Source organism: Primulina eburnea, chromosome 3 (assembly GCF_022965805.1).
Source record: "Primulina eburnea isolate SZY01 chromosome 3, ASM2296580v1, whole genome shotgun sequence".
In the NCBI taxonomy this organism is placed as follows: Eukaryota; Viridiplantae; Streptophyta; class Magnoliopsida; order Lamiales; family Gesneriaceae; genus Primulina; species Primulina eburnea.
The window spans coordinates 4181441-4319789 of NC_133103.1; the positions used below are offsets into that span (position 1 = coordinate 4181441).

General features: G+C 34.3%; 23 protein-coding genes, 3 long non-coding RNA genes, 1 other non-coding gene and 2 pseudogenes across 49 annotated transcripts in view; 19 read left to right on the plus strand and 10 right to left on the minus strand.

Moving 5' to 3' along the window:
* The first annotated feature begins 5046 nt into the window (after window positions 1-5046).
* On the plus strand, window positions 5047-9026 carry LOC140825507 (uncharacterized). Its single transcript, XM_073187340.1, has 10 exons — window positions 5047-5208; window positions 5621-5865; window positions 5961-6165; window positions 6396-6486; window positions 6573-6718; window positions 7363-7606; window positions 7709-7813; window positions 7903-8085; window positions 8169-8370; window positions 8468-9026. The coding sequence occupies exons 2-10, from the start codon at window positions 5631-5633 to the stop codon at window positions 8950-8952; spliced, it is 1896 nt and encodes a 631-aa protein (XP_073043441.1). The 5' UTR covers window positions 5047-5208; window positions 5621-5630; the 3' UTR covers window positions 8953-9026.
* Window positions 9027-11223: 2197 nt separating this feature from the next.
* Window positions 11224-22998, plus strand: LOC140825508 (ubiquitin C-terminal hydrolase 12-like). 2 transcript variants are annotated; one of them, XM_073187342.1, is made up of 32 exons: window positions 11224-11405; window positions 11743-11830; window positions 11968-12106; window positions 12395-12552; window positions 13145-13410; window positions 13517-13735; window positions 13823-13931; window positions 14008-14123; window positions 14906-15004; window positions 15588-15697; window positions 15858-15932; window positions 16203-16281; window positions 16356-16502; window positions 16594-16674; window positions 16764-16883; window positions 17240-17362; window positions 18266-18343; window positions 18507-18595; window positions 18682-18790; window positions 18894-18962; window positions 19071-19181; window positions 19642-19697; window positions 19816-19993; window positions 20140-20241; window positions 20333-20404; window positions 20673-20738; window positions 21071-21136; window positions 21466-21552; window positions 21731-21847; window positions 21972-22046; window positions 22139-22225; window positions 22387-22998. In XM_073187342.1, the coding sequence occupies exons 1-32, from the start codon at window positions 11376-11378 to the stop codon at window positions 22426-22428; spliced, it is 3363 nt and encodes a 1120-aa protein (XP_073043443.1). In that variant the 5' UTR covers window positions 11224-11375; the 3' UTR covers window positions 22429-22998. The 2 variants fall into 2 exon arrangements, with proteins under 2 accessions (XP_073043443.1, XP_073043442.1); XM_073187341.1 differs by having other exon boundaries at window positions 11225-11405; window positions 11959-12106.
* Window positions 22999-24069: 1071 nt separating this feature from the next.
* Window positions 24070-27414, plus strand: LOC140825510 (iron-sulfur cluster co-chaperone protein HscB homolog). Of its 3 annotated transcripts, XM_073187344.1 has the most exons (7): window positions 24070-24513; window positions 24874-24970; window positions 25066-25155; window positions 25678-25743; window positions 26309-26377; window positions 26801-26943; window positions 27107-27414. In XM_073187344.1, the coding sequence occupies exons 1-6, from the start codon at window positions 24107-24109 to the stop codon at window positions 26936-26938; spliced, it is 867 nt and encodes a 288-aa protein (XP_073043445.1). In that variant the 5' UTR covers window positions 24070-24106; the 3' UTR covers window positions 26939-26943; window positions 27107-27414. The 3 variants fall into 3 exon arrangements, with proteins under 3 accessions (XP_073043445.1, XP_073043444.1, XP_073043446.1); XM_073187343.1 differs by lacking the exon at window positions 27107-27414 and having other exon boundaries at window positions 26801-27072; XM_073187345.1 differs by lacking the exons at window positions 26801-26943; window positions 27107-27414 and having other exon boundaries at window positions 26256-26377.
* Window positions 27415-30805: 3391 nt separating this feature from the next.
* On the plus strand, window positions 30806-34738 carry LOC140825511 (calcium-dependent protein kinase 26-like). Its single transcript, XM_073187347.1, has 7 exons — window positions 30806-32373; window positions 32775-32918; window positions 33021-33173; window positions 33285-33400; window positions 33529-33696; window positions 33810-34034; window positions 34444-34738. The coding sequence occupies exons 1-7, from the start codon at window positions 31413-31415 to the stop codon at window positions 34564-34566; spliced, it is 1890 nt and encodes a 629-aa protein (XP_073043448.1). The 5' UTR covers window positions 30806-31412; the 3' UTR covers window positions 34567-34738.
* Window positions 34739-35586: 848 nt separating this feature from the next.
* LOC140825513 (fasciclin-like arabinogalactan protein 17) lies at window positions 35587-38145 on the minus strand. Its single transcript, XM_073187348.1, has 2 exons — window positions 36675-38145; window positions 35587-35830 (listed from the first exon to the last, which is right to left on the minus strand). Exons 1-2 carry the CDS (start codon window positions 38128-38130, stop codon window positions 35757-35759), a joined length of 1530 nt encoding a protein of 509 aa, XP_073043449.1. The 5' UTR covers window positions 38131-38145; the 3' UTR covers window positions 35587-35756.
* A 1965-nt stretch (window positions 38146-40110) lies between these two features.
* On the minus strand, window positions 40111-43241 carry LOC140825514 (myosin-binding protein 7-like). 3 transcript variants are annotated; one of them, XM_073187350.1, is made up of 3 exons: window positions 43061-43241; window positions 41171-42765; window positions 40111-41082 (listed from the first exon to the last, which is right to left on the minus strand). In XM_073187350.1, the coding sequence occupies exons 2-3, from the start codon at window positions 42557-42559 to the stop codon at window positions 40915-40917; spliced, it is 1557 nt and encodes a 518-aa protein (XP_073043451.1). In that variant the 5' UTR covers window positions 42560-42765; window positions 43061-43241; the 3' UTR covers window positions 40111-40914. The 3 variants fall into 3 exon arrangements, with proteins under 3 accessions (XP_073043451.1, XP_073043450.1, XP_073043452.1); XM_073187349.1 differs by having other exon boundaries at window positions 42891-43241; XM_073187351.1 differs by having other exon boundaries at window positions 40111-40556; window positions 41036-41082; window positions 41171-43241.
* Window positions 43242-46837: 3596 nt separating this feature from the next.
* LOC140828041 (RING-H2 finger protein ATL70-like) lies at window positions 46838-47574 on the plus strand. Its single transcript, XM_073191011.1, has one exon. It carries the CDS (start codon window positions 46906-46908, stop codon window positions 47398-47400), a length of 495 nt encoding a protein of 164 aa, XP_073047112.1. The 5' UTR covers window positions 46838-46905; the 3' UTR covers window positions 47401-47574.
* A 1632-nt stretch (window positions 47575-49206) lies between these two features.
* LOC140825515 (protein SEEDLING LETHAL 1, chloroplastic-like) lies at window positions 49207-53813 on the minus strand. 4 transcript variants are annotated; one of them, XM_073187353.1, is made up of 3 exons: window positions 52734-53813; window positions 51122-51190; window positions 49207-49230 (listed from the first exon to the last, which is right to left on the minus strand). In XM_073187353.1, the coding sequence occupies exons 1-3, from the start codon at window positions 53661-53663 to the stop codon at window positions 49222-49224; spliced, it is 1008 nt and encodes a 335-aa protein (XP_073043454.1). In that variant the 5' UTR covers window positions 53664-53813; the 3' UTR covers window positions 49207-49221. The 4 variants fall into 4 exon arrangements, with proteins under 4 accessions (XP_073043454.1, XP_073043453.1, XP_073043455.1 ...); XM_073187354.1 differs by lacking the exons at window positions 49207-49230; window positions 51122-51190 and adding exons at window positions 51197-51633; window positions 52424-52500; XM_073187352.1 differs by lacking the exon at window positions 49207-49230 and having other exon boundaries at window positions 51035-51190.
* A 1055-nt stretch (window positions 53814-54868) lies between these two features.
* On the plus strand, window positions 54869-58424 carry LOC140825517 (2-Cys peroxiredoxin BAS1, chloroplastic). Its single transcript, XM_073187356.1, is given in 8 exon segments — window positions 54869-55071; window positions 55074-55141; window positions 55640-55714; window positions 56692-56773; window positions 56876-56955; window positions 57515-57640; window positions 57773-57886; window positions 58126-58424. Coding segments are annotated over 8 exon segments (804 nt in total). The 5' UTR covers window positions 54869-54929; the 3' UTR covers window positions 58243-58424.
* Window positions 58425-59906: 1482 nt separating this feature from the next.
* On the minus strand, window positions 59907-61539 carry LOC140828042 (uncharacterized). Its single transcript, XR_012117102.1, has 3 exons — window positions 61442-61539; window positions 60410-60441; window positions 59907-60330 (listed from the first exon to the last, which is right to left on the minus strand). It is a non-coding gene; the product is annotated as an uncharacterized lncRNA (long non-coding RNA).
* Window positions 61540-64950: 3411 nt separating this feature from the next.
* On the plus strand, window positions 64951-65782 carry LOC140828043 (NDR1/HIN1-like protein 1). Its single transcript, XM_073191013.1, has one exon. The coding sequence runs from the start codon at window positions 65021-65023 to the stop codon at window positions 65660-65662; it is 642 nt and encodes a 213-aa protein (XP_073047114.1). The 5' UTR covers window positions 64951-65020; the 3' UTR covers window positions 65663-65782.
* Window positions 65783-68067: 2285 nt separating this feature from the next.
* On the minus strand, window positions 68068-70761 carry LOC140825518 (protein LEAD-SENSITIVE 1). The gene is made up of 3 exons (XM_073187357.1): window positions 70551-70761; window positions 70388-70461; window positions 68068-68936 (listed from the first exon to the last, which is right to left on the minus strand). The coding sequence occupies exons 1-3, from the start codon at window positions 70568-70570 to the stop codon at window positions 68251-68253; spliced, it is 780 nt and encodes a 259-aa protein (XP_073043458.1). The 5' UTR covers window positions 70571-70761; the 3' UTR covers window positions 68068-68250.
* Window positions 70762-72991: 2230 nt separating this feature from the next.
* Window positions 72992-74368, plus strand: LOC140825519 (E3 ubiquitin-protein ligase PUB23-like). The gene has a single exon (XM_073187358.1). It carries the CDS (start codon window positions 73130-73132, stop codon window positions 74345-74347), a length of 1218 nt encoding a protein of 405 aa, XP_073043459.1. The 5' UTR covers window positions 72992-73129; the 3' UTR covers window positions 74348-74368.
* Window positions 74369-75793: 1425 nt separating this feature from the next.
* On the minus strand, window positions 75794-77003 carry LOC140825520 (syntaxin-121-like). The gene has a single exon (XM_073187360.1). It carries the CDS (start codon window positions 76908-76910, stop codon window positions 75927-75929), a length of 984 nt encoding a protein of 327 aa, XP_073043461.1. The 5' UTR covers window positions 76911-77003; the 3' UTR covers window positions 75794-75926.
* A 3465-nt stretch (window positions 77004-80468) lies between these two features.
* LOC140825521 (ubiquitin-conjugating enzyme E2 variant 1D) lies at window positions 80469-83079 on the minus strand. Its single transcript, XM_073187361.1, has 4 exons — window positions 82896-83079; window positions 81694-81833; window positions 81102-81227; window positions 80469-80786 (listed from the first exon to the last, which is right to left on the minus strand). Exons 1-4 carry the CDS (start codon window positions 82927-82929, stop codon window positions 80646-80648), a joined length of 441 nt encoding a protein of 146 aa, XP_073043462.1. The 5' UTR covers window positions 82930-83079; the 3' UTR covers window positions 80469-80645.
* Window positions 83080-84559: 1480 nt separating this feature from the next.
* Window positions 84560-87805, plus strand: LOC140825522 (uncharacterized; annotated as a pseudogene).
* A 10138-nt stretch (window positions 87806-97943) lies between these two features.
* LOC140825523 ((+)-borneol dehydrogenase 1-like) lies at window positions 97944-99890 on the plus strand. The gene is made up of 3 exons (XM_073187362.1): window positions 97944-98096; window positions 98357-98407; window positions 98962-99890. Exons 2-3 carry the CDS (start codon window positions 98382-98384, stop codon window positions 99743-99745), a joined length of 810 nt encoding a protein of 269 aa, XP_073043463.1. The 5' UTR covers window positions 97944-98096; window positions 98357-98381; the 3' UTR covers window positions 99746-99890.
* Window positions 99891-102299: 2409 nt separating this feature from the next.
* Window positions 102300-103565, plus strand: LOC140828044 (probable F-box protein At2g36090). Its single transcript, XM_073191014.1, has one exon. It carries the CDS (start codon window positions 102379-102381, stop codon window positions 103441-103443), a length of 1065 nt encoding a protein of 354 aa, XP_073047115.1. The 5' UTR covers window positions 102300-102378; the 3' UTR covers window positions 103444-103565.
* An 884-nt stretch (window positions 103566-104449) lies between these two features.
* Window positions 104450-106735, minus strand: LOC140825524 (small RNA-binding protein 11, chloroplastic-like). Its single transcript, XM_073187363.1, has 4 exons — window positions 106564-106735; window positions 105144-105212; window positions 104945-105051; window positions 104450-104869 (listed from the first exon to the last, which is right to left on the minus strand). The coding sequence occupies exons 1-4, from the start codon at window positions 106694-106696 to the stop codon at window positions 104762-104764; spliced, it is 417 nt and encodes a 138-aa protein (XP_073043464.1). The 5' UTR covers window positions 106697-106735; the 3' UTR covers window positions 104450-104761.
* Window positions 106736-109695: 2960 nt separating this feature from the next.
* On the plus strand, window positions 109696-112381 carry LOC140825525 (peptidyl-prolyl cis-trans isomerase CYP18-2). Its single transcript, XM_073187364.1, has 6 exons — window positions 109696-109855; window positions 109932-110027; window positions 110131-110192; window positions 110573-110706; window positions 111073-111157; window positions 111972-112381. The coding sequence occupies exons 1-6, from the start codon at window positions 109784-109786 to the stop codon at window positions 112015-112017; spliced, it is 495 nt and encodes a 164-aa protein (XP_073043465.1). The 5' UTR covers window positions 109696-109783; the 3' UTR covers window positions 112018-112381.
* Window positions 112382-112964: 583 nt separating this feature from the next.
* On the plus strand, window positions 112965-116634 carry LOC140825526 (vacuolar protein sorting-associated protein 55 homolog). 2 transcript variants are annotated; one of them, XM_073187366.1, is made up of 5 exons: window positions 112965-113163; window positions 114292-114343; window positions 115197-115236; window positions 115732-115816; window positions 116052-116634. In XM_073187366.1, the coding sequence occupies exons 2-5, from the start codon at window positions 114311-114313 to the stop codon at window positions 116233-116235; spliced, it is 342 nt and encodes a 113-aa protein (XP_073043467.1). In that variant the 5' UTR covers window positions 112965-113163; window positions 114292-114310; the 3' UTR covers window positions 116236-116634. The 2 variants fall into 2 exon arrangements, with proteins under 2 accessions (XP_073043467.1, XP_073043466.1); XM_073187365.1 differs by lacking the exon at window positions 112965-113163 and adding an exon at window positions 114056-114214.
* Window positions 113386-114133, minus strand: LOC140825528 (uncharacterized). Its single transcript, XR_012116677.1, has 2 exons — window positions 114010-114133; window positions 113386-113946 (listed from the first exon to the last, which is right to left on the minus strand). It is a non-coding gene; the product is annotated as an uncharacterized lncRNA (long non-coding RNA).
* A 1126-nt stretch (window positions 116635-117760) lies between the features above and the next one.
* On the plus strand, window positions 117761-117840 carry TRNAL-UAG (transfer RNA leucine (anticodon UAG)). Its single transcript has one exon. It is a non-coding gene; the product is annotated as a tRNA-Leu (tRNA).
* A 160-nt stretch (window positions 117841-118000) lies between these two features.
* LOC140825529 (probable small nuclear ribonucleoprotein G) lies at window positions 118001-119642 on the plus strand. The gene is made up of 4 exons (XM_073187367.1): window positions 118001-118143; window positions 118235-118257; window positions 119188-119309; window positions 119416-119642. The coding sequence occupies exons 1-4, from the start codon at window positions 118109-118111 to the stop codon at window positions 119476-119478; spliced, it is 243 nt and encodes an 80-aa protein (XP_073043468.1). The 5' UTR covers window positions 118001-118108; the 3' UTR covers window positions 119479-119642.
* Window positions 119643-120345: 703 nt separating this feature from the next.
* On the plus strand, window positions 120346-124516 carry LOC140825530 (ABC transporter B family member 29, chloroplastic). Its single transcript, XM_073187368.1, is given in 11 exon segments — window positions 120346-121009; window positions 121119-121205; window positions 121307-121414; window positions 121747-122013; window positions 122276-122359; window positions 122657-122873; window positions 122987-123072; window positions 123301-123488; window positions 123561-123657; window positions 123659-123691; window positions 123840-124516. Coding segments are annotated over 11 exon segments (1893 nt in total). The 5' UTR covers window positions 120346-120421; the 3' UTR covers window positions 123978-124516.
* Window positions 124517-125397: 881 nt separating this feature from the next.
* Window positions 125398-127058, plus strand: LOC140828045 (replication protein A 14 kDa subunit B-like). The gene is made up of 2 exons (XM_073191015.1): window positions 125398-125796; window positions 126557-127058. Exons 1-2 carry the CDS (start codon window positions 125538-125540, stop codon window positions 126619-126621), a joined length of 324 nt encoding a protein of 107 aa, XP_073047116.1. The 5' UTR covers window positions 125398-125537; the 3' UTR covers window positions 126622-127058.
* A 1294-nt stretch (window positions 127059-128352) lies between these two features.
* On the plus strand, window positions 128353-129300 carry LOC140828661 (uncharacterized). The gene has a single exon (XM_073191592.1). The coding sequence runs from the start codon at window positions 128353-128355 to the stop codon at window positions 129298-129300; it is 948 nt and encodes a 315-aa protein (XP_073047693.1).
* Window positions 129301-130353: 1053 nt separating this feature from the next.
* LOC140825533 (uncharacterized) overlaps window positions 130354-138349 on the minus strand; it is an 8247-nt gene continuing 251 nt past the window's right edge. Inside the window, exons 1-6 of one of the 14 annotated variants that reach the window (XR_012116691.1) lie at window positions 138069-138208; window positions 137857-137979; window positions 137453-137538; window positions 136211-136368; window positions 131381-132376; window positions 130356-131190 (exon numbers count right to left, since the gene is read on the minus strand). This is a non-coding gene — a long non-coding RNA (uncharacterized lncRNA). Of the gene's footprint in view, window positions 131191-131380; window positions 132377-136210; window positions 137980-138068 lie in introns of all 14 variants that reach the window. The other 13 variants (XR_012116682.1, XR_012116688.1, XR_012116689.1 and 10 more) reach the window with 13 other exon arrangements.
* LOC140825531 (myb-related protein 2-like) overlaps window positions 138211-138349 on the plus strand; it is a 3874-nt pseudogene continuing 3735 nt past the window's right edge.

Consider the following 138349-nt stretch of genomic DNA (forward strand, 5'->3'; position numbering starts at 1 on the left):
GGTTATTATTTTCTTTTGATTCAATTCCAAAAATATTCAATTATTTTGTTATATTTTAATTCAATACTTCATATAGATATTAAACATGTTGAAACTCACATCTATCACCGAGCTTTAAAGACTAAGATATTGAAAAAATATATTTTTAAATATTTGATTTATGTCTATTCTAATTACTTTTCATTATTCAAATCTGAATATGAAATCTTTTCTTTAAATTAAAACGTCATTGTTGCTGAAAATATAATGAAATACAAGATATCAACAAATAAATATAAAATCAATTTTATAATGAAAATTCATTGTGGTATTTTCGATGATATTTTTCTGATGATGATGTACGAATTCAAGTCATTTATAGATTTGAAAAACACTGATTTCATTGATGAGACATAACTTTTTGTTAAATTATTTCGTGTTCTGTTGATCGATCATATTTTCTATCTTTTGGTTTACTTGTGAGTTTTTGAATTCCTTTTTTAGATGTAATTGAAAAAATGGTGTCAAGACAAAATAGAGAATTTAGTAGACGTCCTACAAAACTTATTGATTTTGTCATACAAGATTTATAGAACACTTTCATGAGAACATTCGATCATTCAATATTCAGATTGGAATTGCTAATATCAGGGATGAAAGACAGTTTCAATGATCTTATTGCAATAATAGTTGATAGTACATATCTAGCACTTGACCATATTTGATATATAGGTGACGATTATTTGATTTTGTTCAATCCGTAAATGGAATTATCCAAAATTCTTAACTAGATTAAAATGTTCTGGAGTGCCAAATCACGAGTTAAATTTGAAGGTTGGTACTTCATTTATGTTGCTGCAAAACACACATCATTACATGAATTATGCAATTACTTTAAATTGATTATGACAATGCTCGAAAACCATGATTTGAAATGAATTATTCTTATTGAAAATAATCCAGGTCATAAAGTGATTATTTCAAAAATGTATTTGACTATTTTTGATACAATAGTTCCTTTAAATTCCAATGAAATCAATTTCATTTGATTGTATCATATTTTTAAGAACCATGTTTTTAGTCATGATCAACTGTATATTGTTGTATTCCTTTTTACAAATACTAGATATTTAAATTTTTTTTTATATGTGTGTGATAGTGATAACATATACAAAAAAGTTGTACGTAAAATCATAATTAAACCAATTATTTGAAAATTAAAAAAAATTATATTTATGTGTAACATAAAATACTAAATATATTATATTGTATACACGCATCACATATACGATGATGTTATTTGCAAATAAATAATCACATTTTATTATTATTTTTTAAAAAAATTCTTTTATATATAAAAATATTTAGATAATTGTTCCAAGTGTATGATGAATTCAATTTTTTGTATTTAAAATTTTTCCCATTTCGATCATTGTACAAATTTCTGCTGCCTATTTAGATCGGTCGAATCCAATCATTTGGGAGTATTAATCTTTGAGTAAAAGAAATTATTGTAGCAAATTGAGAATGAAAGGATGGTTTGAGGCACATAATTCAAATGTCAAGTGGATCTGATAAATAACATTTTCAATGTGTTTATATATTATTTTATATGTAAAAAACCATAATAAAATCAAATATTTGAAAATTATTTATATATCAAAATCATAACTAAACTTATTATTTGAAATATAAAAATATATTATTATTTATATGTAATATATAATACTAAATACATTATATTATTTTATACGCAATCATTGTCTTAATAGTGATATTAGTGTTGTGGTGCAATAATTGAATTTATTTGATAGTGCAATTGAAATGTGACGGTTGAGCTGTTGTACAATTTAAAATATTAGAGTTTCATTGTTACCACTAACTATAGTTTTTAGTAAATCAGATAACACGCGTTCCTACAATTAATATCAGAACCAAACTAATGAGTCCGATTCATATTGACTGCGATGAATGTAATTATTAGGATATGAATTAAAGATGCGTAATAATTGATTATGCTTGACAGAGCAATCGAAACATGGTATATGAACTGATGTATAATTTAAAAAATTAAAATTGTACCGTTAATAAAAAAAATTGGTAAAACAATCAGATGTCATGCTATTAGTGTTAACAATTACCCAAGAACGTACGTATTCTTCTTGTTAATTTAATAGATTTATGTTTTCGACCTGTTTCCATGAATCTCTATATTCGATTCGATTTGATTCGATTCGCTAACACCTAATTAACAATTTCAAAGCAGGGCATGTGAGTAGTAATTAGCCTTAACTTGGATGTTAATCGAATCGAATCGATTTCATCCGCTGACACCTAATTAAAAATTATCAAAGCAGGGAATGTGAGCATTAAATACCCTTAACTTGGAAATTTTATACGATAGCGTGAAACTCATCCCATTTCTTTAATTTATTTGACTTATAAAAGGTGCGCATACGTCAGTATTTAATTATTATTATATTATAAAAAATGCAACGTGTTTACTGCTTAATTTCAATAAATTAAATAAAAATATAGCTAGACAATTCGTGTTTATGGGTGTTTTATTGGTTTTTGAATACAAAATGAATAAGGATATTTGTATATGATATATAACAATTATATAAATATTAATTTTATTTTATGTTATATGCCTACAAATAATTCCGTGACTAAAATTCTCCGAGATTGAGATCGAGCTCGCCGAACAAGCTCAAACTATGAGGTAAAGCTTGATCAAGTTCACCCTATCTTGTGGAACACTGTCTCCATGAAAAGATCAAATGCAATTTTTTTAAAATCAATGACTCAGATCATGTTGGGGCATTGTCCCACAAGTATGTCGAACCTTCTCAAATAGGGTATCAAATACAATTGGTGAGCAAAAAAGTCCAAATCCTCAACGGCTACTAAAGGTCGAATCCCACGTATGGATTTCCACCGACACTAAAAATCTGATGCTCTTTTAATTAAGATCAACTACAAATCCAAATCAATACTAAAAAAAAATTAATCATTTGTCTTATTGTACTCCTTAACTGGATTTCTTTAATTAAAAATTTAAAATATTACAAATTTGTCCAATTTTGCAATCTCCGGCGATCAAGTTTATTTAATGAACAACGTGTACCCGTTATCTTAAGAATCTTGATTTGATGTTGTTAGACAATCGATTAGGTCCACGATGACTCCATAAAATAAAAGAAATATATTTGGTTTGGTGACCAATTACATATTAATCATGTATGAATTCGATTATATTGTCAACATGATTTTGATTAGTATAATTTTTTAAAATTAACATTAACATTCTTTTTTTACACTGTGTGAAAATTAGCAATTCATATTAATGTGAGATATAACATTTGATCACGAATTCTCACGAAATTTAAAATCATATTTATTAAAATTTTAATAAATATTTATTACACCACACAAAAAAATTATATATAATATTTTATTGAATTATAAATAGAAAATAATAAATTATTTTTAATAAGTAAAATTTAATTTTTTTAGTTAATTATTATATAAAATTATGTTCGATTATTATATGTGGTTGTAGTTAACATGCATCTTAATTTTGATTAGAACTCAAAATTCATACATTTGATTTGAATACATATATTAAAAAAATGTGGAGACTGATTGACATATTAGGGAGAGTTTGGTAGGGGTGATAAGGTGGGTTTATTTTCTTTAACCCACTTTATCCCTCATTTGGTACGCATGATTATTTAACCAAATCAATACCTCCTATGAATGATAAGTTATATTAGGTGCGTTAAAATAATACTTCATCACCCTCTAAAATTATTTATTAGCTCTTAATCCTTCCTATTTTTCCAATTTTACCCTCCTCCTATATCCAAACTTACCACCACTTCCCGCCACCACCGCCACCACCGACCGCCGCCGGCCGACAACCGCCGCCGACTGCCGGTCGATTGCCGCAGGCAGCCGCCGAGAACCAGCCGACGCCGTCGACCGATAACTTCCGGCCGACTGCTGGCCGCACCGACGTTGCTGGAACGTCACCGCCGTTGCCGCCGCCGGAGTGGAAGAAGGAAAAAAAAAGAAGAAAGGACAATTTTGTCCTTTCATCAAAAAATTCAAAATTATCCTACACATAAAAATCATATCAAACATAACACCATATATTACATTCCTACAACAATCATTTTCTTTATCATTTACTTACTAATCATTAGTTTATTTTATTCTTCAAACCAAACGCAGCCTTAACATAGGTTTAAAAATTTATAAACATACTTGTATATAAGAATAATTTTATGAAATTAAATATATTAAAATTTTATAAAATATATCTGTATATATGTATGGTCACTTTCACGTTCTTGATATTCATATAATCGTGATAAAATCAGTGGGGCCAATATTTGAAAATAGTCCACGAAGGAGGCACACCGCTAATCCGCAATTTATCCATTTTTCAATCCTCACTTAAATAAAACATTATTTTATTTTATAGAATAGATGTGTTGCTAGCTTTGTGGTCGTACGCTACTTAGTTACGTAATAATTATTTTATTTTTTGAAATTGAAAAGTTTTAAAAATTATTTATAATTTTTTTATTGAAGAAAATCACCTTAAAACCTATTGATAAATGGTGCATATTTTTTTTCCAGTTCATATGAATATCACTATACTGATTTATAAGATAAAATAAAATATATTTTTTATTATATTTCACGATAGAATGCTCTATTTTCTTTTTAAACAATTGTCGTTATTTTAAAATCAGCTCAAAAAAAAAAAACAAACAAACAAACGATTGATATAGAGATCGGGTTCGAACCCAAACGTAGGAAGATATGAGATATCGAATACATAAAAATTTGTTTTCATGAATTACGATTTTTTTTTATTGGATTCATTCTTTATATTAAATTAAACACGTGGAATGTTTGATTGACGATACTTTTGTATAATATCCAAAAAGTTGAAGAAATTATTGAATTACGTTGACAGCTGACCTATAGGATTCAATTATGGGCCCTAAATGCATATTAAAAGCAATAAATCTATTCAATTTCCAAAATAGTAATAGTAAAAAAGAAAAGGGTTAGGCGCTGAAACGAACTTTTTGTATAAATACCACCACTATCCCACGCAAGTTTTCGCAAACTACTTCCAAAAAAATATCTCTTGCTTCTCTCTGTGAGTCCCAACAACCAGAGATAGTGTTCCGGGCCAGTTGAGTAACTGTAAGCGGTTTGCCTTTTCTGTGTTTCTGGTTGAGTTCATGTGTTTTGAGCTGACTTTTTCTTTTTTGGAAACTTGTTTCGAGCTGATTTTTGATACGTTGAAGTATGATTTATTTGGGAAATGCTGATTCTTCTGCTTGGAATCATGCTTTTGTTTCAGTGCTGATTGTGTATGTGGGAATGTGGAATCTAATCCGACGGTGGAAAATCTTTGATACTTTTTGTGTATTTGCTTTGTTTGATTAGTTAATTGTTCGTGATGAATTTTGAAATAGTACAGAGAGTGTGAAATGATACCAATTTGGATCGGCATTATATTTGATCGTATGTTTTGATCGGAACTTTTAATATTACGAATACGAATTAATTCAATTTTACTTTATCGTGTAATATTTCAAGCTTTTTATTTCAGTTTCGAGGCTATGCTGAGATTAAAAATGGCGAAAATCCAGGCATATTTTATTGGATTTTTGGCATTGTGCTACTGCACAGCCATATCTAATGCGGAGTATACGATTTATAAAGATCCAAAAAGACCCATCAATGATCGGATCAAGGATCTGATGGAGAAGATGACCTTAGAGGAAAAGATAGGCCAAATGACGCAAATTGAACGATCGGTTGCATCAACTGAAGTCATGAAGAAGTACTATATAGGTTGTCCCATCAATGCAGTCTTGTCCTCTATATGAACTGATATTTACTGCAACTCCTCAATCGATATACTATTTTGAATCTTGGGTTTGGTGCAGGAAGCGTGCTGAGTGGTGGAGGAAGTGTTCCGGCTTCACAGGCATCCCCTGAGACCTGGGTGGACATGGTGAACAGCTTTCAGAAGGGATCATTGTCTACCAGGCTTGGAATTCCGATGATATACGGAATTGATGCGGTTCATGGACACAACAACGTGTATAAGGCTACAGTTTTTCCCCACAATGTTGGCCTTGGAGCTACTAGGCAAGTGCCTACACGGTTTTTCTGATTTGTTTCTTTGTTTTTTATCTTTGCAAAGATGGATCTTTGCTATTCCTTTTGGAGCTTTTGAAGGCAATGATCTTGTGAATTATTTTCAAGAAAACTGAATGACCGAATCAAGAACTTTAAGACAAAGCGAAGCAGCCAATTTTACTAAAAAAAATATTTGAAGCTTTTAGTTACAGTAATATATATGTGTGTGATTTTGACAGAGATCCTGGACTGGTAAAGAAAATTGGAGCTGCAACTGCACTTGAAGTCAGAGCTACTGGCATTCCATATGTTTTTGCTCCTTGCATTGCGGTAACTGGTCTATTGTAATTCATTCATTATAAAATTTTAAGGGATTTTGATATAAGATATAATACCGAGTTCTTTTCCACAAACAGGTTTGCAGAGATCCAAGATGGGGTCGATGTTATGAAAGCTACAGCGAAGATCCAGCCGTGGTTCGTTCCATGACTGAGATCATACCTGGATTACAGGGAGATATACCTGCAAATTCTTCTAAAGGAGTTCCCTTCATGGCTGGACAGTGAGTCTCTCTCTTGAATCTTAGTCCCTCCTTTCTTCGTATTTATTTACCATACATTATTTTTCCAATTTATATATGTTAGATGGTGAGCACAGAATAAAATATCCATTAGTATTGCCTAATGTGCGAGAAGGAAAGTTCCATGCGAATAGCTTCGCTGGAGGTTAAATAATGGCACAACTCTCAAGGGATAGTGACTCCTTTGGCATCATGCAAAAGGTCGAGGACTAGTGTCATGGACCATAACTCCACCGTGTGAGTGGCGGGAAAGGGGCACGAATTAAGCAAATAAAACCACAGTTTGACTTGGCTAGATATTAACTGTCAGAAAAAGTTGCGTGTATATTTTTCTTGGTGAGGTGTGGTGACTGTGTGGCCTATTTTAGTAAAGGAAAGAGATGTATCTGTCTTGTGGTTACAATTGTGCGCCAATTCATTTCCAAGACTCGACGTGCTTACGACTTATATGCATTAATACTATATCCAATAATCCGATTTTAATTTTGGACAAGTGAGGTCTTAAAATTCGCAAGAAGAAATATGATAATTAAAGTAGTGAAACGTATCTATTTACAAAATTTTAATTATAAATATGCAAAAACAATGATAAATAAATTACATGTGTTTGTTTGTTTTTGGTTCAGGAATAAGGTAATAGCATGTGCGAAACACTACGTTGGTGATGGTGGAACCACAAAAGGGATAAATGAGAATAACACAGTAGCAACCAGGCATGGATTGCTCAGTATTCATATGCCAGCATACAACAATGCCATCATCAAAGGCGTTTCGACGGTCATGATCTCGTATTCGAGCTGGAATGGGATAAAGATGCATGCTAACCGCAATCTTGTCACTGGTTTTCTCAAGAACACTCAGAAATTCAGAGTATAATTTAGTTTGAAAGAAATTTAGAGTCAAAGTCTTGACATATGGTTTAAATGAATGAACTAAGCTCATTTGTCAATGTTTGTGAATGAATCATTTCAGGGATTTGTGATCTCGGATTGGCAAGGAATTGATCGAATCACTTCTCCACCTCACGCGAACTATACTTACTCTATCCTAACTGGAATCACTGCTGGAATTGACATGGTATCATTTGTTGCTTGAATGAATATATGCGTTCATATAAGTTTGGTGTGAAGTATATATTGATGAGCTATCATGTATATATATTGCAGATCATGGTTCCCTATAATTATACTGAATTTATTGACGGCCTCATCTCCTTGGTGAAAAATGACTTCATTCCCATGACTCGAATTGATGATGCCGTGAAGAGGATTTTAAGAGTTAAATTTACAATGGGTCTCTTTGAGCATCCGTTGGCTGATTATAGCATGACCAAGTACCTAGGAAGCCAGGTTCACACAAAATTTCTCTTTATCTATGTCCTCCAAGAATAAATGTTTGAAGTTTTTGCGTCATTCATGCTTAAACATGACAGGAACATAGAGAACTGGCGAGAGAAGCTGTAAGAAAATCACTTGTTCTTCTTAAAAATGGCGGATCTGCAGACGAGCCGGTGATACCACTTCCTAAGAAGGCATCAAAGATACTTGTTGCTGGAACACATGCTGACAATATTGGTAACCAGTGTGGCGGCTGGACGATTCAATGGCAAGGACAGAGTGGCAATATTACGTCTGGTAAATTCAACAACCTTTCATTTATCTATTCAGACATTTAGGGGGCTCTTAGCAATATTTTTGAATACCTGAAAAAGATTACACTTGCTATGATCAGGTACCACGATCTTGAATGCCATCAAGAACACAGTAGACCCTGAAACAGAAGTGGTGTTTGTGGAGAATCCCGACTCCGGATACGTTAAATCCCACAAATTCGATTATGCCATTGTTGTAGTTGGTGAACCTCCTTACGCAGAGACATTTGGAGACAACCTTAAGTTGACACTTCCTGATCCTGGACTGAGCAGCATAACAACTGTCTGTGGCTCGATAAAATGTGTAGTCGTTCTTATCACGGGCCGTCCAGTCGTGATTCAGCCATATCTGGTTCAAATCGATGCACTTGTAGCTGCTTGGCTTCCAGGAACAGAAGGCCAAGGTGTCGCTGATGTTCTGTATGGTGATTATGGTTTTTCGGGCAAACTTCCACGCACGTGGTTCAAAACCGTTGATCAACTTCCGATGAACGTCGGGGATCGACATTACGACCCGCTATTCCCATTTGGATATGGACTCACTACAGAATCTGTGAAGGCTTAAATAGATTCTCACCTTTGTCGTTTGTCTGATTGAGAATTTTATTAGAAAGAAAATAAGGTTGACATTCTTGATCATTTATTTATTTACTTTGTTGACCATTAGCTAGTAACTAGTTTATCCTATGTTCACTGAACGCTACATTTTTTAAAAAGAGAAAAAAAAGTATTAAAAACGCTACTGCTGCTATCTTTAGCAAAACCGTGTTGTTAATTCGGTTATCCAACTGGGCCTACTGGATCGCTTTCGATTGGACCTAATTTTTGGACATGTTTGTTTCGATTTCACTTTTTAAAACCAAATGTAGACGGCGGCCCAAATGTTGTGAGAGACTTATAATAACTTAAAGTTTTTACCAAATATTGTTGAGATCTAACATGGGATGTTATTGGAGAAATAGAATCAAACATGTTTCTTCTAAAATTTTGATAAAAATTAGCTACATCACTAAATGTCATAATTTTTTCAAAACTAGAAATGATTTATATGGAACAATTTTCTTACTTCACGTCCATATGGTACTATTTGATTTTGGTGATAGGATAATTAAAAGATGTGTAATCAGAGTGATAAAATACATGGTAATGATATAATTTTAATATAATTTAATAATTTCATATATAATTTTTCAGTTACTAACCCTCACCAGTTGGGTAGAAATACAATAAATTTTATTTTTTTTTTCCACGGCTAGAATTTAAGAACGTCAAGTATGAATTTAATTTTTTTTTTAATTTGAATTATATTGAAAACTCGATCATGAGCCGGTACAAGAAGACGTACAGAGATTTGAATTAATCATGTAGTTGTGTCATGTGTGTATATATATAAATGAACGTGTTAAAATTAAGAAAACAAATTAAAAAATAGGAATCCTCGAATGACTTCTTCGAAGCCATAACTCAAACATGACCATGTAAAAAGCGTCAAAATCAACTGGCAAATGATGCCACTGGAAATGGTTCTGCACCTTCATCACGTGATTCTGCAACTTCAAGTACTCGTCGAAGCTTATTTGTTGGAGTATTTTCTTCAGAATTGGGATGTCCATTCTCGCAACAATAACTGAGAATCTGTTCCAATTTAAGATATCAGCATAAGGAAGGTCGCAGTGATCTGCTAAAATCACCGGCACGCAACCGTAGTACAACGAATCCCCTACTCGAGCTCATGTGTTCACTTCGAATCCTTTGGCGTGAATGCAGTACTTGCTACTCAAAAGGGCTTCTGAGTATGGCGTTTTGAGACGGGCTTGATGACCAAAATCTCAGTGAAAAGTTGAAAATCATAAGTGAGTAGTATTTGATAAATAATTAATTTGACACTAACTTGTTATTAGAATTATTTTTGTAAAAAGCATAATCATCATATCAACTTCTGAATTTTAATTAAATTAAGTATAATTAAGTTAACACATATTTAATCGGTAATTTATAATTAGCAATCTAAATCTTAACAAGATTATGTTAATATAATTATTTATAAAAATTAAATCCAAATATAATTAAAAACACGCACAAGCACAAAAACTCATGAAAATGCCGTGTAATAGATTTGTTAATTTGTTTTTTTTTTTTTTTATATTTTCTTTGCTCGAGATAAGCAATATTGAGGTGTACGTTCAAATCTGGTAAGTAGTACGGAAAATTACATTATATCTTTATAGCATGAAATAATATCATATTTGTACTCTGGAAAAAAATATGACCGCGTTATCCCATTACCTATTTTATCATTTATATCCTACTGGTGACTTTTTGCGTATGTTTATATGGCGAATTTTTATTTATTATCTAAATATGATATTTTTATTATTTTAAGTTAATAGTTTTTTAAATATTTTTCAATTATGAGTGATGCATTATCTAAAAATTTAAAAACAAAGAAAATGATATGAATAAATTTTTGAATTTTAAAATATATGTAAATTAATGTATAGTTGTAATTTTAAATGTCTCGTGATATGATAATTATAAAGCGCGCCGGAAATATATTAAGTAAAAAAATATTATTTATTATGTACAAAAAAGAATATTAAGGGGAAATAGAAAAAGAAAACAAAAGGAGACAACTGATGTCGGTTTATTCCATAACATCGGCCCAAGCTATATCCAATTATATGAAAACAAAAAGAAATAAACGAAAATAGCAATAACCACGTGTCAATATTCTATTTGCCATTAAATATTATGGTACTACAATAGTCTGTTACTCTTGCTCCATATCTCGAACTCCCCGCTTTACCCTTACCTTTGCCTGTAATACCCAAAATATTCCCTTCGAAAGCCCACGCCCAGAAAACCCAGAAGCCTACCATCCATTCTCTCTCTAAATATCCCTCCCTCTCTTCTCCCTCTCTTCTCCCATTCGCATTATTCTGATTTCCCCGTCAATTTATCAATCAGGCGGTGGCAATATATCCGGCCATGACGATGATGACGCCTCATCCGTCGGATGTAACTCGGCTTTCTTCTTTTTTGCTTATATTCGCTCGTATTTGCTCTTAAAAATTTTACGCTTCTATTCCGCGTACTTGTGCATGTAGTACTGGATTATTGTAATTGGTGTATTTGTGGCGGAGAATCTGTTGTCTACCTATCTGTGCCTGTGTCTATATTGGGGGATGAATCTTTTGTGATCGACTAGGGTTTTGCTTGAGTGAAGGGGAGGTTTAAATTACTGAATTGAATCTTATTTTAGTTCTATTTTGTTGATTTAATGCAAGGGAATTTTTTTTTTGCTTTTTTTTTATTTCACTGGATCGAACTCTTGTTCCTGCCTTTGTGATTCTAGCAACAAGAAGATGAAGAGATGCTAGTGCCGCACTCAGATTTAGTTGATGGTCCGCAGCCTTTAGTGGAAGGTCCGCAGCCTATGGAAGGTGATCCTTTCCACAGTACTTGAATCTTTGTTTATTTATTTGTAGCCAGATTCACTGGTTGGACTCCTGTTGGTCCAATTTTCTTATTTGTATTGAAACAAGAGTTTGATAGTGCTTTTGATTTCCAGCGACTGCAGCAGAGAGTAATGGAACAGTAGAAAACCAGGCCAGTGATGAGCCACAGGCATCACACTTTACATGGGCGATCGAGAACTTTTCCCGATTGAATATAAAGAAGCTTTATTCTGATGTCTTCACTGTTGGAGGTTATAAATGGTAATCGGTAGATGTAATTTTGCTCCATCTTGTCGTTTTTATATCTGTATAAGGAAGGATATTGATTTTGTTTTGTTGTATCCACATTGTTGGCATGCAATTCATTTTTTGAATTCTGTTGTAGATAAAATTCTTGATTTTTTTTCCTTTTTTCTTGAGCAAAGAATTTCTTATTTTCGTTACCACTTTCTTACAGAATATGAATATGACTTGATTTCGGTTTGACTTGCATGGATTAAGGCTTTCTGAAAGACTTATTTTCGCTTAGACTTACAATGGTTTTTGCAGGCGGGTGCTTATATTTCCTAAAGGAAATAATGTGGAGTACTTGTCAATGTATTTAGATGTGGCTGATTCAGCGACCTTGCCTTATGGGTGGAATAGATATTCACAGTTTAGTTTGGCGGTAGTTAATCAGATGCATAACAAGTATACGATCAAAAAAGGTATCTTCTAAAACTGGCCCGATCTAATTGCAAGTTGTTAAAGCTGGAACTGCAATTTGTTCTATGTTTTAATCGAAACATATTCTCATAGTTCCCCAGTTGGATGTTATCTTAAAATGTTCACAAAAATAAGATGAGAAAATGATAAAAAACTTGTGGAATATAAAATTATAATCGATTTATTATGCTCTTCATTGTGAAGATACTGGCTTCTTCACCATTCTCAATTTGTTGTGTTGTCTTTTGGCTCCTCATGATTTAGTGTTTCAGAAATGGAGTTTTGTCTATTATTCCCAAACTAAAATTTAGCACCGAAAAGTATGCATATGTGAAATCTACAATTTCTCCATTCTATTGGATGTATATTGTTAGTTAATATTTGATTATCATTACATTATCATCGTTTTTACGAATGATCTAATGTCACTTTGGTCTGATGAGTTAGTTAAATTTTCATTTTGTTTTATTAAATTTCTTGTCGAGGTGCATAAAATAGAATATATTGACCTTTCATCATTCAGCCATTCAAATGATTTTTTTTACCTGGATTATTATTTTTTGATGTGTTGATTGGCTTTTGCATGTTTCACAGACACACAACACCAATTCAACCAAAGGGAGAGTGATTGGGGTTTCACATCGTTCATGCCTCTTAGCGAGCTTTACGATCCTAATAAGGGATACCTCGTGAATGATATTTGTATTGTTGAAGCTGATGTAGCTGTACGTAAGGTTGTTGATTACTGGGCATATGACTCAAAGAAGGAGACAGGCTATGTTGGACTTAAGAACCAGGGAGCTACTTGTTACATGAACTCGTTGCTCCAAACCTTGTACCATATCCCTTACTTTAGAAAGGTTACAATAGGTTCTCATGCTATAGCTAGTTCAGATTTGTTTTTTTTTATATGCGCTCATGATTAGGGAAGCACAAAGAAGCCTCACTTGAAAAATGTTTTATCAGGCTGTGTATCATATGCCGACAACAGAAAATGATAACCCCTCAGGGAGCATCCCCTTGGCTTTACAGAGTTTGTTTTATAAGCTTCAATACAATGACACTAGTGTGGCTACAAAAGAACTTACCAAGTCGTTTGGATGGGATACATATGATTCCTTCATGCAACATGATGTGCAAGAACTTAACAGAGTTCTATGTGAAAAGCTAGAAGACAAGATGAAGGTATGGTGTCTGACTACACGCCCTTCTTTAAATATTCTTTTTTCCTTTTGTTATTGTGATGTAATTGTGGTTATTTTACTGGCGCAGGGAACTGTTGTCGAAGGTACTATACAAAAGTTGTTTGAGGGGCACCATATGAATTACATTGAATGTATCAATGTTGACTTCAAATCTACAAGAAAAGAATCATTTTATGGTATTAGTTGTTTTTTTGACTTATGATATTGGTTAGTGGTGGACGGATGTGTGACATAAGTTCTTTTTGGCGGCAGACCTACAACTTGACGTAAAAGGTTGTAAAGATGTTTATGCTTCCTTTGACAAATATGTGGAAGTTGAGCGTCTCGAAGGAGATAACAAATATCAAGCTGAAGAACATGGTCTGCAGGTAAATTGCTCGGCTTCTCTATTAAATAATGACATAATGTGTCTTTAAATTTTTTAATTCTTGCCGAAGCTAAAAGATTCATCTGATAGTAATGATTCTTGAGACTCACCAATGAAATCATATTACCGGTAGCTGAAGGATCGAATTATCATGGTTCCAGTCTCTAGAGACTGTGGTTGTGAGAGCATATTCGGCTTTTAAACATCATAAAAATTATAATGTTTTGCGTTTGTTGAGCTCAACGAGAAAATTGGAAATATGAATAATTAAAGTTTTTATGGGTGAGATCGAATTGAGAATTAGGTCAATCACTGAAGTTAAACAGCAGGCCTCTGGTAAAAATAGAGGTTAAAACTACATGTATAGTGAAAAGAATTTAAGGACACAATTACATTTGAGTCTTATTTGAATTTGAATTTTCTCTTCATTTGAATTTGGATTGCAAACAGTCCTTGGTGATCTTATAAGTGTTATAAATGTTTGACAATATATAAATAACTGCTTCTTATGGACCACTAGAAGGAAAGTGACGATTTTAGAAATTTAGAAATTAATGGTTTTCTGTACTTATCAATTATGGCACTCTTCTCTACTGAAGTTCTATTTTCATGGTAGGCAGGAAATTTGTTTACTTTATTTATAAATGAAAATATCATTTGGCTTTTTTGTGCATCTTTTTGATTCAATCCGTGAATCATAATGTAGTTTAATCCATGTGTCATTTCATTGTAGTGGCCACTTCGTATCTAAGTATTGATTTGATGAATTTATTTAAATCATAGGATGCGAAGAAGGGTGTCTTATTCATTGACTTTCCTCCAGTTCTCCAGCTTCAGTTAAAGCGCTTTGAGTATGATTTTATGAGAGATACAATGGTCAAGGTTAGTAGCTTGAATGTTGTTGTCTACTATAGTTTTACTTGAGTAATGTGATTATTTTGCTTGCTTGTTATATTAGCATGTGCTGACTGCTGACAGCATGTATGATTATTGATTTATAATTTTTACCTCTTTGGTGTATAGCAGACACAGATGCCCATCATGTGATCTTAAATCTCTTTGTCAACATTAGAGGATTAATACCTTAATGCATATATTGTTGACTGTTTTTTTCTTTAATCATCTTGATTTGTGCTTTGTGTCTGGTTCATATTGAGATCCTTAGAGCAAACATAGTCTTGCAATGTATTGCACTCGCTTAATTTTCATTGCTAATGTTGATATCCAGACAATACATCCAATTTTGTTGATTGTGAATTCTATGTTGAAGTAGGTTGATCATTTTACACTTTTTTTACTGTAGGAAATTCTCTTTCCCTAGAAACAACCTTTTCCATTGGAACTTCAATGCGGTGTCCATATTATATTTATAACTTTATTGCTCACTATTATTATCAGATGAGTTTACTTTTCCTTAATTTGATGTATACTTTCAGTGATGTTGAAAATATGCTTCGTGGTGCAGATAAATGACCGTTATGAATTTCCATTGGAGCTTGATCTTGACAGGGAAAATGGCAAGTTCTTGTCACCGGAAGCAGATAGAAGTGTTCGAAACCTCTACATGCTTCATAGGTTGGTTTGCACTCCCTTTTCTTTTATCTACATATTTTCTGTTTTGTTTCTTTATCTTTATCTTTACAACATGCCTCTGTAATGTTATCTGCGCATCTGTTTTGATTACTGATTATTTTCTCTTAACCTTTTTTTTTCAATTACCTCTTTTATCCTACAGTGTCTTGGTTCATAGTGGTGGGGTACATGGTGGACATTATTATGCTTTCATCCGGCCTACACTAACTGATCAATGGTATGTGTTTTTACACCTGAAGAATCTCACCTACCCCCTCCTTAAGCTGACTTTAACGCTCTATTGGACAGTTAAGGTTGATTGAAATGCAGCTTTTTGTAATCCACCCACCAGTTAACGTAGTCTTGATCGCTTAATAATCTCAGTTCTATTTTCCTTGAATAAATGTGGCCTATTCTTTTATTTGCTGCACCGGAGTTGTGGTTTAGGTTTGATTTAGAGTCTTGAAATACTACATCAGATATTGTGATATTGTAATTCCCTGTTCAGGTATAAATTTGATGATGAGAGAGTCACTAAGGAAGATATGAAGAAGGCATTAGAGGAGCAGTATGGTGGCGAGGAAGAGGTGATATAATTACCCTTTAAATTTGATATTGCCCTACCTCCTTTTATCTTACACATCTCCTTTTCATCCTGCAGTTGCCGCAGACAAATCCTGGCTACAACAACACTCCATTCAAATTTACAAAATACTCTAATGCATACATGCTTGTTTATATTAGAGTGAGTGACAAGGATAAGATAATTTGTGATGTGGATGAGAAGGACATTGCGGAACATCTTCGGGTAATTTTTGAACTGATAACAGTTTGCATCCTATCACGTAATTATTTGGAGTAAGATAGTGATGAAATATCTCATTCGCCACCCTCTCCAGATAAGACTGAAAAAGGAACAGGAAGAAAAGGAAGATAAGAGAAGATATAAGGCTCAGGCTCATCTTTACACTATAATCAAGGTTATTGTTCTCGTTTGGCAAACTTTATCATGCAACGTTTCTGTGTTTTTGCAAAATTGGCTGCTAAGTAATATTTTATCATTTTTTAGGTTGCACGAGATGAAGATTTGAAGGAACAGATTGGAAAGGATATATATTTTGATCTTGTTGATCATGACAAAGTCCGTAACTTCCGAATTCAGAAACAAATGTCTTTTAACCTTTTCAAGGTACTTTAGTAATGTTCCATTTTATGTCGGGTCTTATGATTTCTGAATGTGTTCCAGAAGACAAATTGGTGTGCGTAACTATTCTTTGGTTTTGTTTTCTAAAGTTGATGTAAATATTTTGAAATGCTCGAATGTATTGGGTTATTTAATTTTGTAATGATTTGTGGGGTATTTTTAATTTGAAAGTATAGTCTATTGGGTCTGTATATGATATGACAATCGAGTTGTTTTGGAACAATGTGAAAAATTGAATAGAAAATGATGATTGTATAGAAAAATGTGAAACCAGATTTTATTTTAAAATCCTTTCATGCTTTTGGGTAAAGTGCTAGCTAAAATCGTATTTGTTATTCAAGGAGGAGGTTGCCAAAGAATTTGGAATACCAGTTCAATTTCAGCGTTTCTGGATTTGGGCTAAGAGGCAGAACCACACCTATCGCCCAAACCGCCCATTAACTCCACATGAGGAAGCACAGACGGTAAATATATTTGCACTTCCCGGTTCCAAATTTTTTGTTGATAATGATATTGACGCACTTTATGAGAATGTTTACTATCTCTGTATCTCAAGTATATCGAATTACCCTGCACAGTAACCTTTTGAGATTGATAGATGTACAATGTAGGGGCCAGTATGCTCATATTACAATAATTAATTATTAATTTGTGACAACGGTCTGTGAAAGTATGTTTTGAAAGTAATCACTGGCAATATGAAATCTTTTGTTTGAATAAATATTTTTTTGTTCGCTATGAGATCTGAGCCAGACCATAATAATTGAAATTTCATTTGTAGGATGCAAATTGAGAGCTTTAGATTATTAAGTTTACAGAAGCTATTGAGGGGTAAAATAATTTTTTTTTGTAAGGCTGGAATGTAATATGAAATAGGAAGAAAAGGGAGGAGTAGCTGAACCTTTTTTTTCCTGGGCATAACGTTTTTGGGAGTGTTAGTATGAGCCTCTTTAGAACGATAAATTCTGCAAACTGCTGCAATTTCAGTTCAAACTGAAACCCATCATTTAACTTGACTGGTTACGAAGTTTCCAATGTGAACAGAAGTACTACACAAAATCTGAAAAATGGCCAACTGTTGGCTGTTTCTGAGTTAAGTTCAGGGTTTTATGATTTTGAATTCGAGCAAGTTGCTCAATCAGAGTTTATCATGCTCATGTATAGGAAAACAAAAAATTACCTGCACTAGTGGTTTGTGAATTGTGAGTCAAGCAAAAACACCTGGATTTTCAAACAGTTTTTAGCCAATAACAGGCCAAAGAAATCTGGGAAACGATAATTTTTAACCTTACAGGATCAAATAATCAGCGTTTTTGTTTGTTTGGTTTTCAACATACTTTTTACTATGTTGGAACTACCATGTGCAGGTTGGAGCTTTGAGGGAAGTCTCCAATAAGGCCCACAATGCTGAGCTGAAATTGTTTCTGGAAGTAGAGCGTGGACAGGTTTTTTTTTCCACGTTAAAGATTAATTTGTCACTTTTGCAGTTATGCTTGACTGCCTAACTATATATGGTTTAATTGTATGATTGTCCTACAACCATTTGAATGTGGCTATGGTGGGATTTTAGTTCCCCTGATTCTACTATTTTTAATGATTTGATGTTAGGATTTTCTTCCGGTTCCTCCACCTGAAAAAATCAAGGACGACATACTTTTGTTCTTTAAGCTTTATGATCCTGAAAAAGAAGAGCTCCGGTATTTTTACTCTCCAATATATATTACTTTCTTGTTTTTTTATATCGTGCTTGTCATTTTATTTTGTGATACACTATATATTACAGGTATGTTGGTAGACTTTTTGTAAAAAGTTCTAGCAAGCCTGTTGAGATTTTGACAGAACTAAATCAATTGGCTGGATTTTCTCCTGATGAAGAGATCGAACTCTATGAGGTTTGCCCATCTCTCCGTTATGCAGTACATTCGAACTGCCCATAGCTAGTTAATAGCATGCATCATATTTGTTTATACCTTTTTCTTGTTTGACATTTTACAGGAAATAAAATTTGAGCCTAATGTAATGTGTGAACGACTTGATAAAAGAGCTTCATTCCGGTTTAGTCAGGTTTCATTGGTTGTGTACTTTTATTATTTGACTTATAGTTTCTATAATTTTTATTTAATCTATGTTCTCTCTCCTTTTCTCTTCCCATACTTATTCTTTCTCTCGTAGATTGAAGATGGGGACATCATTTGCTTCCAGAAACACCCTCCTCCCGAAAGTGAAGAGCAAATCCGGTTTCCCGATGTCCCGTCATTTTTGGAATATGTGAAAAATCGACAGGTCTATAGTTGCATATCTTTTCAAATGGTCTGGAAGGGTCTTTTTGGTGTGTCAGTTAAAATAATATATATTGTGACTGAGGAAATCCATTGTCGTCCATATTGATTCGGGATACTCATAGTTAATTAAATGTTCATGCTTTAAGCACTTTCTAACCTCCATATTTTGTTGAATTTATTAGTACACAGTCCCAGAAAATCTGTTTACCGCCCTTCTAGGTCATTCTATTAGCTTGCTTATCTTTCTTTCTTCTCTCTCTCTCTCTCTCTCAGTATTGTTGAGATGTAGGTCAGTAATCATTCCTGCTTTGTAAAGCTTTTCGTCGTTATTTATATTATTGGAAAACTTGTTTGATTTCTATGTTTTCCCATTTGAAGAAAATCTTTGTTATAAAGCTATAATCCTGCACTTCATTACCCCATTTTCAAAGTTGTTTTTCAGCATATATTGGTGCGTGCAGATTGTGCATTTTAGAACGTTGGAGAGACCCAAGGAAGACGAGTTTAGCCTGGAATTGTGAGTACATTCTGACACCATAACCAAACTGTTGGAATTGCTTCTTTTTTCCTCTGTTTATTTATTTGTTGCAGTCTTTTATCAAATTTCCATGACAATATGTTGCATGAATTAATAGAGCAAAGAATCACACCTACGATGATGTTGTGGAAAGAATTGCTCAGCGTCTTGGATTAGATGATCCATCTAAAATTCGACTCACTACTCACAATTGTTACTCTCAGCAACCGAAACCTAACCCTGTCAAATACAGATCAGTGGACCATTTGTTAGACATGCTTGTCCACTACAATCAGGTAGCTCTTTTTTTATCCATTATCACGGTCATCATCATTATTGATATTTTCTTTTGGGGGCGAGAGAAGAGTTGTTTAAGATGGTCGCAGGTTGGTGGGATGTGGGTATAGATCTGACAGATTGATCAATATACTTTCCTTTACAGATTTCTGATATACTGTATTATGAAGTACTGGACATTCCCCTTCCAGAATTGCAATGCCTAAAAACTCTCAAAGTTGCATACCATCACGCCACAAAGGATGAGGTGCTGTTGTTGATGTGCTGTATGCTTGTGATATTCTTTTCAATTTGAGTTGGGATAATTTTATGACATACATCACATTGTCTTTTTGTAGGCTATAATTCTCAATATTAGATTGCCAAAACAAAGCACTGTCGGAGATGTGCTTAATGAGATCAAAACAAAGGTTGGGATTCATGCTGGAGCAAGTTGTATTGTGAATTTCTAATGTTGTTGAGATGGAGCTTCTTGTTTCTTCAATCATCCTTAAAATTTCACCACCCAGCAGAAATTTTTCATGCTTGTTCTTGTGGACCTATAGGAGAATCAGATGCTAAAAACTGAAATTAACTTGTGACAACAGATCCGTTCGTCCTACCTTGACACTCATGCCTGATTATCCTCGACTTTTAAGATTAAAACTGAAACTAACATCTTTTTGTAATTATTGACAGGTAGAGTTGTCTCATCCAAATGTGGAACTTAGGCTGCTTGAAGTTTTCTATCACAAGATTTACAAGGTAATTTTTCATTGGTCTGGCATTGGTTTTTTGGCTTTTACATCAATAATAATTTTCTAGAGTCATAATCCACCTTACTTTTAGAAACTACCATCTTCAGAAGTGTTCTTGGATTCAGGATTATCATCCCCAAATTAGATGGCTAGTTGTTTGGGTCAATCAATCTTATCCTCAACTGCCTGAAGAATTTACCTTGACTTGAACCATGTGAAATTTATAACCCAAGTCTTAATTAAAAACCTTTGATAATTCAGATGATCCTTGAATTGATTTCAGTATATTGTGTGGGTTCTGTAATTCACAATGTACATTCCGCTAATATTGTTTTGCAGATATTTCCAATCAACGAGAAGATTGAGAATATAAATGATCAGTACTGGACTCTACGTGCTGAAGAGGTATCACCTGCTTTTTGAAATTGTTGTTACCTTTTCATCTATCTTTTTTCTATAGCTAGCTGTTCCCTGGTTGAGTTTTATTACTTGTAAGTTTTAAAGCTTAATTGTAAACTGCATAAATTGTTGGGAAGGACACCAACTTTTTTGAAAATCTTAACCACTTTTGGGTGGAAAGGCATAATTTTGCAGTGTCAAATGAATTTTCACTTCTATATTTCAGGGTTCCAAGTATGATTTTTTCCTTTCATTGGTAGGAACCGTGATATTTTGCCTCAGTTTACATGTTTATTCTAGTGGCTTACGGTTCAACTTGTTTTATTCTATAATAGGTTCCAGAAGAAGAGAAGAATCTTGGACCCAATGATCGCTTGATTCATGTTTACCATTTCACAAAGGAGAATGCTCAGAATCAAGTGGTACCCATAGCATTCACATAATTTCTATGCTAATTGCCATTTATTTTTGCTTGTTATTCTTGCACAGGGTTAATATATTGTTAGAATATTAAGCTTGATTGATGCGCAAAACCAAATGAACCTTAGGCATGTGTACTTACAAGCGCTTTAAAATTTTCTTCATAATTTCTTTTAACAGCAAGTCCAGAACTTTGGTGAACCCTTCTTTTTGGTCATACATGAGGGTGAAACATTGGCAGATGTTAAAATACGCGTTCAAAAGAAATTGCAGGTTCCCGATGAGGAATTTTTGAAGGTATGTTCCATCTCAGGTTAATTCTAGTTATCCTTATCAAACCATTACACTTCATTTACCTGAAGTTTTTACCAATTTTGTCTCCAAACTTGTATGTCATTTGATACTCTAATTCAAAATCCAGTGGAAATTTGCCTTTTTGTCATTGGGACGCCCGGAGTACCTTGAGGATGCTGACATTGTCTCCAGTCGTTTTCAGGTTTCCTGTTTGAATCTTATTGTTATTAGTAGATTTTCATTTTCAGAAATTTTTATGGTGTTATCAAGTAACATGTACATCCTATCTTTCAGAGAAGAGATGTTTATGGTGCTTGGGAGCAGTATCTTGGGTTAGAACACTCTGATACTACTCCTAAAAGGGCTTATGCTGCCAATCAGGTAACACTTCGTCACAACATAAAGAACATTAACTATTTATTTCTAATAACTTTGGTTTCAACGTTGTGTGTACAGATTTGGTTAACCGAGTTTACCCCTAAAAGACTACGAGTATTTGCTTGAACATGATCTTGAAGTTTTCTTTGTTTTCTGTCTTGCAGAACCGCCACATGTTTGAGAAGCCTGTGAAAATATACAATTAATTATAATTTTGTTTACCTAAATCTGAAAGCCACAATTCGAACGCGGGATTTTTCAACTGTGGATATGCTAAGGAGAATATATGGCAGAAAGGATGTGTGATGCTGCTTTTTCTACCGTTCTTTCTTGGACATATAGTCACCCCTTTGGCTATTATTTTTGTCCTCTGACTTGGCTGGGGGAATAGTGTTTTGCTTTGTGTCCCATTGTCACCTGCTCTTGAAGTAGCCGGGAAGATTTATGTCGTCCCCGTAATTTATGTTATGAGCATGACAAGATTTTGGTGGATGGGGCTGCAAGGTTGGTAGGTATAGTTAGGAGTTCCGTACCACGTTCTCTTTAATTTTATTATTTTTCTTTTGAGGTTCTTTTCACCCCCCCTTTGGTATAGTTATGAGTTCCGTACGACTTCTCTTTAATTTTGTTAATTTTCGCTTGAAGTTCTTTTCACCCCCTTTGGTTGTATTTCCTGTTTTTATAAATAGGGGAGATCACTTTGTAAAAGAAACAATTATGTTGCTATTTATAGAGCCATAAGCTTGGTTGGTCGATTTCGCCTACCGAGTTCATCAGGTGTAAATGATTCAGAACTTATAATGGTCTTGGCCAGGTGTTTCGTCCTATAATTTATACAAATAAGTAGCGTCTGTTTAAATTCATTTTTAAGGAGGTTAGTTTACCAGCCGACATTGATTCTTAGAATTTCTTTAATTTGGCGTCGTTTTGTTGGGTTTTCTATCCGATTCAACTTTTGTCCATTCTTACGATCGACGCTCGATGAATCATAGGACACTCCTTACAGAGAAGCAAGACTTGCGGGACCTCAATTCCCATGACGAGTACAGGCTACGCGGCCCTCATGGGCAAAGCAACACTGTCCCCGAGAGAGGAGTTCCATCAATATGTGGATGACTTGTTATCCAAACGATTGGGTTGATAAATTTAATAAAATACCATTCAAGGGAATGTACGATAAAAAAAAAATATCGGCTCTTGTCGATTTTCTTGCGGTGGATTTATTACTTCGTAAGTACGGCAAATTACTTTAGGTGGTTATTGATAGATGGATTTGATTTAGAAGAGAATTGGGTTGACGAATAACTTGAGATGAACTTTAAATGATATAAGTTTGGTTGTAGTTTGAAATTGTTTAAAGAACAAGAATTTTATGATATGTTCGGAATTTTATGAAGTTGATTTTGAATTGGAAAGAGAGATTTGATCATATAAATCATATTAGTGATGAATTTTAAAATAATATTTTATTTGAATGTATTTCAAATATACTACAATTATAATTGAAATTGTACAATGTGACTATTGAAATTGGATATGAGTTTCTGTAAACATTATTCTGAATATTTATTTACAAAATCGAGTTAAAGCATCATTGAAGCTATATAAATATAGGCTTGTGCTATTTTTATGTATACAAAATATGATAATTTTATACATAAATAAGTGTATTTAACATAAAATTGTGAGAGAGATTATAATTGCAATTTGCACCTTGGGGAAAATTGTCCGTAATTTACACTTTTGTTAAGTCGGATGTTCCATGATTAAAAAAAGGGGGTTCAATTGCTATTTCCTAAAATATGACGCCGTCTATCTATAAATACAGCTTCGCTTTTGTTGAAAATAAAATGAATCATTCTTCTCCTTCACCACCGAGACGCGATGTGGAGAAAGCAGACTTTAGATGCTCTGCGGATAATCAATTCAACGAAATTCCCTTTTCCACTATCGGATTCTCTATGTTTTAATCTCTTTTATCGTAATACCTCTGTTTTACATTCTTCATCGTCTCGTTTCACTGAGAGATTTGGTGGAAGCCCCTTTCTTTCTGCCAGAACGTCTTTTTTCCCGAACCCAAAGATTTTATTTGGTGCGAAATGGATCAATATCTTAAATTTTGATCATACTAGGTGCTTTTTCTGCTCCGACTCGGAATCCACTGAGAAACTCCGGCGCTGCTGGAATTGTGACGCCGAGGGTGCGAATACGACTCCGTTTCTGTTCTGTCATACTTGTCGCAGTGTTCAACCGGTTGATGGCTCCATTGATTACTTCCAAATTTTCGGAATGTGGGTATTTTGTATTACGGAAAGTCAGGATTCAACTTATTGCGCTCAAATTGTAGACCCATTTTAGAATTGATGTTTATGGATCGCTGTTTTGATGCGCGTTTTGATAATTGATTGTTCGGGATTTTTCTGCTGTCTGGGAATCATTTTTGCTACACAAAGTGTTAGTGCTGGCATGTTTATGAAGTTGAATGTGATACTTGCAATGTGATAATTGCCCGCAATATGTTGAATTTTGAGATTATTTTTTAGGATCTCTTCATCTATTTATATTTTTGTGTGCGGGTTTAATAAGACTGAATGTGATCTATATCTTTTCGGTGTGGAAGAATGATGTACGGAAATTTGGTTCCATTATAGGGCGAGGGATTACAATGTTGAGGTAGGAGAGTTGGAGAGGGAGTATAAGAACTGGCAAAGGAAACTGCATCCTGATCTAGTTCATTCAAAATCCCAGGTTAATATGCTGCCTCGATGTCGTGTTTCCAATTTGTTTTCTAGAAAAAACAGTCTTCGTTTACAATGAAAACGTTTTTGTTTGCTTTTTCCTAGACAGAAAGGGAGTATGCAGCCGAACAGTCTGCACGGGTGATAGATGCATATCGAACACTTGCCGACCCATTGACAAGAGCAATCTACATGGTATGTCAATATTCATTTGGATCATAACCTTGAGTATCACATATTAATATTGCACCTTTGTGGTTATTGTTGTGTAAAAATAAGCTTATTAATGAAAGGTTAACAATGCCTAGAAATTTTATAGTTATTCAAAGATGTTTTATTTGAATTCCTGAAGAGAAGTCCATATCTTATGATTGGAGCCTATATAGCTTCGTTTTAAACTTTCAATTGTAATGGGGGATTTTGATGAAGTCAACTCTCCTTAAATTTAATGCCCCAAATTCAAGTACATGATCTCGTATACTTGTCCTGATCCTATTCTCTTTACTGAGTGACTTTTGTTTATTTTATCTTGTAAAAATTATGCATGGCCTGACATTTTTGTCGTGTGGTATGTTTTGAGCCATATGATCTATGTCAATGAAGTGTAGCATTTGAAAGTCATTTCCTTTTTTTCAGAGTGGTGGAAAGAATTCTCTCAATGTGTTCATTATTCTTTTCTCCATCATTTCCCACTAATGTTGAGGTTGGCCTATGTAGCTGAAGTTAGAAGGCCTGATTGTGGATGAGGAAGAAAGGATAACAGACCTGGAGCTCCTAGCTGAGGTAATGAAGTACTCATGAATCATCTATTTCGGAGGACTGTTTTTGTCTCTCTCTCTTTTAATCTTTTAGCTTCAAAACATTTTGTTTTATGCACGTCTATGCTACAATTCTGCATGCAATATGTCACAGCTCGTTTGTCATCATTAACTATGTAATTGGAGAAGCCATTTAAGTTTAATACTTTTCATTCTTTTTATTATAGATTTAGCTGAACTTATTTTTCATGGTATGGACCTGTTGAATCTTGTGATTTTTTAAAGATTGACTTTTAAATTAATTTTTATGCCTAAGCCTTTCGGGGCAATAGAAAAAACTTGAATTGGGAAATCGGAATTGTTGTTAACATGACATTACGCTAACAAGAGTTAATTGTTCTGCTGATGAAATTGCATGATCACAAGCTCCTAACAATATATTGACAAGTCAACCTGTTCAAGTTCTTTTGGAATATGTTAATTTCATATGGTGTATTCAGCATGCAAACCTAAGCATTATGTGATCCTATTTCCCAGAGGAGCTTTCAAGGAAACAGCTTTGCGATAATAATTTGTGGATTGGCATGCAGATCATGGAATTAAGGGAAGCTGTTGAAGAAGCAGAAGACACTGAGGCATTAATTCAGATCCAGGCTCAGGTATCTATTGATGTGAATTGACATAAGGACTTGGCAGTTCTTCATATCTTTTGAGCTTTAATTCTGAAACTATGAACAAAAAGAAATTGTTTCATCCATACTGTTTAGTTGGACTACTTCTAGTCGTCTGAAGGTTTTATAAATTTTGCTTAGTATTTCATATCTTTCAGATCATAGACTCGTGCATATGGCTTCAGATAATGTGTTTATTGTGTACTTCTATGAACATTCTTGACAAATGGACAATTCCAAGTTGGCATGCTTAATCAGTTTCAAGAATTACGTGTCATGCTTGATTTTTGTTGATCTTTGTTGTCCGTTGGTTATACTGCATCCGTAAGTGAACTATTTTCTCTTTGGGATGTTTTGTTTTCTAATTACTGATTATAATATCTTCCCCATTCCTCTTTTCTGCCTTTTCAGGTGCAGGAAAAATTGCAATATTGGTCTAACTCATTTGAAGATGCGATAAGGAGTAAAAAATATGAAGATGCGCATTCTTCGATTCGAAGAATGACTTACTACAAACGTGCAAATGAGGAAATTATAAAGAAGCTTTAGTGCTGGTATTATGCTTTCTGTCCTATTAGTTTAGAAGGTAGATTACTTTCTATCTTTTGTAGGAACTATGGATGACAGTTTATTCAGGTTTGACTCAATGGCCTGAAGGATTATCAATATTTTACTTGACATCATACCGTGATCAGAATCTTACTCATTCGCGTGTAGGTATCTATAACTTTGTGCTTATATCGACAACTCCGGATACAAGATAGTCTTTGACTAGAAGTCCTTAAATGCAAGGAAATGTTACGAGTTTCGACAGGTTTTTTGACACTGGAGGTGCTCTTCGATATCAAGAGTGATAACCGAGCTTCACTTTAGTGATTTTGCTGAAATGCAACTTCCAGACAAATTTTTTTTCGACACTCAGGACAATTTTATTCCTAGTTGTAAGTGGTAAACATACGCTTTTATTAATGTGTGTGTTTATCTTGAAAAATAGGAATGCATTTCTAATGCCGAACTATGAACCTGTGAAGGATTTGTAAAACGAAGTTTCTTTATAAATGAAATGGAAGAAAGCTTGGGTGTAAAACATATGATCCTCATCGCCCTACTTCAAATTTTAATTTTGAAAAACCAAAAAAAATAAACGAAAAGGGTAATGGATTGTTTCTCTGAATTAGGAATCGAAGAAGTTGAAACCAATACATTTTGTGTTCCAACAATTATAATTTATGGTTTGTAATTTGAGCAACAATGATTGATACTTTTATCATATTTGTATCGTCATATATATTATATAGTCAACTTTAAATTCAAGTAAGATGAATCAAACATGAAAGTAAACTCTTATTGGAATTAAATCTGAGGAAATAAAACTTTATATTTTTTCACGTAAAATTCTGAAGGTGAATTGTTTCATAAAAAGAACGGAGGCACCGATATAATTTGAAATTCGAAATCTAAGTAACGGTCACTTTCGAAACCCCTCAAATCGATTACAACCCATGTTCCCAGCAGCTGTCGGATTCCTGGAATTCCACCTATGTATGGCTTTCTGATCGTGATACCGACCTCATCCTCAACAACCGCCTCCAGCTGGGTTAGTTTGTGCACCTCGATCGACTTGTCTCCGACTCACCTCCTGTTCCTACCCCCACTTAATCTACGCCCTATAACTGGTCACCAGTTTATTGGATCTCCTGAACCCCCTCATTGCTCGCATTAACAGCGGTGGGTTTGTAATCCAGCCGGTTTCAGAGCTCTGACCCCTCAGTGGACCCTATTGCAGCTTATTTGTCGAGGATGGGGAAGAAGTCGAAGGAGAAATGTGCCGAGAGTGATGTGGGTAGGGATGATGTTGAGAGCTTCCTCTAAGGTTAATAGAGGAGTTGTTGCCCCAAAAGAGAATTTGAATATCAATGTCAGTTCTGGAGATGCCCAGGCTAATAATCATGGCAATGCTGGTTCAGAAAAGGTCAGTTCGCAAAGGTTTTTGTCACCTGGAGCACTAAAGCAGAGATCCGTGATGTCATCTAGGAGGAAAACGGCGGTAGCAGAGAAGGATCCATCCCCAGCTGGAAAGTCAGGAAAGTGCTCGAGTTCCCCTGCACCGTCAAAGTGCGTGGTTCCTAGCCTTGAGGAGGCTGCCAAGGAGGAAAATAGGAGGACCTCAAGGGAACCAGCAATAATAGTGCCATCACCAACTGCAGGGAAGAGGCAGGCAAGTCCTGTGGTAGCTAGAAGGATGTCTCTATCCCCTGGCCTGAGATTTTCAGTTGGACTTAAGGTATCCCCAGCACTGGATTCTTCCGGGAAGAAGAAGATGGCTAACATTGCTGCAGGAATGTCAGAGGTTTCTGAGGCACTTGTGGGTTCCGCAAAGCCAAGTAGGAAGAACTGGCCATGGGATGATGGAGCAACTCCAGATGGAGGCGTCTCCTCTAAGGACAAAGAAAAAACAAGAACTACAAATAAACCAGATCTGCAAGCTATTTTGAGAACTCAGGTGACATCTATTACCCTCTGTGAAATTCTTAAATCAGTCACGATGTTTGATATATACTTGGTACCATCTGTTGTGAAATTAATTTTTGTAGACACTGTTGAGTGGTATAAATATTGTAATCAAATTTCGTTCTAGAATTACCCTTGTGCAATGTTTTTAACTAGAATCATGAACATTGTTCATTATGTGGAAATTAGTAATAATAACAGCAGTTTGTTGTGATTTGGTATGAAGTTGTCTCCCTTTTAACCGACCAAAACTTTGCGAGCTCATCCAAAATGAAGCAGCAAAGTTCTACGAAACGACATTCTGCCAACTCAATAGTCAAGAATAACTACACAAACGGCTCTTCACCAGTAGTCGGACCTTGGACTAGGGGGGCAAGGGGATGGACGTGATAGAGGAACTTGGAAAAATTTTGCAGTATGAGATGCAAATACGGTTTCTAAGATTCTTAGAGTCGTCCCTTGATGCTGGTTTTCAGGTTCGGAAATGCACTCCAGCTACACTGGTGCACTCAACAACTGTGGCCCTATGGCAGCAATATTGTCTCAACTTAAGCGAGTCAACAACTGTGGCCCTATGCATAATGACTGAACAGATTGAGGTTCTTGTGGGAAAGATTGAGAGTCTGAAGCGAAAGATTTACGGGTTTGTGATTCACATGTTGGCACAACAGTTGAAAGTATGATCCCAGCAGCCTCGTCGTGATTTCCCAGGCCTCGTGGTGTTGGTAAAACTAGCAACTCTTATACTCGTTTGATTATTATTTAATGAAACAGCGGAAAAATGAGTGGTATGGATGAATATTGCTGCAGAAATTTCTTCGTACAAATTTGGTGAAATTAGATATCTTCATTACAAGAATATAATATCATAGGGTAGACTATTCCGTCGTGGATCAAATCATGAAGACATTGAATGATTAAACACTGCTTACCTCTTATACCCGTGTGAAGAATATCGAATACAAAAAGTTGAATTCATTACATTTAAGATGATCTTAAAAGGTTGAATATTACATATATTATTTGTTATAATACAATTTAAATCGATACGTGGGGTCAAATTTTTAAGGTGGCATATTCTTACTTACATACGTGGGAAACATGTCTTTGATTTTGTACCACTAGAGAATCGGAATAACTCAGGCGAGTGCTATCGTGACCTAAAACCGAACATTGCCCGATTCGTGAAAATTAACGACTTCGTTAATGTTCCTTCATTACACCGAACATCTTCCGATTCTAACATATAATGAATGTTTCTATATTGTATGAATGTTTTCTATCATACGAGGGAAAAAGTATTTATTGTGCATTTTATCCCTTTAAAATTTTCTCCAATAACAGGACCAAGAGCTGTGCTAAAAAAGGAATTTCTTAAGAATAGTAATTATTCTATATACAAATAATTATCAATCAAACTCAATTTTTGACATGTGAATAATATCTAGTACTACGTCAGCAATTTTCGGTATAAAAACTAAAATTTAAAAATATATAAAGTCGTGAATTAAAACCATAAATTGTCCTAGAACAAATTAAAAATGTAATTTTTCCTAAAATTTGATTGAAATTTGATAAGATCCTGTATATTGATTTTTTAAGCCAAAATTATGTGAGACGGTCTCAAGGTTCCGTATTTGTGAGAAAGAATATCTTATTTGTTGTCATGTATGAAAAAAAATATTATTTTTATGCTAAAAATAATTATTTTTTTATTGTAATATATGTAGGGTTGACACGTTTCACATATTAGGATCCGTGAGACGGTCTTACATAAATTCACCTCTTTTTGTTTTTTACATTATATTTTGGTTTTTGGATTCTCTGGGTGAGTTATATATTATTGTTTTGGAAATTTATATATTAACTAAAACGCGGTAACATGCACTTGGGAACGTGGAAAGCTTCAACAGAAAAACCTGCCACCTTCCATCTCCCCTAGCCTTTCCTCTCCCATTTGCGCCCGTTTCAATCAAAAAGAAGAGAAATTCAAAACCCTAATTCCACTCCACAATTCACATACCAACAGTGTGTATGTATGTATCTGTGTGTGTGAATTGGCATATCAAAACTGTGAAACATTGATATATATAAAATCACCACGATTCTTTCCTTTTTTCTCCAACACCTACTTCCTTTTCTTTCACCGTTTACCATTTTCATTGCATTTCTATTATCTATCCAACGTAATTTGTGCAGTCTTTTTCAAATTACATAATCTTATGATTGTGGAATTCTCAGGGCTTGCCTCAATTTTTCTTAATCATGCAAATTTTTATGAACGGTTTTATTAATTTTCTTGATTCCCGCGGATTGTTTCGTGTTTGTATTATATTAATTTTTTAAATTTCTTCACCTGTTTAGTGGAGTTGGGATTTCTGGTTAGTAGATTTTCGTTGCAATTTTAGGTTTGCGAGACAATGAAGACGTTATTGGAGGTTAAAAAGTTAGTGGGGGTGGTTCTTTGAAGTTTGAGTGTCATTTATTGGGAAAGAAGATAAATCATCGATCGATGGGAAACATTTGTGTGAATGGAAAGATTGCTAAGGATGGGTTTATCTATACAATGTCTCATTTATTGTGGTCGTCTAAATCACCAGATATGATCTCTGGTACTGATAATAACAAAGAAAAAGGTGGTGAAACGCCCGAAAGTAAGGCTATAGAAGGTCATGATCCTGTTCAGAATACGCCTCCAGAAATGGTGAAGATTAAAGAGGGGGAGATCAAATCATCACAGCCCGCAAAAATTGAGCCGGTGATTATAGTGAAGGAAGAGGAAAAGCCACCTCAGGTAGCTGGAACGTGGGAACAGGCGATCAAGAACGATGGTAGGAGATCTGCTCGAATTCCTGAGCCAGAGCAAGTTGCCATGCCGGTGAATGAAAAGCCAAAACCGTCTGATGCCCCCAAACCCAAGAAACCGCACAATGTTAAGAGAATGACGAGTGTAGGGCTTCAGGTGGAAGCTGTGCTAAAAACCAAAACGGGTCACCTGAAGGAGTACTATAATTTGGGCCATAAACTTGGGCAAGGGCAGTTCGGAACAACTTTTCTCTGCGTGGAAAAAAGTACAGGAAAAGAATATGCTTGTAAATCTATTGCAAAGAGAAAATTACTTTCTGAGGAAGATGTGGAAGACGTGAGAAGAGAAATTGAGATCATGCACCACTTGTCTGGGTCACCTAATGTCATTTCAATCAAGGGGGCTTATGAGGATGCTGTTGCAGTTCATGTTGTCATGGAGTTGTGTCAAGGGGGTGAGCTTTTTGATAGAATCGTTAAACGGGGGCATTATTCGGAGAAAAAGGCTGCAGAGCTTACTAGGACTATAGTTAGTGTAATTGAGGCCTGTCATTCTTTAGGGGTCATGCACAGGGACCTCAAGCCTGAGAATTTTCTCTTTGTCAACAAAGAAGAAGATTCACCTTTAAAGACAATCGACTTTGGATTGTCTGTGTTCTTTAAGCCAGGTATACTCAACCGTCATTGCCTTGATAAAGCATATGCTAAATGCCTCATTCGGTTAATTTAGCATTTCCTTCTTTCTATCTTATCTTTTAGCATTATATAACTTTTTACTCCTAATGTATGGTATACTTCGATATGTAATAAAGAGTCAGCACATCACTTTTAACTGTTCCATAAAACCAGAATCATCGTTTTGGATCATCGGAAATTTATGAAGTTATTTTTGTGTGATTTACCGTTACATAGGCCACTCCCTGTTACTAAATGAAAAACTGGCTGCTTCGATAAGAATTTTTAAGTTTTTTGGCAAAATCATGTTCACAACAGATCAATTTGTTAGGTGAGTCCAAATTGATTTTCGTTGAGCGTATTAATAATGTTTTTGGTTGCTTAAACAATATAGGGGAAGTTTTCACTGATGTGGTTGGGAGCCCTTATTATGTCGCTCCAGAAGTGCTTTGTAAGCGTTATGGACCAGCAACGGATGTTTGGAGTGCTGGCGTTATAGTTTATATTCTTCTCTGTGGCGTGCCTCCATTTTGGGGTGGTAAGATATAAAAGTTCCTATCAATTATTCACTTTAGTTCACATGCCTTTTTTCATGAACTTGAGATTAATTTATCATTCTTCACACGTTCACTCTGGACAGAAAGTGAACAAGAGATATTCGAAGAGGTTTTGCATGGTGATATTGACTTCACATCAGATCCTTGGCCGATGATATCTGATAGTGCGAAAGACCTAGTGAAGAAAATGCTTGTAAGGGATTCAAGGAACCGGATAACTGCCTATCAAGTACTTTGTAAGTTAACTTTAGAAATTTAATCTCATCACTAATAAACCTGTATCTCTTTATTATTTATACAAGTATAGATGTTCCATTTTGTTTCAGATTCTTTTGACTTTCTTGCAGGTCATCCTTGGGTGCAGATTGATGGAGTAGCTCCTGATAAGCCTCTTGATTCTGCAGTTTTAACTCGGTTGACGCAGTTCTCAGCAATGGATAAGTTTAAGAAAATGGCTTTACGGGTATGGTATTTATTTGTTTAAGTAGAAAGCAAGGGACTGAGTTACATGCGATTTTGGTTGAAACAGCAGAGACAGTTAACTCAAAGAAATTCGTAAACGCAATTTGTAATCAAATTTTTTGCCTAAAGGTCATTGCAGAAAGTCTCTCCGAAGAAGAAATTGCGGGCCTCAAAGAAATGTTCAAAATGATAGACACAGATAACAGTGGTCACATCACATTTGAAGAACTCAAGAATGGTTTAAAAAGATTTGGAGCAAATCTGAACGAGTCTGAAATATTCGATTTGATGAACGCTGTGAGTATTCATTTTATTCTAGGACCACTATACGCCAAGTAAAAATTTAAGATATGAACTTTGCGCATATATATAGTGGCAAACATCTTGTTTCTTACGTGGTAATATTGCAGGCTGATGTGGATAAAAGTGGTAGTATCGACTATGCAGAGTTCATAGCAGCAACATTGCATCTGAACAAGATCGAGAAAGAAGATCATCTCTTCACTGCATTTTCCTACTTCGACAAAGATGGGAGCGGCTATATTACTCAAGATGAGCTTCAAAAAGCTTGTGAAGAGTTTGGCATAGCCGATGTTCACCTGGAAGAAATTATTGGAGAAGCTGATCGAAACAATGTAAGTAAAACCATTGTCATCATACCTCGATAAATTTAATAGTGTATCTTTCTGACACTATTTTTGTGTACAATCATTTCAATCTATTTAATCATGACACACCTTGTTGTCTCATTTTATTTAATCATAAAATCATTCAAGATTCTGTCGTTTTCAAGTTTCCAAGGGAAGTATTGTGGTAGTCACGTTAAATATGATTTGGAAGCTGAAATCCAAAACCAAGTTGAGGCCATTTCTTGTCTTCAACTGTTGTGATTGAACCTTGTTCCTCAATTCGAAAAAGAAAGAAAAAATACAAAAAGCCAAAATAGAAAGGATCTTCTTGGAAGGGTACATTGTTCTGCATTACATTGTCTATGTAGGATTTAAGATGTGGGTAAAATAACCTGTTGTAACGATTTAATTGCAGGACGGACGTATAGATTATAATGAGTTTGTAGCGATGATGCAGAAGGGAAATGCAGATTTCGGTAAGAAGAGGTTTCAGAGTAATTTCAACGCTGGTTTTCGGGAAGTAACACCAGTTTGTTGACATGAACGTGGAGATATATATTGGCAGGTTTAAGGGAAGTAACTCCAGTCTGTAGACAATTTTCAACTTAAAATTGCTGATATTATGCTTGTTCAATTTTGTGCCTCATTTTAAAACTGTTTTTCCATGTACAATACACGTTCATAAAAACTACTCCAAACTTTGGGCAAGGAATTAGACATTTCTTCATTTTGTAAAATGTTTCATATCTTTTTATGATATTTGGAGAATGAGTAGGTCTTTTGTGAGACGGTCTCACGAATATTTATCAGTGAGACGGGTCAACCCTTTCGATATTCACAATAAAAAATAATACTCATAGTATATCATGGCTGACCCAAATAAGAGATCTGTCTCACAAAATACGATCTGTGAGACCGTCTCACACGAGAGAGACGATTTTTTTGAAAAGTGCATATCATATCTTGCTATTTTTTTATTCAGATATTATAATAATGATCGAAACTGCCCAAGTTGAATATAAAGTATCGTTATTTTGTTAATTATTAAATGAAAATTCGAGTTTAATTTATAAAATTGGTGAAAAGAATAGTTAGCCGGCAATCTAAAGATAAATTATATCATTAATAATTCCGCCCACAGAATAGTATGCATGCTTCCTCCTCCATACCGAATAAATACTCCATTAATTAATTTTGTACATTCATATGTAGGAAAATCTAACTTGAAAATTAATTTTACAGTAAAATACAAATTGAATATGGCTTAGAACGTAGTAGCCGTAGGCAGTAAGTTGCTTCGAGTGGAAGAATACCATCAAAAGCTAACAACTGAGTCACGAGATTGGGATTAAAGAAATTGCAAATCCACTTTTGACGTACGTAGCAAAAGAACTTCATGCAAGCATACATACCAGCATACATTTATTATCTCTACTCACCTACCAAATACTTTTAAACCCATAATTAATTATTATAACAAACATTTAGGTTGTCATTTAAAAGTAATTGTTTTATTTGTAGGTACTGTCGGTGGAACAAATAAACATAAAATAAAAAATAGATAGATAATTACAATATTCATTTATGATATAATAATATGAAAATTAAAAGAATATATTTTTTTGGTGGGATTATTATTTCAACGTAAAGGACCTCGATTCCCCACGTTATGTTTTTGTCATCGTGCACAATATTATCCTAAAAACCTTCCCCATGTTTTGACAAAATTTATTGACAGCTTGAAAGATGAGACTCTCGTCCAAAAGCCCCAAGCATTGTACATGCAATTTCCATCAACTTCCCTGCAAATATATCCATAGTAAAATTAAAATGTTGCTCAAGTTCAACTCAAACCATGATTCTTTTCATACATAATTTCGGCGTAAATACATCGATCCTTGAGAATCATCCATCCTCATGGATGGCATAGATCCATCTTTCCTAACACAAACGGTTACAACAAGATTCACGATCAGTCCTTATTGTATACTCCCAAGAATTCATAATGCAAAGCTTATATATATCAAACAGATCAAATATCTATTTCCCCCATGACTAGGTCGAAAATGCAATGTGAAATTATCACGGTGAAAATGAAATTTGATAGAAACAGCCTGTCTACTATAGGACTTCCACTCTACCTAAACTCTTCCCATGAATATTATTTCTCAACTCACCAATGATTTAATGTCTACACGCTCCAGTGGCCAAGTTACCCAATTTAACATGATCACAACAATGCAACAGGGCAAAACAAGGCGGTCTCACCTTAAAAGAAGATTTTCTAAATTTCGAAGTAGAATCCTTGGAGTTGGCTAGTGCACTTGTGCTTGTTTGTTAGCAATGGGACGATTATTAGCATTAAAATGTGAAGCAGAAGAATTAGAATTGCCAATGCATTGTATCATTCGTTTATAGGCAGCAATCCAAAAGGCAGCAAATTTGTTAACTTCAAAAACATTTAACTCGAAATTTTCGATCTTTTTATCGTCTGCACCTGCCTGAATAAAATCGGCATCACAATTCCGATCCGGCTAAGACTTTGAATATTATGGGAAATTCCGGCATAACCCAATAATCCATTTCACCAAATTGCTGTAATTAAATTAATCACAAAAGAAGGTTAATATGGGAAGAAGAAAGTACCTCTCCTTGGCGTAGAAACAACCTTAGCAACAGAACCAACTCTAGGGACATCCTTGGTTTCCTCCGACGGAAACAAAACCCCATCAATACCCTGAACTGAAATCCTCCCATCTGTATATATATCCGGGTCGAATAGATATGCGGATCCTTCTCCTAGCCCGAATTTCACAGACCCATCAGCCTCCTCGGCCGGCACCTTAAGCGGCAGCCGCAAAGTATCATATTTGATTTTCCCAAATCTCCTCACCGCATTATACATGCTTTCCTCTGTCTGGTACTCGGGAATCATATGATAATACATGATTTGCTCCGGGGCCCCGGGTTCGCTCAACTGGTCCGTGGTCAGCTTAGCCATGGCTTCATCATTTGGTGCCAAAACTGTAAGCACGTAGCCTTCGGACACCAATCTTCCCATCTCGGAAGCTAATGAGGTGAGATTCACTAATATATCAGCCATTTCGTTGTATCCACCGTAATGCAGGAGAGTCTGGATAAAATCCTTCACCTGCGATTCTCCGTCGAAGTGGTGGTGTGGACCGCCGGGTCCTGGAGCAGGTGCCGGTGCAAGTGATGGACCGGGGGCCAAAGCGTCGGAAATGGGCAGAACCGGCGGCTCACCGAGAGGGACAGGCGGCGCGGGTTTCTTTAATCTATTTGTTCTTGGGTCGACTTCCGGTGCACCCTCAGGCAGCACGGCGGAGGTCTCCCTCAAACTCCGCCGGTTATTGTAGTCTTGTTGGACGGATTTAGGAATCAACAGTTTTTCAATACCGTGAATTATTCCATCGGGCCGAATTATATCGTCTCCTTTTATAACCTTCGTGATGCTCACGAGCTTCGTCCCATTTTTCTCGATCAACTGAATTTTTTCATCACCTGCATCGCGGCAAAGACTGGTATGAACGGCGGGATTTTTCGACTCCCCCGGCCAATGTCTGGACTCAACCCGACTTGGAATCATATGGAAAAGAATCAAATTCTGAAGGGATTTCAGATTCCCAGGCTCGAGCAAAAAGCGCTTGAAATCGGGATCCAAATCCCGCTCTAGAGCCTCGTTTCTCGGAGCAAAGATGGTAATATTATGCTTCGATACAGCTTCTTCAAGAGTCTGAAGCAACATCGCCTTCTCCACCAGCTCTGAGAGCTCAGTGTAGCGAGAATCCAAAAGGGCTACAAGAACCGAGTTGGAGTTGATCTGTGCGGCAGAATTTGAGACCGCGGAAGTCTTTGCCGGCAAACTTCCCGGCAATGCAGAAGCTATGGCGGTAAGGAGAATGAAAAGGGCCAGGAAAAGTAGATTATGAACCCCATAGATACGGTAATCCATGCCTGGAGAGGGAAGAAATTGGGATCTCTCAATCCAGGCTACGTCTTTCTTAGTTTCCTCTTGGTAAATATGAAAGAACGTAACTTTTGTCGGTGGTGCCTGTGAGGTGGGCTGTGTTTGGTACAACATTTAAGTCATTGGGAAATAAATAAATTTTAGTGAGACTTCTTTTCATGGAAAACACTTTAGTATTATGATTTATTATGTGTAAATCATAATTCATCATTACGTTAAATTTTTTTATTTTTTATTTTAAAAGCAGTATTGTTGTGCACGTGGAGATATGCTGCTGAAATTGAGATCTGAGAGTGTAAACTGTAAAGAGCAGCTGTCATTTTCAGACAATGATAAGTGACATAGTTTTGCTAATCAGCACCGGAAGATCTGTTTTGTCTAATTAATTCAAGTCATCGCATATTTTTATATGTGTTGAATAACGACTCAAACAAGTGCTATTGTTAAAATATGCTATAAACTATTATAATGTCAACTTTTATTTATATAAAACAGTAATTGTTGGAGTTGAAAAGGGTTTAAGGTGAAGAAAAGTTACTTGTCGTTTCTCTGATAAAAAAATATTTTTGTCTTTTTTCTCTTTCTATCCTAATTTGTACTGTCTCGTGAGTGTCGGTACCAAATATGGATTCAAGGCAGCAGCTGCATATATTAATATACTAACTAATGAGGATTAATTTCTATTAAAAAAATCAAAAACGAAATGTAAAAATTAATAATGTTATACATTTCATGAATTTAAAAATCAATCTTAAAATCCTTACCAAATGAGTAGATATGAGAAACATATGTAGATGTAACTTGATATCCAAAAATAAAAGCATCCATTAAAATAATATCTCAGCCAAATTCTCTCTGGAAATCTCAGTGCTGGATTTACGTGCAATACCGATTATTTCACAAGGCAGAGTGGTACAGAAATTCTTCCTAGTAGAAGTTCTTTCTCCTCCCTTCTTCGTTTGGAATCAAAGAACTTAGCTTAATCTAGCCTTCCTTGGCTCAAAGAGTGAGTCTCATGTGAGACCGTCTCACGGATTTTAGTCTGTGAGACGGGTCAACTCTTCCCATATTCACAAGTAATACTCTTAGTATAAAAGTAATATTTTTCATGGATGACTCAAATAAAAGATCTGTCTCACAAATACGACCCGTGAGACCATCTTACACAAGTTTTTACCCGGCTCAAAATACCAACGATCTCATCGGCATATCTTATCTAAAACCCAACAATTTAATTCTAAACCAACTAACAACATATATACAGTATTTTAAAAAAGAGTGGGTCTCATGTGAGACCGTCTCACGGATACTAATCTGTGAGACGAGTCAACCCTACTCATATTCACAATAAAAAGTAATACTCTTAACATAAAAATAGTACTTTTTCATAGATGACCCAAATAAGATATCCGTCTCACAAATTCGACCTGTGAAACCGTCTCACACAAGTTTTTGCTTTTGAAAAATTTAGAATGTTTTTTAGGGAGAAATTACTAGAATGTTGCAATAGCCGTATCTTGAAAATAATGAATTTCGTCATAAATAATAATAATAATGAATTTCTAATCTAAAAAAGGAAATAACGAATGTCTATGAAAGTATCCAATTTGGAATACATAATATATATATATATATATAACATAACTTTTATATGATATCATTGATGTGCACAGATCATATATTAAATACATAATATTACATATAAAAATATTCATAAATACTACGATATATAGTATATCAAGTCTGTTTCTTCTAACATAAACATAGATCAACTAGTTTATTGAAATATTATCTGGCTTAGGTATTTAGATTATCTAATTTTTTATTAGTTCCAATTAACGCATGTAATTCTGAATCGTCTGGTTAAATTATCGCCTTGCAGTCGGGAAATTTAATGCTGGTGACATTTTGCTTTATAGAAATAGGATTGCGACTAAAAATTAATTATAAAAAAATATAAGAAAAGGAAAAAAACTTTACATGAATCCCCTGGTTTGATCAAACCAGATAGTACCAGTTACTCCTTAGAAAGAGCTCCTTTTTTATCCTACCACTCAATTTTCCCTATACTATAACATAAGAAATGATCACCTCTTAAAAAATAATGTTGCAAATATCAAATATTGATGGAAAAATCTTACATTTACCTGTTATGTACCGAGGGGAAACTAGCTAGACTCACTCCACTATATTTCAACAAAGGAAAATGAGCAACAGATTTCCAAAGGATATGCTGTTTCCTCGACTAATGAAAAAACTGTTCCCTACACCAACCAGAGGAAGTAAAAGAACACTAGACATGACGATTGTACCCAATACCACTGCAACTATATATCCAGAAAAGTCGTCAATAATCACGTGGAAAAAGGCGACAATTGAATAGCTGTGTTCAAAATGGCGATGACAGGGGATTGACGCAGAATATGGGCCATCCATTTCACATGTGTGAAATCGATATACATCTCCATCGTCCCACGCGAGGTCTTCTGTCTAAAAGCAGTAACAAGCCCACATTGTTGGCCGATAATCCAAACATGTATCTAAAAACAATAACGAAACAATTATGTTTCTTAGCAGGGACAGAGACCCCAAAATATTCAAAGCTACATAAGACCAAGATTATCAACAAGTCATGTGAAGCATTGAGGAGATTTTAATATCCTCTGTGCACCCTGGCCCCCTAGTTTAAAAATCCTCCCTTTCATTTCCTCTCTTTTCTGTTTAAGAAACGTGGCAGGCTTCATATTGCATGATATAAGTAACTATTTCATGGAAAGCAGAGAGGGGTGGGGGAAAGGGGGTTCAGAATTACGAAAAGTTCCTTTCCAAGATCAAGTACCATGTTATTATAATTGCAAGGACGTGCAATCAAATCGTATAATCTGCGGTCAGTAGCAGTTAAATTAAGTCAGAGCACAGTTCAATGAATATGTTCATGTAATCAGGTTGGCAAACATCCATATTGCAAAAACCAACTGACCAAAATATATTTCGGAAAGTACGACAGATTTGTACTTGCCTGCATTTGGGTGCTTTTTTTCTCCAAAAAACAAAAGCTGTGATCCACTGAACGAGAAACCCGAGATAAAATTTCAGCATATCAGAGAAAAATAATTTAAGATGCTATAATTAGTGTATTTATCATCATGGTTACCTTGAATACCGACATGAACGAAAAACTCCCAACTACTGATGGTTTCCTCGTGGGCATGCTCTTTGCTGGTGACATATCTTGGCACCAGTTCTGAGCTATCTCCTTCAACAATACTAGTTGTGCTTTATCCGTACCCATAGAAATAATTGAATGTCTCATTGATTCTCTATCAGCCTCGAGAGCATGAAGCCTTGCATACAACTTCTGGATCTCTATATCTTTAACAGGAAGATGATTTAGCGACTCCATATTAATCGTCATCTCCTTGTCACGAAATGCAACAGTAGCCTTGACATCCGTGAAACCATTAGGTAAATCCCCCTGATGAACAGAATCGATTGTGTAAACCCTGTCGCTTAAATCAGCACCAACTTCTGATGCATTATCCAATTTCCTCGAATTAGAAATCTCCTCTAAATGGGAAAGTTCTGACTTGTTAAAACTGCGACCAAACTCCAGAGAATCTGTGCCAAAATCCCGACCTTTTTCTTCTCCCATCGGCTCGAGTGAATTTGAGCAGTCAGTTGAGAACTTCTTGAGATGCCTAGGAGACTGACCAACTACTACCTTCTCAAGCAAACTTTTTGAGCCACTATATTCCCCACTGGGCTTAACTGTCCGAGGACTTTTCTCCAATTGACATATCCGGCGCTCCAAATCATTTAACTGATCCCGAGTTCTTGGAGTTTCCCCAAAGGCATATTTCTCAATGTTCGTGGCTTCGTCCTCACCATCCACATAATCCTGCGAATTGCATTTTAGAGGAGGATAAATCTCACAAGGAGGAAAATCAAACTGCCCTTCAAGATTCTCAGTCAAGCTATTATTCCGGCTCATACCATTCTCTCCAGCGGCCTCATTATCTGTGAGACCATAACTCATCATCCTATGTTTATAGGCCTGCACCTCACATGTAAATGACTGAATGGCCTGTTCCCTCTTATACAACAAATCCTCCAGTGCTAATGTCTCCTGCTGATCATGGGCCATTTTCTCCTCCGCGTACCTCTTAAACTGCTTAGCCTCCATCTGAATCTCTGCCTTCTCCCTCTGCAACCGCAGAATCATAGACATGGCCTCATTGGCAGCTGAAGACGAGGCATTTCTCTCCTCCTCCAAGTCAGAGATGAGGTTCTGAATGGTCACCTGCTGGCTGCTGACCATTTCACGCAAAGCCACACATTCATTTCCTATCTCCACACGAGCATTTTGTGGCATTATGAGCCCTGGGATCTTGAATTCACTTTCTTCCTCGAATTCATCATATTTACGTTTCACAGACCGGAGATACGTCCCTGAAAGAGACCTGTTCAACACCGAACAGCTACATCCAGAGTCACAGCATTTGACAAGGCTGGTAGACGGCGTCGAAGGCGAACTCTTCGCCATTAATCAAAAAACATCCAATAAACCTCAAGGTCCACAATCCAATTTTACACGAATAGCTAAAGAAATCTTCCACCACCACACAAAAATCCAAAAGACGCAACACTTCACTCAATGCACATATTAATACAATTTCCAAAATTCATAATTACCGTTGCTTTCCTCAATCTCAACACGAAGTCCAGATCAGAACATTATTTCCATTATCCCTACAAAAGAGAATCACGAAAAGACATCGATTTCGAACCCCTTAAAAGTTTTTCCACATATAAACAAGCATGCCCATATACCAAAACACACGCAGTATGCACATAGGCATGTTAACTTTCGTTACCTAGCAGCTAGGAAAGGGAATAACGATCGATTAACCAACCGCGCTGGAATTCCATGATGCAAAAAGTTCCATCGTGTACAATCGGAGGTGGTTTCCAGTAGAATATCCGACCATACGGGGAAGCAACTTCCCCGAAACTGGAGATCGAAGGAAAGTGGAGGAGGACTTACTGTATATACGCAGACGTCGAAACCCTGGAATCCGTGGTGCTTAATCCGTTTGGGGAATCGTGTTTTCTTGAACGCTTCGTGTCTCGTGAGATGTGATTGCTGAATTTACTGCTTTTAGAGAGAGAAAGCTGGGAGGTGTTGCCTCGTTGATTTTAGAGAGAGAGAGAGATGAAGGGTATATTCGGAGACTTCAACAGAAGACCATGATTTGACCGGGAATCAAATTACATATTAGCCATCCCAATTACTCTTAATTCCACTTTTCCCCAGAAAAAAATATATTTCCCTCGCCTAGAGAACCTCGATTAAGTTGGCCCTTGTAACTCTAGAATATACACAAATGATACGTAATTCCTTTAAAATTATAAACAATTTATTAATTTTAAATATTAATTCAATCATTGGCAATCGTGTTAAATGTCCACATCAATTAGGACAAGGCAATCAATATGTTGTGACCCACATTTATTAGCAGTCAATTTTATGAGATCACTCATTAAAAATAATATTTTAATATTAAAAATATTATTTTTTATTCTAAATATAAATCAAATGTATCGCGAATATAAATTTGTGATATTATCTGACAAAAGATCTACGTGAGATTTGTTGCTATATATTTTTTTTCCCCATATTTTATGAAATGCTTACAGCTAAAAAGCCAAACTTAAGAAAACTAAACACTGTTTTAAACTTGGTTTTTGCATGGATTTACCGATTTAACATGATGCCATTTCATTCATTTATATTTATATTTAATAATAATAGTAATAATGGTAATATCCTAATGTCAAATAACTTTCATATATAAAATTGATGAAATCGTTCCAATTATCCATACCATATCCATATGCTATATTTTCCGCCAATATTTCATCACAAAGAATTTGATAATATTTAATGACTTTTATTAGTAAATATATATATATATATATATATATATATATATATATATATATATTGATGTCAATATTCCATTTGTAGTTGTAAAATGACAAATGCACATTAAGTTGGTGTGAATGGAACGAACGGCCCACATGAATGGCGTGGCGTGGCGTGGCGTGGACTCAAAGCTAGGCTTGATAAGGATTTGTTGGTTTATTCCATCATGTCCATGTGGACGTTGTCCCATGATAAGATGGATGATCAAGATTTGTCCATGCATATATAAGACCCATTTTTTTTTTGAAATTGTATGTGTGGCAAGATCTTACCTGTTGAAATGAAATGAGAGTAATGCCTACATAGATAGTATCTCATCTACCGGATTTGTTTATCCAATCTACTCGTTTACAAGAACAATCAATTATTTTAATAAAGAAGAAATCTTGAACATAAATAAAATATGTGGCTGAAAATAAACATTATGTACATGAAACAATATTATTTTATTTTATGAAAAAAAATATATATTATTTTGAGTTGGTATGTTGTGAGACGATCTCGCGAATATTTATTTGTGAGATAATCAATTATGTCATGTTGAGAATAAATATTAATACTTTTTACATAAGTTTTTTATGTATTATTTTTATGGCAACGTAATGTATAACAAATCAATCGGGATATCGTTTCATCCAAACGATTGACCTAATTGAATAACCACTAGATTACCGAAGATCAAGAACTTTTAGATTATGGCAAAAACTTGTGTGAGACGGTCTCACGGGTCAAATTTTGTGAGACGGATCTTTATTTGAGTAATCCATGAAATAGTATTGCTTTTTATGCTAAGAGTACTATTTTTTTGGTGAATATGGGTAGGGTTGACCCGTCTCACAGATTGATATCCGTGAGACGGTCTCACATAAGACCTACTCTTAGATTAGATCCTACGGCGATTATGAAATTTTGATTATGACATGGCTTCTTATCATGTATTTAAATATTGGAAAAATTAGTAAACTTAAAGTTTGTGTCTTAAAAATTAATTTGAACAAAATATTGGCGATATTTTGTTAATTGTTCTTTTACAATTCTAAACGGTATTATCTATTTTTAGTTTTCTAGCACATAAATACACAGATTTGAGTATTATTCATTTCCAATAAAAAAATATAATTACAACAATAATATTTTTCTAGTAACTCAATAATTATAATAACTAAAAATTCATAGACCAACAAATTTGATAGGCTCCTTTCATTTTTTAAATAACCACGAGATTTTATTATACCAAATTAGGACAATTACATCATAAATTAATAAAAGTAGGATGAGGTTAAACCTCATCATATCATACTGGACATAGAAAGTAGAAACTATATATCACCCAACAAAGGCATGGACAACTTGATCATTAACAAAAACAAAGCTAAAACATGGAATATCCAAAACCAGGCTTTTACAATCAGCGATAATCAAACCTAAACTAGAGGAATCTGACTCTGGGTGTTTACGCTTCAATGGCGATGAGAACATCATATTCAACTATGATGTGTGACGAACATAAACTTTTTAGCCAATTCAGAGCGTTTCTTATACTCATGGCTTCTTCTACTGTTGGAGAGAAACTGTCATTGCAGCCAAAACCAACGTGGAGAGCCTTCTAAGTTCTATGTTAATAAAGTCAAAAACTTCTGATTTAGTCCTACCAATAATAATGGAAGGGAAACCCAAATATTTCCCATGATTGGTAGTATATCCAACTCCTAAAGATTCGCAAATCTTTTGTTTCATCTCAGAAGTCACTTTTTTGCTGAAAGAAATAGAGGACTTGTGAAAATTCACCATCTATCTGGTTGTTAATTCATAACAGTGCAAAAATTCACCATCTTTAATAACAGTGCATTCTTCTTCCGGAAAAAGAAAAAAAAAAGACGAGAGATTGATAGAGCCGATCTCGCTACTTTAACTCCATGAAGACACTTTGAGGTCTGAGATAATATAGTTGAACATTTTCTTCGGTCTGTGTTAACTATCATTATGTAGAACATATATTGCAAAAATATATTGGGTGAAAATCAGAAATGGTATCAGACCGTTTCTTCTTGGGTATCAACACCAATAGATCATCATTTAAATAATCTGGCAAGTAACAGTTATGCAATGTATCGAAACAAGTTGTGGTGACATGCTTACCAGATAAATCCCAAAAATTCTAATAATTAAAAGTCGGGGTTTTTATCATCTGGGTCTGGTAATTTATCGGGTACCCGAAGAAAAAAAAATAGCGTTTTTCAAAGCTCTTTTCATACATCCTTTCATATTTCATTTTGGTGTATGATTAAATTGCATATCAAACATATAAGCCACACGTTTACTTGCAAATTATAGAATAATGTTTACTTGCAAATTATAGAATAATTAATTACTTACTTTATTCAAAGACTTTAGGTTGTGCCTTACAGAGGTGACAAGATTTCGAAAAGGAGAGTTGAATTTAATACCATATACGTACAGATTCAATAATTAAGAAAATGATTAGCGGCAGATTTTATTTGCAAGGAAGCTGTCGAGAAAAAGACAAAAGGCCACGGTTGACTATTTATTTAAATTTTCAAAAGGGATTTTTTGAATACTTTCATTGAGTAGTTTGTACCGGTGAAAATTGATATTTTAATGCAATAGGATTATACGACGAATTAATTGAGTACGAATAATAATCTATTTTAACCACACGTTAATATATAATTTAGAAATAAATATGAAATATATGTTTTGCTTGACTTTTATTAAAAGCGACAATTCATGTGGAATCATTCCTCCCTAGAATAAATTTTAATATATACATATTTACAATTTCATGTTCAAACGTTGACATTTGATGCCCCGTAATATCATGAACTCGACCATGGCTGGCAGTGGCCACCTTAAATTAATTCAATATCTTGTCGGCTTCCACCATGAATAACACGGCCGCCGCCGGTGGTTTTCAGAACCTCGACAACATCGGTTACGCCATCGCCATTTCCATTGGAATCCTCTTCCTCATCGTGACCATGACCTTGGCCTCGTATTGCTGCACCAGAAACACCCCAACCTTCTACTTATCAAGGTCGCGGAATCCTCAGCCACCAGCGCCGCCGTCAGAAGACACCCGGAACCGTGTAGTGGAAGTTGTGCTCGACGAATCAACATTATCAAGCTACCCGAAGATGCTATTTTCTGAAGCAAAAATAAATCACAAGGATTCCACGGCGGCGTGCTGCTCCATATGTTTAGCAGATTACGAGAACTGCGACGTGCTTAGAGTTCTACCGGACTGCGGCCATCTCTTCCATCTCAAGTGCGTCGATCCGTGGCTGCACAGCCACCCCACCTGCCCAGTCTGCCGTACTTCGCCGATTCCGACGCCGTTGGCGGAGTTGCTTCCCCTTGCAGCCCGACCCATCGGATGATCATGATGATATAGCTAGCTTGTTCAATATATGTAATTAGTGATGAATTAATTATTAGTTCCGTAACTTCTCTTGTGTAAATGAATTAGTCATGAATCCCAGATTGTTGGATTAGCAAGATTTTTGCTTATTATAAACATGTATATAAATAAAAATTACCATTATTTTTCTTTATTTTGGACTACATTCAGGGGATCAGCCTATATATTTGTAAATTTTTTAACCATATTCACATAATTGCTGAACCGTCACTCTCAATTAAATTTTGTTTATTACAATTAACAATGCATTTATTATTTTATATACTAAACGAAAAATTAATATAGAGAATAAGAAAATAAAACAAGTTTGGGTAATTTTTTTTTTTTGGTGCGTCATGGATAATATTCAAAGGCTAAACATATATATTATAAGATAATATTTTATTTTAAACTTTAAAACATGTAATTTGGAAGCTTGTGACATGCAAAGGAAGCACTCAAATTTCAAAGTTTATATCGCTCATAATTTTTAACTACATTATTAGATAATAAATTAAATTTTAGCCCAACAATCCCATAAACTATGACATTCAAATAATTAATAAATTATATGGCGTAATTAATAAGTTTCACTCAATTATTATACTCATTAATTAATTACAATCGCAAAATATAAAATAAGAGGACGGACCCGGTCGATTAATCTATCCTACTCCCAATTTCATTTATTATATTGTTTCTTTAACCATTAGAAAATTAACAAAGTAAATTAACATTAAAAATTTAGGTAATCTCCAACCACGGCATCACATTGTAAGTGTTGCACCCTTTGTGGTGTTTGTTCCAATCCAGCACTTTCACTTGTGGTGCATCACTGTAGTTGCGCCATATTTTTTAATTTTTTAAAAAATTTCTTAAATATTAGTACCATATATTTACTAGTGCGGTAAAAAAAAGTACGAATTACGATAAATACCAAATATTACGAAACAATAACAAACAACTATAATATCTAACAAACAACAAGAAGTTACTGAGAATATTTTATTGTAGTGCAAAATATAGTGCAATGAGTTGAAGATGATTTTTGTACACAAAAATAATGCAGAATGTGGTGTAATAGGTTAGAGATGATCTTATTCTCTCATATCAAAAAATTGAAACTTGTCATTTTCTTTTATTTTGTTCTCCATTTGAACTTCGGTGAATAGAAATACGAGTAGGTCTCTTGTGAGACGGTCTCACATATCTTTATCTGTGAGATCTGTGAGACGAGTCAATAAAACAAAAGTTGCACACGTGTAAAAAAATGATACGAGGGTATAACCCGCCGGGAATTGGATAGAATTGGCCGGCCCATTGGACACGGAATATAGCATCCATTATTAATTCCAATGACAACTCGCTGATGCCAATTATTCTCGGAATATAATTATGGGAAAATTGTAATTTTCATTTCCATTTGAAAGTTTTGTACATTTTAAAATTAGATTTTAGTCATATGTTTTCAATTTTTGTAATGGTAACAAATTTTTTTTTAATAAAAAGTGCTAGTGTAACACTACGTACATCCATGTTAATTCAACATCATATCGATGAAAAGTTCGAAAAAATACCAAAATTATGAATAGGAAATTCGATAATACAAATTATAAGAAAAGTGTAGAAATTAAATAAAGTATTGGAGTTCTAGGTTCATATCTGTAATAATATAATATGCCATAAATTTTATAATTTTACAGCCACGCAGTTAGCTGTCCTAGGTACGTAAAATACATGATTATAGTCAAGTCAACCCCTTCACACATACCCACCTCTCTCTCTTCTACGTTAAATTCATCTAACACACCTGTAAAATAACAGTAATTCAGTGAATCCAAACGTGGTTCTAAGTTCTGAATTCACAAAGAACTGAAAAAAAATACAGTTGAAAAGAAAGATCAAGATTTTGGTATGGGTGGAATAGGAAATTTGCTTTTTTTCAAGTTTACAGGTGTTGGTAAAACGGCTGCGTTTGTGGGTTTCTTGCAGGTATGTTATGCAAATGTACGAATTTAATTTATTTATTTTTTTGAAAAAGAGAGCAATGATTTTCTTTTCTTCAGCTGAATTCTTCGTAAATTTATATATGCAGTATTAGAAGAGTAGTTACAAATCTTGTGAATAAATAATTACTGAATAAAAAATCTTACTTTTGATAGTCGAAACCCTAATCGCCCGTATCAGTTGTTCTGGCCTGAATGCTTATTAGCAATTTATAAAGAACTGTGAAACGGCAAAGTTTTTATTGAGTTTTAACCTTTTAACGGTACCCTTATACAAGTTCTTGTTGATCCCATTTTTATTAATCATATATATTATGTTTTAGGAATTCAACTAATATCTCACATTAAAAATATACCGAGAATATCACGAGTTAATAAAATAGAATAATATAGGTCTTTTGGATAAAGATCAAAGGCAAATGCATGAGAACTTAGACTCAAATTGGACAATATTATATCACTATGAAGATATGTGTGATCCATTGTTCATCAATGTGATGGGATTTTTTTGTTCGAATCGTAAATCAAAATCCATTTTGATTAAATATTTATTGGAGATGATATAATATATTCTATTAATAAAATTATGCATGCTTTGATTTTTTTCACACACATTTGCATTCTTTTGCAGAATTTACAACATCTACATCGTATGCCATGAGACATGCATTTAAGTGCATCTGCATTTTATGCATTTGGAGGAGCAAAAGTCGTGAACAACAACTTGGATTAAACAAAATAGACTTGTGCTTCCTCCATCATACCAACTCTACAAGTTACTATAATATATCATCATATGATAGTTTTGACATTTTGATTCTAAATTACGAGACTATATATGTAAATTATAAGGTCACAAATATGTTGTACAAAGTAACAAGTTATGAGAATGAAGGGAAATTTTTTGGCATTAGAAATTATTAAAGTACCTGTGATTTGGTGTCTTCAGCTGTGATTGATTGTAATACGTGCCAATTATATTATTCTTGTCTATCAAAGATCTCATTATGGAAACAATAAAGAAAATATTTGAATATCAAATCATATTTTATCTTCTTATGATGCATATGAAAAGTAAACTGTTCAAAACGACCGGCCTTTAAAATATTGACCAGGAGTTGTGATGTACTACTGAAAACTTGAAAATGAGGAAATGCAGATGCACTCATAGTTCCAAGAAACTAACTTTACTAAAATCAGTTTTTGCATTATCAATATTTCAAAGAAATGTCCATTGATCTCTTAGTCTAATGGCGAGAGTAAGATCCCAGATTCTGGATTCAAATATCACTTTTGCAGATAATTTAGTTAGGGCATAAACATCCATAATAAATTAATGTATGTTATTAACTTTCGATCTCTTCAAAAAGTGTGAGGTCCATGAGCCACATAATCATTATATTAACACTTTCCTATTATTAATGAGATTAATTGTGATGAATTTTTGTGCTGACATGACAGCTGTGATTATTAACATACATCTCACATTGGTGCATGAATATTAATTGGTGTTAAAAGCACTCATTAATGCACCAATGTGTGTGCTCTTAGTTTATATTTAGATTTAGATTGGAGATCATATCCTCGTTGTAATATATATTAAAAAATAACAATGAAATGTGCCTGTGTATTTGTGTTCTACAATCAATGGAGAGGAATTAGGCCAGGGAACTTCAAAGCTGAAAGAAAAAATACCTTCCGTAGCCTAAAGCAGAACAAAGATGTCTCAAGTCTTAGCAAAAAAGCAAAGTTACATGGTTGTTCCTATTACATACACAAAAAATAGACCAACTTAATTGGCAGGTGCTTCAAATAGCTGAGATTATTTCTTGGTATATAGACAGTAATATACAAGCTCAAATGCTGGCGATGGTGCAGTTAGCGTTCAGAGGCTGTGTCTTTGGTCCGAGTTACACCAAGTGAACGTTTGTAAATGTTTAGAGAAAAAACAAAATATAGAAATATTTTACCAAACACGTAATCGCCATAGATCACATCCAATTCAGACATTCCTTCTCAGATTCTTATCTTTTGCACGTACAGAATCTCAGTATCATGAACTAAGTAAAAGTTTCAGCATCTAACAAATATTGCTTTACTGCTTCATACTGAGGAACAGACATCCCTATAACTTAACTTTGGACACGATCTCGATGGACAACCGTGGCTGGGAGATGTTAGTTAGCTTGCATCTACACGTTTCCAAGCTTATTTCAAACATAATCCCAAACAGAGGAATCAGCTAAGCCACAGTTGTATCAACGATAAAAATAAACATCACATAATACACAAAATACTTGCAATGATCAATTGGAAAGACACCACAACTGGCACAACACAAACATGATTCAGATTGTCAAAACAAGTACAAGGAAATAAGAGCTTCAGCCCAATAAAACGAACTACACGATAAAGCATATGAAAAGGGGTGGCACAATCCATGAAATAATCAGAATTCAAAGTCAAATTACACACTAGATAATGCAATAAGATGATATTTAGAGCCTTGTGAGAATGGAAAAACCATTAGCAAGGTAACCAAATATTATATTCAATAAACTTTTTTTATCACGTAGACCTCCAACAGATACCGAAACGCGTAGCAAATATACGTGCAATATCCGTAAAGATCTTTTGCATGTAAACAAACGGTAGATTCAACAACTGCTGCTGGAAAACACATAAACATGGCATTATCTCTGGAGGGTGTAATCTCCACCCATGTATGAAACAGTAAATGAGACATACAAAAGTAAGCGAATGAGTATCATAATTATATTCATGCAAACATTTCATTTATGCTATAAGGGGCAAAAATGCTTTCTTCAGTCTCTAAATTGCCTTCCCTGGATGGGCCGGATGGACATATACGCACGGAATCACAGAACAAAACCCAAACAAGAAGATTCCAAAGAAACGAGAACATTTTTCTATATATGCACAAGCATAGCCTGATTAGATCCCAAAATCCAGGTCTTTGGAAACCAAAGAATCTACCTCAAACAGGCTCATTGTCGTCCCAAGTTTCAATTAGAAGGTGATATTCCACGAAAATTATGGTAGGTGGCACACTCCTGTTCGAGAATCGTTTACTAATATCGATCACTTATTTTAAACAACAAATGTACATACAAAAACATAAAACTGCTGCATAATTTAACAGCACTTGACTGATTGGAAAAGAATACAAAATTCGAATCCAATTTCATATAAACAAATGCTGATAAATGTCAATATTTTTTTTTATCTATCATACATTATCACGATAAATATTTGTTTTAGTACACCACAAGGGAGAGGCTCTGACCGGGATAGAAGAACCACAGTAGACCTCCAACAGATCACGAAACCGAGCCTCAGAGGACTTTAACATCAAAGGCAATGACAAGCACACTTGCTTCTCCACACACATTTTGTGCCTGGGCTTTATCCTATTATCAAAACTAAAGGAAAAGTACTGCGGGAAGACAACCAATTCTTTCAACTCCCTCCCCATTTCCACAACAAAGTAATCGAATTTTGGCTTCAGATTCTCCTTTATACTATAACAAAACAATGCGGGGAACCTCCTGAACATAACTATAGTGTCCTTGTAAGAAAAACCCAGCTTCTGCAAGTACTCCATTCGGGGAATGAACTTGGATTCAACGCAGCAGGACAGAAGAGAGGCACAATTAGCAACTTTCTCGATGCCGATGGTACCCTGGAGGAAGTAGAGAGTGGGTCGGAGCTGCCGGTCGACGCTGCGGGTTAATAGGCGTGGCCGGCGATGAATAACGTGGCGAAGATTAACGGCATCCACGTGGGCTTCACGGAGGAGGAAAGTGGTGGCGGGGATGATGACCGTGGAGGTTGGGGAAGTTAACAAATCAGGGCACATGGGGAAAATACGGCGGAGATCCTGCACGGTGAGACCCAGTGAAAACAGGAAGTCCACAGTGCATTTAACCTGGGAAAGGGGTGTGGAAATCAAAGGCGGATGGGATTGGAGGCAGTAAAGGGAGTCCACACCCAAAGAGTCTAAATAGAGAAGCAATTCTTGAAGGGGAGGAGGGGAACTGGTCGTTGGGGATTCGTCTTCAGGGGATTTGATGAGGAAGGGGGGTTTGGGTAGAGAGGGAAGGGCAACCGTGGAGGATTTGGGAGGTAAATGCAGGTGATTAGGGCGAGAAATGAAGGGGAATTGTGGGTTGTGAAGCTGGAAGGGGATGGAGGCGAAATGGAGAGTTTCTTGCATGGTAGTCGCTACATTCTCTGAATCGAAGGAGAGGAATAATGTCAATGGTCGGCGGCGGCGGCGGCGGCGAACCGGAAGAAGATAAGGTGCAGAAAGCTTTCGTGCAAATGTTATCTGGAAATCTTGAGTTTTGGAAGATAACGCCTTGCTTGATCAGATACCCATTCTTATTCACTTTTATAAACAAGTTATTTTAATAATTAAATCTCATAAAAAATCTCTTATAAATTTATGGATAATCATGTATCTAAAAAATTAAATTATTTATCATTTATTCACATTAATCAAATTATTAAATATAAAAATACCATGTTATATTTTGTAGTTATTATTTATTAAAAATAAATTTATAATTTACTATCTTATTTCGAATTAATCAATTAACCTAAATATCTTATTACTAATTAATTAAAAAGATTTTAGTAATCACATAATTTTGTTATCCTATGATCCTATCCAATCGCAGCAATCCAATAAACGGATCCTAATAATAATTTTTATTTAGCCGGTATTATATTTGCTAAACCACATGTTCGTATAATAAATATAATTTTGTTATCCTATAAATTTTATTAAATTTTGTAAATTTATTATAATAAATAAATGTAATAGATTTTTTTAAATATTTACAAAATTAATAAATCAAAAATCAAAACTATTATTTTTTTCATTTAAAAGATGACTTCACGAGCTAACAAGTCGAATATTGTAAAGTTTCAACTTGATTTGTTTATCTTAACGAAACTAATTGAGCAAGTTCAAACGAACTTTTTTCGAATCGAGTTTTGAATAGCTCAAACAGTTTAATTTATTTATATATTTTATTATTATTATTTTATACATTCCTAAATTTAAGGGGTTAGAAAGAAAAATTACTGGAGTAAGTAGATTAATCCAACATATAATATTTTGGACTTCCAAGTTTTCAAAGCTCTACTAGATTGTAGACTATTTAACGGAGTTAAGTCATACTTATTATGATTTTATTACATTGGCTAATTTTCTAGCTAGCTGATTAAAATATTTTTTATTCAGTTAATTTTCTTAAACAAACATTTTCGTAAACATCAAAAATAAAGTTCAATATTCCTTCAAAAAAATAAAATTCAATATATTTTCTAAAAAATTAAGTAATAAATAAACGAAGTTCAAAAAATTTAGTTTTTTTTAAAAAAATTACAATAATAAATAAATTTAAAACACAAGAGGGGACATAAATTCTCACAGCAGCTGTGTGCACTGATCCGTCCACCCACCTTAACGATAATGGCGTGTTCAGCAGCTGCTTCAGTGGCCGCTCTCCTCTCACCCAACCCCAATCTGAAACCCTCCATCTTCTCCAAACCTCCCGCACCTAAATCTCTCTTCAGCTCTCAGTCTATCGCGGGTTCTTCATCATTCTCCGGTCTCTGCAAGCCTTCCGTATCCCACGCTTCCTCGTCTCGACCTCGAAAAGATGCAATTTCATCGGCCGTGCCGTAAGTGTTTCTGTTGAATTGGATGTCTGGATTTTAGTTGCTACTGTAAATGGGTTTTTAACCAGTGATCTTGTGTTTATTGTTTATTTTACCCTGAATTTCTAATGTTGGTGAAAGGTCAAGCTTATCTTTCCGTTCTTAAGCACGCAGTTCACAATATCATAGCTGAATATTTCTTATTTTTTTCCTGATGGTGTTGATTTTTCACAGATTTTTTTTAATTTTATTTCACTTTGTTGTTTTTGGTGGAATGAAGGCCACAAAGAAGTTGTGTCAATGTATTTGGATTTTACAAGACTGAATTCGAGTTTTGAATTAGAAGTCTTGTACACATGTGGGCAGTTGTCAAAACTCTAAATCTTGGGGATAATGATCGAATTGGCATTTTTTTCTATTGGCTAAATAAAAAACCTTAAATGTTGGCTCTGTATCTTTGTAATATTCTTTTATGTACTTAAACGTCTATTCTTGTTATAATTTGTGTAACTTTCTTGACAGGCTGAACTTCCACTGGTTGGGAATACAGCTCCAGATTTTGAGGCCGAAGCTGTGTTTGATCAGGAATTTATCAAGGTGATCTGGAGGAGAGTTCCAGATAAACTAGTCTGTTAAAGTGTTCCATTATCGGAAAATCAAAGACGCCTTGAAGTGTTTTCAACAAAATTGAATCTTTAAAAAAAACATTTAGTACTTTATGCTAATGGAAGGCATGGTTAACAGATTAAATAGATACGGAACCAATTCGAATTCGGTCGGTTTAGTCTGGTTCAATCAGGGACCAATATAATTGTTTTTGGTTGAATGGATTCAACATGAATAGTGAATCGGATTGAGTTGCTTCAAAATTAATATGAAACCATTTTAGTCCAATCCATTTGAATCCAGTATCGGAAATAGTCCAAAACCAGTTTCTTATAGCTATATTAGATAGCATGTACACTACATAGGGTATTTTGTATCTATTAGATAATTAATAAACTAATCAACAATTGAAACACACTTATATCTAATTCCTTTAGATACATAATGGTTTTAAAAAAATTGATTTAAATTTGTTTTTCGATCTGGTCAAATCCGATTTCGATCCAACTTAGTTCGATTTCGGTTTTGGATCGGGTTACAGTCTCAGTCCGGCAAATCCGGTATCATACAAGATTGGCTGATTTTATCACCCCGACAATCCAGAACCGGTTTAATCTGGTCCGGAACCAATCCGATCAAGTTAGGTAACATGCCTACTAATGGTGCTATTTTAATTCACTCCATCTCTCAGGAGTATTTCATAGGTGCCGTTGTCAGCTACATTTTGTTTTTGGGATGGCTTGTTTGATTGGATCATCATTATGTTATACTCACTTTCTAGTAAAATCAATTGATGTTCAAATTAAGAGAACCTCAGAATTATTTCCAACTCTTTGTTTTTTCACTTTTGATTGTTGGAAGTTAAAGGATCTGGTAATCTTGATGGTTAATCCTCTCTGACCTCAGTCAATTGTAGCTGCATCTGGTTCAAACATCGTGGACTACAAGCTGAAGTATTTTTGATGCAGGTTAAACTCTCAGAGTACATAGGGAAAAAGTATGTTATTCTATTTTTCTACCCGCTGGATTTCACGTTTGTGTGCCCTACGGGTGAGTATGAAACTGTCTCAGTGACCTTAATTTCACCGCATCTCCTGGACGGTGGCGGCTACTGATGCAGTTTATTTCTCGTATTTGATTTTATTTCTGCAGAGATCACTGCTTTCAGTGACAGATATGGAGAATTTCAAAATTTGAACACAGAGGTGTTGGGCGTTTCAATAGACAGTGTGGTTAGTTTATTCTTTTACACAAACTGGTATCAATTCTCGTTTTGTAGCCATTCCCTAACTCTTAATCTTTCTTAATTAACACTTATCCTTGGAACTGCAAAGCTAATTGCTTTTATTGTGATGTAATGTCGACAATTAGTAGTAATATTGGTCATTTCAGTTCCTATTACCTTCCATTTTATAACTCATCCTCATCTTACTTTCTGATTGATTTTCATTAAAGTACACGAGTAATTGTTGGCTGTCTTTCATGAGTTTGAATTTTGGGAGGAAACAGTTTCTTCATATTATCAGAGTACTCAAGATGTCACAGGTTTAAAACTCTAGGTGTTCAAAACTGCATATATAGTTGGCTACTTTATATTCATTCGAACTTTTGGGAAGTTTTTATAGCGGTATTGGGAGAGAACTCTTAATCTATTCCCACCATAGTTTTCTCGTCTTAATTGTGATATAGATGCTTTCAAATTGTCAACGCGAGTCTTTTATGCACCAGTGGTTCTTACAGAAGCTTGTATCAAGTTGAGCTGCATTGACTTACTACCGCATCCTCTTGTAGTTTTCCCATCTTGCATGGATTCAAACAGAGAGAAAGTCGGGAGGTTTGGGTGATTTGAACTATCCACTAGTATCTGACGTCACCAAATCAATTTCAAAATCATACGGCGTGCTGATTCCCGACCAGGTATGTATTATGTTGTTTGGCCATTTCTGGTTTTCATATATCGTGCAAACTATTCTTATATATTTGTCGAATTTGATGATTAAGAGTTGGCATGGATTAGACATCTTATAATTATTTGTGGTGTTAATTCAGGGCATTGCATTGAGGGGGCTTTTTATCATTGACAAGGAGGGGGTTATTCAACACTCCACCATCAATAATCTTGCTATTGGCCGTAGCGTTGATGAAACCTTGAGAACTCTTCAGGTGATCGAATATGTTGTATAGCACCAATTGTTCCTGTTCTTTTGTTCAGCTATCTAATTGGACGTGTGCCTAGGAGGATGTATTTTTAAAAAGATTTGATTTGCACCGTTGTTATCAGTTACACATCCTGGTACTGACTTTGTTTCAAATGGGAGACTGGTGATGGCTGTTCTATGGTGTTCTTTCGTGTACAGTGGAATCATGTAAATCTGATGCACTTTTAACACCTAAACGTGTAGGCTCTGCAATATGTGCAAGAAAACCCTGATGAAGTATGCCCAGCTGGATGGAAGCCAGGGGAGAAGACCATGAAGCCAGATCCCAAGCTTAGCAAGGAATTTTTTGCCGCTGTTTAAGTTCACCCTCACCCAAATACCGGTTCACTTTTATTTTAGATTTTATAGAGGCCGTAGAAAGTTTTGTAGCCATTAAACCAGATTTTTGAGTCTACTCTTGAGAGTTAGATTGCTTGTGAATGACTGGTGTTAAATTGAATGGATGATTCTTTCATGTAAGAATAATATTCCCATTGTTTGCACCCGCCCTTTTTATCGTGAACGCAAACACGAGTCATGATTTTCAATGTGAGGATCATGAACTGGGCGGGCACTCGCAAGAAAGACAAAACTCTGGTCTCTGGTAAAATCTACACAAGTTCGAAATTATTCCCTTTCACGGGATTCGCCGTCTTGAATCTGGATGCAGAAGAATAACAATCATGCACCGGCTGGAGGATTCCGGGGAAGGTTCACCGGGGATTCAGACTAGCTATGTAAATAAATTTATCTTGACCAGCTATGTAAATAAATTTATCTTGAAGTAAAACATAAAGAAGTCGATCGAGTTTACATTAATCCCGATTAAATCAAAGGATATATTCCTCGTGTATTACATATAGTTGGATGTGTGAATTTCTAATGTCTACATATATTTTGATGCAAACTAAAAAACTTCTATCCTTTTATAATTAGTCATTTGCTACGACCGTTTAGTCCGGGCTAGAATTTTCTAAGTCATGGTTGATCTAGTATTGACAAATAAAATCTACGAGAAAATTTGACAAAATTTTATGTATAAAAAATAAGAAAAAAACGAGTAGCTAGTTTCAAAATAACAAAAAGTAAGGCGAATGTCGATATATTTATATGTACCAAATATTGTATGCCCAAAATTTGATGATACTTGTTCATCAACACATCACAAGGCGGTGACACCGGATTCCGGAACGTAACTTAGTCTTTACACTTCTCTCCAGATAAATTATGCGATCTCACCACATTCTGGAATATGTTCTTGCATAAAGTACAGGTTCATTAGTAACTAGCCACATAGTTTTAGATATAAAAAGATGAAAAATCAGGTTGCACGAAACATGAATCAGACTAAAACGAGTATATTTCTGATGAGATTATCTATCATATATGATCAGAAATGAGTGTTCAAGATGGTTCAAGAACATTCGATATCGACGAGAAAAAGTATGAGATGAAAGTTGAAACCAAGATACTGGAAAACGATCGAATTAAGGAAGCCCACATGGAACGAAGAGAAATCTTTCACCAACAGCCTTATCCAAGAAACACAAGAAGGAAATACGGTAATCGTCCACATTCAGAAGCCCCACGGCCCCCACCTGCATGTTCTTAAAATGATAGTCCGTGGATGGATTACAACAGTAATAACATTGCATATATGAAAATAATGGGCCAAATCGTGTGTCATTTTCGACACCTTTCACATTTCATTTTGCTGGAACAAATCAATTCAGGTCTGGTTGCAATAATATCTCTGAATTAGCATTATTCGAAATTAAAATTGTGGTAATCACCATATCAATCATCACAAAACTGTGTGTTCAGTGGCATAATCATCTCCCTATTGTGGGAGAGGTCAAGGTTCAAACCCGATGAATAAAAAAAACCCACACAACTGTCATTAAATAAACTAGATATATATGTTCTGCGATTTTTCACAACTTCTGCAGATTCTTACTAAGAGCGGCAAATCAGTGAAGGTCGAAAATGTATCAAAACATTTCTCTATAGATGAAACTGAGTAATAGATATGTCCCAATATTGAAAAACTGAACCTACAAATGGAAAGTATAGCAACTTACCGGTTTACGTACGATGGATTCCAAGCTGAGACCACGTAATGACTTCGAGTAACTCTTCAAGGGTCCCATAACCACTTGAAATTGACGAAAGAGGAAATAATCATTACTATAGAACAATATGATAAAATTCACAAATATGAAATCATTTTCTAACACAAAAAAATGCATACAAATTCCAAGAATGCATGTGCATACACATATATGATGATCATACACACACACACACACCAGGAAGAGTAATGAAGGCATCAGCCTGACTAGCCATCTCTGCCTTTCTTTGATGTATATTAGATACTGCACAAACTTCTCCAATCGGTTCCCCCGTTATCTGTGCATTTAGTACTCAAACTTTAAAAAAGATCGAGAAACAAAAGAGAACAGGAAAAAAAAAAAGTTTCGTTCCATACCTCTCTGAGGCATGAGAGTCCTTGGAATAACCCTGCAAAAAATCTAGATTATTTATGGCACCAGATGGAAAATGAAGCAATAACTTAGCTCATGAACAAAGATATGCAGATCCATGAAAAACCTCATGCCAAATTGGACATTTAACTTTTAGGGTAATACTTCATGAACAGCAGAATGCATGTACTTGGAGTGAGATGCATGCGTAAGATTTATGATGTTGGTATGACAATGTACACCAAGTTTCAATCTATCGAAGCCCTTGAAAAAAGTAATTATTGTGTCACATAAACAATAAAGTTATAAGAACATTTGATCCTATGATGTCTGCCTTTGGGGTGGAGAGAAGGAACCCTTTTCAGGAAAATTAGAGGATCTTGCATGGGCCAAACAAAATATTATAATCACAAGGGGACATGATGATTGTCATTTGAAAGTGGAAACTTCCCTTATATTAAAAATGAAAAACTCTAAGAAGAAAAATTCTACCCAGCATGAATATGTACAGCCCATTCAAATAAACTTAGACCAGAGAGCATTCAAATGCAGAATTAAGTTTTTATCCCAAAGGCATTAATTCTTAAAAATGTGCTAGATTTTGCTTTTCAGTTTTCATTTAAAATGGGTACACTTTAAAGAGCCAACACACTCCGAATTAAATGAGTTTTAGACTTCTGCTCCGGCTTCTCTCTACAAGATCAAAATAAGAAATCAATTTTCTCTGATCATCCAAAACATAGAACTGCTTGTATTAATTTACACATACATCTGCTAGCTAGCGGCTTCAAACTTTGGCATGAATGCAATAATCTCAGAATCCATATCCTCACATACTCGAAACGAGACGAACAAACGACGCAATCCGCATTCATATTAGTTTCTGATCGAGAGATACATTTAACGCATACACATGTCGAACTTGTGTCATGCACACAAGAGATTATCGAATAAACTCAGTCCATGCATGATTTCCAACTGACAACAGTTAAACCATCTAATTTTTTTTTAATGAGTGCGTGAGAGAGGGAGCAAACCCTAGAATACGGCGCCCACCATCATGAATTGCCTGAGAAACAAGACCCATCAAGCCCACGCTTCCACCTCCATACACCAAATCAATCCTTCTTTCCACCACCCATTTCTCACGTTATAACAGCAGGACAGTGCAGAAATTTTGCCTGCACACAAAGTCAAGCCTTTTTCTACTGCAAATCGGGCACCCCCGCGCCTGCGCGCACGAGAGAGCCTCTTGACCAATCATTATTACACCTCTACAAAGTGCAACTCAATATAAGCTCACCAATACTATGTCTATTTTACTATGTGAGATATTTCCCACTTGCCATGAACTAGGCCTTGTTTGCTTATCCAATTTTCTATTCAAAGATAAGCCCAATAAACCTCAAAGTCCAACATAATCATCACAAATCTTGAAAACCCAAATATTAAACATAATTAATTTTGCATTGGTTCATTGAAGAACTCAGAAAATGATATCAAGAATTGTGCAAAATCATAATTCTGTGTATGATTGATTATACGTGCATGAAAATATTATACGAACAAATTTGCATCGAAATCCGCAACCAAAAAAAGATGATGAAGGCAGGCAAGGTAATGGAGGAGACCGAAACACGCTTAAAAGTACATGATTTTAAAAGGGCACGTTTGGTTCCCCATTAAAAGGCAAGGCTTTATTTTATTATTACAAACATATTATTAACCATAAAATAAGATCATCCGAGAAGTCTGCTATTAACTGACAAAGATTACAGCTAGCAAATCCCTTCTCTCTCTCTCATGCCAAACAAAACTTAAACCCTAATCCTACTTACAAAGGCAAAACCGATATTATATTCCAAAATCTCTCTTAAGCTCCACGCTTCGACAAGCTCATGGTTGTTAACCAAAAGATAGGGAACCATCCAAATGTAATCTATTCCAAAAGATTACAGCTAGCAAATCCCTTCTCTTATATTGAAATGGTTCGATAGCAGACCTGTCTGGTTTAGGAAACTCGCAGTGAGAGGAAGTTCAAGAAAATGGGAACACTCAACCCGAAGGAGAAACCCGTAATCGTATACCCTTCAGTGGGCAGATACGATCAAACGCAGTAGCCTCAAATTCCCCCCGGGCTATTCTGTTCCGATGCACCATGTAGCCCACTCTCCTTCATTCCATAGTCAAGGAAACTACCAAATTTACGCCCTGAATCCACATTCTGATTCGTTCAACGCATACTACTATCAGAACCCGTATCTCCCTATGATACCCGAGCCCAAAAAGACGACCACATTTGGCCGAGTGATGCTGATCTTGATGATCCTCCTTGTAGTTGTAGGCATTATGTGCACCATGCATGAGTTTAGTCATGTCCTCTTCGGAACCTACATCCCCGGGTTCCAAGTTACGTTCCTCAATCTATCAAGCTTCACCGCCACGGGACGACCTTTACGGGCAAATGGGGCGCCCATGTCACCGTCGCGAACTTAAACGAAGATCTCGAAATCCACTTCAGTAAAGTAAAATCTCGTGTCTTCTACAGAGAGGCCATGACGGGGATCGCTTCCCCACGATGACATATTAACAGAAGATCTAAGACTGTACCGGTTCCAAATCATAGTATTTTTTACCGTTCTAAATTTCCAAATCATATCCAATAGCATGTAATTTAATATTGTTGGAAATAGTTTAAATATAAATTAATTCCGTTGCTTCAAAAACTCAATTTTTTTAAATGACTATTTTCTAAGTTCATTTATTAAAAATGTTGTTACAAGTAAAAAGGAAGGTCTTTCGGAATCTGTGGCCGCCCACAACTTTTCTGAATGAATATGAATATTCTTGCCCTCTTTTTAAATGCCTTATCTTGGTATCCTTACTTTATTTCTGTTCTTGAAAATCTGTTAATTATCCGCTTACTCCTCATATTTTATAACTTTCAATTTAGCTTATCATTTTAAATTTCTATATCGAGTAGTAAATATGATTATTAGAACATAATAAGAAGCTTTACTCGCACGAAAAAGATTCAAGACGTCGGATATTTGGAAAAATTACTTTGTGGTGTTAAAGCTACAATTTCGCATTAACTCAAAATCATGTTGTAAATACAACATTTAAGATGAGATACATCATTTAAACTATGTTACATAAAGCTAATTATAATTATATTGTATAGAATTAGATCGGTAGTGCAAGAGAAAATTCAATTAAATATATATATATATATATATATATATATATATATATATGAGTAGGTCTCATTGAGACGGGTCAACCCTACCCATATTCATAATAAAAAGTAATATTTTTAGCATATATATATATATATATATATATATATATATATATGAGTAGGTCTCATGTGAGACGGGTCAACCCTACCCATATTCATAATAAAAAGTAATACTTTTAGCATAAAAAGTAATACTTTTGCATGAGTGACCCAAATAAGAGATCCGTCTCACAGATACGACCCGTGAGACCGTCTCACACAAGTTTTTGCCTATATATATATATATATATATATATATATAGAACGAATTAACTAGATAAAATAATGTTGGTGGTTAAACTAATTTCAATTATTCCTTTCTTGGTGGGACGGGCCTAAAAGTTATTTGTGGTTCTGGTATATACCATACCCAAACTCGAAGCGGGTGGATTTTGGTGGGCCCAATTAAGCCCAAAACTTATAACTGATTTCGGAAATTATCGAATTAAATCTGTCAACGTTGACATAATTCAACGTATAAAGTCGAGATTCTCCACTCTCTCGCATTTGTTGTGTTCTTTCTTTCAGAGTGGTCGAGTCGAGAATGATTCTCAAAATTATGTATTTTATTATAGGAAAAAATTTGTGTGAAACGATCTTACGGGTCGTATTTTGTAAGACGGATCTCTTATTTGGATTATTCGTGGAAAACTATAATTTTTTATGCTAAATATTACTTTTATTGTGAATATAGGTAGGGTTGACCCGTCTCACACATAAAGATTTGTGAAACCGTCTCACAAAAGACATATTCTTTATTATATAACAAGTTTTTAGAAAAATGTGGACATAAAAATACAAGTGTAGCTTCAAGACATACTAAAATAAAAGTAATTCGGTCACACCCCATCATTTATATTTGAAACATAGCGTAGTTCCTTAACATACAAAATTATGACCACTGGAAATGAAATTGATGGAAAAAAAAAAGGTTCTCATTGTAAACGAAAATGGGTAGTTAAAAAATGTTTATCGTCATCTACTTTACTCCTAGTATAAAATAGGTGCAAATAATGTATTTACTAATCTTATTGTATAAAAATAAATTACATTTTGAAGTAAAACTACTAAAAATTGGATGATCGGATGGGTCTCTCAATAATTTTGAATTTTGAGAAGGTGAAATCTATATTTAAAATAAAAGTAATATATCTTTTTCTTTCTCTTTTTTAGCTCTAAAATAGCAATTATCGGGAAAAAAAACACTAAAGTAGTATAATCTTGTCCACCCATGTCCTAAGTTCGTTTGAAAAGCCTATATTAACACAGCCAACCACCATTTCTTCCCACTTCCCCTCCAATACCCGCTACCCAAAGCACCGCCGTCGCCTTCACTATGTCGGAGAAATCAAGCCACGATCACCACCATCACCACATCCTGTGGCCACGAAAAATCACCCGCCGCTTCTGCGCGTGTCTCATCATCTTCACCTTCATCATCCTGCTGACCATCTTCCTCGTCTGGGCCAGTCTCCAGCCCCAAAAACCCTCATTCACCCTCCAAGACGCCACCATCTTCAACCTCAACGTCACCGCCCCCAACGTCATCTCCACCACCCTGCAGATCACCATCAACTCCCACAACCCCAACTCCAAGATCGGCATCTACTACGACAAAATGGAGGTCTACGCCGCCTATCACCACCAGCAAATCACTTACCCCACCGTCATACCTCCCGTCTACCAAGGCCACAGGGACGATAACGTCTGGTCTCCGTTCATCTACGGCACCACCGTCCCTGTGGCACCGTACAATGGACTCTCCCTCAGCCAGGACAAGGCTAACGGCGCCATAGCCATGGTGATCAGACTCAACGGGCGCGTGAAATGGAAGGTCGGTAACTTTGTCTCTGGCCGTTACCATCTTCACGTCAGCTGCCCTGCTTATATTCCCATCGGAAATAGCAAGAACACCGGAATTGTGATCGGAAATGCGATTAAGTATCAGCTTTCGCAAAGTTGTAGTGTTAATGTTTGATCAGTGAGTTTCGTGAATTGTTTAAAACGATCGAGAGGGAGCCGTTTGGATAAACTAATTTTTATGTTGAAGAAATCCAGTTGTTATATTATCATTTAAAATAAACTAAAGAAATGTACATTTTTGCTAATATATATATATATATATATATATATATATATATATATATATATATATATATATGTTTTCACGTGTGCATGTTTGCATACGTATGTATAAAATGATTCATATACTGAAAAATAAGTATTTTGTTATTGAAAAGAACTCATCGTATCACGAATCAATTTTACGAGACTTATTTTTGAGCAAACTGGCTCAAGAAAAATACTATTTCTTTTATCAAACTAATATTTTTCATTATAAAAATATCATTTTTTGTTAGTCATGTGATGAAAAAAATATCGTGTATTAATATATATAGATTAAAAATTATTATTTTTTCTATCAAAATTATATCATGTCATATACTTATTTGAGTGAATGTATTATTTTTTGTGTCAACTGTATTAATTTCCACTGTTAATAATACGAACGGATTGATACGTGTCCCATATATAGATATATCAATATAATAATTGCACATGTATCCTGTGTTTTCCTTATTTAATATAGTTTTAAAAAATATAGCTTACATCACATAAAGATTAACTGGCAAGCAAAAGATATCAAAATATTCAGTTGGTGTAAAAGGTACATATAAAGATTCTATTTCCACTTTTTCTCAACCATCAAATTACATAAATGCTTGTTTCCGGCATCCGTGATATGTTCCGCGGGCACGCTGACGTTCAGATTCACCACCTGTCTCTTCCGTATCTGCTCACTGAAGGGTATTCGATTACGGGTATCTCCTTCGGGTCGAGGGTTCCCATTTTCTTGAACTTCATCTCCCCGCGAATATCCGAAACCAGACAGGCAGAGGAATTTGTTAAGAAAGAGGGGCGGTCGTTCTCTTCCAACAGTTTGAAATGACTGTACTTTTAGAGTTGAACAGATGAAATGAGACGAGGCGAGCGTGATAAACAATGTTTTTAGACATATTGTGGGATACATTATCAGATAAAACTGAGATATATAATATAAAGATACATTAAAGATAAATATGATATAAGATATTATATTTAATATTTGATATGATTTAATAAGAGTGTTTAAATTTATATATTAGATTGTAATGATAAAATTAATTTTATCTTAATTTTATAATTTCAATGTTGTTGCTTGAGTATAATTATCTGTTCATAATAAATTTTATAATTTTAAAATCGGCGTTATAATTTTAAAAAATTTATTTGACAATTTAAATATCATTTTATTTTTATATTTTTATGGCAAAAAAAAAGAAAGAAAAATCAAAAAAATAATTAAGTAATTTATTAAATTTAGAACTAGACACTTACAAAACAACCGAAGTACTCAAAAAATTTGAAAAAACAATAAACTAATATTGGTTATTTTCTAAAAAACCAAAATTACTACAATTAATAACAAATTAAAACCAACGTGTTCCAAATCGGGTTTCCATATCAAACGATATGGTTTAGGATTTTTATATATTAAGGGCAATTAAATCATTTGTGGAGTTTTTAATCATTAAATTAAAATTATCACATTTCATAAAGAGATATTTTATCTTTGTATAAAATTATGACAAAAACTTGTGTAAGACGGTCTCACGGGTCGTATTTGTGAAACAGATCTCTAATTTGAGTCATCAATGAAAAAAGTATTATTTTTTATGCTAAGAGTATTACTTTTAATTGTGAATATAGGTAGAGTTGACCGTCTCACATATTAGGATCCGTGAGACGGTCTCACATGAGACCTACTCTAAAATTATTTATAATATCGTGGGCTTTCTAAAAAATGTACCAAAACGTGATATAAAAAGGATTATTTATCAATACTTTTCTTATCTAGTATATCAAACTATACCTAGACAAGAAACATATAAAGAATAGAGCTCGAAATTGATTAAGAGGGTGATTAATTTTTTTAAAAAAATCAATGTACTAATAAAATTTATTGAGTATATAAAAAGTAATAATTCAATTGGGTTTGAGCTTGCACCTAGGTTAAAATTAATTTCGGCTGTGAAAAAAGGAAAAGGAAAAAGTCTTTATGGAACATATAAGACATACTTATAAGATAGATTTTATAACATATAAGACATACTTGTGCAATTGTTTCTGTAATGATTTTCTATATTTTAGTTGCCATCAGTTATATGAAAAGTAGTGGAATAATAATAATAATAATAATAATAATAATAATAATGTTAAAGTTGAAATACATATTGCATATTTTATAAATTTATTTATTCGAACAAGTATTGCTAATAGAATCTGGGTAAATGAACACAGCCGAATAAGAGTTGGTTGCCAATTAATTAATCTCATAGAAAATTCAAACATAACGAGTGCCTTTGCAACCATGAATCAAACGTTTCAAACACAATTAATGTCACGAGATAATAACCGTCAAACAGCTAGCGAACTTCTGGGCCAAGCAGTAATCACGACACATTCGTTTATTTCTAATTTTCCCCAAAGACAAATATTTGTACTCGAAACGTACAAACAGAAACGCTAATTTGTAGGTGGTGCAGGTACAGACGGGAGACCTGGTTCGAGTACCTGAAGCACACCTGTTGCTAGCCTCCGAGTAAGATCTTCAGCTGAAACTTTTAAGACATCCCTTCTCATGCCAATGTCAGCTGCGTAACGGCTAGCACAATAAACCCCAACAGCAGTTGCTGCCATCCCGTAAATATTAGTCGTCACAAGACGCAATGGTGTAGACAAGACGGCAGCAAGGGGGCCACCTATATAAGACACGGCTTGTCCACTTTGTCCCATCGCGCTCTGATCCAGCACAAGCAATCCTGTCTTGCAGTAAATAGCAAAGTCTTCACAGTTATTCTTGAATACATTGTAGCACCCAAACCCATTATCAAGAAGGTATTTTGCTCGATGAACCACAGCGTCATCTTCATCAGAGACGGCGAGGGTGCATGTTCCTCCACGTGCTTTTGCAAGAAAGAGTGCAGGGTTGACAGAGTACTCAAAGCGGTACAGAACACCACCAGCTAGGAAGCAGTTCAAGCACGAGGAGACCACCCCATGACCCTCTTCTACGTGGACACAAGTGGGGCATGGGACATGAGACCGAGCTGGTCCCGAGCTTACTAAGAGAAGATCTAAGACTGTACCGGTTCCAACTTCTTGGCCACGTCTTGTGAAGTGTACGACTTTATTGTCCCCAATATAGATTCCTGTGGCAAACATAAATGTTAGCAGCCACAATATTTATGAAAAATGTTCGACTTGAATAACACAAAAATTAACCTTCGAATACATGATATGCCACGCATTTAGAAGAGAGATAATAAATTAAATTAATGGGTATTTTAGCTGTAAATTTATGGATTCTGTTTACATAGAGACAAAATTCAGTTTTGCACAATAATGATGAAAACAAATCAAGAGGTATAAATGAAACTCAACAAAACCTAAATCTATCACACTGATTAGGCTATCGCAACCACTGTGATATCACAAAATTATTTTACAAGCCCTAACCCAAAGTCCATCAAGAAAAGTTTGTTGCATTCCCTAACACACTAAATTTCATCTTATTATGTTGATACCATGGAATCCACATAGCGGCGCCTAGTTCCCTGGCTAGCATTTAGCGAATGTTAGAATCTTGATCTTGAGAGAGTTGTTGTTGATTCAACTTGCTTTCATTATGCTATACGATCTTTGCTTGCAACATCTCTAACTAATCAGTTAGCATCTTCTACTTCATGAATCATGTTTCTCGAGCATGACTTCCCCCACCCCACCCCCAGATATAAGAAATTGGGTCGCTTTGCTTTTCCCCTAGTTTAACCTCGCCTCATGCCCCAATCCTGATGTAATTGCCTGGTTTGGTTGATGTTAATTTCAATTATTATAACACACAAGTTCAGTTGTAATATATAAGCACTTGAATTGAAAAGTGTCTTAGCGATCCGAGATTTTTCAAGTGCTTTTAACCCATTTTTCCCAAAAGAAAAGTCCTTATAAATCCAAACACTCTAAATTCAAGCTCTTTTTCAAGGTTTCAGACTTTAATACAATGCTTGGATCCAGGATTTGAGGTGAGAAACATGAAGAAAAAGCAAAATCAACAAAAGAAAAAGATTCGAAAACATTGAGCTAACATAAATATGACATTTTTTAGGTTAATCTGCTTATAAATAGGATAAATTTCATGGGGGATAACTTATACATGCGAAAATAACAGATTGGCCAATAGGATTTTAAATGTGGACATCTTGCCAAGTTTGGGGGAGTCTTCAAATTTTGCTGGTCGACCGTAAGGACCATTAAATTTTGAAAAATTGTGAACATGGGTGACCATATATGTCTGTCACGACGAGAAATTAAAAATGCAACTCTCTACCAATTAACTAAAACTGTAACTTTCTCTAAAGTTCAATTAAGCAAAATACACTTCTCCGTTAAACAAATTGGCACCACCAACTTCTTATAAAACCTAACAAAGAAAAATGCCTTCTTGTCCCCAGGAAAATCTAAAATCAAAAGGATAAGGTATCAGGCAGATGGAAAAATCAAACAAAAAATAGCAGCATTCATCGCGCACAAATTGTTCCATATTCCGATCCAGAATGATATCAAACCGAACAAAGAAAAGCAAGCAATCATAAAAAAAACTGACCATGGTGAGCATAAATATATGCTGTGCGCCAGGAATATATGTGATCGCCTGGTTTGAGGCTGCTCCTATCAACCCTGCCCGTTTTTATTCAAACACACCCAATTAAATTAAAAAAACCAAGAACAAAGTATATGTAAACAAAATTCGGAAACAACGAGTTTACCGGTTCGAGATCAGCCCCATTTGTTTTTATCCTTGATTAATTTCCTTCGGTACGAGCAAGAGGAAATCAAGGGTTTGCTTTATTGAAGACGCGGGTGGAACCTTTTACCCTATTTGCCAATTTCGATGCTTAACGGCTAAGGAAAACATATCGTGGTGCAGATGACAACCGCGTGTGATGTCTACGCGTCGGCAGTGAACGGCAATTATCTCTAATGGCTTTATTAATAAGATTTTTAATTGGGCAAAAACTTGTGTGAGACGGTCTTACAGGTCGTATTTATGAGACGGGTCTCTTATTTGTGTCATCTATGAAAAAGTATTACTTTTTATGTTAAGAGTGTTACTTTTTATTGTGAATATGTGTAGGATTGACCCGTCTCACAGATGAAGATTCGTGAGACGGTCTCACATGAGACTCACTCTTTTATTGGTACCCAAACTAATACATAAGTAATGACATACAAATTAAATGTTTGAAAATATTTTAAATACTCATTTTTAAAATTTTAATTGACTTTTTTTTTGTAGAATTAGTATATTATATCATAAGTGAGAAGTATTGTTAGAAGATAATAACGAAAAGTTTTTTTTTAAAGTGAATTCTTCGATAAATAAATAAATATATCATTATCATAAGAGTTTTTTTATATATATATATATAAAATAACAAAAATAATTTTATTATAAAACATAACTCTATTTTCATTTATTTGAATGAGAAATATCCAACTATACCATACCGCTTGATTCTCAAGAAACTAAAATTACACAGCAGAAATGATAAAAATAAAATAACACTCTGAGCTAATTAATAAATGAAGAAAAATAAAAAAAATCATGTTATAATCGGGAAAAAATTGGTTTTTTTTCCTTAACAAAATTAATCAATTTTTTTTATTTTGTGATCTCTGATCTTGAAATTTTGCAATGCTAAAATTGTAGTATTATTATTTTTTAATAACATTGTTATGCTATATATATAGTAAAATCATAAAATTTTATTGGCCGGAAAATTTAAAGTAATAAAAATCCATTTCTACTAAATAAAAATCCATTTTTATCAAATTTTGGAATGAAATTTGATTATTTGTTCTTTTATATATATATTTTTTTCATATTTAGTTGAAATCTACGGATTTAATACTAGTGATGTACTATGGCTAAAAAATTTACGAGTATACTCGCGTGCGCCCACACAACTAAATGTATTTTATTTTAGAAAAAATTTGCTAAAAAAAGTGGGCGAATAGAATTATATTTTGTTATTAATTGAAATTAAAATAAATATTAAATTTAAAGTGGGCGCCAACTATTGTCCGAACTATTAGGTTACGGCTCCTTAAATCCGCGTGCATGCAGCTAACCGCCAGATATATTTGACCAGCATCACGGTCCAGCCAATTGTGAAGTATATTTAATTATTACTATAATTAATTGATGCTTTTTTTAATTATGTGTTTTAATTAATTAATTGTTCTTAGTTTTGTCGGAAAAAACGTGGATGTATGACAGCCCCATCTTATATTTCTTTATTTCAAATACATAAGATTCAATTTCGTGGGGAAAAGTTAATTAGCTACAAAAACAAAAGTTTATAGTTTGTGTATAATTTAGATATACAGAAATATGACATTAAATACTAATCGGAATAAAAATCGAAGGAGAACAATTAGTAGTGTTTTTTGTGATTATAAAATCAATGAGATATCATATTTTTATGTACACAAACTTTTTGTAAAAAGTATATTATTTTAATAATAAAAATATAATGCATGTAAAGTCCATTATTAATTCCTTGGTCAAAGCAACAAATCGGTTCAATATTACGGGACTCAAATGTTCCAAGAAAGAAATGAGTCATGCAAAACTATATTTTTAGTAGGACCATTTAGTTGTTCAACGTGTGCTAGTAATTATATCGGTGGCGAATGATCTAGAGCTGATTATATATATTTGGCTAATTAAATTATATTAATCTGTTTTTTTATATTAATATATATATATATATATGATAATATATTTCACATAATTTATGTGTTTCTATTAAACATAATTCTATGACAGATTTTAATGTAATATAATAATGCTTATGTTTGAATAACACAGCCACGAAGGATGTGTGTGGTTACGAAAGAAAGTCAAAAGATAAGTTGGCAAAATGCAAATACCATTCTGTGAACTTAGCCCGCGGATATGCATAGAGCCACACATAAATGAGACTTTGCCTTCCTCAAATAAATTAGACTTGGAATCTTTGAAAAGTCTTTTGTCCAAATCCCAATTCTAAATCCATTTTTCAAATAAAAACGTAACTCCCTTCCCTTTCTCGATTTCTGCAACGCACACTAAACACACGAAAGTAACCACAATTGCGTGTTTTGACCTTTTGACATTCGTGAATTTCTCCTCTTATCTTGATGCATATAAAACCAAATCCATTCATCACAATTCTTAAAACGTACAAACGAAGGATTCATCGATTCATCACAATTCTTAAAGCGTATATACAAACGAAAGATTCATCGATTTGTTCTACACACTTCTTCATTTCCTTCAAAGTTTCCAAGATTCAAATCAATGGCCGAAATGGAGATTCCTCCATATTTTCTCTGCCCCATTACTCTAGACATCATGAAAGATCCGGTGACAGTCTCGACCGGGATAACATACGATAGAGACAGCATAGAAAACTGGATTTTTTCTCTGAAGAAGAGAACATGTCCGGTAACAAAACAGCTTCTTTTCGACAGGGAATTGACCCCAAACATCACTCTCCGGCGCTTGATTCAATCCTGGTGCGTACTCCATGCCTCGCAAGGCGTCGAAAGGCTGCCAACCCCGAAAGCTCCAACCAGCAAATCACAGATTATAAAGCTCCTAAACGATGCCAACTCTCCAGAAATGCAGATCAATTGCCTACAAAGACTTAAATCCATCTCTTCTCAGAATCAAACCAATAAAAGATGCATGGAAACAGTGGGAACAGCTGAGTTTTTGGCTTTCTTGATCGTCCAGAAAACCCTTGATTTGGAATCGGAATCGACACAAGCCTGTGAGGTGGCTTTAAGCATTCTTTACAGTCTCCAGTTATCAGAATCAGGCATGAAATCAATCAGCAATCAAGAATTCATCGAATCCTTGACCAGGATTATGCAACGGGGAAGCTACGAATCTCGGGCTTACGCTGTCATGTTACTAGAGTCCATTCTTGAATCAGCGGATCATCCAGCTCAAATAGTAGCAAACATAAATCCTCGGTTCTTTCTCCAATGCACACAAATCTTGAAAGATGAAATCTCACAAAAGGCTACAAAAGCCACCCTTAAAGTTCTGATCAACGTCTGTCAGTACTCCGGGAGAAACAGAATTAAAGTTGTGGAAGCCGGAGTTGTGAATCTATTAATCGACCATCTACTCGATTATTCTGATAAAAGCGTCTGTGAAATGATGTTGGTTTTGTTGGATTTTCTGTGTCAGTGTGCAGAGGGGAGAGCCGAGCTACTAAATCACGGTGCTGGACTAGCCATTGTTTCGAAAAAAATTCTAAGGGTTTCTCAGGTTGCAAGTGAAAAGGCAGTAAAGATTTTGTATTCCATTTCGAGATTTTCTGCGACTCCTGTAGTTTTGCAGGAGATGTTAGAGATTGGGGTCGTGGCGAAATTGTGTCTGGTTCTTCATGCTGATTGCGGCTTCAAAATAAAAGAGAGGATTAGAGAAATGCTTAAATTGCATTCCAGGGCGTGGAGGAATTCTTCATGCATACCCAATAATTCGATGTGTTCATATTCATCTTGATAATTATGAGCTGTAATTTTTTTTTCATCGGTAGTACAGATCACGGGATAATCATTGTCAATACAAAAAGATTTTCTTGAAAATATTATGCTTGTACTATATTTTTTATATTCCAAACTTACTATAGATCTAGAATCAGGTTTTTGGGAGGAGACAAACAAACTGTGTCAATGGAAAAAGGGGAGTTAATTATCGTGTATTAATGATAACAAATAATTAAGTTTTATGAGAAATTTCTGAAAAATAAATAACTTCAATTTCTTTTGAACGTATGCATTTGATTTTGGTCTATCTGAAAAATAAATAACTTCAATAAAAGTTATCATATTATATACATATATATATATATATATATATATATATATATATATATATATTTTATCTATCATTTTTATATTTTATATCATTCATCGACGAACAATGTCCCCAAATGTATTTTTGAAGAAACATACATAAAAAAAAAGGTGGGAAATACCAGAATCTAGAACCTTTTCCTGCGAGGTTGTGCCATGAAGCCAAAAAGCTTTTGGCAAAAGCTTGCTACGTTTTAATTCATAAAGAGATATGTTCACAATTTTTTAGCCATCCATTACATAATAAATTAGAGTCACCAAGATGATGTTCTGTATGTGATAAAACACAGACATGCATGAAGATTTCATGGCATCAAATTTTAAATTTGAGTTTTCAAACATATTAAGTTAACATGGATAATTTTTATAAGCGATGTTCCTTATTTTCAAACAATAAATATTTGAATCTTTAATAAAGAATTAAATAAAATGCATTTGAAATGTTGATGAAAGTGCTCCCTCTAAGTCAACAAACAACATAATGCTAGCACTTAAAACAATGGGACCATTATTGGTTTATCGTGGGGCTGTCTAAATATATATAATAATATCTCGAGAGTGCTTTAATCAGTTCACAACACGATGCGTGCTCATTTTGATGTTCCAACTTCCAAATCGAATAAAGTGGTTGTTGTTGTTGTTTTATTATTATTATTATTATTATTATTATTATTATAAGTGTGTGATTGAATTTTGAGATGATAAAATTTAACTTCAAAATTTATAGAGTACATTTTTGTATTTTTTTTTATGTGAATGTAGATTGACTAAAAATTTGTGTGAGACGGTCTCACGAGTCGCATTTTGTGAGACGAATTTCTTATTTTGGTCATCCATTAAGTATTAATTTTTACGCTAAGAGTATTATTTTTTATTGTGAATATCGATATGATTGAACCGTCTCACAGATAAAGATTCGTGAGACCGTGTCACAAAAAACCTGTTCTTCTGTATTTATATTAAAAGAGTATTTAAAATAGAAAGAAAAAAGAAATAAGCGATGTGCTCCAGTTGTGTGTTTGAATGGTTGATCTGAAAATTGAAACAATAAAGTTCTTTATTGAAAAAAATAAACAAAAACTTAAAAGAGCTCTAAGTAAATCTCAAACTCCTATTTCCCAACAAAATAATAAGTAATTAATAATAAACACAATAATCAAAATGATAATACTATCTAAAAAAAACAAATATCGGGTGTTGAAAAAACAAATGAACTTGAATTTTCCTCATTTGGCCGGTGGCGTAGATGCCGGCGGCGACTGAGCTTGCCCGCCGCTGCCAGACCCGCTACCAGAACTCTTCCATGGTTGAAGAGATAAAACAATGATCAAGATAACAATCAGTAAGATAATAATCCCAAAACAAGCCCATTTCCTGGTATTCTTCTGATGTTTCCTGGCAACCTCAAGCTGATGAGTCCCACCTCTGACAAAAGAATTAGCCCTGTTCACCTGGCTTTCGATATCCTCGAGCTGCCCCCCCTGGCTCTGCACAAGAACCGCCATATCCAAAAAAACCTGGTGCAATTCCCTCAGATTTCTCTCCATTTCCTTAACCGCATCGTGCCTTTCTTGAATCTCCATTATTGTATCCATAACCTGTCCCCTTCCCTGTCGCTGAATCGCCTTCTGAAGAAAAGTCTCGCTCTCCCCAGTTTCTATCAAATTATCCAGGATTTTCTCGTCAGGATTTTCGCCGGTCACGGTGTAATATCTCCGCTGCACGGTTTCGCGATACTCGGATCCCATTTTCTGCCTCAGATCGTTGAATCTGGCCATGGTTTCTTGAAGCTTTTTCCTCAGGCCGTTGACAACTGAGGTCCGTGTACGATCGGAGGAACTTCCGGGGCCGCAGCCGGGGAGGCCCCGATTTGCGGCATTAGAGCGATCAAGTGCTTCTAATCGGACTTTTATCACTTTTGCTTTCTTGAGAGAGGCAGAGATGTCTGAATCCATGCGGGAGCGGAGATCTTTCACGGTCTTGGCGTTGTGGAGAGTCTTGCTATGCTCGTGAGAGGACTGGAGCTGAGTGTAGAGGGATTCCAGGTCCCGGAGCTCGTCTTTAACAGCTTCCACATCTTCGAATAACCGATCCAAGTTGACGCCGCCGGTGGAGCCAGAGTTCGTCATCTGGATGGAATGGGAATTCCGCGGCGGGGGTTGATCTTCTTCCCGGAAACGGGAGAAGGATCCTGAAAAAAGATCGTTCATTTTCTCCTATGTATACATCTTCGATCTGGACAATTATACCAAGAAATGGTTCTGTTGGATTGATGGGGGGGTTTAATGTGGGGGGGGTCTGGTACAGGCGCACGAAACCGGGGAGCTGGTCGAACGGGTAAGACAAGACTGGTCAAAGGAGGACTCGCCATGCGGGATTATTACAACTACTTCAAGACGGAAAAGTCAATTAACACTGAGGGGGTGTATTCAATTTAATTTTTTAATGATTTTTAATATTTTTTTTTTAAAAGATGGACTTTTATAGACTTTTTTTCAAGATTTTTGTAAACTTTTCTTAACTTTTATAATTGTGATTTATTTTTTATTAATTTCTTTTAAATAATTATTGGACATGTATAACCTATTAAATTTTAAATTTTTTTTATTTATGAAAATGTAAATAAATTTTACTTATTTAAAGGTTAAATAAATTTAATTTGTGAAAAACGACAAATGAACTATCCAATTTATTGAAATCAAAATTTCAATTCTTTATGTCAATTCAACATATTAATGAACAATATTTTTATAAGTTCATAATAAAATTTTATTAAAATGAACAATTTATGAAATACAATAATCATAATGATTCAAAAAAAAAAACAACAATTCATCTATTTTTACACATAAATATTGACAATATAATAAATTCAAGATTGACCAATCATACCTTTGAATAGAAGAAATTTTTTTGAGAGAGAGAAGAACCCTAGAGATGGCTTGAGATAGAATAGAGATATCGTATTTTTCAAAAAAGAGAGTCCATCAAAATCTTTGGTATAGGTGGAAGAATATTTTAGATTTTCTGCAATTGTACATAAGACTTCAAGGTTTGTACATGAATAATAAAATAAGAATCCTTGAAAATCTATTGATTTTTTTGGGAGTGAGTCTCATGTGAGACCGTCTCACGGATCATAATCTGTGAGACGGGTCAACCCTACCCATATTCACAATAAAAAGTAATACTCTTAGCATAAAAAGTAATACTTTTTATGGGTGACCCAAATAAAAGATCCGTCTCACAAATAATACCCGTGAGACCGTCTCACATAAGTTTTTGCCTTTTTTTGGATACCTCTTGACTTTTGTAAAGTTTTAAAAAGTCAAGTTTGAATATCACACGACTTTTTAAAACTCTACCAAAATCCATGTTGAATACCACTAAACATATATAGAGTCATTAAAAGTTTAGATTGAATACCTCTAGATTTTAAAATTCCATAAAATTCATTAAAAGTTTAAATTGAATACACCCCTAAAATTTTAGGAAGGAATACTTTGATTCTCTCACGCCGAATATTGCACATTTAATTATACTTTAAAAATAAAAATCAACTATAAAACTCATAAAATTGTTAAAACTTGCCGGCAAAAAAAACCTGTCCAAGCTTGCAATTTACGAGTTATATCAATAATCCCGATATTATGCATTTTTGTTTATTTAGATTAGATGAGTCGCATAAGTATATTCAATTAATTTAAAACTATTATTAACTAATGAAGGGTTTAGATTGAATAACCCTTTCAAATTAATTATCATTATCCTTAAGATTATTATATAATGAATTAATTGATAAAAGAGTTGCATGGAAATGGGATAATAAATGGGGGGGCCCAATAAATTGACATATAACTGGAAAAACGCGTCTGGGGTAATTGTGAGTGCTTGCTTTAATGCAACTATATATGTACGTATTAATATCATCCGTTCAATTTTAAATGGTTGTTTATGTTAAGGTGACAGTGTTACTCTCTGTATATGTTTATATAAAACATAGATGTTTATCTGAATTCAAAACAAAAAAAAATGTGAAAAATAACAACGAGATAATCATATCAATATTGTCTAGCTAGTATTAAATCACATGGATATAGAAAACCAGCGTAGCATAAACCAAGCCAATTCAAAGGAACTTTTTTGTTTTAATTTCTGGCCTTTCAAACTGGTAAACTATGTAATGTTCGTGGATGTGGGCTATGACTACGGCTCAATTGGATGTGTTCCATCTGGTGTAGTTTTAGTTTTTGGATGCCTAAAGAAGTGGAAGATTTGGTATGAATTCAAATGTTCAAATATAATAATTTTCTCATCAATTTCATTAAACTCCACTCGATCTCCGATATACATCCTTTGCTGTATTATATCTATGCATGTGTATCTAAATCTGAAACAGAGTGCATGCAATAAACAACAGACTTGGTAAATACCATATAAATGTGCTTGGCATTGCCCCAATCGTTATCTTCATATGTCTTAAACTGCAGATAAAGTTCGTACTGCTCGGAGACTTGTAATTTTAACGGCCGGCCTTCCACCTCCTAGTTGTATCAATAAGTAAAAGAATATATCAGAAGAAGCAGAACAAGAAAACATGGTTGCATTGAAAACGCTATTCATCCATGAAATATGTATGTAGTTTAAAGGCCGGGGTAATTGTGAGTGCAGAAGCAGTGACTGCTCCTGCAAGTCTCTCAAAATAATCTCAAGCATAAAATAATTGTCTGATAAAAATACATATGAAAGTCGAAATTATTTTTTTATTCGTGAGGAAGCTAGATTCTCGCTTTGTCTACATTTGGATGCAGGAGTTGAAAAAAGAAAAAGAAAAAAGAACGACATAAATTAATGGAAATTACAATTAATAAGAAAGATTAGCAGAAGGTTCGATGTCGACAGAAATAACTGTCACTAATAATTCTAACTGTAATTTTCTATAATTAATTTCTTATATTACAAAAATCAAAACCCGAAAGATTGAGCTTTATGGTAAAGAGAAGAAAATAAGAAGCCAACCTGTTTCTCAACATTTACTAGAAGAACACGACAGAAGATATACTAAAGAAGACTGTGTAATATTCGTAACAGTTTTAAGAATAAAAATACTATTATAAATATATATTTTTATTATTATTATTATTATTATTATTATTATTATTATTATTATTATAGTATAATCATACGAGAATTGAGATATGATAAAATTAACAAGTATAAATTAGATTTTAAGGATATTAAAAAAATCTTAAAAAATTAAGTTTTTTCTTCTGTTCATCTTCAATGTTTTTTTTTATTAAAGCCCAGTAGGACATTTACTTTAATTTAGATTATTTACTTGTAAAAAAACCCTATCCAAATATGTGTTAAATTAATATAATCACCATCTTCTCCCCAGATTGGTCCATACCGGACTTGGAGTATTTCTTTATGTATTGACAACTTTATGCATTGAGGACTCAATCTTCATGTTGAGAATTCAACTTTCTCGTGTATCAAAGATAACATAAAACCCACCTGCCTGAACTATTTCGTAAATCCTTTCAGGAGTATTTTATGTCGCTACTACACAAATACTTACGTCTCCGAAGACCTGCAGCAGTATTTCAATAGCAGTCATTGAAGCAATGTTCGAATGATAGATACTTGGCCTGCTAGAGTGGCACATTACACACTGCCACAGCACCAATGGGGTGGAAAAGGATGGTGGAAAGAGAGCAAGAATCGACCAACAAAAGGGTTAACAGTTATAAGAATACGTAGAATGATTGATATAAAAAGAAACTCCATAAAACCAAACAACCCGACAAGTCCACAAATGGAGTACACACAGGATATAATGAATACAAGAGAGTCGACAGGGAAAAGCTTTTGGGTTATCCCCTTAACATGACAATGCCAAATTACTCAGCACAAAAATAAAATCTGCATTTGTTATCGTTACACTAAAAATAGGTTCCTTCAGGAGGCTGGACTAGCTTACGGTTGTGTGGAGTAGCCATCTCCTTCTTCAACTGTGTTAATATGTCTTCCATTGTGTACTCTCGCTGCCAATTGGCTAAAAGTCCAAACTTCTTTGGTTCCACCTTCACATCAAATATCATATTAATTGTTCCATTGTATATGATTTGATAGAACAAGGGACTGACAAACAAGAGACTGGCAAACTAGGGACGGACCAGTGAGGGTGAGGGTGAGGGTGAGGGTGAGGAGGAATGATGGCCCCCTCAACTAAGATCTATTTTTTTCAAATTCTATGCGTAGATTTAAAATCGAAGTTTCGCCAGCCCAAACTGTCCATTGCCCTCCCTCTAGGGAATCCTATGTCCGCCCTGTGTCCATCTAGCTCTACAGATTTTTTTATCATAAATGAATTAGACATGAGATGATTGGGTTCATACCACTCCATTTTCATGGTTTACGCATGTCATATTGATCCGAGAATGAAAACGAACACTAGGAGGTTTCTCTGGGTAGTCTTTGTCACAGAACAGCTTCAATTGGTAAATGCGGCCTTCATGTACAGACTATCAGGAGGAAAAATCAGAAAATTAGTGTAATTTGCTTCGTCCCGGAAAAGTTTGATCAAGATCATGTCAAAATTGAACTTGTTGTTCTGCCAAGATACACATATCAACTGCAAAATTTATACCTAGAAAATAGAACGAAGATGCCAGATTTTGAAAGGTGAAATAAAGCATACACTAGGCTTGTGTGTATTGAAATTTTCACTATGATGAGTTGCACAAAAAACAATTCAAGTTTTCATTGGCAAACACGGCATGATACCTCAACAAAAAAGAAGTTGTAAACAATGAATTCTTGAGGATATAGTAACATATTTCGGATGAATCAGTAAGAATTCCATGACCATTGTCTTAAACCATAAAGTCAAAATCGGAGTAAAAAGTAATGATACAAGAAGACAGAGGAATTTACTCACATACACCACTTCACGTCAAAATGAGACAAATAATCGAAAGAAGTACTCACATTGTGAGGGCCAATTATGGTGCCAGTCCAGGATCGCATGTAAATGTCATCTCCATCATCCATTCCGTAGCTTACAGTGCCATCTCCAATTCCCTTTTCTCCACGTTCAAGTTCCTCCAACAATCTGAAATTTCGGGGGACTGCAAAAAACTAGTGAGCCTTGAGATGCTAAATGTTTGGTAATCCACAACTTAGATCATAACTTTATAAATAAAAAAGAGAGAGACTCTCAGGAAAGAGAGTTTCATCGTTCATTATTCAGATCTGCCTCAGAGGTCAAAGGATATTAGATCAACAATATCAACTCCACGCCTTTTAAACTTGCCTATGGACAGTGGGTAACAAAATCAGGGAATGACAGGAAAAGAACATACTATGAATCACCTGATACAAATTTGAAGGGAAAAATAATTCCAAGAGGAGAATGAACAGAGAAACAAGCTGGTAAATTTTGTGCATGATTCAGGAGCTTAAATCATTTCAACTCACAAGGCCAAACGTTCAAAAACAGAGACAGGGGTACAAGAGCAAGCAGAGGCTGTCACCTCCCACCTCCAAGAAAAATCTCTACAACTTTCAGGTGATTTTTTATAAATGTCAATATCATACCCCTAAATATACTGAGGTTACATTTGGATGGAAATATTTGAATTCATTAATATGAAATGAAAACCATCTTGGGTATATTTAAAATTCATCTCAATTATCATTGCCAGATTAACTAAATTAATAATGGGTGGATTTGAAATTCACCTAATACAAATTCATCCGAATCATGGGTCAGGAGCTTAAATCTTTTTTGACTTGAAAGGCCAAGAACATTATATGATTAAGTAACTTATATTTTCTAGCTCATTTTTCTAATCTATGCATGCCAAAACAACTCCATTTCCATTCAATAAAAATTCCCCTCAGGAAACTGATGTAAATGAATTCAGATAATCCGCGACGAACATAAATACAAATACCGTGACATAATCTTGACAATAAGCATAACAGGAATAATTATTCTACCAAATTCCGAGTTTAACCCTTTTCGAACAATCAAACACTAAACACCACAAAATCCATCGACCCATTAATAGATTTTTCCATTAAAATTGAAATGATCGATAAGAAGACATAAAGAAGACGAAAAATTGAAAGGTAAAGCTAAAATAGTTACAAAATAAATATTCTTCCCAATAGAAAAAATTAATTACCTACGATACTGGATCCTCCAGAACCAAGGCTCATGGTGTCCAAACAGAATTTGGGTTCTTAGAAGAGATCGAAATTGATCGAAGAGAATTTGGAGAAGACGATGTCGGGAAAATTTGATGAAGCAGAACACTGTGGTAGATGGCCTAAATACTAAAAAGGGTTGGGAATGGCGAGTAAAAGTATTGTCAAAATAAATAATTGGAATTTACTACAAAAAAAAAAATGGAGTAATTATGTGATAGACAAGTGTTATTTGCATCTTATAATTCTTAAATCATATTTAAATGTACCATTTTATCTAACTAATTATCAATATTATTCTATCTAAATATTAATTAATTTTAAAAATTATCATGCATTTTTTTTCACATTCACTACTATAGTAATTGTAATTTAAAATTTAATCATTATTTTTTTCCTATATAATAATAATAACCTCGTTATTTAACTATTATAATTTATTTAAATTTTGATATGACATATAAATTTGATTTAATTTCAATAGTCAGAGATTGATTTGTTTATTTAATATAAATAGAATTAAACATATTTTAAATTTATTTTTATTCTTTGATTAAATATTTTAAACATGTCAATGTTTCAAAATAAATATATATGGTGTATATATTTTATATCTTTAAATGTGTTATTTGATTATTGGAATTAAATTTTTAGACAATAAACAATTTTTTATCACAATAAACAGTTAGTTTTACATAGTTGTTATGAATTTGAATATATTATATTTAGTCGGCAAACAGTTAAATACGTTAAAAAAATATAATTTAATTAAAAAATTAAAATATAGATATATTTATTTTTAAAAAATTGAGATTTTAAATAATATAATATAAATATATATATATTTTATTGTTGCATAAATTAGTAAAAATTTGATTATTATGTACTCTACTAAACATAAATTTTTTGGTATTTTATATTTTATTTGATATATAAAAATTATGATAAAATTTAAAATTATTAAATTATTACTTGTTTTTTAAATAAAATATTTAATTGTTGATGTACAAAAGTTTTGTATTTAGATATTCTAAGACACGATAAAGATTTTGTAGAGTGTAGTTCTCAACCATAAGATTTTATTTTTATTGGAGATTAATTTGGGTTTGTTTCAACCTACTCGTGCAGACAGTTGCCTGCACGGGTAATGAACGGCCCAGATCACTCCACATAAGTGATCCAGGCCCACCTTCATGTAAAAAAAAAAAAAAAATTGACTCGAAAAAATCCGAGTCGTTGGATCGATCCTTGCGGACAGTGCCCGCAGGGGTAGGGTCGACTGAACCATTAATTTGTTACAATTTGGTTCGAACTTGAGACAAATTTATTCATATGATTAATATTTGGTAAGTTGTCACAAAATATTAAAAATAATAGTAATTATTATTGGTAAATGGAATCATCCATAAACTAAAAGGATTATATTGAACATGATCTCAAGTATGGAGAGTCGATTGAAAGACATTACAAAAAACAGGGGCTAAGTTTAATAACTTATTAGAAACCAGAGCATGCTGAGAAGTCTCAAAAGCCACTGAAGCACCAAATTGCTCCAACTTTTTCTTTCACGCATTGTCAGCAATCGCAGTTTTAACAAACATGGAAAGGATCGATAATCCATAATCATCACCTGGGTAATCAACATTCTTCTTTTTATTATTATTTATTATTTGTTATTGGAGGAATTTATGCTAGACTGAATTTGTGTTCATGGCAGCTGCTCGCATCGTTTTGAGTTTATTGAACCTGGTTTTTTTTTTACCTTCTGGGTATGGTAATTAATTCGTGTATATATTATATTTGAGTGCGAAATCGTGTTCGGAGCTTTCGGTGTTGAGTCTTGGCAACGCGAACTTGAGAAATGGCGTGAAAGTTTCAAGTGAATTTTTTGCTGGTGTTGAACCAACGCTTTTTTTTGTCTTTTCTACCAAATTTCCATTGTTTTTTAAATAAATGGGATATATTGTATTTTGTCGTACTGTCGCTTTGTTTCAATTCTGTCGTTGTAAGATATTGTTCTTACTTACGAGAAATTTATTAATGTGTTAAATGAGAAACCTAAATGCACGTGTGCTGTTTAATCCTTGAAGTGTTATAGATGTCGCTGCATCTTGGAAATATATCACCTCACATTCGTAGAGATGACCTGGAACATGTTTTCCGGAGGTTTGGGAAGTGTACTATACGGGTGGTGGACAAATATGGATTTGTTGTTTTTACTACCCTGCAAGTGCTGAAAAAGCTCTGAGATCACTTAGAGGCAAAAGGATATGTGGAGAGGCTATAAGTCTGTCTTGGTCAAAGCGGCAACCTCGAGGTTGGCAGGGACTTCCTAGAGATGGTAAAACATGTGAGCTGCCAATCAGAAGACATTTGGTAAATGAAAGCGTTGATCAAAGATTGGGCTCAAATATGAAAGAAGGAAACAAGATGGGTTATGAGCGGGAAGATGGTCAAGTCAGGAATCTCGGTTCTTTCCATCCGGTCGAGGATTCACATGGCTATCATCCAGATGATTTTAAAAGTTATGTTAGGGATAAGGATCATGCTTTTTCAAATAATTATCTGGAAGTAGGTGTCGGAAGAACCATTTGGAAGTTGATAGGTGGAGAGAACAGGTTGCGGATGAAAATGGTTTCGAAAATACCATGGAATTTGATCGGTATGAACCTCGTGAAAGCGACGACGAAAAGGAGCAGGAAGAATATGAACATGCATCTCCATCAGATGGTTCTCCTTCTGCCAGGAAGTCTAAAGAGAGACCAGGAACTGAGCAAAATGGTCAGTCAAAATCTCAGAAGACTTGCTATACATGCGGGGAAGTGGGTCACAAAGTGAATGTGTGTCCATTAAATCTGCTGAGATCAAGATCACGAGGAAGTCTGCACCAACGTAGTGGCATTCTTCCCATGAGGCAACAGGAAAGTAACAGGGAGCCATCCACTTCAAGAAGTCGTTGGAGATTTCTGAGATGTGGAGATTCTCCCTTTCGAAGGATAATCCTAAATTGAGAAGTAAGAAACGAAATGATAAAGAATATGAAAATTACGAGAAACATCTTTCAGAGAAAGCTAGGGGACTATTGCCTTCTTCAATTCGCGACCATAGGTCATTCAGATCTGAGTCACTTTCTAGATCTTTAAGGTCTTTGTCTCCATCTCCATCAAATTCCAAGTTCAAATCAGTATCTTCCAGAAACAATACCCAGTCTTTTTCTTTGAGGCCTACAACATCATGTCACTCTGGATCTAAGGCCCTCAAGTCAAGGTCTGAATCGAGGTCAATGTCTCCTACGTCTTCAGCATTAGCTGTAGGACTTGTTAGAGATTTATCTTCTTCCCAAAACAATAGACCAACAAACACCAAGGACTCCATTGTAAAGGTTGCTGGTCTTGTTCACAGTGACAGCAAGGATTCATCTGAACAAGGTCGGGATGAAAGGAGTGTTTTAGCTTCCATTAATCCCGAAAAGATCACTGCTGCAACTGGAAAATGAACATGAAGCTGGACTCTCTAAACTGGAAAAGGAAGAAATGAGAAAGGATTTCTTGGAAAGGGATGATGCTCTGTGTGAGTCTGTCTCCAAAGGTTCGGGTTCACTGTTGGAATCTGAAGTACGAAAGTCAGAAGATGACTATAGTTCTGCAGGAAATTTTTTATCGTGTCGTATGAAGGATGTGAAAGGTTATCAACCTAAGAATCTTATGCTGGAAGATATATCAGCACCAGACCCTTGTATCACCTCAGGAACTAATGCTGTCAGTTCAGTTAGAATCTCCTCACAGGAAATATACATGGTCTTGAAGCATTATGGCCTGCGGCACCCGGAGGAAAATGAAAATGACATGCCTGTGGATACTTATTTCGGGTCTGCACGCTTATGGCCTTGGGAAATAATATACTACAGGAGACTGAAGAAGGATTGTTCTTATCCAGCTGAGAATCATGCGCAGAGGGTTTCTCAGAATAAAGATTTTGGTATTGTTGATAAATATGATACAGGAGACCGAAAAGGGAGCTTGATACGGTGCCTGCTTTGTTCTTTGCTTCGCATCTTTGAGTGATTTGTTGAAATAATTTTATATTTGTTCTCTGTTAGAATTTCCCCAAAACTGTTACCGGATATGTGCCATTCTCTTGTCGTCCAAGTTTAACCTACTTTTACGTACTACTGCATCTTCCTAAAAGAGAATGTATCTGCGTCTTTATAGCATCTACTTATTCAGTTTATTAGATGATATTGGGAATGTTCCTTCTACAAAGTTCACCAAAATTATTTTGGTTTGGAGGATTAGCTCTAAAGAAGTGAGAAATAATTTCAAGTGAGGAAAAGGTTTATATACTTCATGTTTAGTAATCAAGATTATATCTCGGAGGCAGACTTTGTTGTCTTGTTTTCTCAGTCTTTACAAATGTTTAACATCTTTTAATCTTACAGCTTATAACCAAATACTTCATCTGTCTGACTAATATATCTCTTTTCCTTTTTTTAATAACATTAGGAAGTATACACCAATCACTCGTTTAGTGATTTGTTTTAATATTGGCTTTCCCTCTGTTACGATCCACTGTGAGCATGTCCTCTGTTATCACCTTTGTCACCGGTAGCCCGTTGCCCATTCTTTCCAATTAATCAGGCCCCTGTTGTCGTCCAAAAAATATTTTTTGAACATCAAAACTAGTTACTGAGGGAGGATTGTTGTAATTCTACAGCTAGCATTATTTATCACCATTGAGACTTTAATAGAAACTTGAGTTGCATTTTATCTATGTTCCAATCTTACATATCACCCATTATTTGGTTTTTCCATGAGTCCTCTGTTACACTACTAGCAACAACTAAAACAGTTTAATCTCTTGTATGCAACTGGCAACTGGCTTGATGATATGAATTAGTAGTTCCGTCTAAAAACCCAATCGAGTGCACTTTTGAGTTGCCTTGCCTACCAAAAATTTGGGTTTATCCATGCGGGCAATTGATGTATCCTTATTATTAGGAATCAAACTTGCAATTTTTGTTGTGGTTTGTATTTTGAGATCCTAATGAAAATTTCCCCTTTTGTTTTGGTTTGTATCTTGAGATCCTAATGACAATTTTAGAAAGTGGATTTTTAAGTTAAAAGAAAGATAACAAGACTAATGCTCCACCAATATTACTAATACATTGCTTTTCCTCATCTTTTTAATTAAAAACTACGTACGCAGCTAATATATATTACCATGATTTGATTAATTTGTTACGCGACGGGACCAACAAGCTAGCTAGCTTAAGTGTCGGATCCCAAAATATGAAATGGTTCACTTTTTCTGCTCGGACCCAATCTTGGCCGAGTTCTTGTTAGTGATCGTGTTGTAATCATGGATGACATCGAGTAGAACGGTGGTCTTGCATTTTGGGCATCTGGGATCTTCTGCTGCCAGCATGACATACATGAGGCAGTTGGGGCACCCGACTAGCATCATTGATGTGGCTTCGGGACTGGTCGAGTATCGGAGGCACTCATCCGACGACAGGCATGAGCTCGGTGGGGACGTCGGCGATGCGGTAGAGGATCGAGGAGACTCCACTCGAGGTTGGCTGATTGATCTTGGTGGTGACAAGTTGAGTTTCAGCTCAACTTTAGGCACATTCCTTCGACTCATTGCGATGATTATGTCACGGCTGTCCAAATTAGTATAAAAACAAACAATAGGCTTAGATCTTAAGAATAAGGGTGGGATGTAAGAGGCTAAATTAAGAAACAAAATATCTTATTTATTTATTTATTATATAGATTAGATAAAAACATAGAAGTATAGATAAAAAAACAAACAATAGACCGACTACCTGCCAGTCTGCCACTCGCTCCTCCGATTTTTTTTTTTAAATTTTTAGAAATATTAAATTGATAAGACATGGCTTAACTTGGATACAAAATTATTCTACTTTTTCCAAAATTTAATTTTTGAGAGGTTTATTTTTTACAAAAAAAAAAAAAATAGAAGGCATTTTATGTCCAAATGTTATTTATAAGTAAAAAATAAAAACCATTACTTTCTATCAAAAAATTAGAAATCTCTATTTTTTGCCTTTTGGATTTCGTGTTCTGAACACTTCGAAACTCCAGAATAAAGCCCATTCAAACCTTGATAAACTCCTCAAAATTCCTCTTCTTCTTTCAAGAAAAAAAATATATGTAAAACTTACAATTTTTCTCTGATACCAAGCATCGTTTAAAGTGAAGAAATATTCTTTATTATTGCAGAGCTCATAATCATAACATGCATATATATATATATATATATATATATATAATACCTGCAGATATGAGAAATCCTTTCTTGCCAGCCAAAAAAACTCGATCAAGTGTGTGTCTAAAAGAAAGGCGGGGGTTGGCGCCGTTACCGCGGCGTTGGGACAGAAGAAACCAGCAGCTCCCACGGCTGAGAAAGCAATTTGAAGGGACTTACAAATTCGTGGGTTTTGGATCAAAGAAGCCACTTTTATATACACAAACACACACATAAAAGAAGTGTGAAGAGGACGGAGAGATAGGATGGACTTGTTTAAAAGCCTAGTAATTATGATGTGTAGTGAACAGTTGTACAAAAGGAGAGGAGGGAATTGAATTGGAGGAGTTAATGGTAGAAGACGAGAGTGTGTGTCAAATTGATCATCGATGAGCAGTATTTAATTGTTGGGGCGGAGGATCCATTGCACAAAAAGGAAAAGCTGTAATTACACAAAAAAACTGCAACAGGAAAGCCGTCATTCATTGCTCTCGGATCATTCAGTGTGTGTAAATGTGTGTCTTGATTCAATTCCAAGAAAAAAGTTTTGAACATATTAAATTAGCAACGGCTTAGCCAACTAATTGATTCGGTTAGAAAAATGATTCTGAATCATACCTTATCACTTTAGTTTGTACCAAATTCAAGTTCTCCATAGTTTAGTGTCAAAATTGTGACTAGAATAATTTAGGGGACGTGTAATTATAATTTTTTGGATAATTAATGTATAAAAATATACAAATATATAGAGATAAATTTATGTGATTTTTGTGTTATTATAATTACCATTAATATTTTTCAAAAAATGATTTTTTTTTAACTCCGAACTAGACCCGAGAAACAGTAATAACAACCACCAATAATAATTAAAAAAATTAATATTTATTGAGTTTCAAAAGCCAAGAATAATCAAATATCATTAATATTTTAGTAAAACAATAAAATTAATTGCTATTAAAACAGTTAATTAAATCTTCAAGTTTTGCTTAATTGTTGTGGCCGTCAAAGCCGTGAAGATGATTTAGTGTATCATTTATTATTATTATTATTATTATTCAATATTATATAAATTTAATTATGAAATTTTTTAGTTACAAAATTGATTGATAATAGTTGTCAACAGGAAGTTGCAAATTACAATAAGCGTGGTTGTTAAGAAAGGTAACATTGTATGCGTTTTTAATTCTCTTTGCTTTAAATCTCTTCATTTATTCAAATCTATGAAAACCTTCTTAAATCATAGGAAAATTAAATATATGATGAACAAAACATAAATCCAAATATCATTTTGAGTTTAATATGACATTGCAAATTTAGGTTTCGTTGATTCCGTAAATTTTATATAAGGAGGGTGTAATAAAGGTAAATATAACTTGCGTGGAGCGATTGAATCGTGGAAACAGACGCTCTTTGCAATGATGCAAGAGATCAAGCAACATGTCCCCTTTATGTTTAAAAAAAAAAAGAAAAAATAAAGAAGCGATATACCACATATGAATATAAATAAATGTGGCAATTTTTTTTATTGAAAAAACCAATTTAAAGAAGTGAACATTATTGTATATATGAATGGAAAAGGAAATCGATGCAACAAATTTCTTAATTGCTCCAAAAGGTGAAATCGCTCATCTTAGGCATCTCTCACCCTCGGCCCGACAGGATTGTGAAAAGAGATAAATCATGGTGACTCAGCCACCTAGCAGCAGTTAGACCTTATGCTACGCCGCGCATTAGGAGCTCCTCCTCATTGGAGGGAATTTAGCTCTCACACTGTCACTTGCGAGACTCGATCGTTGTCATTGCTCCAAGATTCACTGCTGCTGACCAACTGAGCTAAGTCTATACGAGCTAACAAATTTCTGAATGATCAAATGACATTCGATCAAGGAAGGAGTACAATATTGAATGGAACGAAAATACATACATGATGTCAAAATGTAGATTTCACTATTCTTTATGAACCTATTAATTATTCATATTTTATTGTATCATAATAATTATTATGCGCCGGATCAAACATTTGTCTATTTTTCAAAAACTATAGTCAATGATAATAACTTAACTCAAATCTTTTAAACTATACAACTCAAACATCATGTTTCGATTGTTTTAACCAAATAATCAATTGTACTTATTGAAATAAATAAGAATCAAACATGTGATATTGACTCTGATATCGATTGTAATATCGATTGATAACTGATGATGATGATGCAACTTAAATATTTTAAACTATAAATCAGTTTAAATATCTATCATATTTCAATTGTTCTACCGAATAAAACTTATTACATTAGATATTATGTATATACGTGATTGGTGTATGAACGGTGATTGGTCTGGCTCCTTACCGGAATATTATAATAAATTTAAATTTAAATGGCGTTTTTTTCCCTTTTATGACATCTCTATGACTTTATTTCGGAACTAAAGATGTGAAATTTTTAATTTAAATCCAACAACCTTCAATTATTACATCTGTTTTATTGTTACATCCTTTTTCAAAAACTACACTGCGAGCCCACCCTTGCTCAGTGAAAACATAGGCACAGGAAAATTGTTTTAAAATTTCATAATTTAATTTTAATTTAAAGAAGGACAATGGAGTAGAATATAGGAAAATTGTTTTAAAATTTCATAATTTAATTTAATTTTAATTTAAAAAAGGACAGTGGAGTAGACTGTAGGAAAATTGTTTTAAAATTTCATAATTTAATTTAATTTTAATTTAAAGAAGGACAATGGAGTAGACTATAAAACTATGGGTCTGTAACTATAAGTTTAATTCATTAATTATTGATATTGATTTGACTTTTAGTTTAGCAATTTATTAAAAGGAAATTGGTATTGTCACTCCATCATATCACATCACAACATAAATTTTTGCGTTTATGACCAATAAATTGTCTGTCGGGAGATTATATAAATATATAATGCTTCAAAATTCCCGAGATAGATTAATAATTATTTTTTCAAAAAGCATTTAATAATTATTTTTTGATAAGATAAAATAGGATTAAAATAATAAAATAGTATGATTTAAATGTAAATTTTGAGCACAGCAATTAATAAAATATCATTACAATATATTTTAAATAACATTGAAAAGAGGTGATAAGTTCATTTGTTTACTAATCAAATCGAATAGTGTTAGGTTTTTAAGAGGGAAGTATCCGGTTCCTAAGGGATTGTACACACACATTTTATCTAATACTGATTTTTTTTCGTTTTCTATATATCGTGTTTTGCTATTTTGATCTACTGTGTTATCAAATTCAAGTTTTAGTCATATATATTTAATTAGTTTCTATAAATTTTGTTCTTGTTTTTGTAATATTGGTCATTTTTTCATTAAAATGTTTACGTGACACTAGACATAAAACATCATTACGTTGATAAATTACTAAAATTGCTAAAAAAACAAAGATAACGAAATAAAACTGAATTCGATAACATAGAGTACTGAAAACATAAAAAAAACATAAATAACCAAATTTACGATTTTCTCTAACAAAATATTTTAAAATTAATGTCCTTTAGCTTTATTCCTCACCGCCTCCAATTCATGATGCCCGACAATTCAAGAGGGCATTTAAATGTTGACAAAAATTTGTGTGAGACGGTCTCACGAATTGTATCTTGTGATACAGATATTTTATTTAGGTCATCAATGAAAAAATATTATTTTTTATGATAATAATATTACTTTTTTTTGTGAATATCGATAGGGTTGACTCGTCTCATAGATAAAAAAATTCATGATACTGTCTCACAAGAAACCTAACCTTAAAAAGTTTTGATGGATGATTGAGTCAATTTCATTTATTTTGTACAAGAAAAATTTATGTTTTAAGACATTATGTTAAAATATAATGTTTTTTTAAAAATCGAGTAAAGAAAAAAAACCCATGAACCTTTGAACAATTTATAGAAAATATCGAGGAATTTTTTTTCAAAAGAGCTACCAATAACCATGCATTATAATTTAATTACCAAAATATAATCTCCAATACATTTACGTAACATTTTGTTTTATTAAATATTTATTAATTTGGTTTGGTGAAGATGCTTGTGTAATATACGTAGGCCCTCCAAAATTGATAAGATTGGGTGTTTTCAAAATTTCTTTTGTGAATTTATTGGTCATTAATTAATTACAGTCACGATTTTGGAAAATGTATTAAAAGCCTTAAAATAAATGATACATTATAGTTCTGCTGAAAAATTCAGATCGTAAAAACCATATCAGTTGAACAATGAAACTTTTTATTCATTGCATTTCAGTACCATTTATTTAAATTTATTAGTAAAATATTACAATTTCTTTTGCAATAGAAGACTTCTGCAAAATGATGAGCACAAGAATTCCATTCACTTGCCAAAATATAAAAACTAAAATTCAAATATTAGAAAAGATTTTTCAACCTCTAAAGAAAATTGATTATTCACTTTTCATTTTAAAAAATCGGTTTTTTGTGTTTTTAACCAAATTTATTTTATGTTTTTAATCGGGTTAATTCAAAACCAGAAGCTAGTGTTATCTTGATTCTTATTATTCAAAAGTGATTATGATAATTTGGTAAATAAAAGAATTTTTTTTGTAAATACTCTTATCTCCAGTATTTTTTCACATCTAAAATTACATGTTATATTCGTTTACACCATCAATCCCTATATTTTGCAGTACTAATTATTTAGTTTCCTAGTATCGATAATCAATATTGCTAAAAAAATTATCGATAATCGATAGTATTTAAAAGATTCATAAGAAAAATAAGATTTAAATATAAAAATTAAATCATCGAGTTTTTGTAATCTCTAAATATGTTAATTTTGTTTCAAAAAAATATATATATGTTAATTTACTCAAAATCTGACACTTCCTGTTTTCAAAAGTTGGATCACACCCATATTTTTTCTAAGGTTATGTCTAATGTTCAATGGTCTCACATATCTATATATCCGTGAGAGACGAAGTCTATATCTACGGTGAAAAAAAATATATTTGACATTGAAGTGAAAGTTGGAAATAAAATTTCTCAACGTCCCATCCATTGAAGTGAATGCACAGAGCATTAAGTGATATAATGTGCCCTACTACACAATTAGTCTTTGGCAAAAATTTGTGTGAGACGGTTTCAAGGGTCGTATTTGTGAGACGGATCTCTTATTTGGGTCATCTATGAAAAAGTATTATTTTTTATACCAATTGTATTATTTTTTACTGTGAATATGAGTATGATTGACCCGTCTCACAGATTAATATCCGTGAGACGATCTCACATGAGACCCACTCTTAATCTTTTGAATACACGGAGAAAGACTATTTTCATTAAACTTTTCTGCAAATTGAAGGGAATCATTTAAATGCTGGTTTTGAAGCGATCACATCGGTAATCAATTCATTTTTGCGTTTTCCTATGAGGCCTTTTAATGCCCGAGTAAAAATATAATCTTTGAAAAATATTTTTTTTATGATGAAAAAATTTATTTTGCTAAAGACGTCTTGCCCAATAATGCAAGAGAAAGAAGAGGAGACAATTAGACAAAAGAGCATGTTTCTTATCAGACGGTTTCACGAATCTTAATTATCTGTGAGACGGATCAACCCTACCGATATTCACAATAAAAAATAATTCTATTAACATAAAAAATAATTTTTTTTAATTAATGATCCGTTTTTGCCGTGACAAAAATACCTACCTAAGAGGATATAGATCTTCTTCAATGGGCTCTTAGCCGATACACGATGGGTTTCCAGGCCCCATTGTGATTTCGGACGAAGCAATTTTGTACAGTGAAGTTTATATTCAACAAAATAAGGAAGAAAATTAAACAGAATATAATCACAAGATAGGAATCAAATATTCAAGAAATATTAATGGAAAATTGTGTCCTTCCGTTTTCCTTACGTGTTTTTCAACTGACTCACAGGGGAAAATGGAGTAACAAACAGTCGTCAGCTATTATTTCATAGGAATCAAACGGACAATTCTATCCTACTCCGAGAGATTTACTCCCTGTCACTAAATAATATATACATGTATAGCATTTAAAAATAGCTACAATAATTTTATTAGCGTTTATAAATGGGTAGAACATAGATTTTCTTATAATAATTAAATTTTAAAATATTGATTTTTTACATTTCATATTATTCTACCACAAAAATAAGAATAATAGAAATGAAAATCTCAAACCTCAAACCTAAAAGTTTTATTATAAAAAAAAATTTCACGTAATTTTTAAATATAAAATATTAAGTTTTAAATTTTGAGAATAATAATAATAATAATATAATGATATAACACATGTTATATACATTAAACGAAATTAGTTTAATGATTAGTTTGGTTGATTTTGGTTAAAGTAGTGTCAAAAGTAATAATAATAATAAAAAAAAAGACACATGTAAGAAAAAAAAAGTAAAGGGGAGTATCTCACCTGGTGTAGGATAGAATTGGCCGAATCGAACATTCAAACTCGAGCGTTGCTTCATCACTATCATAGACTTACGTATGTGAAATTATTTCCAAATATCGATAAAATTCAAAATTAAAAAATACGAACTTTAAACCATCTTGTTATAAAGTTTTGTTTAAGGTACCCATCCTGCTGTTGTCTTTATTTTATTGTTACATGCGGAGCTAATAATAAAATTTAATCACTTGAGTTAAAATTTTAAACTCTATAATCATTTACTGTTATAAATTGAACTATACATGCTAATATCTAAATAACACAAAATTGTATAAAACTAATATTTAATTTTTTTAAAAACCAATTAGGCCACCTGGGCTAAAGCTCGAGTTACCACTAACACGGCTCCACCAGTGCTCACACACACACACACACATATATATATATATATATATATAATTTATATTAGCACTCAAAGCACTCGCGTTACATGTGCAAAAAATAATTATATAGATATTTGAAGATTGTAGGATCAAACGCTTGCTATTTTACCAAAAAGTTATATCTAGTGGTAACAGTGCAACTCTAGTCTTTTTAAAATGTACGACAGCGAAAACACCGTGCGTGTATGTCAATTTCTTTATGCAACAGATAATTATTACACTTAACAAAAAAAAAATTATATATTGCTTTTACTTGGCGTGTGAAATCGAAAAGAGATGAGTTAGTTTAATTTAGATGAAAAATTAAATAAGATATGATGAAATATTTAATTAAATTTGTAATTTATTTTTTCTTTATAAAATGTATATGAGATATACTTTTGGTTTTTAATTTTTTTTAAAAAAAGCTTCACCGACACACCAAAAATCAAATACAGTATCACTTCATGTGATGCATATTTCAATATTGAATATATATTATATTCTTCCCTTTCTGCAATGTCTTTCAACATTTTGTTAATGAAAGTAATTTTTTTTCTTCTGTTTTATTATATGGTATAAGATTATAAGACTGTCAATTTAGAAAGTAAAGCAATTCCAACTAAATATATGTGGGAATATGAGACTTTGTTACATCAAAATAATACCACAAATGTGATATATATTGTGGGAAGTAATGTATTCTGATGAAGATAGGATGTGCAAAAGTAGAAAGTTTTTAGAAGTGGCCAATCTTGAAATTTTGTCATATTTTTGACTCGCAAAAGTAATTCCAAATCGGCATATTTTATTTTTGGTTATCATACACACACACTTAAGCAACAGTTAATCAAATATGTTAGCAGACCTAAAGCACTTTAATATTTTAGTAATTAAAGATGGTGATTAATGTTCAACTAATATATGTACGTAGTGGACAATAAATTTAGATAAAAAGAAGAGAATAGGAGCATCTCGCTGCCCTTTAAGTGGGTAGATTTTTCAAATTTGGTAATTTAAAATTAGCAAGCTTATCTCGAATTTTCTCCACAAGAAGGGTAATTCCTTTGTTTGGTTCTGTGGATTATTACCCATTCAACCAACAGCAAGCCGGACCAAGGAAAGTTTTTTAAAATGTTGGTATTTTTTTGGTATGACAATGACGTGTGCGGTGTCACATCAGTACTTGATAATAAAAATAATTAATTTTCCAAATAATTGAAATTGCAAATAAAACAATATGTTTGATTAAAATTTCAGTTTTCTACTTTATAATGTTACCAACCCTTCAAGTAGACGACGTTGCGTTCACTTCCATTTCTACTAAATGGCGTTGATTTAAGATTTACGCGCTTGAACCTTACTTCAGTTATAAAATTGTCGACAAATTTTGCATTTATTTATAACTTTGATTGGATAATAATGTTTACTACATATTAGTGTTATATTCTTCTAAGTGGACCTTTTTGTCTGGTAACTAGTTTTCCACTTTTTGTAGCAAATTTCCTAACGATGTGTTCCGGCTCAACTATTTGAAATGAAAAATTTTCATACGATGATTAGACTTCAATTTTAAACTTATTTGGATGTAGAGATTTCTTATTCACACTTGCATGAATAATTATGATAGATGGATTATTATGCATAACACCAGTCTCACATATTCGAGACAAAATCTTGAATTCGAGACTTAAATATAAAAAACTATTCCTCTGGAAAAAAGAAAAAAAAAACAAAGTTTCAAATTTATTTCATAAACCAGGACCAGATCAATCCACTCAAAACACATGATGTTCAACAAATAAAGGAGAAAAATAAACAAAACAAAAGCGGGCACCCACTCCCGAAAGGTGGATACTTGAATAAAATAGCTGTATTACTTTGACTTGTAGAAATGTTCAGAATTATTCAAGTTAGGTGTATATCAAATTAGCAGGCCTGCCCTTACTCTCTCTCTATATATACACACGCACACTAACTATATATGCAGGGAACTGAACAAAGCAGCTAAGAATTCTCCTGTCAGCCTCAGAGATTTCGCCGGAACCCGCTTCTGTCTCCACGGGGGTACGCGTCATTAAAACATTTTCATTTTTTCTTCCATCGGAAATATTAATCATTTCTCGTCGTGGGCATGCGCACGATATGAGTTCATTTTTCGTTAATTTTAAAAAAATTGAATTCAATAACAATAAATTTATACTGCTTGGGATACAAAATACCATATATGTGTCCTTTAATTGAATTCCGTTGGCTATATTTTTAATTTGGCTCCTTTATTTAGTTCCAGAAAAAAAATAATTATATTCGTGAATGTTATTTGGCAGTAAACTAACCTTCCAAGGAATCAACATGAACGGCAGCTCAGTCCACGGGAGGTAAAAAAAACAAATACCCAATTAAATATTATATTTCTTTATATTAAATTTCTTAATAGCTGAAATTATATGCTAATTTTTTTTATATTTTGACCAATATTTTCATTTTGAAAGATCTTGATATAATTTGACTTTCGTAAACAGGTAAATAAGTTTCGAAAAACTTAAGAACTATATACATGGTTGATTTGTAAATGTGAAAAAATGAAATCATAACTGAATAATGAAATTTAATATGTTTCGTTTGCATATGATTTTAGGAAACTAATATAATTGTATATTTGGGAAAAAAAGGTTTCTATTTATTTATTTATGAAAACAAGAAAATACAATAGAAAAGAAAATGTTATTTTACCAAAGGTAGTTCTTAAATGGTACAATAATAATAAGAATAGATATTTATTCAAGTGGAAAAGGTATAGTATATTATAATTTTTTTAAGAAAATATTTATGTGTGACGTAATTTTGTGATTCAATGATAGCACTAAAGTAAATAGTATTATTAATTTCTTGAAATTAAACAATTTTTTTAACTTAAAAAAAATACATCTAGGTTGGAAGGCAAGGTTGCCATTGTGACCGGCGGGGCAAGCGGCATTGGAGCAAGTACCGTTCGCCTTTTCTTCGAAAACGGCGCGAATGTCGTGATCGCGGACGTCCAGGACACCCTCGGCCAAAACCTAGCCAACAACCTGGACAGCACCAACACGCACGTCTGCTACATCCACTGCGATGTTTCAAACGAAGACGACATCGTAAATCTAGTCGACACCACCGTTTCCAAATTCGGCCACCTCGACATAATGTACAACAACGCCGGAATCATGAACGGTGCCTTCGAGAGCATCCTCAACACGAAGAAGACCGACCTGGAGCGGATGCTGGGAGTCAACCTGGTAGGCGCACTTCTGGGAGCCAAGCACGCCGCAAGGGTGATGATCCCGAATAAAAAAGGATGCATACTCTTCACCGCGAGCTGCACGACTAAGATCGCCGGAATCTCCACGCATTCCTACGCGGTTTCGAAACATGGGATCGTCGGTTTGACCAACAACTTGGCAGCGGAGTTGGGGTCTCACGGGATTAGGGTGAATTGCATCTCACCATTCGGGGTGTTGACTGGAAGTGATCAAAGCGAGGAAAAAGTCAGACAATTTGAAGGGTTCATGGGAGCAGTTGGGAACCTAAAAGGGGGAGTCTTGACGGCTGAGGATCTTGCAAAGGCTGCCCTTTACTTGGCTAGTGATGAGGCATCCTATGTGAGTGGGTTGAATCTCGTCGTGGATGGTGGCTATAGTGTGGTGAACCCAACTTTGATGAGGGCTAGCATGAGGTGATCCAATTCTTCTGTCTTCTACCAGTAATATAATGGGATATGATGAAAGTTTGACTATATACATGATGCAATGCTATTTTCTTCAGTGTACTCTATTCCATCTAAACACAAATAAATAAATAAATAAATTTGGTCTTTTTGAAACATGCGAAGGGAGACTAGTATATATAAATTGTTGCATATAAATGATGGAAAAATTAAATTATTTTATTTCAACAAAATATTTAAAAACTTATTATTGAAGAATTATATTTGGTTTACATTTCAAAACAACGGCCTACAGGTTCGAAGTTTGTGGTCTTTTTGAAAGCGACAGGTTTAATTCTAAAGGTGCATGATTTCAAAGGCCACTAACTTGGGAGAAATTTCTAATGCACTTCTAGAATTAAACAATGTGTAGCTTTGAAAAAGGCCACAGATTTGTATTGAAATGTGAACCGGAATATTCAGTCTAAAGATAAACCAACATCAGTTTTCAAAATATTATACCTTCTGAAAAATTGATTAAATTTATAGATTTTGAAAAGATGTTAAAAAATCAGAAACGAATAGTATTGAAAATAAATGTGAAAACTGGATATTTTTTCCGAAAATTAGAATGTTTGATAAATAAGTGATTATCATACTAGAATTACCGAATGGCCACCGTAGTTGAGAAGGAGAAAAGTAGCCGGCGACGAAGTGGATTCACACGAGGCCATTCGATTCACCACCATCGACGACTCGTGCAGCAAATGGTAAATGCGTTGACGTAGAGACCAAAACCAGAACGAACTGTTTTTGTAATTTTTTGGAAATATTGAGGACTAAAAGTATTATGATAAAATGTTCAAAGACAAAAAATGTTTTAATGAAAAGGTGTTTATCTCCTTTACGCATGTTAAAATTTTTTAACTCTAAAATTTTATTTTAAAAAATATATAATTAATTATATACTTTTTTAAAACAAAAAACCTTAAAGATATCGAAATAAAATTTGTCTTGTATCGTTCTCTTTTTTGCAACTTAATATATGACACTTGACCTAATAAAAAAGATTTACCCAAAAATTTGTGATTTTGAGACATATTTTCTATAACTTGAAAATTTATGCAATTATTCTTAGAAACTCTATGTTTATATGTTATTTGATCTAATAATCAATTTAATATAATTAAAATTGTACTAACAACTAAAAACATTTTTTCATGCTTGATCTTGTTATATACTCTCTTAAGCTTGTGAAGCTTGAAACTTGGTCGTGACGCTTCACAACTTGGTCGTGACGCTTCACGCTTCTTAAAACTTTTGATATAAGTAACATGTATTGGAGATTATTGAGATTTGATTGTATGTGTTCACTATAAAAAAAATTTGTAGGACCGAAGCGTTTTGCCGTTTTACCAAAAGCTATAGCTGGTGGTAATTGTGCAACTCAAATAATATTTTAAACCGCACAGCATCTCAAGCATCACGGTTCTATCGCTCTACCAAGCAGAGACAAATATTGCACCCAACAAAATTGTAAATTCTAATACTTCATATGTTTCATTGAAAAAAATTAAAATTAATGCATAAAATATTCCAATTGTTCCATATGTAATTTTCAGATTTCTATATATTTTACACGTTTTATGATATTTATAATAGGGTTTGTGTCCTCTTATCTCTCTTCCATGTTATAATTTTTGAAATTAAATGACAACTAAACTAAATATAGAACATGTGAACGCAAAAAACTCTTTAGAATCTAAAACTTGTAGTGCCTTAATTGAAATATAATATAATATGTATATTGTTTTCCTTTATATTAAATATATTTAATATATATATAGAACATGTGAATGCAAAAAACTCATTATAATCTAAAACTCGTACTGCCTTAATTGAAATATAATATAATTTATGTGTATTGTTTTCCCTTATATTAAATATAATATATATATATTTAATGTGTCAGTCATTTGTTTATGTTTGACTCAAATTTTATAAATCATGGTAATAAATTATTCATATATTATATATTTAGTATAATTGCCCAGTCAAACGGTCAGATATTGACTATACCATAACGTCCAATTAGGATAATGCTGGTTTTTTCGTGGTAAAATGAAAAAGGTTTATTTTTGGAAATAAAATAATGATGGTCTACAGTCTACACGATGACCAATTGGTGTAATAAATATTATATTTGTAACATTAATGTAAACAAACTATTCTTCATATCTAATGACGGCACGCAGTTGCTGAATGGCTGACCACACCAAACTTGGTAAGCGGAAGCCCTGGTATTCATATTACACTAAAACCAATTTTACTTTCATCGAACGATATCATAATTTCAGTAAATAAAAATAAATTTATCATTATAATCTTTATTTGATAGTGTTTATGCTTTTATAATGTGCTGAAATTTAGACAATAACCGACGTGATGTTAATTTTCAATAAAATGATGAGATACGTAGAGAATTGTGTTAGATATTGTTTTATGTTTGAAATTCGAATTAAGTCGAAAAATACATGTACAATACAATATCATTATATGAAATTTTTATTTAATGACTGGAAAAAAAAAGAAGAAGACAAAAGAGCATACATGTTAGGCTAATTTGGTAATTGTACCACCCATATCTCGACACTATATAACGACCAAATGTTAACCAAAGTTTCCTGTCTTCTATTCAAAGAAATCAGCCACCGTAATAAACTGATCATGATCACATCACCACCGCCAACCGCTGCTGACGCCACGGTGGAGATTGTAGAAACCACTGGATTTTCCGCCTTGCCTCCACACGTCATAGAATCACACGTTCTCACACGCTTGGACGGCCCAGCGCTCGCCTCTGCCTCCAGCTGTTCCGCCACACTCCGCCACCTTTCCGCCCAAAACCACCTCTGGACTGAATTATGCCACTCCAAATGGCCTTCCACCACCTCTCCCCGCGTAACCCACGTCATCTCCACTTTCCCCGGCGGTGGCTCTCGTGCCTTTTTCTCGCGCGCTTTTACAAACGCTACGCAGAGTTTGATCAGCACCTCCACAGTTCCACCTTCGGAGCTGATCTCATCCGTGGATATCCACTACGAGAACAAACTAATCCTCTCCAAACACCAGGAAACAGAATCATTAAGCGACTGGTTCCGGTGCTCACCGTTCAGAATCGATCTCCTAGAGCCCAAAGAATTTGTCCCCGCTCCCATCAAACACCCAGAATCAGGAGACGAAACATGCGCAGATATCATCAACGGCATGACTCTAAGTTGGATACTGATCGACCCAATCTCACGGCGAGCAGTGAACCTCTCCTCCCACAAACCCGTCAAAATTCAACGCCACTGGCTCACCGGGGAAGTGAAGATCAAGTTTGCGTCAATCCTGGCCGCTGAAAACGGTTACGTACTGTGCAGCTCTGCTGTCACTCTCGGCGGCTCCGACTGCGGAAAGATGCAGGTGATTGAAGTCAGCTTGGAAATGGAGGACACGGATGGGGTCCACTTGAACGGGAAGGACAGTCTGGTCATTCTTCACCGTGCTTTGGAGTGCAAAAAGGGCAGTGAAGCGAAGTTGAGGTACGAGGATTATCTGGAGATGCGGAGGGAGATAAAAGAGAGAAAGGTGAAGACTGAGGAAGCTTTGGATATGTTTTGCTTAGGTTTTGGGGTTTCCATTTTGGTTACCTTTTTACTGTTTTTTTTCTGCAGATTGACAGCGTAGAGAAACAGGAAAGGAATAGGATACTAAAATATATATAGTGAAGAAAAAGAATATTGTACAAAATCATATGAATGTGTAAAAAAAAAAAAAAACCATATTAAAATTTATTGATTTATTTTCAATTTCAATCTCTATTAGTTTGATTTACGGGGAGAGGATAAAATTCTCGATTATATTTCTTTTCGAGATGTCACATTCTTATGGATAGGTGCCCAATAAATAATTTAATTTTGGCTTATTTGTATTGTCACGTCTCTAGTAAAATATATAATTATAATATGTCAAAAAATATATATAATGTCATATATAAGAGAAGCGAATCCAAATTATACGTTTAATTATACACCTTGTGCTGAGATTCGAAATTTTTAATAAATTATAAGATTTTAAATACGGCAATTGCGTTTGCTTACGAAACCCAAACGGATGGTGTATGATCATTTAACTATTCAAGTTATAGTTTCGAAAATTAAATATACCATTAAATCTTTTTATATGGAAACATTTCATCTTCGAAGTTTAATCTTGCCATATCAGATTTTAAACAAAAAAAAAAGTTTCATCAAAATAGCTACTCTTTAAAGAGATTCTAAAACAAAACAAAAATGGTTGAGTATGAAAATGTAACACCGTTATTTATATTATTTTATTAAGTTTGAGACACTTAGAGTAACTAATTTTAGTGTCATGATCTGTTTTAATAATTATATATATTAATAAAATTTACTTTATATGTAATTCAGCGGATAGAATAGTTGTTTATTGAGATTTAGGTTATTGGTTCAACATTTATTGAGATCATTTTTTTATTATTTTATTTTTCAATTTATTTTTTAATTTATATATCAAAATTACAGTATAATCCCTCGCTATTTCTTATAATTATATTTTGATCCTCATTTAAATATAAATCAAATGAATTATAAAAAATATTATACAAACACGGAACGTGTGCGTCGGTGCACTAGTTATAATAAAGAATTATAAGATTTAAAGATTATAGGGAAAATTGTAATTATTCATGAATAATTACGGATGATTTGAACGCCAAATAATGCACAGAACAATACTTTCACCAAAAAAATATAATTGCGCACCTTATTTCTCCAAACCCTTGAACTTGCCAAACATTCACAGGGCTAATGCACTCACTACTCATATACCTTAAATTAGATCAATTGCCCACACCATTTTGTAAACGAGCCACATGTATTTCAATAATCTTATGTCATTTACACCGGAAGTATTTCTCCACCCGACTCATCTTTCTGGCAAAGTACGCAATTGCAGCTCATTCATTATATAACTCGAGGGACAATCAATTATCCAAAGCTGGTTCCGGGGGTCCTCTAGCTATAGGCATGCCGCCACCATAGCCTGATCTGGGCTTAGCATAGTCCACAAATATAACGCGCCCATTTAGTGCCTACAGTAAGCATTGCTTTGGTTAAGATTAAGAAGGCTATAATGAAAACAGAAAGATAAAAAAGCACAGGGAAACCTTTCCATCCATTTCTGTGATGGCTTTCTCTGCCTCGTGTTCAGATGCGTAGGAAACGAAGCCAAAACCCTTTGATCGGTCTGATACTCGATCCATCACGATTGTAGCTGCCGAAACAAATAATTTAGACATGAGAGAGAGTGGCATTTGGCTTGATTGCGGATGAGTTCTAAGTAGGTAGTGATAGTTTTTAATGTACCTTCTATAACTTGACCATACTGAGAAAAGGCCTCTGATAGTCCATCTTCTGTGGTATGATATGAAAGTCCTGTGATAAATTCCTATTCATTAAGACATCATATATCTCCTTTAAAATGGGACTCATTGTTTTTATATTTCCTGTGAAATTTCGGTTGAAATCTCAAGTTCTCTAACCTACAAAGATGAAATTCAAGTATTTGATGTAAATTTAAATGGAATATACGACAAACATAATTCAACAGCGAATAAACCTAACGAATAAAAGAACAATCATTCGCACATTGCTAAGTCGATACAATTTTATGCCTACTTGTCTCGAGCTCCATGATGGCAACCCAAAATCATTATCATTCAGAAATGAATGTTTGATGTAAAAAAGACGGGTTGTCATTGTATTAAAGATCAACTTTCAGACAGTTCTCAATGGACTTTCCAACTCATGTTAAACATACTTGGGTTGAGTCATGCTTTACGCGATTGTCAGCTCAACCAAAAATGATAAGTTTGTAGGCTATCTTTTGGTAAAGATGACACATACCCTGAGCACACATAAGAACTCAAAACCATGCTTCTACAAATCATCTACAAGATGGTATTTCATATAGTGACCATATTTGAAGCATAAACACTGAATTTCTATCCGCCAAACTAGAATGTCCCCCACATTAGGAGATTCAGGGGTAGTCTCGTCCAGTGTTGAACCAAGGGTTCCAACTATGAGGGGCTTACATAATGGGCATTTGGGGGCTGAAAAGATAGTTTTTTGAAAAATTACGCCAAGAGGTTTTAAATATTTTTGGGGCAGGCTTGTATCAGGAACCGTTTACTCCTCTGGTATATTAAAGTTTCCTAGGCTTATATTTTGAACAGGTTGAAGGGAAACTCGTGGCATTGCATTGACTTGTTTGGATTGTGTTATTTGAAATCCTGGATTTTAAATCCATAATTTCTATTTGATTTGACTTGTTTGGATAAATTAAGTTGGGCGAGTTTCACACTCCCACTCTAATCTAAGTTGGACAATTTTATTAACAATTAAGATGATTTTGAATTCACCCGAAATAGATGCAATTTGATATCCATAATCAAATCATTTCATTCACTTATATCCATCCATCCATCCATCCAAATTCAACCTCTGAAAACATAAAACAATAGCCAAAACAGATGGCAATCTAGCAAAGAAAAAATATACAAAATCAAAGACGAAACAAATCAATAACCAGGCATTGGATCAAAAATCCAAATTAGCCTAAGAACTACGAATTTGAGAGCCAAAAAAATCGAAGTTCCAATAAAAAATGATAAAATCTTCTTAAACCCCCGATTGAATAAAGTCTCCAAAACGGAGGCAGATTCCCAAAATTAATATCCAATTCCATTCAGCTAAATAAATGCGAACTCTTTGAGACACCTACCTCCAACGAAAAGCTTGGAAGCTATGCCTCGGCAAGAAAGTAGAATCGCCGGAGATGATGACAAAAGGCTGGAAGTGGGATCAGAAATGCGACCAAACATGAAATTCTTCGATAGATTTCTCATAGCCGCCATGCTTGCTTTCTTCCTCTATTTTTATTTTTTTTTTTTTGTGGCAGAACTAGAGAGAGTCAATTTATAATTACCAAAAACTGATGTAAACTGCAAACACACCCTTCAATTATTTACCAAAAATTGATGCCCTTCAATTATTTTAATTTTTTTTAATCAACCAATTATATATTTCACATTTTTATTTATTTTTTCCCTACTATTTCAATTTTAAAAATGTATAATTTTTATTTTGTAAATTAAGAAAAAGCTAATTAATTTTTTTTACTTTTTTACTAACATACGTATGTCATCTGTCTGCTTCTCTACTTATAACATTGTTAAAAAAAGTTATAGAACATAAAAAAACACAATGTCATTTTAAAATATACTTAAAAAATTATATTGATTTTCTTGAAATTCAAATATATATTTTCAATTTTAGTTACATTTGAAATATGATTTTTTTTTATGTTTTGAGTATTTACGTTTGTGATAATATAATGAAGAATAAACACACACATATGTACATAAAAAATTAATTGTCGCAAGAGTAGTTTTTTTTAGTAATTGGCTCAATAAAACAACGAATCTGGATTTATGCAATTCACCAAAATTTATGAGACTCCTTTTCTATGGGATAAATTGTGGGGACCCGGACGCTAATTCATATTCTTAATCGTTATTAATATCAAATGTAACAATTAAGTAATGTGTGACATAATTTTTTTTTAAAATACAAATGCGGAAACGTAATGTAATCAGTTTGATATACAAATCAACCTAAAAGTACAAGTCTTGTACAACATATCTTTATGTCAAACTAGGGTTCAACATCTATATATCAAGTGTCGAGTCCTATTATATTTCTGGGCCTCATGCTAACTGTAATATCTCATCCTCTTTTTGTTCTTGATCATGTCCTACCTGTTGTTATGCACTAATACAAACACAACAACAGCCGGATAAATCCGGTGAGAAATACATCCCAGTATAAACAACATATATATGCCATCATATAACAACATATAAGAAAGCATAACAATAATTAACAACATGTATTAATCTGAAACATGAAATGATATATAAGCTGTAAATCAACTCGTGACTCGTTATCTCCGACTCGACTCATTTCTAATCTAGGGATCCTGGTTCCTTAATATTGGCACATCTATCGAATCTCAGCGATAGAATAAATAAACTCCTAAGCAAACATCTAGTGTCTTGGCATATCCGCCAAAGATTTGGCATATCCGCTAATGACTAGGCATCTCTGCCCATGACTCAATACACGCTTTGCTATAACTCAATATACTAAGCATATCAATCTCATAAATTGCAAATATCAATACAATAATAAAGTATGTGGTTTTTGGGAAACTCAAGTCCAATCTGACTCGAGTCGATCTCCCGGTTAACATTGATTTATACTTTTCTTTCGTTGGGGTTCGATTTTGATCTGTCTTCGAATCCTTCAATATATCAATCTGGAAAGACATTCCCAATAAGCACAATATCAATATACAGTCTCAAATCAATACTGGATATAATCAGAACTCAATCAAATTCTGTTTTAACGGTATAACGGCACAAACTCAATATACCCAGCAATACAATATCAGTCAGATATCAATCCCAACATCTCATAATCGATAACAACACAAATCAGATATCAAATCAGCTCTGAATATCATAATAATTTCATATAGTATCTGTTCTTCGATCCGGTTTCGATTATACGATGTCTACTATGTCAAGAACATCATATATGAATCATATCCGATTCTTTCAATATCAGAATTTCAAATCATAACAAAACGTAATAAAACTTACGTCCAGTTGAAGCTCTCGTCGATAGAAACACAGTACTGAAGTCGGATTGAAATTCTGACGGACGAATCTTGCACAAACTTCAAATTCCTAAAATAAAAGGCCTAAGGATTTCTGGCAAATTTTCCTCGCCCTTTTCTCGTTTCTTCCTTCGTGCCAACTAAAAGAGATTGAGAAAGTTTGTATATATCATGCATGTCTAAAGCTAGGTGGCTTCGTGTATGTCATGCACGTCTCGCGCATATGTGCGACCTCTCACGACGCATATGCACGAGACTTTCGGGTCTCGGCGCATAACACTTCAAGTATTCGCGCATATGTGCGACCTCTCACAGCGCATATGCATGAGACTTTCGGGTCTCGGCGCATAACACTTCAAGTACTCGCGCATATGCGCGAGGTCCTCTGCCATGCTTGCGCACAAGCGCTACACTATCTGGAATTGGCATTGTCAAGTGCACCTCCTCGCGTATATGCGCGCCCTATGTGAGATTTGATGTGTGAGGACAGTACCCCTCGTGCATGTGCACGACATGATGCGCGCATATGCGCGAGGTAGGCAGAGGACCTCGCGCATATGCGCGAGCGGACAGTACCTCTCGTGCATGTGCGCGACATGATGCACGCATATGCGCGAGGTAGGCAGAGGACCTCGCGCATATGCGCGAGGTCCTCTGCCTACCTCGCGCATATGCGCGCATCATGTCGTGCACATGCACGAGGGGTACTGTCCTCACACATCAAATCTCACATGCAATCTCATTTCGTGTCTCAGAACGATCCTTAATAATCATATCAATTCATCAATCAATAATCGCAGATTAATAGATAAATAAATCCCGGGCATTGCATAAATAATCAAATATTTTTTAATCATAATTTTTAAAAAAATTATAGAATAATCTTGAAATAAACAAAAGTAATATATAACAAAAAAGAGTGAGTCTCATGTGAGACCGTCTCACGGATCATAATCCGTGAGACGGGTCAACCCTACCCATATTCACAATAAAAAGTAATACTCTTAGCATAAAAAGTAATACTTTTTCATGGATGACCCAAATAAGAGATCCGTCTCACGAATATGACCCGTGAGACCGTCTCACACAAGTTTTTGCCAACAAAAAAATATACGTATGTCGGAGTAAGGCAAGTATTTCCTACACATGATAATTGATTGATTCTATTATTTATTTTTAAATATAGAATCAAATCATAATCTCTTTTTGAACCCCGCATCAACAAAGTAGGGATCCGCCGCCGAAAGTGTTGGAATTGTGGATGGCCTCAAATACAGATGGGGGGCCGCCGGAGGTTACTCTCGAGACCTCCATGGGTGCCATCACCGTTGAGGTATTCTCATTTCTCCACTCCTCGTGTATGTGTTCATTAATTGTTTACTGTTTGTTGTGTTGCGAAACTACGGCAGATGTATTACCACCACGCGCCGCGAACATGCGATAATTTTTTGAAGCTCGCTCGCAAGGGCTATTACAACAATGTCAAGTTTCACAGAATCATCAAGGTTTCTCCTTTTTTCTTTGGGGTTTTTTTCCCCTCTTAAAGCTGCAATTATGTGCTCTAGTACTAGTAGTGTCGAGTTTACTGATCCTAAATTGGGGTTTCAGGATTTTATTGTGCAAGGAGGTGATCCTACTGGTACTGGAAGAGGTGGAGAATCAATATATGGGTATTTTTATTATTTAGTGGATCTTTACATCGGAATATTCTTATCTGCCCAGAACATCGTCCATTGCATGAATCAGCTTTTGGGCTTTTTGAGCCTTGAAATTGCAGAAATTAAGCTACTTCAGCTTCTTGTTAAAAGAGTAGAAACGTGTCTTTTAACTGTGATACAGAAACTTAAAACTTCTTGCACATATTTTCCAACATCACTCTTAAATCATGCTTCATAGAGTTTTTTTTTCGAGGCCTCTGCATTTATGTCCAAACTCACATTTATATCCAAACTCACGGCTTAAATTGTGTATTGCAAGGTGATGAGGTAATTATAGTGATATTTCAAGTTTGTAGCCTCTGAATTTCATTTTACTAAATCTTTTGTTGCAGTAAGCATTTTGAGGATGAAATAAGGAGGGAATTGAAGCATACAGGAGCTGGTATTATATCCATGGCGAATGCTGGTCCAAATACAAATGGGAGCCAGTTTTTTTTAACTTTGGCACCGGCACCTTCACTTGATGGTAATATAATCTTATTGTTTGCATTGACAATTATTTATATGTCTTTGTTGACCTCAAAACGTGGTATTCTACTGTCATGTTGGCAGCTTTCTCTACTTCCTTGAATTTTCACACCATCCATGTTATGGATTCAGTTTTTTATGTGTAATTTCACTTGTTACGAGATAAATCTAATGAGACGTTTGGCTATGGAAAAATGCTGAAAATTGTGCGTTATAATCTTGTTCGACGTTTCGCCTCTCCGTTTAAACTTTTGCATGTCTATGTTTCATTAGCTGCATGTTCGACGTTATGATTCTATAGCTTTCAAAGTGCCATTTTATAATAACATATTAATGACATAAATCTCTGAAATTTTTTTTACAGGGAAGCATACAATATTCGGAAGGGTGTGTAGAGGAATGGAAATTGTTAAGAGGCTCGGCAGTGTTCAAACTGATAACACTGATAGGTATGCCCGGATGCCTGTTTTCCGATAATCTTCTCTTGCATATTCTCTGTGATTAACAACATTGAGTGAGTGCATATCAATGATATATTAGGATGGGTATGGATACTAGGACACAATCTAAAAAAAATTAGGATATGACAAGGATAGAAATGCTTTATACAGGTGTATTTATATATTACTTATATGGTTGTGTATATATATTAATCACAATTTATGTCTATTATATTTTCGATGCATTGAAATGCTATATTTATGTCATAATTATTCAAGATGCGAGGCACACTAATGTCATTGAGTCTTATGCGCAAGGCGAGGCACACTTCTTATTAATAAAAGGCACACTAGGCATGAATTTTAAGAATGTATAGATGTAATGAATGCAACAAAAATATAGTTTATAAAATATTAAACAATAATGTAAATAAAAAATTCATTTGTAAATAAATGGTGTATAAATTGCTATAGAAAAAGAAAGAGAAAGGATTGCTGTCAATGGGATTGGAACATTGAATTGCTGAGAAAATATGACTGTTGACCATAAGAGTAAGATATTTGTGTTTCTTTTTTTATGAATAATTCCAGAAAGGATTTAGTCGTATCAATAATGGCTTGTCCCTGTGACTATTTTTGCAATCCTGCACAAAGTTGTGCTTATCCTAATGAGTGAGCTTTACCTCGGCAGCTCTTATGTTCATCAATGTCTCTGAACGCACTTTCGCAGCCTTTTTTTTTTATAACTACAATTTCTAGTTTGCTGTGCGGCATCCCTAAGTTTGTAATACTCTCGAAGTATCATGATTCTTTGTTAATGCAGACCTATACATGATGTGAAGATCCTTCGGGCAACCATCAAAGATTAGTTAAGCATTGCGTCGAATTCTTAAGCTGCTGAAGCCATGAGATGACAAGTTCATTTGTTCAATAAGAGATTGCAGAAAGGGAACAATGAAGCGCATTGACAAATGGTTTCCAGTGGGCATTCTGGGTTGAATATTTGGATGTTTAGTACTGCTTTCGTTGTTAGGATATGGGCATGGTTTCTCTGTACTCTTTAGTCGTTACCATGGAACATGGATGTCAGATTCTGTATTGTACCTACTATTTAATATTCCTTATTCGGCAACTCATACTGCATTAGGTTAAGCGCAACTTATGCTGCATATCTTGTTAAATTGACTCGTACGTATGTACTACTTACAAATTTCGTATGTTTTAATTTGTTTAGCCCAGATTTGAACCATAACTAGGAATGAAATCAAACGAGTCAAAAAGATTTGCAAAGTCGTGCATATCGAGCTAATGGAGGTGTATGCGTTACATTTTCTTGTGGCCCTCGAAACATATTGTTTGGACTCAAAGGACCCACAATGTGTGGGTGCGACTGCATTTTGTGTTTCCAATCTGATAATCGAAACATAAAAATTCAGTGGACAAGAAAATTATTTCTCTATTATCTTTATTTAGTTTCAATTTCATTTTTCTTTTGTTTTTAGAATTCTTTTTTTAGAAGTTTTCATGATATTATTATCTTATTTACTATTTGATAATGTCTTCACTCTTTAGAATAACTTTATTGATCATTTTGTGTGTCAGATTAATTTGGTCTTACCATTTTCCTAAATATTTAAGAATTAAATTGAAAAATATAAACAATGCTCGAAAACTTGTCAATTTGCTTCTCACTATTTATTTATCTTAACGACACCACATTATAATAACACAAAAACAACATTTTTAATTAAATTTAAATTTAAAATAATATTTATATACTCTTAAAAGTAAAAGGGGAATACTTTCCTGTACCCAAAAAAAAAAAAACGGGAATACGCATAGTAAACGACTTTTCTCACCAATACCATCACGAATTTTCATTTCTTTGTATTATTTTTCTCGAATCCGGCAGTAGTCGTTCGAATTATTCGAAAATCAAATCTCGGTTCTCAAGCTGCAGTATTGAAGCGAAATCATAAGACATATTTTTATGGAAATGGCGATGACCGTTGAAGGTAGGTTTTCCGTCCCCCTTTGCTCGTTTAATTGTTAATCACTTCATTACTCTTCCTTTTATTTGAAATTGGTAGTAGCTGGATCAGATTTTTGGTATTTAAAGGCAGTAATTGCTGATAAATTATGCAAATGTTTAGCCGGCAGTTGGCCTTGAAGTTATACGTTTTGGGGGAAAAGTGCTAGTAGATATCAATAAATTGTCGCAGAAATTGCTCTAATCCTTTGTCCTAGTATTGATTGCATTTTTTTGGGTTTTTAGTAATCGTGTATCGGTAGAGCTTCTTCGTCGTAAATATGATACACCAAGCTTTTTTTTTTTTTTTAACAATTTGGATAACTGCAGATGTAGTCTGAAATAGTCGGCTTATGAAGTTGGCCCAGTCATCCTTTGAGATTTTGCTTTTTATTTCTGGGACTATTAAAAAGAACGTATCTTTCACTTGCATAACTGGCTGGTTAATGAAGCTGTTTTGGGATTTTGGGCCATGTAGCTGATAGATGATATCCTAGGAAATATGATAAACTGCTGAAGTATTTGCGTGGTATTGCTATTTATTTTGAGGGATTGAATGATTTTCACATTCTTGTGACTGAGATGGGAGCCTGAAAGAGCAGCAGCTTTGTAGATTCCAAATACTTACGAGTATGGGTGACAAAAGTATCAACATTCATTTTATATGGACTTAAAATGCAGTGGTTTTACCTCATTGGGTTGCTGGAGCATCCTACTGATTGACGTTTACCATTACATTTTGTGTAAACTTGTCCCAATTCCATTTAAACTTAAGCATCTACCAATCTGCTTCATCCATATTGAGATTTCAGGAAGCTTACACTGAAAAAACCTTAGAATTCAAATTGAGCGAATTTTATTAATCATATTCGTTTATCTTTTTTCTCTTTGAATTGAGATTCAAGAGGAAATGTTGTCATTACAGCCTAGTTCGTCTTTTGATTTGAACTTTTGTTTTGTTCCCTTTGCCGCCCTTTGCCGGCCTGATGCTTCACTCTTTGTGGTTGATCAATTGTTTCCTGGTCGATGAACACAGTGTAAGTGAAGTATGAATAAGTGAATTTAATTTTTTTTCTGTATCATAAATCATCAATCATATTAGTTTATTGAACAGTCTCGCAGGACTTGCCTTCATGTTTTCATCAAGCATACTGCTCCAGATCTTGGTGAGCTTTGCCTTGATGATTATTTTTATGGCCCCAAAAGTTGTTTTTTTACTCCGATCGCTCCTAACAAACTATTTTTAGATTTAGGTGCACATATTTTAATATCATGAGGCTTATTGCAATGGCAGTTAGCTAACAGAATTTGTAAAGCAAACAAGCATGCAAAAATTAGCTAGCATGGGAGGTTGGCTGTCTCTCTGTGTACCCTTTCCATTTTGTCCTACGATACCTACTTGTGACCTTAGGAAGGAAAGGACTAGATTCTTTTGTTTGATAGTTCCGGGGGCTTGATATAACTTCATCTGCTTGAACATGCAAGGAGCAGTAAATTATGATTGCTAGCTTTCTCATAATCTCATTGTTCATCATTTGCATGATGATGGAATTTCGGACGTATGGCACTTTAGCCTCGTCTATGCTGTACTTGTTCATGATCATGTCTTCTTTGATTATCATTACCTATCAAAAACATTTCAAATAAAGCTTTATCATCATGTCCATGTCTTTTCTATCTTACCAAGTCAAGAGGAATATATCTTCTAATATTTTTCAGTATTGCCACGATTTTCTTTCATTACTGTCAGACAAACTGTCTCCTGCATGCAGACTTTAAGAAAACCTTTTGCTATCTTTAAGCTACGTCTTTGTGGGCACCTGTTTGTTGGTTGGAAACTGTATGTAAAATCCTTTTAAAGCCATTTTTCAGTGATCTACCTTTCGTCTTGTTTTTCTGTCATCGAAATGTTTACATGTTTTGAGTGCTTGCCACATGTGTGATTTACAAATACTCGTATACACACCCATGTTTGAACGGTGCACTTTTTAATTGTTCCAACTCTAATTCTTTCTGAAGGCTTGTGCAATATACAGCAATTGGTGGCCGCTGCTTTCAGGTCAGTACGTGGCTCCCGTGTATGTTTTTACTCGTGTTTCATGGGTGAAATGCACGACCCTTTGTGAAATGCATAAGTGGCACAATATCCCTGTAATTTTTTAAATACTGCTAAAATTACCCTTTTGTCTTAATGTGTCTGGGGCGAATAAAAAAAATTCGTTTTATGATTTTGACTCTTTTATCCAACCCTGAAATCTACTAAGAATTAGGTTCCTTGTAAAACTTCATAATTTCAATATGTGGGAGAAAAAAATTACGATTTCGTTTAGGTGTGTGTAATAAATATACTCATTCATACATATTGTTGGAGGAAAGGTCATTTTTAATATTATTTTTAGGTTTTTTTTGTAAAAAATTTTTTCTCGACACTTTTTTTTAACCAGTTTGCATTTCATTTCACGGGGAAAAATGTGTATGAACCCTGTGTTTAACCTATAAAACTTCAGTAAAATTATTTATTTTCTGAACTTACTGGGTGAAGCTTCTTTTGCAGCGCTTATGTATGTTCTTGTACCCATGCCTTGTTTGTTTTTTGGTGGTGGATCCACTCAGTTTCTAATTAGTCGCGATGGTGGTGGGTAAGTATTTCAGCTCACACATGTTAAGGTTATCTTAGTTTTTTTCCTTGCCAAGAAAATTGATTCATAATATGTAATGCATTTTTGCATCTTGGGTATAATTTTGAAAAAGTTGGGAACTTATTTTCGGCTCATGGATCATTTTATGACATATTAAGAGTTCTGAACTCTTTTACCGTATACATACCATCGTTTGATGAAACTTCTTTCATGTATAAATGCCCTTTATCTACAGATGGATCGACGGCGCTAAGTTCTTAACCGGGGCATCGGCAGTGGGGAGCATGGCCATTCCCATTATTCTCCGGCATGCTGGCTTGATTGGAACAGGAGCTATGATAATAGAATTCACTTCATTTATCATATTTGTGTGCACAGTACTTTGTTTTCATCGTGCCAGCCTTGATGATGAGTGGTAATATTTTTGTATATACCGAAACCGAATAGACAAAGGGCGACATTGTAAATCGGTCTAAAATTTGGACTGCATCAGAGAATTTTCCATGTGATTGCTAAAGTAAATTCTCTTCGTTCGAAGTTCTATACCCTTGACCGTGGGTGACCGATAATTACGATGGAGCAAGAGGTTTCTCAAGATTTGCATCCGGTGCTTAGTTATAAGTACCGTCTTTCATTAATTACCCGTGTAAAACTTATTTTCTCGTTATTTTAAATATATGATGGTGTGTTATTTTAATAATAGATACAATCTAAAATAGATTTCAGCCTGATTAATTCGTTGTATAGTGGTGACTGGAATTGTCCTGGTTTGTTTCCGAGTTAAAGTTGAGGATTTCGTATTATACTCGTTCTCCTGTCGGGTTTCCCATGTAATTATCCACTGAATCATTTCTAAAACAAAAATATGAAAATGAAAGATACGTCCATGACAAATGTCAACTAATTTAGAATTGAGTGAATTTCATGTGAGACCGTTTCACGGGTCATAATCTGTGAGACAGGTCAACTCTACTAATATTCACAATAAAAAGTAATATACTTAGCATAAAAAGTAATACTTTTTAATGGGTGACCTAAATAAGAGATCCGTCTCACAAATACGATCCGTGAGACCGTCTGACACAAGTTTTTGTCTTTGGAATTTATATGATGGCAAAAACTTGTGTGAGACGGTCTCACGGGTCGTATTTGTGAGACGGATCTCTTATTTGGATCATCCATGAAAAAGTATTACTTTTTATTGTGAATATGGGTAGGGTTGATCCGTCCACGGATCTTAGATCCGTGAGACGTTCTTATATGAGACTCACTCTTATATGATATATACAGAATGAAAGCGTGCTGTAGATGCAAGACAAACAAAGTATTTCGAAGTCTTTTACTAGGTGGTGCGATTAATAACATTCGAAACTAAAGTTATATGTTTCCTTTTTATTATGATTCAAAATTTTATAAATTGTATAACATATGGTATAGAGATTTCATGCTGATGATTTCCGGATTGCATTTTGGAATAAGAATTTGATTTTAGATGAGATTTGAGATCAGTGTCATCTTTAATGTATTTTATATACATCACAATTACGCTTAAATATATATATATATATATATATTAATATATATATATATATATATATTAATATATATATATATATATTAATATATATAAATTTGAAATTCACCTAATATAAATTCGTCATATTATATGAAATATATATATATATATATATTAATATATATTTATATATATATTAATATATATAAATTTGAAATTCACCTAATATAAATTCGTCATATTATGTCTTCATATCATTATATTTTTTAAAAAATGTTAAAAATATCATCCTTTATTTTCAAATTTTATTAATATTTATCGAACAATGAATCTTCAAGAAAGAAAATTCTCACATATTAATCTTTTGTTTTGATTTCAAATTTATATTATTTAATTATATATATATATTCAATCGCTAAAGCAAAGAAGACAGTTTGGCCGAGTGGTCTAAGGCGCCAGATTTAGGCTCTGGTCCGAAAGGGCGTGGGTTCAAATCCCACAGCTGTCAAATATGTTTCACTCATATTTTTTATCCAAATTCCTAAGAAAGCGATGGTATTTAGGTACATTCACTCTATCCTGTTGTTTCCAACCAGCCCTAGTTGCATGACTCCTTCACCTCGTGGCCCATGTTGAAATCTCTGGGCTGGGCCCATCAATCCAACAAATATCTATCTTTATCAGTGTTTTTATTCTCCACAGTTGATTAGGGCTTTGAGTAACTGTAAAACGAACCCAAACGCCCTTCTCACCTTGACTTTTCCTGGGATTTGACAATGAGCAGATCAGGCCAGCCTCCAGATCTCAAGAAGTAATGATGCTATGCCCTTCAACTTATGATTTTCTCCAGTGTTTTGTTTACAGATTTTATTTTTATTGATTTGCTTTTGTTTTCACGTTAGGTACATGGACAAGAAACTCCAGAGTGAGTCCTCGGTCATTCACGTTTTCAATTTTCTCGTGAAATATCTACTTTACTGGTTATCAATTTGCTCCAGTTATCCAATTTCTGGGTTATATGTATGTTGCATAATATGGCATGCGTGTAGAATGGATTATCTTTTTTTTTTCCTTTTATTTGTGTGTTCAGTAGAGGGATTGCTCCGAAATTTGAAGAATTTGTATGTGTTTTTGGGATATTATCCTTTCTAAAAAGGCTAATGTTTGGACTGAGTCAAGCTGTCCGTTGGCAAGGCCATACAAAGCTCGTTCACATGAGAACCGTTTGTGATATTAACTGATGGTAGTAAATGGTTAATGCTGGGATTTGATTTCGGTTGGACCTTCCATTTTCTGAAAAATTAACTAATACTTAGCAATGTGTTGTACTTTGATTGGTTGTTTTCTTCCATTGCCTCTTGGTTCACATCTTTGAAGTCTTATATAGACTGTGCTCCATCTAATTGTATCACGACTTAATTATAAAATCACATCGTCTTTTTTCCTCTTCAACTATCAAAACCCGTCATTCTCTCCATGTCTCTATCAGTATTTCTTTTAGTCCGTCAAAAGTCGTTGACTTAATTGAGAAGTGCATTAATATTTTGGAGATTGAAATTTTTTACTTAACTCCTGATTTTCTGAAAGTGTTGGTACATGAAATATGCGTTAAATGTTGTTTGATGAATCTAATCTTTTGATTATGGTATATCCAAAATACCAAATACATAAAAAGATCACAATACATATCCAGTAAATGTCATCATATTCTGTCATGAATTGCACGCCTTTGATCCTCAGTATGATATAATTTCCTGTGCTTGGGTTTGAATATGATGGTTTTCTTTTGGTTGATCAATATTTGTTCTCACAAGGAATTTATGTATAAATTAAACTTGGTGAAACTGTGTTGTAGTTAAGCTGAATGCGAATCGTACTGTGGTTGGAACCCTTCGTGGTTTTGATCAGTTCATGAACCTTGTGATAGACAACACTGTCGAAGTGAATGGAGATGAGAAAACAGACATTGGCATGGTGGTAAGAGTCTGTCTACTGGTTCAATATTCTTGCATAAACCGTGTCTTGATTTGACTTGGGGCTGTCAAACCTATGGATTATGTTCTAACATTTACTTCTACTGTAGGTCATCAGGGGAAACAGTGTAGTTACAGTCGAAGCTCTTGAGCCCGTTGCCAGGCCACAATGATTCTCTGTCGTGTTGTGGCAATTCAGCCTCTAAAGTTGTAATTGCAATTTGGTTTGGATGCTGAAGTTGTAAGCCTAATATTTATGAACTTGTGATTGTGATCATCGACTGTTGATATTAATAGCCTGTTTGCTAGAATATTTGTATTATATTAATGCTTTGTATGGAGGGGATTTAGATAATTTTGTTCAAAGTTGAGAGAATTAAGTTGTAAGTAAAAGCGAATTTTATAGTAAAAGCGAATTTTGTTCCGTTTAAGTGTTAAACTTGGGTGTCCGGCTACTTGTGAATCACTTGGGTTAAAATTTAAGAATGACATTTACTGAATATCCCGTCAAATTAAAAAGTGAGAAATCTAATAAAATTATTATTTCTACTGGCAAATAAAATTTCAAGAAATTTCGGCGAATTAATTTAAATAAATTAGTAAAGGACATTTCAAGTCTTTAAAATAAGGAAAAAGTTCGTCAAATTCAAGTTAATATCTAAAAGGGTAAATTTAGTCTAATTTGAATGCATGGTCAAATTGATGAAACAGAAGAAGTATTGACGTGCTAAAATAATAAATTTGCTTTGAAAAGCCTCAAACAACCTATATTCCCAGATCATAATATAAAATATTTTGAAAAATAATCGTCTTTAACATTATATAGGGAAATTTAACTTAAATTTTAATTATTTAATTACACAATTGTATTAAGTATATGGATTGAAAATTTTAAAATATTAATATGTATAAAAAATTTAAAAATTTTTGAGACGATATTGACGATCTCTAGTTATTAACTTATTATGATAATATATTTAACATGAAATACCACAAAATGAAGTCTTCAAACTACTTAAAAATGAAAATAGTAGTCGACCCGCGGCCACCAAGCAACTTCAACCTATTTAAAGAAATTGGTTTGAAGTTCAAGTCTTTCCATGTTTACTGGAATCCATGGCTGTCTCTCTGCATACGACACCTCCATTTTCTTCTTCCCTTTTCCACCTCAAATCCCATGGCCGTTTAGACCTCCAAAAAACCCTTATTACTAATCGGTCAATCTCCGTTTGTCTCAAATCCTCCTATAATCCATCCGCCGCCGCCGGCTTTCGTCCGTCTCCACCAATCGAACTCAGCTCTCTCTTATCTCTCAGGCCCTACCTCCAATCGGAATGGCGCCCGATCCTATCTGGCTGGTTCTGCAGCGCGGTTTCGGTCTACTCTCTCTCCAAGATCGTACCTTTGGTGGGCAGGTTATCTTCTCTGATGACCACTGCGGATTTAGAGAGTTTGAAAAACGAGGGCTTGGTTTTGGGTGTTCTTTTTTTGGCACGGATTCTTGCGAGTTACTTGCAACATGCCTTTTTATGGGAAGCTGCGTTGAATTGTGCGTATAAAATTAGGGTTTATGTGTTTAATAGGGTTTTGGGGAGGGACTTGGATTTCTTTGAGGGTGGAAATGGAATTTTACCGGGGGATATTTCGTATAGGATCACGGCCGAGGCATCGGATGTAGCTGACACCGTATATTCTCTACTGAATGTGAGGATTGCTCGCTTTAAACATGAATCCTGAAATAGTATTCCTCCACTGCTACGTTACAATTTACACTCGTTGCTTCTCATTCCAATTATAATTTTGTTCGACACAGACAATTGTACCCACCACCCTTCAGCTATCGGCAATGGCTTCTCAGATGTTAATGATTAGCCGCTTTCTCTCAGTAATTTCCGCTTTGGTAAGGAAGTACAGTGACATTTTTTGTTCTTCTTTGAAAATCATCCATCTAATTTTTTTTCATGCAAGACTTATGGAGCCAAAGTTTTCTTCTAACCACAGGTGATTCCATCAATGGCTCTTATTATTGGATGTCTAGGAGAAAATCTCCGGAAAATTTCCAATGAGGCGCAGCTTAGTACTGCTGCTTTGTCAGCCTACCTAAACGAGGTATGACTCTGTGAACTTTTATTCAATGTAGTTTACTCTTTGTTGTGTTTTTCTGCCTGGATGGATCAAGTTTTATATTTATAAGATTTGAAGCACAACACATACGATATTCCGTATGGTAGTAGTAGTTCTCTAGCTTATTTCCTACTCTTGATTAATCTGCCTTTTTCTTGGCTCTTTCTTCAGAGAAGCATGTATTTCTTGTTAGCTAATAAGTTCACAAATTTCAAACAATTAAAGGTTTTCTCCTCTGTCCTAATAGAGAAATTCTCAACAGGTCTTTGTTTTGATATATTGTTCAGAACAAAACCAACATTTTTCTTTTGTTACAGGTATTTCCTTCAATTCTTTTCGTGAAGGCCAATAATGCGGAATCCCATGAACAGAAGAGGTTCCAGTCCCTTGCTTATACCAACCTATCCGCATGTTTGAGAAAGAAGCAAACGAAGGTGTTAATGCCTCAGGTTGTGCAAATTATGTTTTTTGGGGTGCTATTCATGTTCAGTGCTGGATCCTTGATAGTCTCAAGAGGTTTGTTCGAATGTGCTTCTTTGATCTCTTTCATCGGATATCTGGTGTTGTTGATCGAGCCAATCCAGGTAGTGCTATCTATTAAATGAGGTTTACAAAGAGACTTTACATTTTGTTTTTTGTGATACTTTTGCTTGTTACGAATCCAACAACCTTTAAACTTTTACACCTTTTTTAGCACCACCAATCACTTCGTCATATTAGGTACCTTCATCGTCTTACAGCAAAATTCAGTTTTCAAAGTTTTCTAATGACATGTTTCCATGATATTATGGTTTTTCTTCTATGCAGCCGCATTAAAGTATCAATCTAAATTAAAGAATTGCGCAGGATGTGGGAAAGGCATATAACGAGTTAAAGCAAGGAGAACCAGCTATTGAGCGGTTATTTGATTTGGCCCTGTTTAAATCTCAGGTAAGTTTTTATGTTCAAATAAACATTTTCTTCTTGTTTTTGGGTTCGGTGTGGGACACTCTTTATGTCTTATTTATCCCGAAAATAGGAAACTTGATAAGGAATAAAAACCTTCTTTCTAATGCTACGTGACATTTTTATGTTTTTCTATGTTTGTAATGTGTTAGAGCTTGGGAAGTCCTTTAAATAATTTAGGTCCACTCACAAGATCTTGGATAATGAGTGCTCGATAATATTAGAAATGCAAACAAATGTGTGGCTTACCCATTCGGCCATTCCGTATGATGCTGTGTTCAGGTGATTGAAAAACCTGATGCAGTTGAATTGCATTCCATTACTGGAGAAGTGAAATTTTGTGGCCTCTCCTTTTCATATGGAGATAATATGCCTCTTGTAATGAATGATCTGGGCCTCCACATTAGAGCTGGAGAGACAGTAGCTCTCATTGGGCCATCAGGAGGAGGCAAGACGACTCTTGTGAAACTTCTTCTTCGTTTGTATGATCCTAGTTCTGGTGAGCATTGCAGGCCCATTATTGATATAGTTTCATTCACACTGATTATTCTTCTAATGAACTACTGCTAGCATCTCACAAGTTTTTATGAGATTGAATTTTAAAATTTTCAGGCTCAATATTGATAGATGGCTATGACATTAAAAATATACGGTTGGACAGCTTAAGGACAATCGTTGGGCTGGTCTCTCAAGACACGGTAAGTGTCTTGCACAACCTACATTTCTCCATTTTATTTCTTGCTAATAAAAGCCGTTAAAAAAGAAATGTAATTTAGAAATTTCTTATGCTGCCGAGTAGAACCATAAAAGATTGAAATTTAATTTTCATGGCTATAAAACTTAACTGGATTAGTTGATTTGAATTTGTGAGGGTAAAAAATGCATATATTCTGAAAATTGTGTAATGAGAGTTTTCTCCATATCAGGTGCTATTTTCTGGGACTATTGCTGAGAATATTGGTTATAGGGATCTAATTAATGGTATTGATATGGGCAAAGTTGAACTTGCTGCTCGAACTGCAAATGCAGATGAATTCATCAGAAATCTTCCTGATCAGTACCAAGCCAATGTCGGACCTAGGGGATCAAATTTTAGTGGAGGCCAAAGGCAAAGGTAAGTAATTTTCTTGATTTTGTGACTTCGGTGTTTATTATTAAGATTTCCACTCTCATATACGTATCTCAGGTTAGCTATTGCCAGAGCACTCTATCAAAATCCATCTATTCTGATTTTGGATGAAGCAACTTCTGCCCTAGACAGCCGATCTGAGCTATTGGTGAGGACATGCCCTGCAGCGCCTATTGAAAAACCGCACTGTAAGCTTCTCCTTAATAATCTTTAGCTCACGTTTCTTCGCATTTTGTGTGATATTGTTGGGACCAGTTTTATCTGCCATGTGATCTGATCACGTATCATTTAGCACGATTCCTCTGATAAATGCTAATGGTTATTTGATATATTCAGGTGTTGGTCATTGCTCATCGATTGGAGACAGTTCTGATGGCTGAAAGAATTTTCCTTTTAAACAACGGGAAGCTGCAAGAGCTTAGTCGCACCTCTCTCATGGATGGATCATTGGCATCAACCGGGCTCATAGTTTAGTACAAAATCATGAAAGCCATGCGATGTTCTTGTTTCATCAACATAGTAGGAACTCATGCATGGGCCAGACCTCAATTCAGAGCAACTTGTAAGGCTCCAATGCAGCCAATCTTTTATTCAGATGCTTATACTCTTTCCATGAATCCTTTTTGCTGTCGTTCACGTAGGGACGTGTATGCTTTAATGAAGGCAGAAATATCTGCATCTCCCTTCAGAAGGTTCACCGAGAACTTTGCTAGTTGAAAGCAACTCTTATCAATGTTGGTTGGATGGAATCCAGGCCGACGCCACAACTAGTTGGGGACTCTTAAATCAATGCTAGTTGTGTGCCCCGGCAATCTAAATTCCACAAATAGATGCAACTAAAGTCATATAAATGATAATTCATAATTATATAGAATTAACTGGGTTAATTCAGTTTATTCGGGCACTGAAGAAAACTCTCCATAACACTCCATTTATCTTAATATAAATGGATACGAGTAGTGCTCTCCAACCATCTTCTTTGCCAAATTAAATTCTGATCATTACCAGGATTTGCTTTACCTCTTAGCACTATTAATATGTGCTTGGATTCGCAAAATTAACGGAAAAAAATATTTGAGAAAGCCCATGAATTTACTATTGTCATTAATAGTTTTCAATGGCTTTTCTGGAGAAGTAGCGGGGAGATTATCCAAAGTCAATGTCTGCAATTTGGATTGCATATGAACTCAGATTAAGACACTGTGATGAAAGATCTTTGATACAGCTGAATGAGATCAGAGCCAAAGTTTAGTATCAGATCAGATGATAACAAAGTTCACCAGGTTGTCCGATCTTATGCAAATATGATATATGATTAAAGATCTGTAAATTCTAGTTCTTGGGTGTCTCTTATTAAATATAGAATTACATATGTTTTTACAATTCATAGGAAAAAGAAAAATTACCAAAAACAAACATAATAGGGTTAAATTTTCAAAAACCTCTAAAAGCAAAGTAAAATGTTTTTCCAATCTCCATGTTTAGTCGTTGAAAGGGTTTGACCACAATTTTTTCCTTGATTTTTCATCGACAATGGGAAAAGATGAGGGTTTAAGGGTCGAGGATAATGAGAACCGATCTATTTGGATTTCTAGGGAATGATTCTCATTTTTTACATATACCCATTCAAGTGTATTTCAAGGTTTTTGAAAAATAACTGAGGACATCATTGTAATTTGTTATCAAGTATGGACTTTAAATACATAATAAAAGATGTCAGGAGTTGAACTATATTAATACTGACATAAGAAGTGGAATCACATTGAAGTTTGATTTTAGATATTTATGAACAATTTGCGGAACATAATAATATTAAAACAAATTCTATTTGAAATAAATATCAAATCAATCAAAGTAAATTAATGAATTGCTTTAATTTAATTCAATCGAAGGTAATATCAGTAGCGGGAATATTTAGCGCCATTCCCCACAAATTCTCTCCCCGAGAAGCCGTCTCGTAAACGTCGAATCGAATAAGTTTACCCCCTCAATCTTAACTGTCATACTTTCCCTTTCTATTGTTTTCCAAAGGATATGGACACTTCAAACCCCGCGGTATTTGTGAACGCGGAGCTGTTGCGGATGCACGTAGGGCGGAGGGTTAGGGCGGCGATTCAGGTGCTCAGATCTGATGGTAGCGGCTCCGTTCTCGGGAAATCCACCGACGAACAGCAGCTGGTCATCAAAGGCCACCCCCCTGCCCCGCTTACCACTTTCGTTGAGGTAATCGGCGTTGCTGATACCAACCAGTCGATCAAGGCTGAGATATGGACCAACTTCGGTGACGCTCTAGGTATGTGAAACCATTTCACTCATTCTTTGCTTTTCCTTTCTCTGCTTAATTAATTTATTTTTGCTTCGTTCTGCTCAGTAGCTGGTTTCATCGGCCATTTTAGCGCACATATGTATTCACTTAATTTGATTATCAGACGCGAAAATGTAAGTCCAGTTTCCAGAGTAGAGAGTACGAGTCCCCTTGTATTCCCCTTTCAAATGCCCTGCCTACATATTTTATCCTCAGAAAATGATCGGTGATTGGATGCGCTTTCCTTTCTAGTAATATGCGTATCACCTGGTTTTCAGAGGGCTTCTGATTGTATCTACCACACATATCCTTGGTCTATGCTAGAGTTTTGTCTTGTGTTTTTGGCATATCTGACCCAGCACGGATCAATTTTCAGAATATGCGTATCATAGGGTATAAGTGATGATTTGAGGGTAATTGCTAAACTACCAACTGGTTTGAAACAATTTTCTACAACAGCAACCTTATGTTTAGCCAAGGTATCTAGAATGAGCACGGTTGGCTTGTGAACTATTCAAATCAAGGCGGTCATAGAAAGCTAGTGAGGATCTTTGTTTATATATATCATATATGTTATGTAAAGTGTGCAGATACCACGATCTAAATGTCATCGATAAAATTAATTTTTATGTATGATCAGCTTTTTGCTGGCTTTCTACGTCGTTTTACAACTAAGGTTGTGACCGATGAAGCTGCATAGTTACCTATTCAAAAGAGTGTTATAGTGATTCTTCATTGTTGTATGCAGATACAAGCAGCTATAACTCTGTATGCCAACTTGCCAATGGAGATTTTAAACATTTATTTATTTGAGCAGCGGTTTTTCCATGATGTTGTGGACACAATCTGCATCAGGTTTCCATCATACCTTGCTTAGTTATCTTCTGTGTAACGAAGGAGTTTCTCTTTTCTTCTAATCAAAATTTCATGATCCAACCACGAATGCTCCAGCATATATGATGCTTAATTTGTATCTGTATCAATGAGGTAATTATTATAATCTTACCCCCAAAAAATCGAAAATAAAGCTGAAAAGGACTTTTGTAGTTTGTAGACTTGAATATGACAAAAAAAAACTGAGATTCAAAAAGTAAAAATATATATAATGTACATGTTATCAAAGTCAAAAAGTTTGTTATTATCTATATGATATAAATACCTTCTTTCCCTTTTTGTTTCTAGAATCAATAGGTGGGTATGAAGTATGAACAAACAAGAAAGTGAGAAACAAAAGTAAAAGTTAAAGCCGTTCAAAATCCATTAAAAAAGACCATTCAAATACCAGTGGCACAGGCACAGGTCTCATCGAAAGTAAAGAATTATATTTGATATCTTTTAATCTATCGTAAAACTGTAAATGGATATAACAAAACGAGACTCGGAAAAAGTTGTTTGCCAATTAATATTACAAATCGGTACGTGTTTACAATTCACACTATGAAGCATTTAGTGGGTTTCATGTGAAACCGTCTCACGGATCAAAATCTGTGAGACGGGTCAATCTTACTCATATTCACAATAAAAAGTAATACTCTTAGCATAAAAAGAAATATTTTTTCATGGGTGACCCAAATAAAAGATCCGTCTCACAGATAAGACCCGTGAGATCGTCTCACACAAGTTTTTGCCAAGCATTTATTATTAATATTATTTTTTTATTAGGGTATTGTTATACTCTAATTTATGTTATTTATACTATTTTGTGAATACGTTTTATACATTAAATGGGGTACAGATAACGTAAAGGATATAATAACATTAGCTTTATTATTATTAATTATTTTTATTTTTATTTTTATTTTTCTTGTTAAATATTTCTAGCTTTTTCTAAAATTCCTTTTATTTCGCGACTGCTTTATATATTCTACAATTCAATTATTTAGATGTCCTTGTAAGTTTTTGTACAATGACATAGACTTAATACTATAATTGGTCAGAACTTAGATTATGTATTTAAAGCTTGCGAGGTGATGTAGTTATCCAAAAGATAATGGTTAGGTACCGATTTATTTGGTGAATAAATGTTGAAGTTGTATAATACGATGAAGAAAAGAATTTAATATCTTATTTTTTTTACATCGAATGATGTCTAATAATAATTATATCTTAAATAGAAAAATTATTTTAAAAAATTGTGATTGGGTTGTGGTAAGATGTAGAAGGTACGAGTTTTTATCGTTTATCACTTGTCCCTATCAATGAGGTTATATAGAAGGACAACACTCGATTTTATCTTAAATTTTCAAATGTTTTTTTAAAAAAGTTATATTGCATTTAGAAGTGTTAGGCATGTATATAAATAATATTGATCCAATAATATTTGTAATTAAATAGGTAAACAAAATTAAATAACCACAGTTTTAGATTTGATAGTAAAATAGAATAAAAAAGATTAAATACAAAGAAATGCGAAGAAAACATGACACTACTCTAAACTTATTATTTTTATTTAGGTTTTCCATTCCAATTATCCACTCGTCCCTCACATTAACTTTCTTCCCCGAAAGATAAATCCTTAGCTCCGCCATTTTCCTCGTTTCTCCGATGCCTCAAGTCGATTTTGATGCCTTAATCACGGCCCGTTCAGGCGAAGGAAACGACCTGAAAATATCATGCAAAACTCTGGCCGACTACGGAGATGAAGAAGAGTACTCTTCGGAAGATCATGAAGACATCCAATACGATATCGTGCATCCGGACGACCCACCAGAATCTTTCTGGCTATCGAAAGATGCTGAATACGATTGGCTCGATCGCAACGCTTTTTACGAGCGAAAGGATTCCACTAGAGGCAACTCGAACTCTACGAATTTGAACCCCCACATCAAAGCAACAAGCTCTAACCACAATTCTCAGAGGTTTTCTGCTAACTTGAAGTCGAAGGCTTCCATTATCGGATTGCCCAAGACGCAGAAGGCGACTTTTGTAGACTCCAGCTGCAGGAGGACCTATAAGTCGTCGACGAATGCAAGGCTGTTTCCCAAACGGATGGCGTCAACGGGGAAATCGACTGTTGCTGTCACTGAACCGGGTTCTCCGAAGGTCTCATGTACAGGGAGAGTCAGGTCGAAGCGTGGTAGGCGGAGGTCGAACTCATCGAAAAGAAGCGACAAGCCGGCAGAGAAATCTAGAGTCTGCCATGAGAAGCCAGCGGAGGAATCAAACACAAGTGTGGCGAAGGAGGAGAAGAAAAAAACCGGTTTTTGCTCCAAGGTAATGAGTATATTCCGATCGAAGAAGAAACATAAAAAGCCGGCACGTTCTTCTAGTCGCAAGGTGGTGGAGGTCCAGGTGGAGAAACATGCGGCAGTTGAAACGCAGCGGAAGAGCACTGCGAGTACCAAAGCAGCGTCCGAGCCGCCAGGTTTAGGAGGGATGAAGCGTTTTGCTTCGGGGCGGCATTCTGGGTCTTGGCTGGCGGAGGATCTCAACCAGGTGTACCCGGAGCCGCTTGATTTTGATCGGCGCGTGTCCATCACCGGTAGAAGGTGATAGCGTGGCTGGAGTAGTGGCGGGCTGTACTATAAATAGTTTGCTGTGTAACCAGGATGGATTTTGTGTGTTTAATCCAAAATTTTGAAAATAATTATGTCGCAAGCATTTCATAATTTATGAAGAATAAGTGAATATTTAATTTTGAAAATTAAGTTGATTGGTAAAATTTGTATATATGTGTGTGTGGTAAGAACAAAATAAGCAAAAAATCTAATCATATATAAGTTGGGGAAAATCTAGAGAAAGACTATAGGTACGCAATAATTGTCTTTTTTACTTAATAATTTAAATTGAAAAAAAGATGTTACAATTCGAAGAAATCAGTTATTACTAAATGTAAAAAATAGTGTACCGATTGACTCACCTCAAAATAGGGTCGTAAAACAATATAACAATATTTTAGAGTACCAAAACTTCGATTTTTATCATAACGATGGTCCCTATTTAGAAATGAACAAATTTTCGTTTGGTTTGTAAAAGCCTGAAGTAAATTTTCTGGGAAGTTGGTGGGCATAGAAAACCCTACGCTTTTACGATATTTTTGGGAGGAGAGTAGCTCCATCCTCTCACATATGCCCTTGCCCTCTCACGCTTTTTGGCCTCACAGGGGCAGCGCTGAGACTCAAGAATAGAGTTAAGAGAGTCAGAGAATTGACGATAATAATATACACCCATCATTGATTTTTTGTACTAATATCTCTGGACACAATACTAATTTTCAATCTACTTATTGTTTATAAATCGATATTAATTAAACATATATTCGAGTGTAATATATAACGAGACTAGGACAAGTGGCATAATAAAATTTATTATATGATTTGATATATTTTTGTTTTGGAAGATTTGAATGCTTAATTTGTTGGTTTGTTTGTGCCGTCGTTTAAGAACATGGACATATGACTGGTTAGTGGAGATGAACTAATTCAAACATCAGGTCCAAGGGTGTAACTAGCTCTTTCAAATAAATAAACTAATAGATTCAAATTTCGTCAACTTAAAATATTCAAACAACCATCTGTAAGAAATTTTAGGCTTCTTTCTCATCTATGCTTTTGCTAGGTAGGATTTGTCATAATATAATAATATTACATTTAGTCGTAAAGACAACACTTGGATATGAATTTAAAGGTAAAATGTAAATCATAGAATACCAGGGTTTGTTTCACCCTACCCGTGCAGGCAGTGCCTGCACATGAACGGCCCGGAGTGATGTTAATAAAAAATAAAAAAATTGACTCGGAAAAATCCGAGCCGTTAGCCTGTCACATGTTGCCCTTAAGTATTCGATAATATCTGCACTCTCAAACATTTGGATTCCTATATTTGGATCTTCTAAATATGGAACCTGCAGCCAAAAAATCTGAAGCTTCTTTAATTTATGCGTCCCAAATATTGTATTAATGTATCTAGAAACAGGCTCAATGATGGGCTATGAAGGGGACAAATAAAGCTAAAGACAGATTGAACTTTCAGTTAGGAAAATCCAAGTTCAGCTTTCGTGACCCTACGACGGTTTGTATAACAATATAAATGAAAACCTGAAATGACCGACTCTCTGGTATAGTATGTCTTTTCGGGCTGCCATGTGCGCAACTGCGAACGAAGATGATGATTAAGCAGAAATTTAGAATCATCACCCTTAAGTGTATTTCAAAAATTCTGCTACACTAATCAGATACTCGTTTGTATAAATTGTCATGTATTCTGACAGGTTGTGGAGAAACAAATCATGAATAAAATTCCAAGTGTCACGGAAGATTTGATAATTACTTATTATGGGGATGTACTCATATGATTAGAAATGGGATTTACCTATGTAATATATGTGGATGTTCTACTCAACGAGCACTTCGCGTACAATAGGATGGATTAAATGTCTTGTTGCTGGACCATTAAGGTTAAGAGGCAAGAGCCTAATGAGATTAATCGAGACAAAGGCGCCTAATGTAGGAATGGATGCTAGGTTGGAAAAGCGTAATGAGATTAATCGAGAGAAAGGCTTTGTATACAAGCATGACATTTCATTCAGAGGGAGAAAACAAATAAGCAATTAATAGAATACGGAACAACATACCATATTTCCCAACCAAGTATTTAATTGTCATCAGATTCATATATTGAAACTCCAGTGTTTGGATCGACCTGAAACAGAAGCAAATGAGAAATTTAACTCTGTCAAATTGAATAGATATAGATGTTTCTGCCTTCTAATCTCAGGAAATAATCTCCCCGAGACTTCATGCCAATCTCAACAAAAATAATACTCATAGAATAATATGTTTGGGGCCAAGAACAGGATTAATAATCGAATCAAAGACATCAACAAAATCACGCAAAATGAAGAATATTCAGTTACCAAGATTAATTCATGTCAAAGCAACCGACACACTAATCATGTAAGAGAACTGTTTTTTCCCACCCATCTCTGCAACCTCGGGACGAAAATTTGGGACATTTTTTGGACAAGGGTAATACAGGACATCAAGGTCTAAAACTTAAACAATTTCCCTAACCTGTGACAACCTCGATTGATAATAAAGCACAAAATCATCAATAATAGAAGTACAAGATATGAAAAGATTAGCAAGAATATGTTTTCCTCGTCATAACTCATACCTTCCGACCAAATGGGCAGCTAGAGGCATTTTCACATGTTCCATCAAAGTCCATATGTAATTAGTCCTCACATGTTAATACAATTGCAGACACAACATGTGTAATGAGTTAACATTTAAAGTCAATCCCGAATTCAAAAGAATATACACATTCCAATTAGAACAAAGTTCATATTCCCTTTAAAACTCATGTATCTCAATTGGCATCTCAGGGCAAGGGCCTACTTTCGAAGTCTCTTTCAACTTAAACCCTGCAAATTTGTCCTCTTACAACAATGCTATTTGAAATTTCTATAATCAAAGAAAGCTGCAAAGAACAGTTCTGATCAATGTTTTCTCTGGGAACAAGGTAAAAAAAAGTTTATGATTATATTATCAGTCGGTAATTACCAGAAAATCCTAGGGCATATTGATTGGATGGAATCTCTTTACTGGGCACTACTGTGACCGAGTACCTGCAATGGACACAGAATTTGGAAATGCTATTATCAAATGTATTAATACCAAAGAAAAACAGCAAAAGTATTCAATGGAAAAATTCTACATGTTAGGGAAGAGAAAATGAATTTTCACCTTACTAAGAAACAATTATACGGCTAGCCTGGAAGTATGAGGGGAAAGAAATGACTATCTATTCTATCATCACCCCTTCAATATTTTAGGTTTCACACTTTATCGCCTAATCCCCCCTCCACGAGTAAAAGATTTGTTTTTTTCTCCTTTAAAATCTATATACATTCCCCATATCTATCTCAATTATCCACGGGATATGTGTTATCTGACAGATGATTCATTTACATTCTTCTTCTATCGGAAGTAAGTGTAAAGGCACCAACAAATCACAAACGAATCTATAGTCCCAGATCACCCCCCCCCCCCTCTTTGTTTAGCTGGTGTGATACATTAGTATAACAATTATCCTTAATCAAATTGAAAACTTTGTTTTCTCATCATCAATTTTACGAAAATGATCTTATCTTGTCTTGGCTACAACAAGACTTGCGTCATTCTCCTCTCCCTTCAGCTCGTATGGAGTCTCAATCAAACAAGCTATCCATAAATTCGTTCTACATGGTGGAGTATAAAAATCTTGGTGAAGGCGTAAACTAAGCAAAACAAATGGGCAGTTTGTGTGTAATTAGGCTTCATAGTATACATTCCAAAAATGACATCTGCAAATACGCAGTCTACAGTCTGACTGAAAATTTAAATCCCACATAAAACAAACAAAAATATACACTTGCGCGTGATATAATCAACAAGTGTACCACCAATCTCAAAAATATAGATAGATATATAAATACCCAGAAAGGAGACCGGTACTAAGGCGAAAGTAAAGAGCAAGAGAAGCCCCCAATATGTCTAAATCTTTGTCGGTCGAACCGAAAAGGGCTTGGGCTGCGGAGCCCTGAAGTTGCGTGGCGCAGATATTGAAAATTCCTGAACTGGGCTCTGCCTCCGTCCATGCTGACAGTGGGCTTTCTGAAGTATTTGCCGATTATTTTCCAGAAAATAGCCTTTGGTTCGATGTACTGCGCCGTTAAAAAGTGGACTGAAAGTAGGTTCGGCGGTGAGATTCAACACTCCGGCCATATTATCCTGGTGAGAGGCAGGGGTTTGGGCAAAATTAAGACAGGTAATCTGTTATTTTTGTTAACCCAATAATATCTAGAGGATAAATATCTTTGTCCAGGCCCAACTAGTAAGGCCTTTGCCCTCAGAGGAATAAACTGGCCCAGCACACACTCAAACACACACTTATATATATATATATATATATATATATATATATATATATATATATATATATATATATATATATATATATAAACAAATTGATCATTCACTTCAAATGTTAATCATCATTCGTTAGTTATTCTAGATCAAAATAAAGAATTCTATTAATTTTTTTAGTTATAAAAAAAATCTAATAATTTGAGTTTGCGAATTTTTATAAATTAATTCAAACATGTGTTTTGAAAAAGATAGCCTAAAAATAATTGCTAATAATGAAAATATAAATTTAAGTTTCTTTAAAAATGAAAGTATTGAAAATTTCAATGCCTGGAGATAATTGAGGATGTCACTCACTAACATAAAAAATATTTTAGTCAATTAAACAAAAATTAACCATGAGGAGGGAGATCCATGTGTAAGAACTATGATTGTTTATTACTAAATGTAAATAATATAAGGGGTGTCAGTTAAAATACCCCACATTCAAAATATCATATATATATATATATATATATATATATATATATATATATATATATATATATATATATATATATATATATATATATATATATATATATATATATCAAGTTTGAATTTGCATTAGAATAAATGCCTCCATTTCCAAATTATTCCAGCTTTCTATCGATAGTTCATAGGAATAATATCCATTTTTTCATCTTTCTATTTAAAATGATAACATAAATAGTCATGTTTGTGTAATAATAGTAACAAATAATTATAGAAGAAAACATTACTCCTAATTGATATGTACTCAATCGACACTGACAAACATTACTGAAAGCAAATGAATAATTGGTGATATAGAGTCATTTTGTTGTTTAGTGTTAATTCAATGGGTATATGATTATATTCCCCATATATTCCCAAGAGATTGTATAGAACCAATTAAAAGCAAATTCAAGAAATTCATAACTAAAAATAAAAATATGGACATAGGAATAAATGCCTCCATTTCCAAATTATTCCAGCTTTCTATTGATAGTTCATAGGAATAATATCCATTTTCATCTTTCAAAAAAATTATTATGAAGTGATTTTACTATATTTATTATTACTTATCTTAATATAAAAATTTAGTGCATCACATTATTAGTGAAAAAAGTAGTCTTAAAAGGATAAAAAAACTGATTACCAAATTAATTGCCATAAAAGATATCTTGGGAAATTGAAGAAGCCAAACCAAGATAGTTAATAAATATCATCATATGATCATGAAATGCAGACAAATAAATGATTAGGGTTGCTAATTAATAATTTGATGGACATCAATCAATCTTTTGTTCTATTCATATTAAATAAATGAAATTTTAAAAAAGTTTTTAAGAATAACCATTATTATTACAAGGTCTATAGAGTCGTGTCAAAATCCATATTTACTATTGATATTTCATTGTAAGTTGTAACCGCTATCATAAGATGTGTGTCTAGCACATGAAATGTTACACATAAGACGTGGGTATGCCTATCACTTGGAAATATAGTGAGGATGAGCATAAAAATTGAAAGGGGGAACTGGGAACCCATTTTTTGTGGCCTTTATCAAAGAACAACCAAGATTCTTTTGCCTTGAGAATAAGGCCCTTTAGCTTTAGTCAGTCTAGGGATTCTAATGTTCCATTCCTCAAGAATCTCATTTTCCTCCCCCATTCATTCTTTTTTTTTTTTGCCCTGCATGGAATAGCATTCTCTCCACATTTTATTATATTATTCTTTGTTAGGTTGAGTCAAATATCTGGTTTTTGCAATCTTGGTTTTGCCACGTTACACATCCTAATAGTAAATATACCATTCAAATGTAATCACAAATTTGATCTAGCCTAGCTAAAAAAATTCATTTTTACAAGTACCAGTCACGCATTGGTCATTTCAGCATAAGATTTAAGTAATGATTGAATCCTCCGTGTAATGATTCTTATATGCACTAAGGTTCTTTTTAAGTATGGGAAACTATACAATCAAACATAAGAATCTCCGAAAAAGGAAAGTTTTACAAGAAAGAATACAGGGCTAGCTCTAGATATCATTACTTTGTATTAAATAAAGAGCAGGAGAGATGTAATATTAAATAATCAAATTAAAAAAAAAGTATAATATGATGATTCCTATTCTACTTCAACATTCCACGTCGAATTATTTTTGTGTGTAAAATACCTAAAACACAAGTGCTTGATTGCTTTTTATCGATAAAAAAAAATTAATATAAATATTCAGAGTGATAACTAGACAAGGTATCATAACTAATCATCAGGAGAGATACATAAAAAAAAAATACATACAACGAGATATACATGAGATTTAGAAGATAATGCCTGCAGATTTGTATACATGAGTGCACGCACAAATAACAAATGTGGGCTCTCCTAGCATTTATATCTCTTTTTTTTCATTCATGTTAATTCCTAAATGTGTCACAATAAAGCCGGTTAAATGCGCTAGCAGGAAAATTTCTTCGATCTTGCTAGCAAGTTAAATATTTTATGCTGTTTAAAAGTCTAAGTTCCACATTTCGATCGGGAATGGAGTTGTACCTTAGCCTCCGCAACAATGGTACTTGAATGTCGACACATCAAGCTCAACTGTTGTCTGCGATGTGCTGTGATTTATATCAAACCACTTATTTCCTTTAATAATCTTTCAAATATTTTGGTTCGATAGTAGTTATCATCGGAATATTAGCCTGCACAACCTGGTGAATTAACAGAGACAAAACATAAATGTCATGTGGCATGAATAAAATCCGAGCATCCCCTTCTTTACTCATACATATCCGCATGCCAGAAAACTGTCGAGGAATTTAGCTTTACCACTTTGCATAAAGGTTCCCACAGATTCCTCCATAGTGAGTAAAATATGTAGCATATCAGAATAAAATGATCCTTCCTGAAAAACTTGGTTGGAATAATGCAGAGACAGTGTTCAAGAGAGTAATATTGTTCAAGTCTATCGAATCATTAGTAATTTGATGGCAACCAATGGTAAGAGTATTGTAATTTCTTGAACATATGATCAACAATGCTGTCAAAGCAGGCACAAAATCCATGCCCCTTTTAGGTCAAATGATAGGCCCATGGACTTTGATAAGGGGATGACCTTAAGAACGACAGATTTTACAGTTATAATTTTTCATTTGAGGTGGAAACAGTCTGTATTATCTCTTGGTCATGCCAATGCCATGATGATGCATGTAGAAGTCGTTGACAATCTTTTTCACTAACAGAGATAAATTTCTCCATAACTTATAATGAGTTGCTTATTAAAAGATAGTCATTTAATGTAAGAAAGAAAGTATATTCACACACAAGAATCTGTATCCCAATAAAATTTTGACACAAAGTGAAAGCAAGTGGTCTTATTCTTGGTATGACTTGTCACACTTATGTCCGATGCAAGTATAGAAGTAAGTACAATCCCATTCATTTCTTTTAAAGGGGTCCCAACTATTGGGACCATCTTCTTAATGCTATTTGAAGAATTTGAAAAGATCTTATTCTCACCTCTTTTCACTCTTTTATGAACCGTGTCTTGTTTGAATGAATTAGTACCAAACTTACTGAAGGAGACAAAAAAGAATGTATTCGCTGTGTCATTCCTGACCTTCAAATGAAGCGAAGAAGCAATATCCCCTCCACCCCCATCACGTAATGTATTTAATTAATTCTTTGAGAACACGAGATATTTCTACATATGATAGAATGTGAATGCTAAGTTTTTTAGACTCAAATTCATAAACTGTAAATCAAAAGTTGAAATATGTGTGTACAGTCACTTACAAAGTGGACGACCTTGAGCTTCCATAAAGAACTGCTAGCAAGTGTGTGATCAATCTCTCTTCACACGCTTTTTAACACTTAGAAACCTAAAAAAATAGAGAGAGAGAGAAACACACACACTCCAATGCTAAGTAGATGCTCCAGTCAACAGAATCTTTCTTGTTAAAAAAAATGAAACGGGTTTTGGAACATCATACAAAGTGGATTCTTCCAATATTCACATCAAAGGGAACAATATTCCACTATTCATTCCAGGAATAAGGTTCCTAAACTTTGCCAGAAGACGAATATGGGTAACTAAGGTGGATCTATTCTTGTACATACTGTAAGCTATTAAGTGAAAAAATAGCTAGTGCTGCTGTGTAAGAATGAAAAGGGAAACTAGAGGAGAGGACCCCACTTACAGATGCTTGAAAATGGAAGGAAAACATCTCTTTTCATGTCGTTGTGAAGATTGTATTGAATCTGATTTTCTTTTGGGCCCGTGCAAGATTCTATGCTTCCCTTCCCCATTTCTCTATTCTGATCTGTTTATAAGCATCCCCAGGCACAACTTAAGTCAAAGAAAACAAGTAACAAATAAGAGCATCACGATTGCAAGACAGCAAAAACGTACTTCGCATTCAAAGTAAATGAGGATTGGCATTTAAACAGTGCTGATATCGTTCTCAGGTACCGTTACTTTTTTCATTTTAGTCACTTCCTTTCAGCTTTGACATGGAGTTGATCAAAAGAAAATTATGATATTTAGACAAGAAAATGTACCGCCAACACCACAACCAAGGAAAGATCGTTCAACCTTCCTCGAGAATGTCAATTCCGGCTGAAAGGCACTTGTTCCTTCATGGTACAAATGGTGCTGGAGATTCGGGACTTGTGCTTTCAACTGATGCAAAG

What these genes read in the sequence shown, in the direction of transcription:
- LOC140825507 (XM_073187340.1), top strand. Translation starts at nt 5,631, where the DNA reads ATGCTGAGATTAAAAATGGCGAAAATCCAGGCATATTTTATTGGATTT. An exon ending in GTTGGCCTTGGAGCTACTAG is followed by an intron (nt 6,166 to 6,395) that starts GCAAGTGCCTAC and finishes TGATTTTGACAG; the next exon opens with AGATCCTGGACTGGTAAAGA. An exon ending in CCAAGTACCTAGGAAGCCAG is followed by an intron (nt 8,086 to 8,168) that starts GTTCACACAAAA and finishes TAAACATGACAG; the next exon opens with GAACATAGAGAACTGGCGAG.
- LOC140825508 (XM_073187341.1), top strand. Translation starts at nt 11,376, where the DNA reads ATGACGATGATGACGCCTCATCCGTCGGAT. An exon ending in AACCTCTACATGCTTCATAG is followed by an intron (nt 15,698 to 15,857) that starts GTTGGTTTGCAC and finishes TTTATCCTACAG; the next exon opens with TGTCTTGGTTCATAGTGGTG. An exon ending in GACGAGTTTAGCCTGGAATT is followed by an intron (nt 19,698 to 19,815) that starts GTGAGTACATTC and finishes ATGAATTAATAG; the next exon opens with AGCAAAGAATCACACCTACG.
- LOC140825510 (XM_073187344.1), top strand. Translation starts at nt 24,107, where the DNA reads ATGTGGAGAAAGCAGACTTTAGATGCTCTGCGGATAATCAATTCAACG. An exon ending in TGACAAGAGCAATCTACATG is followed by an intron (nt 25,156 to 25,677) that starts GTATGTCAATAT and finishes TGGCCTATGTAG; the next exon opens with CTGAAGTTAGAAGGCCTGAT. An exon ending in TAATTCAGATCCAGGCTCAG is followed by an intron (nt 26,378 to 26,800) that starts GTATCTATTGAT and finishes CTGCCTTTTCAG; the next exon opens with GTGCAGGAAAAATTGCAATA.
- LOC140825511 (XM_073187347.1), top strand. Translation starts at nt 31,413, where the DNA reads ATGGGAAACATTTGTGTGAATGGAAAGATTGCTAAGGATGGGTTTATC. An exon ending in GTCTGTGTTCTTTAAGCCAG is followed by an intron (nt 32,374 to 32,774) that starts GTATACTCAACC and finishes TAAACAATATAG; the next exon opens with GGGAAGTTTTCACTGATGTG. An exon ending in TATTCGATTTGATGAACGCT is followed by an intron (nt 33,697 to 33,809) that starts GTGAGTATTCAT and finishes GTAATATTGCAG; the next exon opens with GCTGATGTGGATAAAAGTGG.
- LOC140825513 (XM_073187348.1), bottom strand. Translation starts at nt 38,130, where the DNA reads ATGTTGTACCAAACACAGCCCACCTCACAGGCACCACCGACAAAAGTT. An exon ending in TGTTTCTACGCCAAGGAGAG is followed by an intron (nt 35,831 to 36,674) that starts GTACTTTCTTCT and finishes ATATATTTGCAG; the next exon opens with GGAAGTTGATGGAAATTGCA.
- LOC140825514 (XM_073187350.1), bottom strand. Translation starts at nt 42,559, where the DNA reads ATGGCGAAGAGTTCGCCTTCGACGCCGTCTACCAGCCTTGTCAAATGC. An exon ending in CGTTCATGTCGGTATTCAAG is followed by an intron (nt 41,083 to 41,170) that starts GTAACCATGATG and finishes TTTCTCGTTCAG; the next exon opens with TGGATCACAGCTTTTGTTTT.
- LOC140828041 (XM_073191011.1), top strand. Translation starts at nt 46,906, where the DNA reads ATGAATAACACGGCCGCCGCCGGTGGTTTTCAGAACCTCGACAACATC.
- LOC140825515 (XM_073187352.1), bottom strand. Translation starts at nt 53,663, where the DNA reads ATGCAAGAAACTCTCCATTTCGCCTCCATCCCCTTCCAGCTTCACAAC. An exon ending in ACTGTGGTTCTTCTATCCCG is followed by an intron (nt 51,191 to 52,733) that starts GTCAGAGCCTCT and finishes TGTATGTAATAG; the next exon opens with GAACAACCATGTAACTTTGC.
- LOC140828043 (XM_073191013.1), top strand. Translation starts at nt 65,021, where the DNA reads ATGTCGGAGAAATCAAGCCACGATCACCACCATCACCACATCCTGTGG.
- LOC140825518 (XM_073187357.1), bottom strand. Translation starts at nt 70,570, where the DNA reads ATGGGGCTGATCTCGAACCG. An exon ending in ATGGGGCTGATCTCGAACCG is followed by an intron (nt 70,462 to 70,550) that starts GTAAACTCGTTG and finishes AAAAACGGGCAG; the next exon opens with GGTTGATAGGAGCAGCCTCA. An exon ending in ATATATTTATGCTCACCATG is followed by an intron (nt 68,937 to 70,387) that starts GTCAGTTTTTTT and finishes TGTTTGCCACAG; the next exon opens with GAATCTATATTGGGGACAAT.
- LOC140825519 (XM_073187358.1), top strand. Translation starts at nt 73,130, where the DNA reads ATGGCCGAAATGGAGATTCCTCCATATTTTCTCTGCCCCATTACTCTA.
- LOC140825520 (XM_073187360.1), bottom strand. Translation starts at nt 76,910, where the DNA reads ATGAACGATCTTTTTTCAGGATCCTTCTCCCGTTTCCGGGAAGAAGAT.
- LOC140825521 (XM_073187361.1), bottom strand. Translation starts at nt 82,929, where the DNA reads ATGAGCCTTGGTTCTGGAGGATCCAGTATCGTAG. An exon ending in CCATAATTGGCCCTCACAAT is followed by an intron (nt 81,228 to 81,693) that starts GTGAGTACTTCT and finishes TCCTCCTGATAG; the next exon opens with TCTGTACATGAAGGCCGCAT. An exon ending in TAAACCATGAAAATGGAGTG is followed by an intron (nt 80,787 to 81,101) that starts GTATGAACCCAA and finishes TTTGATGTGAAG; the next exon opens with GTGGAACCAAAGAAGTTTGG.
- LOC140825523 (XM_073187362.1), top strand. Translation starts at nt 98,382, where the DNA reads ATGAACGGCAGCTCAGTCCACGGGAG. An exon ending in GGCAGCTCAGTCCACGGGAG is followed by an intron (nt 98,408 to 98,961) that starts GTAAAAAAAACA and finishes AAATACATCTAG; the next exon opens with GTTGGAAGGCAAGGTTGCCA.
- LOC140828044 (XM_073191014.1), top strand. Translation starts at nt 102,379, where the DNA reads ATGTTAACCAAAGTTTCCTGTCTTCTATTCAAAGAAATCAGCCACCGT.
- LOC140825524 (XM_073187363.1), bottom strand. Translation starts at nt 106,696, where the DNA reads ATGGCGGCTATGAGAAATCTATCGAAGAATTTCATGTTTGGTCGCATT. An exon ending in TTCCAAGCTTTTCGTTGGAG is followed by an intron (nt 105,213 to 106,563) that starts GTAGGTGTCTCA and finishes AATTTATCACAG; the next exon opens with GACTTTCATATCATACCACA. An exon ending in TCACAGAAATGGATGGAAAG is followed by an intron (nt 104,870 to 104,944) that starts GTTTCCCTGTGC and finishes TGCTTACTGTAG; the next exon opens with GCACTAAATGGGCGCGTTAT.
- LOC140825525 (XM_073187364.1), top strand. Translation starts at nt 109,784, where the DNA reads ATGGCCTCAAATACAGATGGGGGGCCGCCGGAGGTTACTCTCGAGACC. An exon ending in GGTGGAGAATCAATATATGG is followed by an intron (nt 110,193 to 110,572) that starts GTATTTTTATTA and finishes CTTTTGTTGCAG; the next exon opens with TAAGCATTTTGAGGATGAAA. An exon ending in ACCGGCACCTTCACTTGATG is followed by an intron (nt 110,707 to 111,072) that starts GTAATATAATCT and finishes TTTTTTTTACAG; the next exon opens with GGAAGCATACAATATTCGGA.
- LOC140825526 (XM_073187365.1), top strand. An exon ending in GCATACTGCTCCAGATCTTG is followed by an intron (nt 114,344 to 115,196) that starts GTGAGCTTTGCC and finishes TTCTTTCTGAAG; the next exon opens with GCTTGTGCAATATACAGCAA. An exon ending in ATTAGTCGCGATGGTGGTGG is followed by an intron (nt 115,817 to 116,051) that starts GTAAGTATTTCA and finishes CTTTATCTACAG; the next exon opens with ATGGATCGACGGCGCTAAGT.
- LOC140825529 (XM_073187367.1), top strand. Translation starts at nt 118,109, where the DNA reads ATGAGCAGATCAGGCCAGCCTCCAGATCTCAAGAA. An exon ending in CATGGACAAGAAACTCCAGA is followed by an intron (nt 118,258 to 119,187) that starts GTGAGTCCTCGG and finishes ACTGTGTTGTAG; the next exon opens with TTAAGCTGAATGCGAATCGT. An exon ending in AAACAGACATTGGCATGGTG is followed by an intron (nt 119,310 to 119,415) that starts GTAAGAGTCTGT and finishes CTTCTACTGTAG; the next exon opens with GTCATCAGGGGAAACAGTGT.
- LOC140828045 (XM_073191015.1), top strand. Translation starts at nt 125,538, where the DNA reads ATGGACACTTCAAACCCCGCGGTATTTGTGAACGCGGAGCTGTTGCGG. An exon ending in CAACTTCGGTGACGCTCTAG is followed by an intron (nt 125,797 to 126,556) that starts GTATGTGAAACC and finishes TGTTGTATGCAG; the next exon opens with ATACAAGCAGCTATAACTCT.
- LOC140828661 (XM_073191592.1), top strand. Translation starts at nt 128,353, where the DNA reads ATGCCTCAAGTCGATTTTGATGCCTTAATCACGGCCCGTTCAGGCGAA.